This window comes from Loxodonta africana, chromosome 7 (genome assembly GCF_030014295.1).
Source record: "Loxodonta africana isolate mLoxAfr1 chromosome 7, mLoxAfr1.hap2, whole genome shotgun sequence".
Classification (NCBI taxonomy): Eukaryota; Metazoa; Chordata; class Mammalia; order Proboscidea; family Elephantidae; genus Loxodonta; species Loxodonta africana.
The window spans coordinates 107,924,894-108,069,072 of NC_087348.1; the positions used below are offsets into that span (position 1 = coordinate 107,924,894).

A 144,179-nucleotide genomic window follows, 5' to 3' on the forward strand; every position below is an offset into this window, starting at 1 on the left:
TACCTGTAAAAACCCTGCTGCTGTCGAGTCTATTCTGACTCAGAGCAACCCTATGGGACAGAGTAGAACTGCTGAATGGGGTTTTCAAGGAGTAGCTCGTGGATTCGAACTGCTGACCTTTTGGTTAGCTGCTGAACTCTTAACCACCGTGCCACCAGGGCTCCTTCTAGACACTGGGGTTGCAAATATAATAGTCATGACCCCTTTCTTCAGAAAGCCCACAGCCTACTGTGGAAATAAACACATTACAGGTAACTATAATGTGATGTGATAACACCTATAACTAAGATATGTATAAAATATTATGGGGATGCCGAGGAAGGAGTAGCTGAGTGACTGGGAAGCCAGGAAGGCTTCAGAGAGAATGAGATCGTTTAAATTGAGACTTAGAAAGTGATTAGGAGTCTACCTGGCTTAAGAAACAAAAGGCTTCAATTCATTCTCTCCAATATAACCAAAAAGCATCTCGGGTTAAATACATTTTTGTTAAATTTTATTCCATGAATATGACAGTCACTGACGTACTTTCGGTATTCATTATTTTGGTCATTGTAGAAAAAAAGCATATGCCACCATTTCCAGTCAATAACAAGGGGTGTCTCTAATATTCTCACCTTTTCTGCTACTTCTGCTCCTGGTAAGTAGACGGTCTGGGGGACTGGGACCCAGAGTTGTCTGATTTCAAAGTATTCAGGTGTTAACAATTGAGTGCTTAATATGTGCCAGGTACTCCTCATGGTGCTGGAGATAAAACAGTGAACAAAATCCATGTATTCATTACAGTTACAGTCTAGGGGGAGGACAGACAATAAGTGAATACGTAATATATATAGCGGGTCAGGCGGCTATAAGGATCATAAAGAAAAATTGAGCAGGGATGGGGAATAGGTAGTGTTCTTTGTTATTGTTGTCATTTGATGTCAAGTTGGCTCTGAGTCATGGCAACCTTATGTATAACAGAACAAAATGATGCACAGTCCTGTGCCATCTTTAGTATCTCTGGTGTGTTTGAGTTCATTGTTGTAGGCACTATGTATTTCGAGTGTCTTCCAACCTAGGGTGCTCATCCTCCTGCACTCTATCAGAATATATTCTGTTGTGATCCATGAGATTTCTTTGGCTAATTTTCAGAAGTAGACCACCAGACTTTTCTTCCTATTCTGTCTTACTTTGGAAATTCTGCTGAAACCTGTCCACCATCGGTAACTCTGCTGGTCTTTGAAATACCAATGACATAGCTTCCTGCATCATAGCAACACACAAGTGCCCCACAGTATGACAAAGAGACATAGGGATGGTGGTAGGCAGTGCTACGTAGGTGCTATTTAAGTATGGTAGTCAGGGAAAGCCTCCCTGAGAAATTGGCATTTTAGCAAAGACCTGAAGTTGGAGATGGAGGGAGCCATGTACATATTTGGAGAAGAGTGTTCCAAGCAAAGGGAACTATAAGTGGAAAAGTTCTTGTTGGGAGCATTCTTGGCATGTCTGAAGAATATCAAATAGGACAGTGTGATTAATGAATAAGAGGCCTGGAAAGAATAGAAGACATTAGGTCTAAAAAGAAATAGAGCCAGATCATGCAGGGCCTTGGCCATTGCAAGCAGCGAGGTGTATAAGCACTGTGAAGTTCAGTGTACAGAGGTGACAAGACCTGATTGGACCACAGCTGCTGTGTCCAGATGACCCATAAAGAGGCAAGTACTGAATCAGAAAGACCCAAAGAAGAGTATTTATTCAGGAAACAGATAATGGCCACCTGGAAAAGAGTTAGTAGTGGGAGAGGAGCAACCAGATTCTTTATAAATTTTGAAAATATAATTAAGAGAATTTACTGATGGATCAAACATGCATGAGAAAAAGAGAAAAGTCAAGGGTGATTCCAAGTTGCTTAAATAGTTGGAAGAAAATGTTGACATCTAACGAGATCAGGAAATCTGCAGGAGGATCAATCTGGAGGAGCTAGATATCAAGAATCAAACCTAGCATGTATTAAATTTGAGATGCCTATTAACTGTGATGCAAGTGGGAATGTCTACTAGCATTTGAACAGAATCTGGAGTTCAGGAGAAGGAATATTTGTGCATCATCAACATATGGGTAATATTTAAACCAGGAGATGACAAGAGGGCACACTGGGAATGAGTGTTAGAAGAGAAAAGAGGAGAGGATAGAAGAGAAAAGATCTAAAGACAGTGAAATCCAGTGGGGAGATGAGAAGAACATGCAAAGGATGCTTAGAAGGAGTATCCAAGAAGAATAGAAGAAATGAGAGTGTGGCTTCTAGAAGCCAAGTGAAAAATGTGTTTCAAGAAAGAGAAAGTAATCCACCGGATCAAAGATGTTGGTAGGTTAATTAAAACAAAGACTGAGAATTTATCATTGAATTTAGTACCATGGAAGTCATCAGTAACCTTGAGCAGAGGTATTGTTTTTAGTGTGTGGATCTTTTGGAATATTCAGAGTCTTACTGGAAGAAGAGGAAGGAGACAGAGTGAATATAAAAAATCTCTTGCAAGAAGTTTTGATGTAAAGGGGAGCAGAGAAATCGAGTGGATTATTTTAAAGAAGATTTTTTAATTGAACTTTAGATGAAGGTTTACAGAACAAACTAGTTTCTCATCAAAAAGTACACACATTGTTGTATGACATTGGTTAAAAACCCCATGGCATGTCACCGCTCTCCCTTCTCAACCCTGGGTTCCCTATTACCCGCTGTCCTGTTCTCTCCTACCATCCAGCCCCTGCTCCAGGGCTGACACACCCCTTTAGTCTTGTTTTGCTCTATGGGACTGTTCAATCTTTGGCTGAAGGGTGAACCTCAGGAGTGGCCTCATTACTGAGTTGAAAGGGTGTCCAGGGGCCATACTCTGAGGGTTTCTCCAGTCTCTGTCAGGCCAGCAACTCTGGTCTTTCTTTTTGAACTAGAATTGTGCTCAACATTTTTCTCCAGCTATGTCCAGGACCCTCTATTGTGATCCCTGTTAGAGCAGTCAGTGGTGGTAGCCAGACACCATCTAGTTGCACTGGACTCAGTCTCGTGGAGGCTGTGGTAGACGTGGTCCTTTCTTCCTTTGGACTAATCTTTCCCTTATGTCTTTAGTTTTCTTCATTCTTCCTTGCTCCCAAAGGGGTGAGAACAGTGAAGTATCCTAGATGGCCACTCACAGGCTTTTAAGACCCCAGAAACTACTCACCAAGGTAGAATGTGGAACATATTCTTTATAAACTCTGTTATGCCAATTGAGCTAGATGTTCCCTGAGACCATGGTCAAGAGGGGTTATTTTAAAGGAAGATAATGCAGCATGCTTCCATGCTTATGAGAATGATCTAGTTGATAAGAAAAATATTTCCAAAGGAATACAGAGTGCTCCATTGCTGAGAGAATGAGACCTAGTGCACAAGTGTTACCAGATGGAATTATGGACAGTTCATCCATATTAACAGAGGTGAAGAGAGATATGTATGTACAGATAGTACAGGCAGAGGTGGCAGAATGTGGAGGTTATCTACTGACTGTTTCTATTTCCTGGTGAAATAGGAAGCCTGTCATAACTAGAGAAAGACAAGATAGTTCTGGGGGTTTGAGAGATTGGTGTAAAAGAATTGCATGTGTAAATAGGCCAAAAAAAAGTAAAGTAGAATTGCCAGGGATCACCAGAACCACTTTCAGTTAAGGGCCAAGAATTTAAATAAGGTAAATCAGTAACCCTGTTCTTCTTTAGCCACATTCAAGTGCCTAGATTCTGACACAGAATAAGTAGAAAGTTGAGTTTAAAGAGGGCCTGAGTTTTAAAAGACTAAATCAGTAAAGGAAAAGAAGGGCAAGACTGTTAGGGGTGTTTGCAAGAGAGTAACAAGTCATGGAATATTAGTTAAGTAGGAAGGAAACTGAGAATTTTTGGGGGATAATTTTTTTTTTTTTTAAGGACTGGGGTAGATGAGTAGACAGACAGCTGGGACCACTCATCTGTCAGTTTGTCATACTATGGTGGCTTGCGTGTTGCTGTCATGTTGGAAGCTATGCCACCAGTATTTCAAATACTAGCAGGGTCATCCATGGTAAACAGGTTTCAGCAGAGCTTCCAGACTAAGACAGACTAGGAAGAAGGACCTGGTGATCTACTTCTGAAAAATTTGGCCAGTGAAAACCTTAGGAAAACCAGAAGAATATTGTCTGATATAGTGCCAGAAGATGAACCCCTCAGGTTGGAGGGTACTCCAAATATGACTGGGGAAGAGCTACCTCCTCAAAGTAGAGTTGACTTTAATGACACAAATGAAGTAAAGCTTTCAGGACCTTAATTTGTTGATGGGACATAACCTAGAATGAGAAGAAACATCTGCACACATCCATTAGTAATCAGAACACGGACTGTACAAAGTATGAATTGAGGAAAATTGGAAACTGTCAAAAATGAAATGGAACTCTTGAAGACCAATATTCTAGGCATTAGTGAGCTGAAATGGACTGGAGTTGGCCATTTTGAATCAGATATATGACCTACTATGCCAGGATTGACAAATTGAAGAGGCATGGTGTTACATTCATTGTCAAAAAGAATATTTCAAGATCTATCCTAAAGTACAACACTGTCAGCAATAGGATAATATTCATAAGCCTACAAGGAAGATCAGTTGATACTACTATTATTCAAATTTATGCAACAACCACTAATGCCAAAGATGAAGGAACAGAACATTTTTACCAACTTTTACAATCTGAAATTGATAAAACATGCAATCGAGATACATTGGTAATTACTGGTAATTGAAAGGCAAAAGTTAGAAACAAAAGAAGAAGGATCAGTAGTTGGAAAATATGGCCTTGGTGATAGAAATGACACCAGAGACAGCAGGATAGAATTTTGCAAGACCAACAGGCTATTCACTGGAAATACCTTTTTTCAACAACATAAACAGCACCTATACATGTGGACCTTGTCAGACTAAATACATAGAAATCAGATTGTCTATATCTGTGAAAAGAGATGATGGGGAAGCTCAATATCATCAGTCATAACAAGGTCAGGGCCAACTGCAAAACAGATCATCAATCATCAATTCCTCACAAACAGGTTCAAGTCAAAGCTGAAGGAAATGAAAACATGTCCACGAGAGCCAAAGTCTGACCTTGAGTACATCCCGCCTGAAATTAGAGACCATCTCAAGAATAGATTTGATGCATTGAACACAAATGACCAAAGACCAGATGAGTTGTGGGATGACATCAGGGACATCATACATGAAGAAAGCAAAAGGTGATTAAAAAGACAGGAAAAAAGAAAGACCAAAATGAATGTCAGAAGACACTCTGAAACTAGCTCTTAACATAGAGTAGCTAAAGCAAATGGAAGAAACGATGAAGAAAAAGAGCAGAAGATTTCAAAGGGCAGCTCGAGAAGACAAAGTATTATAATGAAATATTCAAAGACCCGGAGCTAGAAAACCAAAAGAGATCATACTTAGCATTTCTCCAGCTGAAAAAACTGAAGAAAAAATTCAAGCTCTGAGTTGTAATACTGAAGAATTTTTATGGGCAAAATACTGAGTGACAAAGGAAGCATCAAAAGAAGATGGAAGGAATATACAGAGTCACTATACCAAAAAGAAGTGGTCAACATTCAACCATTTCAGCACGTAGCATATGAATAAGAACCCCTGGTATTAAAGGAAGAGGTCCAAGCTGCACTGAAGGCGCTGGTGAAAAAAACAAACAAAAAAACCATTGCTGTCAAGTCAATTCCAACTCATGGCAACCCATAGAATATAGTAGAACTGCCTCATAGAGTTTCCAAGGAGCACCTGGTGGATTGAAACTGCCGACCTTTTGGCTAGCAGCCAAGCTCTTAACCACTATGCCACTAGGGCTCCTTTGAAAAACAAGGCTCGAGGAATTGATGAAATAACAATTGAGATGTTTCAACAAATGGATTCAACTCTGGAAACATCACAAGTCTATGCCAAGAAATTCAGAAGATAGCTACCTGGCCAACTAACTGGAAGGGATCAGTATTTGTGCCCATTTCAAAGACAGGCAATCCAGTGGAATGTGGAAATTATCAAACAATATCATTAATATCACACACAAGTAAAATTTTGCTGTAGGTAATTCAAAAGTGGCTGCAGCAGAACATCGACAAGGAACTGCCAAATATTCAAGCCGGATTCAAAAGAGGACATGGAACCAGGAATACTATTGCTGCTGATGGATCCTGGCTGAAAGCAGAGATTACCAGAAAGATGTTCACCTGTGTTTTATTGACTATGCAAAGGCATTCAACCATGTGGATCATAAAGAATTATGGATAACATTGCAAAGGATGGAAATTCCACGAACTTAATTTTGTTCATGAGGAACTTGTACATAGAACACGAGGCAGTTGTTTGAAAAGAACAAGGGGATACTGCATGATTTAAAATGAGGGAAAGTGTCAGTAAAGGTTGTATCCTTTCACGATACTTATTCAATCTGTATGTTGAGCAAATACACGTCTGTCAGTTTGTCATACTGTGGGGCTTGCATGTTGCTGTGATGCTGGAAGCTATGCCACCAGTATTCAGACACCAGCAGGGTCACCCATGGAGGACAGGTTTCAGCTGAGCTTCCAGACTAAGACAGACTAGGAAGAAGGACCAGGCAGTCTACTTCTGAAAAGCATTAGCCAGTGAAAATCTTATGCACAGCAGTGGGACATTGTTTGATACAGTGCTGGAAGATGAGTCCCCCCAGGTTGGAAGGCACTCAAAAGATCACTGGGGAAGAGCTGCTTCCTCAAAGTAGAGTCAACCTTAATGATGTGGATGGAGCAAAGCTTTTAGGACCTTCATTTGCTGATCTGGCACAACTCAAAATGAGAAGAAACAGCTACAAACACCCATTAATAATCGGAACCTGGAATGTACGAAGTATGAATCTAGGAAAATTGGAAATCGTCAAAAATGAAATGGAACACATAAACATCGATATCCCAGGCATTAGTGAGCTGAAATGGACTGCTATGGGCCATTTTGAATCAGACAATCATATAGTCTACTATGCTGGGAATGACAACTCGAAGAGGAATGGTGTTGCATTCATCATCAAAAAGACTGTTTCAAGATCTATCCTGAAGTACAATGCCGTCAGTGATAGGATAATATCCATACGCCTACAAGGAAGACGAGTTAATATGACTATTATTCAAATGTATGCACCAACCACTAAGGCCAAAGATGAAGAAATTGAAGATTTTTATCAGCTTCCACAGTCTGAAATTGATCGAACGTGCAATCAAGATGCATTGATAATTACCGGCAATTGGAATGCGAAAGTTGGAAACAAAGAAGAAGAATCAGTAGTTGGAAAATATGGCCTTGGTGATAGAAACAATGCCGGAGATTGAATGATAGAATTTTGCAAGACCAACAACTTCTTCATCGCAAATACCTTCTTTCACCAACATAAACAGTGATTATACACATGCTCCTTGCCAGGTGGAACACACAGAAATCAAACTGACTACATCTGTGGAAAGAAATGATGGAAAAGCTCAATATCATGAGTCAGAACAAGGCCAGGGGGCGGCTGTGGATCAGACCATCAATTGCTCATATGCAAGTTCAAGCTGAAACAAAAGAAAATCAGAGCAAGTCCACGAGGGCCAAAATATAACCTTGAGTACATCCCACCTGAATTTAGAGACCATCTGAAGAATAGATTTGACACATTGAACACTAGTGACTGCAGACCAGACGAGTTGTGGAATGACATCAAGGACATCATATATGAAGAAAGCAAGAGGTCATTGAAAAGGCGGGAAAGAAAGAAAAGACCAAGGTGGATGTCAGAGGAGACTCTGAAACTTGCTCTCGAATGTCGAGCAGCTAAACCAAAAGAAAGACTTGATGACGTAAAAGAACTGAATAGAAGATTTCAAAGGACGTCTCAAGAAGACAAAGTAAAGTATTATAATGACATATGCAAAGAGCTGGAGATGGAAAACCAAAAGGGAAGAAGACACGGCATTTCTCAAGCTGAAAGAACTGAAGAAAAAATTCAAGCCTCGAGTTGCAATAGTGAAGGATTCTATGGGGAAAATATTAAATGAAGCAAAAAGCATCAAAAGAAGATGTAAGGAATACACAGAGTCATTATATCAAAAAGAATTAGTCGATGTTCAACCATTTCAAGAGGTGGCATATAATCAGGAACCGATGGTACCAAAGGAATAAGTCTAAGCTGCGGTGAAGACATTGGTGAAAAACAAGGCTCCAGGAATTGATGGAGTATCAATTGAGATGTTACAACAAACAGATGCAGCACTGGAGGTGCTCACTCGCTTATGCTAAGAAATATGGAAGACAGCTTCCTGGCCAACTGACTGGAAGAGATCCATATTTATGCCTATTCCCAAGAAAGGTGATCCAACCAAATGTGGAAATTATAAAACAATATCATTAATATCAGAAGCAAGCAAAATTTTGCTGAAGATCATTCAAAAACAGCTGTAGTAGTATATCAACAGAGAACTGCCAGAAATTCAGGCTGGTTTCAGAAGAGGACGTGGAACCAGGGATATCATTGTTGATGTCAGATGGATCCTGGCTGAAAGCAGAGGATACCAGAAGGATGTTTACCTGTGTTTTATTGACTATGAAAAGGCATTCCACTGTGTGGATCATACCAAATTATGGATAACATTGTGAAGAATGAGAATTCCAGAACAGTTAATTGTGCTCATGAGGAACCTTTACATAGATCAAGAGGCAGCTGTTCGGACAGAACAAGAGGGTACTGATTGGTTTAAAGTCAGGAAAGGTGTTTGTCAGGGTTGAATTCTTTCACCATATCTATTCAATCTGTATGCTGAGCAAATAATATGAGAAGATGGACTACATGAAGAAGAACAGGGCATCAGGATTGGAGGAAGACTCATTAACAACCTGCGTTATGCAGATGACACAACCTTGCTTGCTGAAAGTGAAGAGGACTTGAAGCACTTACTAATGAAGATCAAAGACCACAGCCTTCAGTATGGATTGCACCTCAACATAAAGAAAACAAAAATCCTCACAACTGGACCAGTGAGCAACATCATGATATATGGAGAAAAGATTTAAGTTATCAAGGATTTCATTTTACTTGGCTCCACAATCAACAGCCATGGAAGCAGCAGTCAAGAAATCAAAAGACACATTGCATTGGGTAAATCTGCTGCAAAGGACCTCTTCAAAGTGTTGAAGGGCAATGATGTCACTTTGAAGACTAAGGTGTGCCTGACCCAAGCCATGGTATTTTCAACTACATCGCATGCATGTGAAAGCTGAACAATGAATAAGGAAGACCAGAGAAGAACTGGTGCCTTTGAATTGTGGTGTTGGTGAAGAATATTGAATGACTTGAAGCACTTACTAATGAAGATCAAAGACCACAGTCTTCAGTATGGATTACACTTCAACATAAAGAAAGCAAAAATCCTCACGACTGGACCAATAAGCTACACCATGATAAACGGAGAAAAGATTGAGGTTGTCAAGGATTTCATTTTACTTGGATCCACAATCAGTGTCCATGGAAGCAGCAGTCAAGGGATCAAATGACGGAAGCAGCAGTCAAGGGATAAAATGACATATTGCATTGGGAAATCTGCTCCAAAAGACCTCTTTAAAGTGTTAAAAAGCAAAGATGTCACTTTGAGGACTAAGGTGTGCCTTACCAAAACCACGGTATTTTCCGTGATAAAACTGGACAATGAATAAGGAAGACTGAAGAAAAATTGATGTCTTTGACTTATGGCATTATTGAAGAATATTGAATATACCATGGACTGCCAGAAGAATGAAAAAATCTGTCTTGGAAGAAGTACAGCCAGAATGCTCCTTAGAAAGGAGGATGGGGAGACTTCGTTTCATGTGCTTTGGACATGTTGTCAGGACAAATTATTTCCTGGAGAAGGACATCATGCTTGGCAAAGTAGAGGGTCAGTGAAAAAGAGGAAGACCCTCAACAAGATAGATTGACACAGTGGCTGCAACAATGGGCTTAAACATAGCAATGATTGTGAGAATGGCACAGGACTGGGCAATGTTTCATTTTGTGGTACATAGGGTTGCTATGAGTCAGAACCATCCGAATAGCACCTAACAACAAGGGGTTGGGATAAAGTGGAGGGATTAATGGAATGTGTACAGTGAGGGTCAAAGAATGTTTGGAGTCAAGATATCAGAGACAACGTGCTGAAAATTTAGGAGATGAAAATTGGAGAGCGAGGTGCCTAACATTGAAAGTATGGAGGGGCACAATTATTGATAATGAAAAGTTCTAGAGTACACCTAAGGAACTGAGTATCTGAAGTAGAATGGAAGCTCTCTGAAGGATAGAAAGCCTAGTATATAGTAGGCCAAGATTTTAGAATTTTAACCTGTGGGCATTTACCAAGATTCATGACAGGAGTAATGCAAAGACTAACACTGCTCCACGTGCTTATTATGAGCAGTGATTACATCTTGAAGCAATAAACCAAAACTAAACCCATCGCTGTGAAGTCAATTCATAGAGATCCTATAGGAGACAGTAGAACTGCCTCCCATAGGGTTTCCAAGGCTGAAATATTTATGGAAGCAGACTACCACATCTTTCTCCCACAGAAAGGCTGGTGCCTTCAAACGTCCAATCTTTTGGTTAGCAGACGAACACTTAACCACTGCGCCACCAGGACTCCTGAACTTGAAACAATAAGGAAGGCTAATAAGCAATATAATCTGACTACATTAACACCTTGGCCAGGAGATTTTTAAGGAATACAGAACGTAAATTATCTGGAAGAACCAACTAGAAGAAACAAAGACAACCCCTCCACATCTAGGCCAAGGGGCAACAGGGTTATAAGGAATGACTTAGCAACCACTTGAGAGCACATATTCCCTAATTTTGTTATTGCTATTTTTCTTTAAACAGATATTCACTGGATGCCAGCTATGTTTTGGTAAATAAATGTGAGCTTCTTAAATAAGGACTCCCTTCTCTGTAATCCTGCAATTCGTTTTAACAGGTTCAACACAGCTCATATCTATTGACATCCCCAGGATGTTTTAGAGAAGAAAGGAAGTCACACTTCTGTGTTCCATCCAATTTCCAACTCAGAAAATCACACTGTTCCTCCCTATATACCTTCCTACTATTTCAACTGAAAAAGCTATTCTGGTTCCTCCCTATGGCTTTCAGCAGAAAGAATGGTGCCTGTACGTTTCCTGAGTGGGAGACTCCAATCAAGCTGTGCTTTATATTGGCTGTTAATGGTAACACACTCTCTTCAAAGTGCTTTCAGAGTCTGCAGAGAAAAAGTGCCCGACACATGTAAGACCTACTAGGAACTCAATCATGTGCCATAAGTACCAGATCACTCAAACATAATTGGTAAGGAATTTCATTTTAGTCATGTTTGGTCACCATCACTGTGCCCTGCACGTTCTCTCCCACACTTACAAACTGTGTTTTCTTGAATTATGTTCCCTTTTTTAATTAATATAATCCTAATGATTCTTCTTTGACAAGAGTCTTTGACAGATCAATCTAATCATATGCTTATTATGAGCAAAGCTCTGAGTCCTGGGGAAAAAGCAAGGAGGAGGACAGAATGAATGAAATATGGTCCCTGCAGGCCAAGAGCTTGCTGTGACAACGAACACTTTGGTTCACATTGCCTTCCTAAGCCTTTGGCTGGGTGAGACCATCATACCATTTAAAGTCTCCTCACGTCAGTATCCCCTGCGGTGGTGCTGGAAAAATGAGAATTTTGAACAGATGGTTCTTGTGCATAGTACACCATCCTAATAATAAATCTATATTTCTCATCTGGACCTTCCCTTTAGCAGCACTAAGTGATCCTACTTCCTCAAATTTCTTTCCATTTCAAATTTGTCCTAAACACCAACCCTGTACGTATATTCCTAAAACATCTCATTTCATGTCACTATTTGCAGAAAGAAGTTGGGTTTCTCCTTTTGTTTACCAGGAATACTTTATAATCTTTAACTAGGAATACAAAGTATTCTAAAGTCTGCCTGCAAACTATATTTCTAACTCTACATTTTGGGGACGCTGCTCAGTAGTGGAAAGAACAGAGCTTGTGGAGTCAGAGACCTCAGTCCAAATCACAGATTTTCTTATGAATAAGTCTGGTTGGTAAGAAGTAGTATCCTATAATGCCATGAGTGCCAAAATAATGATTAAGCAAGCCTCAACATCCTCATCTGTAAATTGGGGCTACCACAGATCCCATCAAAAACTGTGAAGGTAAATGAAATAGTGTAAATCTTTATTTCAGTCCCTGGTACATAGTAAATATTATTTTAAAAAAATAACTATTTTAATCATCATACCATATCAACTTACTTACATCTTACTATTCTGCTTCTCTATGCTCCAGTCAAATGGACTGCTAGTTCCTCAGAAACTCTTGCCTATACCCATCTTGACAAGTTTAAATGACCTTCCTCCTTATCCTGTTCCCTTTTGTAGGCCAAGCTCAAGTGTCCTCTCTTGGAGGCCTTCCCAACCATCTCATAGTCAAGACTAATCATTGCTTTCTCTTATTTACACATGGCTGTTTCCCTCCTACTTGGCAATTATCAAATAATTTAAAATTTCTATTATAAAGATATGGTTTGCCTTCTTTCCCTTCAAACCATTTATCATAATGTACAATTATCACTTATTTGTGTATGTTTTTAATGTTCCTTACTACTGTCCCCCAGCCTATTTGCTCCATGAGAGAAGAGGTCATCATCTTTTGTGTGCATCATTGCATGGCCAAGGAGCCCTGGTGGCACAATGGTTAAGTGATTGGCTGCTGACCAAAAGGTTGATCAGTCAAATCCACCAGCAGCTCCTCAGGAAAAAGATGTGGTAGTCTGTTTCTGTGAAGGTTATGGCCTTGGAAACCCTATGGGGCAGTTCTACTCTATCCTATAGGGTCACTATGAGTCAGAAGGAACTTAAGGGCAGTGGGCGATGTGGTGTGATTGTATGGCCAATATCCTGACTGAGTGCCTGTTACCTAATAACATAGACACTCAATAAATATTATATGAGTTAGTGTTGTTCGATCTTAAGGCAGGAATCATGCCTTATACCTTGTATCTCTTATAAAAATACCACAGAGTGAAAGATGTGACAGGACTCTGAATGAGTGCATAGTCCAATCTGGAAACAGAAATGCAAAAAAAAAAAAAAACCCTGCAATAGACAAGATAATTGTTTTAAAAGAGGCACGTATGAAGTTGGCTGGAACATAGGAAAAACAACATATTTCTAGATTTAGTCCAAAAAAGATTTGAGATGGCTTACCAAAAGATGCACAAAGTACAGTAAAACCCAAAATCCATTGCCATTGAGTAGATTTTGACTCATAGCAACCCTATAGGACAGAGTAGAACTGCCCCGTAGAGTTTCCAAGGAGCGCCTGGTGGATTCGAACTGCCAGCCTTTTGGTTAGCAGCCGTAGCTCTTAACCACTATGCCACCAGTGTTTCCTAAAGTACAATAGAAGGAAAAAAAAAAACAAGGATATAGGGAAGATGTGTTAAATTAGCATACTCCACAAATACATGTTATTGGGCATAAAATGGTTAGCTAATAATTCTAAATTGTTTTAATCAAAGGAAGGTATTAACTGGTGTTATTTGGAAAGTGGCAGATCAAGTTCCTCACTAGGAAGCACAATAAACAATGAACTGAATTATCAATAGTTGAAGAAAGAAAACTTATGTCAGTATTGCCACATATGATCATGTCAGAGTCACATGCTGATAGGTCAATCCTGCAGAACAGTGTGATTTTCCTGTCACTTTTAAAGGGTAAAGAGGTCTTTCCTCCACAAAGCTGTCCTAGCTAGTAATCTCACATGGTGCAAAGAGCTTATTTGCATGTTTCTGGCCAGAGGTGCAAAACGCATCTTATTCAGGTCAGTTCTTGGCAGAAGAGAACCCAGAGACTCAACAGGAGTTTCTGAATTAAGATAAAATACATATCGCAAATGGTCACAATCATAAAATAGACATTTCTGAAGAAAACAATAAAATATTCTAGGATGACATTGAATACCCCAACACGAATCAGAAAACTCTTTTTAAGTCCACAAACATTTGCTTGATAAATTCCCAATCAACAACAAGAACAAAAAAAGCTCTTTAAAAAATTTAAATAAACACCTACCATTAAAGATATCTTTGGAAAGAGATGCTTTCACAGTACCCATTAGCCTTGGAATACGATACAAAATTCTGAACTGATAGACTAGCAGCTTCTTCCTAGAGTTGGAAAGTTAGGAATGAGCTGTCAATGACAGAGAGAGTGAAAATGGGAGCAGAAAAGAAAATCTATAAAAGCGGGAATGAGAAGTCTCTGCCTATCTTACAGTCTAGCCGTCACTCATTATCTTTTCAATTCCTCCAACATACCAGGCGCCTTTTCTGTGTCATGACCCTTGCGCGTTCTGCTCCTTCTGCTCCAAGTGCTCTTCTCATTCTTCATCTGGCTATTCACTGGGCCTCAGGTGAAGCAACACTTCCTAAGGGAAGCCTTCCTTACCTACTCCCCTCTGCCCCCACCCTTAGTCTAATCTCTCATTACATCCTTTATTTTCTTCAAAGCACTTATTTTTAAATGTAATCATATATTTATTTGTGTGATTATTTATTTTATGACTGTTTTCCCCGGTAGACTATAATTTTGATGAGTACAGGAATCATGTCTATTGTGTCTACTGTTGCATCTGCAGCACTTTGCATTGCTCCTGACACATAGGAGTTGCTCAATCTAAATAGCCCATAAAGAATAAAGAAAAGAATAAAGGGTAAACCAGCTTTTGAATCCTGGCTCCATTTCTTAAGCTTAGTTCTTCTTAAGACTCAATTTCATTATCTCTAAAATCAGGGTGGAAGTATAGTCGAACTAATTTTTTAATCTGGGTGGTGGGTTCATGGAAGTACATTGTGTGATTTGCTCTCCTTCTGTAGATATCTAAAATTTTTCATATTTAAAGAACACTATCCACTCATGGGTTGCCAAAAGAACAAACAGATTAGCCTTAGAAGAAATACTACCCGAATGTTCCTTGCAAGTGAAAATGGCAAGAATTCAACTCACCTACTTGGGACACATCATCAGCAAAGACCAATCTCTAGAAAGGGACATCATATTTGATAAAGTAGAGGGCCAATGCAAATGAGGGAAATCCTCAATGAGATGAGTTGACGCAATAGTCACATCAGTGGACTCAAGTGTACCAACAATCATGAAGATGGCTCCGGAATGGACAATGTTTTGCTCTGTCATGCATAAGGTTGTCATGAGTAGGAGCCAACTCAACAGCAACTAACAAAAACAAATGCCATAAAACATCCAGGAATGATCCAGAAATCATTTGAAGTTCAACGTGACCAGTGTGTATGATATATGATAGGGCAGGAATTGGGGTAGTGCTGAAAGGGATGCTGAGGCTTAAGTATTCAAGATTATATGTTGCAAATAAAAGAAACCAACTCGTGTGTTTAAGCAAAAAGGAGGGGGGAGAAAAAGTGGCAGGGGCTTATTACAAGGACACAAGTTGTGTCTCATCGAAACCAAGGGTAGGAGTGACACTGGGTCTCAAACAGCACTAAACCAAGATCTTGAAGGCTGCCAAGAGTTAAAGGAATAGTCTATTTCCAATACTGTGTCTGCTCCTCTCTGGGCCCTTGCTTTATTCTACTCTGCAGTTAATCCTGCTTTCTCTGTTATTCCATCCATATGGCATGAAGAAGTCGAATGGTCACATATTTAACACTTCCAGCCATTTCAAACTCCAACTCAACACCTCAGCAAAAAGATTCTCTCACAAACTGAATCATGTATCTATCTTTATCCAATTAATTTTGCCCAGGGGTATGAGATATTCAAGGTGGATGTTCACTACAAGAGGAGCTTTGTGTAAGATTTTGGAAAGATTTGTATATCTTGATGAAGAGTGTAAACTTTATTTTGCAGGGGTAAAAAGGGTAAAGGCAATGTTTTCAAGCAAGAGAGGGTCATGATAACATTTATTTCTTAGACTACAGTAGCTGTAGCTGAATATGAATAAAAGAGAAGAATTGAAAATGACTTAGGTTTTGATTTGAAAAGCAGTGGACAATGATGTCATTTATTCAGATAGGACAAACAGGGAAGTCTGGCAGGAAGGAGTCATGTTGGAAAAGTGGAGAGTAAATTTGTTGAGCGGTAGCCCAACTTCTGTCTGACCATGTGAAGTTTGAGAAGCCTAGTAGAATTCCAGATGGAGAACTCAATTAAGCAGTCAGCTATTTGATTCTGTATCTCAGGGAAGAGGTGCTGGCTGAAAACAAAATAAAAAAAAAAAAAAATGCAGGCTCCATCAAGATCAGAGGTAGTGATGGCACCAGCTATAACAAATAAATCCAATGGGTAAAAAAATAGAACGTTCTTCTTCACTACTACAAAGTCCCGTTGGGCATTCCTGATTGGTTGGTACCTTTTCCAAGCAATGATTCAGGGTCCTATATTCTTTTAGTCTTGTGGTGTACAAGGAGGCTGTGAAGAAGTGACCAATCACTTTTAGAGGAGAGTGGTGTCCTATAGTCTAGAAAATCCATTTTCTTCTGATCAATCCTGACTCACAGCAACCTTATAGAACTGTTTAGAACTGCCCAATAGGGTTTTCAAGGCTAAAAATCTTTATGGAAGCTGACTGCCACATCTTTCTCCCAAGGAGTAGCTAGTGGGTTCAAACCCCTTTGGTTAGCAGCTGAACATTTAACTACTGCACGGCCAGGGCTCCTACAGTCTAGAAAAGAAAGTGTTTACTAACGGAAGTAGCAGTTAACTTTGTTAAACTCTGTGAGCATTTGCACTGTCATAGTGACTTCCTGTCCTTGGGGGCAGTTTTAATATGCAGAAAATTATTCAGAGTGTTACCTTATTAAATCAACATTTGATTAATTGAGGTTAGAAATTTAAAAACCTAGTTCTTCCTTAAATTCTTAAGTTCAGCACATATGTCTTACTTTTCTATTTATAAAGCTAATAAGTTTTAATAACTTTTAAGAGATTTTTGAATGATTTTGGTCTTATTTTTTACATTTAGTTAATTAAACAGTATTAAACATTTTAACCAAAATTTATACTCTTAATTTACTCTATTAATTTTTAGATATGTTAACTCTAACAAATCTTTCCAATACCTAAAATTAATTCCTAGAAATCTAATAAATTTAACATATAATTACATTGAATCTTCATTTCTTTTACATATTCCGGTAATACTGAATATAAATATTGTAAGTAATTTCAATTTAAGGCCAAAAGACAAACCCAATTACTCAATTATACTGTTTATATTAGGAGCAAGGCTAATCTAACAGGCCAAATTCTCTTCAATATCATACAGTCTTATAATACTAAATATGCCCAAATTTCTTATAATTAATAACATAGGCTCAATTATCTAAGCACTTCTGTTTTTAAATCTAAATATTCAAGGTTTAGAAGTTTTTGCACAAAGAAAGCAATGGTGTATGTCAACACAGGCATTGAGGATACTATCTTAGATGAATGGAGTTTGCAATATTAACCTAAAATGGTGACGAGGGACACTGACAGAATTTGCGTTATTGACGCTATAGCATACACTGAGCCTTATTCACAGTCACTATATCAATGTCCATTAAATGGTCTTACAAATTTCATAGCCCACATACTTGGTTTCGGAGTTTACCTAGTTCTTCTCACAGGACTCTGCAACCTCACCCAGATTAAATTACTGGATTAGAGTTTGCATGTCTTTGGCTCTTATTTAAAATACCTTTCTGTCTAGGTCTAAATACGTCTGATCTTGATGAAAACTTACTTTTTTATTGTGGTTTACTATTTGAAAGGGTTTTGCAACTAGAATATATACATCCTCTAACATATCAAGTTGCTATACAATTCATTCATTTGAAAGTAGTTAGTGGGTAACTACTATGTGCTAAATATTCTGCCAGGCACTAATGACTAAGACACCCATCTATACACAAAAGATGTCTGGCACTATATTTGGTGGGTAGAAAGACAGAAAAATTAAAAGTAACCTGACAATCCTTTTTTCTCCCTCAGTGGCGGAAATAGTAGATTCAGAATAGATACATCAAATAAAGAAAAGATTTATTTGCATTTTATGTTGTATCTGCTAATAGCCATCAACTCTTAAAGAATCTTTAGATGGTAACTCCCAGAGAGAAATGATAGTGCTATGCCACCAATATTCAAATACCAGCAGGGCCACTCATGGCATACAGATTTCAGCTGAGCGTCCAGACTAAGACAGACTAGGAAGAAGGACCCGGTGGTCTACTTTGGAAAAGAATTAGCCAGTGAACCCGACTTCAGAACCAACTATAAAGCTATGGTAGTCAAAACAACTTGGTACTGGTATGACAGATACATTGACCAATGGAACAGAATTGAGAACCCAGGTATAAATGCATCCACCTATGCCCACCTGATCTTTGACAAGGGCCCAAAGTTCATCAAATGGGGAAAAGGCAGTCTTTTTAACAAATGGTGCTGGCAAAACTGGATGTCCATCTGCAAAAAAATGAAACAGGACCCATATACAAAAACTAACTCTAAGTGGATCAAAGACCTAAATATAAAGCCAAAAACCATGAAGTTCATAGAAGAAAAAATACAATCAACACTAGAGGCCCTAATGCACAGCATTAACAGGATACAACTCACAACCAACAACACACAAGCTCCAGAGGATAAGCTAGATACCTGGGATCTTCTAAAGATTAAACATTTATGTTCATCAAAAGACTTCACCAAAACAGTACAAAGAGAACCTACAGACTGGGAAAAAAAGAATTGGCTATTACAAATCAGACAAAGGTCTAATCTCTAAAATCTGCAATAAAATCCAACACCTCCACAACAAAAAAACAAATAACCCAATTAAGAAATGGGCAAAGGAAATGAACAGACACTTCACCAAAGAAGGCATTCAAGCAGCCAACAGACACATGAGGATATGCTCACGATCTCTAGCCATCAGAGAAATACAAATCAAAACACAGTGAGATACCATCTCGCCCCAGCATTACTGGAACAAATCAATAAAACAGAAAATAACAAATGTTGGAGAGGATGTGGGGAGATCAGAACTCTTATGCACTGCTGGTGGGAATGCAAAATGATACAACTTTTTGGAAAATAATATGGCACTTCCTTAGAAATAGAAATACCATTGATCCAGCAATCCCATTCCTAGGAATATATCCTAGAGAAATAAGAGTCATCACATGAATAGATATACGTACACCTATGTACATTGCAGCATTGTTCACAACAGCAAAAAGATGGAAACGACCCAGATGCCCATCAACAGATGAATGGATAAACAAACTGTGGTACATAAACACTATGGAGTATCACACAATGCTAAAGAACAACGATGAATCTGTGAAGCATCTCATAACACGGATGCATCTGGAGGACATTATGCTGAGTGAAATAAGTCAGTCACAAAAGGACAAATATTGTATGAGATCACTACTGTAAAAACTCATGAAAAAGTTTACATACAAAAGGAAACAATATTTGATGGTTACTAGGGAGGGGAGGGGTTGGGATGGAAAAATATTTAATAGACAATAGATAAGGGTATCTTTGGTGAAGGGTAAGACAGTACACAATACTGGGGAAGCCAGCTCAACCAGTACAATGAAAGCCCATGGTAGCTCCATAGACGCATGGACCTGATGGCTGGGCTGAGGGCTTGGGGGCCATGGTCTCAGGGGATCTCTACCTCAATTGGCATACAGAGTTTATAAAGAATATGTTCTACATTCTACATTGGTGAGTAGTGTCTGGGGTTTCAAAAGCCTACGAGTGGCCATCTAGAATACTCCACTGGTCTCACCCCTTCAGGAGCAAGGAACAATGAAGAAAACTAAAGACATAAAGGAAAGAGTAGTCCAAAGGACTAATGGACCACATCTACCATGGCCTCCACCAGACTGAGTCCAGCACAACTAGGTGGCGCCCAGCTACCACTACTAACTGCTCTGACAGAGATCACAATAGAGGGTCCCAGGCAGAGCTGGACAAAAATGTAGAATAAAATTCCAACTCAAAAAGAAAGACCAGACTTGCTGGCCTGACAGAGACTGAAGAAACCCTGAGAGTATGGCCCCTGGACACCCTTTCAGCTTAGTAATGAGGCCACTCCTGAGGGTCACCCTTCAGTCAAAAACTGAAGAGGCCCATGGAACAAAACAAGACTAAATGGGTGCACCAGCCCTGGGGCAGAGACTGAAAGGCAGGAGGGAACAGGAAAGCTGGTAATAGGGAACCCAGGGTTGAGAAAGGAGAGTGTTGACATGTCGTGGGGTTGTTAACCAATGTCATACAACAACGTGTGTGCTGTTTGATGAGAAACTAGTTTGTTCTGTAAACTATCCAAAGTTCAATTTTTTAAAAAAGAAAAGAATTAGCCAGTAAAAAATTTAGAAGACAGCTAGCTACCTGGCCAACAGACTGGAGGAGATCCATATTTACACCTATTCCAAAGAAAGGTGAGCCAACCAAATGCGAAAATTATCTAAAATTATGATTAATATCACCCCAAAACCTAAACCCATTATCATCGAGTTGGTTCTGACCCATAGTGACCCTGTAGGACAGAGCTCCATAGGGTTTCCAAGGAGTGGTTGGTGGATTTGAACTGCTGACCTATTGTTTAGCAGCTGTAGCATTTAACCAGGGCTCTGACTAATATCACATGCAAGTAAAATTTTGCTGACGATCATTCAAAAGCAGCTGCAGGAGAACATCAACAGAGAACTACCAGAAATTCAAGCCAGACTCAGAAGAGGACATGGAGCCAGGGATATCATTGCTGATGTCAGATGGATCCTGGCTGAAAGCAAAGAACACCAGAAAGATGTTTACCTGTGTTTTATTGACTATGCAAAGGCATTCAACTGTGTGGATCATAACAAGTTATGGTTAACATTGAGAAGAATGGGAATTCCAGAACACTTAATTGTGCTCATGAGGAACCTGTACACAGATCAAGAAGCAGTCATTCGAACAGAACAAGGGGATGGATACTGCGTGGTTTAAAGTTAAGAAAAGTGTGCATCGGAGTTGTATCCTTTCACCATACTTATTCAATCTGTATGCTGAGCAAATAATCCAAGAAGCTGGACTCTACGAAGAAGAATGGGGCATCAAGACTGGGGGAAGATGCATTAACAACCTGCGTTATGCAGATGACACAACCGGGCTTGCTGAAAGCGAAGAGGACTTGAAGCACTTACTGATGGAGATCAAAGACCACAGCCTTCAGCATGGATTACACCTTAACATAAAGAAAAACAAAAACAAAAAATCCTCACAACTGAACCGATAAACAGCATCATGATAAATGGAGAAGACTGAAGTTCTCAAGGATTTCATTTTACCTGGATCCACAATCAATACCCACAGAAGCAGCAGCCAAGAGATAAAAAGATGCATTGCCTTGGGCAAATCTGCTGCAAAAGGCTTCTTTAACGTGTTGAAAAGCAGTCACCTTGAAGCCTAAGGTGCCCCTGACCCAAGCCATGGTGCTTTTGCCTCATATGTATGTGAAAACTGTAGAATGAATAAGGAAGGCTGAAGAAGAATTGAAGCCTTTGAACCCTGGTGTTGGTAAAGAATATGGAATATACTATGGACTGCCAAAAGAACAAACAAATCTGTCTTGGAAGGCATATAACCAGAACACTTCTTAGAAGCAAGGAGGCGAAGCTACATCTCACATACTCTAGACATGTTACCAGAAGGCATCAGTCCCTGAAGAAAGACATCATGCTTGGTAAAGTGGAGGGTAAGTGGAGGGTAAGGGAAAAAGAGGAAGACCTTCAACAAGATGGATCAACACAGTGGCTGGAACAATGGGCTCAAGCTTAACAATTATGAGGATGGCACAGGACCGAGCAGTGCTTTGTTCCGTTGTACATAGGGTCATTTTGAGTTGGAATTGACTTGAGGGCACCTAAACAGAACTCAGTCACTTCAACCCAATGGGACTGCCGGAGAGAAAATAGGCAATGAGGTGATCTTATTCTATTTTCCTTCCTAATCACCAGAGATTCCTGAACAAGTTTCACTGAATTCTTGATCAATGGCAGTTGGAGCTGTTTGAAAGAGTTCTCCAGATTTCCATACTTCTTTGAGCATCATTAAGTAGAAGGCACGGTTCAATCTTTTTCACGGGAGCAAATATATCCTTTTTAGGTACACATCAGAACACTTCTTTGGGAAAGGAGAAAGTGAAAAAGGAAGGATAACACAGGCCATGAACACAGTACAAGCATAATGGGAACATATTTTTTCAGAATATAAACACTATGGCATTCTCAACTGTACTTTGTATACATAAAGTACATTGTCCAAAACTGTCACTGATATGGGTGAGGTATCAAAGAAGCAGAGTACTACTCTAGGCTTCCTCATATGCTTATGAACCTTGCAGAGCTTACTCACTTCAACATTTTAGAAAGACGCAGTAATTTAGAGATGAATCTGTGGAGCCTTGTGAAATCCCTAGAAAAGGTGGTTGTAAAGACAATATGGGTTTGCCAAAACTATGAAACTGAGGGATTAGAAGAATACTAAAATGCCTTGCTTCTCTCCAAAAATATGGACATTGAATAGACAAAAAAAAAAAAAAAACACAAAAAAAAAAAACAAAAATTGTGGCTCAGAGAGGTTTATTAAATTGCTAAAGGTAACAGAGCTCATAACCAGCAGAGTCAGCATTTGAGTCCAGTTCTATTTTCCTTAAGGCCTGCATCTTGCTCCTAGAACTTAATGAATTTGTTCTTTTATTTCTATTATTCTCATGACATGAAAGCCTCCTCTCTGTCCTGTTCTTTTCTTTATCCAAATCCCACCTATCTTTCAAGATTGAGCCCCTCTCCTCCATGAAGCCTTTTACTGATGAACTCATATAAGACAGTGTCAAGTGCAGCCAGCATATGAAAATGAATGACTGCCCCTGCCTTCAAAAAGTTCCGCTATTATTCCTTTAAAAGTGCTTTTGTTATGTAAAGTGACAACAATTCCCTAAACGTTTACTAACAACAGCTCCATTCATTAGGAGAAAGAACATTCATTAGGAGAAAGAACACAGTGGTAATTCACATTGATGCCAGCTCCTCCCTGACTATCCAAAACAACGCAAGGGCTGAAAGTCACCTTTTCCCACAGGGTTTTTAAACTCTATGGGGCCGTTCTACTCTGTCCTATAGGGTCGCTATGAGTCGGAATCGACTCCACAGCACTGGGTTTGGGGTTTTTTTTTTTGTCTATGAGTGGAATCAACTGGAGGGCAATAGGTTTGTTTTTTTGTTTTTGTTTTTTTTTTTTTTATTCGTTATGAGTGGCAGTTGACTCCTTGACAAAGAGTTTTGTTTTTTTGTTTGTTTACTCATTATAGTGTGGTAAAATATTCAAAAGACTTTCAGAGGTGAAAAAAAAAGTTTTTGAGAAATGATTTAGTGTAATCTACCAATTTGCCTGGAGCAAGGCAAGTTAGGATCTTTCCCTGGGGTTTCATCTAGCCCCTGCCTTCATGGCTCCACAAAGATACATGTACAATGATGACCAAGAAAAAAAAAAAAAAAAAGCAGCTGCTGTGGCTACTTGTGTACAACCAGATACCTCATTGGATCTAGTTCCTTCGTTTGGAGGTTTAGGGTCATGGTTTCATGGGACATCCCAATTAATTGGGGGTAATACCATGCTTAGTGCTTCTGTTTTCCCTTAGTTTCTTTCGTAGTGCCTGGGGCCTTTCTAATCGATTTTAAAGGAAGATGCCCTATAGCATAATAGGAGGATGAGGTCAGAGAGGGTGACATTTGTTGAGAAACTGTCAAGAATGGTGCACGGCCCTCTCAGGGGTTAATCTGTTTTAATTTGAAACTACAACTTGCTAGTCAGGTAGGTATTAACTCTAGTTAAAAAGAAACCACGAGTTACAGAAGAGACTTGTCAGACAAGTGGAAAAAAGAACGAACTGAATCCAATCAGCTTTGATACCGATGTGTGGTTGAGGAACTGGTGTGTTATAATGGAAAGCCAGGACCAGAAATACTTCCTGAGTTTGACGAGGCAGAAACAAGGATAGAGAATTTGGCAACAGCATAATCAACATAGTGGCTGCAATAATGGGCTCAAGCATAACAATTGTGGGGATGGTGCAGGAATGGGCACTGTTTCGTTCTGCTGTACATAGGGGTCGCCATGAGTTGGAACCCACTCAAAGACACGTAATACAACAACATAAGCAACAGAGAAGTTTAAAGGCAGTACTTAAATGTACTTTGCAGCTAAAATTTAACAATTCCTGGGATAGGGGTGGCAAATAAAGCAGGATGAGGAAAGTTCTTTCGGAAACCAGTAAGGGCATTTTTAGCAGTTCCAAGCAGTCACCTTGGTTACTGCAGTGCCACAAAATGAAAACTGCCTGCAAACAGGAAGAACGTGTCTCCTCAGCTGGGCTTCCTCTCCCCCCTTGAGAGTCCATGGGGATGACAGGGGTTTTCATTGTGGCCAGGACAGATTAGGAGGGTGGAGGTAGGCTTTGTGGTGGAGGTAGGCAGCAACCTGGGCCCTCCCCGTGTCCCTGAGCACCTCTGTTTTTGTGCACAGTCCTGAGGCTTGCAGTGGCAGCCAGCGCTCCCAAGCTCAGTCCTGAAGAAGCCATGGCGAAGTCCAGGGGCCGTCTGTACCTCTGGGTGTGCTTGGCTGCAGCGCTGGCATATTTCTTGGTGAATGTTATAGACTGAATTGGGTGCTTCAAAAATGTATGTCGATTCAGCTAGGTCATGATTCCCAGTATTGTGTGGTTGTCCGCCATTTTGTGATCTGATGTAATTATCCTCTGTGTTGTAAATTCTACCACTATGATGTTAATGAGGCAGGATTAGAAGCAGCTATGTTAACGAGGTAGGACACAACCTGCAAGATTAGGCTATACCCTGAGTCAATCTCTTTTGAGATACAAGAGATAAGACAGCAGAGAGGCTAGGGACCTCATTACCATCACGCAAGAAGAGCAGGAGTGGAGCATGTTCATTGGACCCGAGTCCCTGCGAGAAGCTCCCAGACCCGGGGAAGGCTAATGACAAGGCTCTTCCCCCAGAGCTGACTGAGAGAGAAACCCTTCTCTTGGAACTGGCACTCTGAATTTGGTCTTCTAGCTTCCTAAACTGTGAGAGAATAAATTTCTCTTTGTTAAAGCCATCCACTTGTGGTATTTCTGTTACAGTAGCACTAGACAACTAAGACAGTGGGGTTTATGGCCTGTAAGTCCTCAAAAACCCTTCCTCCAACCCTGGGACTCAAACTCCTCTATGCAGCCACTTCTTTCGCTGAAGCTTGAAGCTGCTCCTTTCCTGCCTGGAGTATGAAGGGTGTAGGGTGTGCTCTAGGCTTGCCTGGGCCAGCTGAACTCCTTATGGCAAACTCTGGGAACTTCAGAAAAACTAGAAATCAAATGGAATGTATTTTTGACATTCCAAATAATAAGTAAGAATAAAATTCAAATTCGGGGGTGGATTATTGTGCTTACCTTGCTTACCAGATCAGCTGCAATGAATAATTTCACATTTTTTCACCACATCAAAGATGGTTTCAGTCGACTCGACGGCAGCGGGTTAGTGGGTAGGTATTGCTGGTATCTGCCTTTCTGCCAATCCCACAGCACCTTCCTACAGAATCAAAGCCTCTTCACATTTACAGTCCCTGACAGGGACGGATTACCCAGTGCGTGTGAAACCCATTTGTAATTGTTCACCGCAGATTAGTAAGTAAACACAAGTAAGCCGTTGCTTACCTTGCCTATTGGCTAACCTGCCCCTGTTCAAATTTGTTCATTTTTCATTGAGTGCAAACTGCTGTTACAGGCTGTTGGAAAGACAGCTTTCAGCTCTTGTTATCAGCTGGGATGAAAATGATGGTTTCATTTCCAAGTAATATTAATGAGTCAAAACTTTCAGCCAGTATGGGCAGCACTGTTTTCCTTTCAGGGAATGAAGATTTTGGTCTGGGAGTGGAGAGATGAGTAGTCCCCCTTCCTCTCTTCCTCTTTCCCTCCCTCCTCCCTTCTTTCTTTTAAATAAGAATTTTTTTTTTTAAAGAACCTCTCATAAGGGGCTGGGTTTCTTTCTTCCGATTGGTTCAGAGTGAAAATACTTTGAGGGCGGAGAAACTAGACATACCAGGGAGCAGATTCCAGCCTCCAGTAACTGATAATAGAAGCACTTGTGGGAGGAAGGCTTTGCCTTGCGGAGCTGCGAGTTGAGGGGCACACTCTGGGGGCCAGACCCGCGCGAGGATGTGGAATCTCCTTCAAGACGCCGACTCGTCCGCTGTCGCTTGGCGCCGCCGGAGCTGGCTCTGCGCTGGGGCGCTGGTACTGGCCGGCGGCCTGTTTGGCCTGGGCTTCCTCTTCGGTAGGGACGCGCTAGCCACCCAAACCCCGGCGCATACGCGGGCGTGGGGAGCCGGGCAATTCGCGGTTCCGGGGACACGCGGGCCGAGCTCTTGCTTTCCTCCTGCCAACCCACTAAACACCCACTGCCTTCCGGTGGATAGCGACCCTGTAGCTCTCGGTAGAGCTGCCCCCCCTAGAGTTTCCTAGGATGTAAATCTTCGTGAAAGTTTTTCACATCTTTCGCAGAGCAGCTGATGGGTTCTAACTGCCCACCTTTAGGTTAGCAGCAGAGCGCTGAACCACAGCGTCACCAAAGCTTCTCGTTCTCCCTCAGGGGCAGCAATTTTGAGTCGGAGGTATGTGGTGATGAAAACCAACCAAAACCAAACCCAGTGCCATCGAGTCGATTCCGACTCGCAGCGACCCTACCCACTAATTAGGTGGGGAGGTTCTGGGGGCGGTGCAGGATTTGATTCTGGACCAGTAACTTGTGGGACAGATTCCCAGGGTAAGGTGTAGAACGGTGAATTCCTGAAACTGGGCTTCAGAAAGTTCCACTCGCCTAAGCTTTGCAAGAAGTAGGTACTTTTTTAAGCAAGCGGCAGATATTTGGGGCAGATGAACCAGGTCGTCCAGGGAGCTTTGCTCAAAGCGGCACGTTCTTGCTCAGGATCTTTATGGAACCATGGGCTTGGGGCTTCTTCACGTGTGCGATAGAGTTCACGGCCGTGCTGTACAGGGGACTTTTTCTCTCTGCGTTCTTTCAGCTTGGGAGCAAAAAGGCACATCTGAAAACTGGGTTAATGTTTCTTTGACCCCAGATTTTCTAGAGAGCTCTGAAAAGGATCTTTACCAGAGTTAACCCAACTCTCCAAGAAAACCAGGGCAACGCAGACAAGCTCACACTTTTACTTTGTACTTTTGACTCTACCTTCTCTCAGTCGCCTTGAATAAGTTACCAAATTTCTCTAAACCTCAGTTTCCCTTTCTTTTTGATGAGGGTCGTTTATCTGAAATTTATTGGGAATAGCAATGAAATAAAATGTAAACCTCCTAGCACAGTGCTGGGGTGCAGGCACTTTATTCTTTCTTGGTGGGAAAACTCCTAAATGGACTTTTATGCACAGGATCAGGTTAAGGTATTGCCAGGCACTTTACTCTTGCTCTGGATTCTGTTTTACGCCCAAGTGGAACTGTATTTTCTTTAGCTCTGTTTATTTCAGTATGTATATGTGCGTTTATGTATGTATGTGATCATTTGATTCAATGACTAGGAAGTTCCAGGAGAGCTAGCTGGGTGCTGAATTTGGTAACCATTTTATCCCCTGATCATATCATTTCTCTGCACAAACTCTGTAATGGCGTCCCATCTCCCTCAGTTTAAACGCCAAAGTCTTTACAGTGGCCAAAGGCTCTGTGTGATCTGGCCATTCATTGCCTCTGGTCTCCTCTGTAAGCTGGACTCCTTGCAGAGATGTTGGGTGAATTGTAGTGTCACTGTAGTTTTCTGACTCGGAATTTCTCAAGCCTACTTCAGCTGGAGCTGGAGGCCTGGTGGCACAGCAGTTAAGCGCTCGGCTGCTAACCGAATGGTCTGTGGTTTGAACCCACCATCTGCTACACAGGAGAAAGATTTAGCATTCTGCTCACATAAAGATTTACAGCCTTGGAAACCCTATGGGGGCAGTTCTACTGTCCTGTAGGGTAATGAAATCAACTAAATGGTAACAGGTTTTTTTTTTTGGGGGGGGGGGTACTTCAACTGCAAAAAAACCTCAGCACATTTTGTTTTAGTTTCAGAGCCAGAGCAAATGCGAAGTCTGAGCTTCTTTCAACTTTTTGAAATAATTTATGTACTTGAGATGTATTCGTAATTCATTCATTATAAACATTTATTCAGTGCCTATTCTTGGCAAGCAGAGGAGCAGTCACTGAGGACAAAACCTTCATGGAGAAAGAAGGCAGATCTCTTTTTTGCCTTAACTTTCTACAGATCATGTTTTATCCTCATAAATAGAAACATTAACGCCATATTTAAGTTCAGTGCTGATTTCATCATAAAACATTTCTTAGGGAGAATAGCAGCAACACCTATCTCTGAAATTGGATAAAAAGATATTTTAATTATATTATAATTTAAAAATCAGTTTGCATGTACTTTTTTAAAATTTATTTTTGTTATTGTTGAGAATATACGCAGCAGAACATACACCAATTCAAGAATTTCTCCATGTATAATTCAGTGACATTGATTACATTCTGTAAGTTGTGCAACCATTCTCACTCTCCTTTTCACAATTGTCCTTTCCCCATTAACATAAACTCACTGTCCCTTAGATTTCCTACCTAATGTTTTGAGTTCTGTTATCCATTTGATGCTATATAGACAGTTCTTAAAAGAGTGCGTGTTCTTTTTTTAATGGAAAGTAGGCAAGAGAAATTATACTTCAGAAAAATCTCAGTTAACGCCAGAGGTAATTGATATTTTGTATTTCACATCGGGCAGATGCAACAATAAGGAAAAGTAGGATCTGCCTATGAGCTTGTATCTCATTGCTCTATTTGTGTGCATTTCACAGGGTGGTTTATAAAATCCTCCAGTGAATCAATCATTGTTCCACAACAAAGTGTGAAGAAGGTATTTTTGGATGAATTAAAAGCTGAGAACATCAAGAAGTTCTTATAGTAAGTATATACTTGAAAGTTGATGTGGACAATTTGTTGGGAAAAATTCTATTTAGAAGTTTTTTTTTTTTTTTTTGAATTGTGCTTTCAGTGAAAGTTTCCAGCTCAAGTTAGTTTCTCATACCAAAAATTTATACACACCTTGTTATGTGACCCTAGTTGCACTCCCTGTAATGTGACAGCACACACCTTTCCACCCAGGATTTCCCATGTCCATTCAACCAGCTCCTGTCCCGTTCTGCCTTCTCATCTTGCCTCCAGAGAACAGCTGCCCATTTAGTCTCATGTATCTTCACGGGCGTCCTTTTATGTCTTATAGTTGAGTCTAATCTTTGTCTAAAGAGTTGGCTTTGAGGATGGTTTTAGTTCTGGGTTAACAGAGAGTCCAGGGGCCATGTCTTCCGGGGTTCCTCCAGTCTTAGTCAGACCATTAAGTCTGGTCTTTTTACTAGAGTTGAGTTCTGCACCCCGCTTTTCTCCTGCGCCGTCAGGGATTTTCTGTTGTGTTCACTGTCAGGGCAGTCACTGGTGGTAGCTGGGCACCATCTAGTTCTTCTGGTCTCAGGCCGATGGAGTCTCTGGTTTATGTGACCCTTTCTGTCTCTTGGGCGAGTATTTTCCTTGTGTCTTTGGTGTTCTCCATTCTCCTTTGCTCCAGGTGGGTTGGGAACAATTGATGCATCTTAGATGGCCGCTCACTAGCTTTTAAGACCCCAGACGCCACTCAGCAAAGTGAAATGTGGAACGCTTTCTTAATAAACTTTGTTATACCAAGTGACCTAGATATTCCCTGAACCCATGGTCCCCAGGCCCCTGCCCCTGCTACTCTGTCCTTCGAAGTGTTTGGTTGTATTCAGGAAACTTCTTAGCTTTTGGTTTTGTCCAGCTGAGCTGACTTCCCCTGTATTGTGCATTGTCCTTCCCTTCACCTAAGATAATTCCTGTCTATTTATCTAGTTAGTGAATTTCCCTCTTCCTTCCTCCCCACCCTTGTAACCATCAAAGAATGTTTTCTTCTGTGTTTAAACCTTTTCTTGAATTCTTATAATAGCAGTCTCATACATATTTGTCTTTTTGCAACTGAATAATTTCACTCAGCATAATGCCTCCCAGATTCATCCATATTATGTTTCACAGATTCATCATTGTTCTTTATCATTGCCTAGTATTCTATTTTGCGAATACACCATAATTTGTTTATCCATTTGTAAATTGATGGGCACCTAGGTTGTTTCTGCTTTTTTGCTATTATGAACAGTGCCGCAATGAACATGGGTGTGCATATATCTATTCCTGTGAGGGCTCTTATTCCTCTAGGATATATTCCAAGGAGTGTAATTGCTGGATCATATGGTACTTCCAATTCTAGCATTTTAAGGAAGCACCAAATCAATTTCCAAAGAGGTTGTACCATTTTACATTCCCACCACAGCAGTGTATAAGTATTCCAGTCTCTCCACAAACTCTCCAACATTTATTATTTTCTGGTTTTTGGATTAATGCTAGCCTTGTTGGAGTGAGATGGTATCTCATTGTAGCTTTGATTTGCATTTCTCTAATGGTTAATGATAGTGAGCATTTCCTCATGTATTTGTTAGTTACCTGAATGCCTTATTTGGTGAACTACCTGTTTACATCCTTTGCCCATTTTTTAATTGGATTATTTGGTTTTTTGTTGTTGAAGTTTTGAAGTATCTTGTAGATTTTAGAGATTAGACCCTGATCAGATATATCGTAGCCAAAATTATTTTCTCAGCCTGTAGGTTGTCTTTTAGTCTTTTGGTGAAGTATTTTGATGAGCATAATTGTTAGATATTTAGGAGCTCCCAGTTATCTAGTTTCTCTTCTGGTGTTTGTGTATTGTTAGTAATGTTTTGTACTCTGTTTATGCCATGTATTAGGGCTCCTAGCATTTTCCCTATTTTTTCTTCCATTATTTTTATCTTTTTAGATTTTATATTTAGGTCTTTGATCTATTTTGGTTTAGTTTTTGTTCATGGTGTGAGGTATGGGTCTTGCTTCATTTTTTTGTAGATGGATATCCGGTTATGACAGCATCATTTGTTAAAGAGACTGTCTTTTCCCCATTCAACACACTTTGAGCCTTTGTCAAATATCAGCTGCTTGTAGGTGGATGAATTTATGTCTGGATTCTCAATTCTGTTCCATTGGTCTATGTATCTGTTGTTGAACCAGTACCAGACTCTTTTGACTATGCTCTAAAATCAGGTAGTGTGAGGCCTCCCACTTTGTTCTTCTCCTTCAGTAATGCTTTACTTATCTGGGGCCTCTTCCCTTTCCATATGAAGTTGGTGATTTGTTTCTCCATCTCATTAAAAAATGCCATTGGAATTTGGTTAGGGATTGCATTGTATTTATAGGTCACTTTGGGTAGAATTGACAATTTCTTTGTTCCACTTAATTTTCTGTGCTGAGTCATTTTTCTTTTTGTGTTTTCTTTTCATTCTTTCCATTGCTGTTGATTTTGTATTTGCTGATTCTTTATGTTTTTCATGTTTTTTATTTTGATGTGTAGGACTGTTAGTTTCTTTTGTGGTTACCTTAATATTTACCCTTATTTTTCTACGTTTAAACCAATCTTTTATTTCTTTATATCGCCTTGACTGCCTCTCCATATGAAAGATCTGTGAATACATTTTTAAGTCTCTCTTTTTTGTTTTAATGTTGTCATCTTTTGCATATTGATATCTGTTTCCCTATTTTCAGTGTTTTAGCTTTGATTTCTTTGTGATTTCCCTATCTGGGCTTATATCTGTTTGTTCTCTCCTGTGTGCTAGTCTGGAGATGTTATCTGATGTTATTGATTTTCTAACTGGAGGACTCCTTTTAGCATTTCTTGTAATTTTGGTTTGGTTTTACAAATTACTTAAAGTTCTGTTTATCTGGAAAAGCCCTAATTTCCCAATATTTGAGAGACAGTTTTGCTGGATATACAGTTCTTGGCTGGCAATTTCTTTCCTTCAAGTCTTTATATGTGTCATCCCATTGCCTTCTTGCCTGTGTGGTTTTTGCTAAGTAGCCTGAGCTTAGTCTTATTGTCTCTTCTTTGTAGATGACTTTTTGTTTATTTCTAGTGGCTCTTAAAATTCTCTATCTTTGGTTTTGGCAAGTTTGATTATAATATGTCTTGGTGACTTTCTTTTGGGATCTAACTTGTGTGGGATTCGATAAGCATCTTGGATAGTTATTTTCTCATCTTTTGCAATACCAGGGAAGTTTTCCGCCAGCAAATCTTCAGTAATTCTCTCTGTATTTTTTGTTATTCCCCCTCTTATGGTACTCCGATCACTCATAGGTTATAACTCTTGATAGAGTCCCACATAATTCTTAGGGTTTCTTCATTTTTTAAAAATTCTTTTACCTGATTTTTCCTCAGATAAGTTGGCATCAAGTGCTTTATCTTCAGTCTCACTAATTCAGACTTCCATTGCCTCAATTCTGCTCCTATGACTTTCTGTTGAGTGTCTAATTCTGTCTGACAATTTTATTGTTAATCTTTTGGATTTCTGTTTGCTACCTCTCTATGGATTCTTGCAGTCTGTTAATTTGTCATTGCGCTTTTGTATAACCTTCTTAAGTTCCTCTATTTCTTTGTCTGTGTGTTTCTTGGCTTGTTCTGCATTTTGCCTGATCTCTTGAAGAGCCCTGTGTATTAATCCTTTGAATTCTATCTCTAGTAGTTCCAGGAAATTATCTTCCTCCAGGAGGTTTCTTGATTCTTTGTGTTGGGTGCTTGCTGAAGCCATCATGGCCTACTTCTTTATGTGATTTGATATTGACTCTTGTCTCCAAGCTATCAATAAGTTATTATATGTATTTATTTTATGTTTGCTCACTATGTCATAGCTTCTTGTTTTGTTTTGATATGCCCAAATAGGCTGGTTGTGTGGGCTAGTTAGATTATTGGTGCCTTTGAAGCTGTCACATTCTGTCACTGCATGATTGGAGCTGTTACTAGGTATGTGAGCCCAGAAGTCCATTTATTTTTCTCGTATGTGTCTAGGTAGTTGGTGGCCAAGTATATGGTTCAGGCTTTCAGCTATCATCCTAGACAGGCAGGGGTGATTAGAATAGGCATAGGTGTCTGGCTGCAGTAGGAGATCATGCACTGAGTAAGACATGGGGCTGATGGCTACCCCTGAGTGTCTGGAAGAAAAGCATGTCCCTGCTCCCCAGAGCATGTAGGTGGGTGGGTTTTGCAGCTGGACTATGGGGACCAATGCTGTTGGCTGTAAGGACTGGGAGGTACCACTTATTCTTGGACCCATGCTGTGCATGGTTAGGTGGCGTGGATGAAGCCACCAGTCCTCAGGATCCTGATGTGGGTAGATGAGGACCCTGCTTAATGGGCAGAGTGGTGTCACATGTCACGAATCTACCACATCACCTTATAGCTGATACATTTGAAAATAGGCTTCAGGTATATACCCTGTTGTACTGTGCTAATGAGAGCTTATTCTGTTGAAATGGGCTCACACAGGCCTATGCTGAGGTGGAATGCATTCAAAGTCCATGGCCCCCTTATGCCTGTGCCTAGGCAAAAATGCCTGTAACTTCACTGAGTTCCCAGCTTAAGGGAGCTGGCAGATTATATTTTCCTATTTGGAAACCCTGGTGCTGTAGTGGTTCAGTGCTACAGCTGCTAACCAAAAGATCAGCAGTTCGAACCCAACAGGTGCTACTCGGAAACTCTGTGGGGCAGTTCTGTTCTGTCCTATAGGTTCACTATGAGTTGGAATCGAATCGAAGGCAACAGGTTTGGTTTTTTTTTTTTTGTTGTTGTTGATTTGTTCTGTCTCCAAAGCCAGTAGAATGGCTTTGGGGGTGGGCGACAGATACTTCTGACCCAGGGGATGCGGCAATTGCTGAAGCTGGCCTGGGAGCTGGTTTAGAGCAGGGAGTGGGAAGGTAAATGGGAAAGCAGCTCTTCCCAAAGGGGGTGTTTTTTAATCTGTGCAGTAAGTTAGATGCATGTACTTACCTTTTGCTGACTGAGCACCACTTCTTGCTGGTTCTGGAGGCTTGAGCAGACTCTCTGCCACTTAATTTCTCCAGATGTGGAAAACTCATCCTAAGCTCGCCTACTTGCCTCTCTGCACACGTCAGCCAATGCTGCCTGCAGGGTGCCAATTTCCACCAGCTCAGGTCTGGCAACTCCTCACTGCTTCTGAACCATCTCTCCCTCCCTCTGCTGTTCAGTCCAATTTCTCAAGTTTGCCTTTGATGTTCAGGACTCCTAGACTGTCATATATAATCGATTCACTTGTTTTTTTTTTGGGTCTTTGTTGAAAGAGGGACCACAGGAAGCATCTTACTACTCTGCCATGTTGACCCCACCTCCTGTTTAGAAGTTTTGATTCAAAATTTCAAGTATCAGTAGCTAACCTTTTTTAGTTTCTATCTCTCAGGGATCTTATTGTATCACATTTTACATAGTGAGGAATATGCTTTCAACTGAACTTCACTTTTATAGACGTTTTAGAACAGAAGTCAGCAAACTTTTTCTGGAAAGGGCCAAGCTTTGTGGGCCAGTTGGTAGTCACAGCTACTCAGCTCTGCTGTTGTAGCACAAAAGAAGTCATAGAAAGTACATAACTGAATAAGTGTGACTGTTCCAATAAAACGTTGTTTACGGGCACTGAAATTTGAATGGTTTATAATTCATGTGTCACAAAAAAGTATTCTTTGATTTTTTATAATTTTATATAAAAGGATAATATACAAACTCACATGTATATATGACTTTATTAATTATAGTAGAATTAAAGTTATTAATAAAAATTTGGTAGGATACCTCCTGGTGTATCGAAAGAGCTCTCTCAAGTGAGAGACCCTGAAGCGTAAGCTTCTTTACCTTTGTGGAAACCCCGCCTCTGCCTCTTGCACTTATTCCACTATACCAGTACCAGTATCAATTGCAGTCCAGCCAATTCTGACTCATGGTGACTCCATGTGTATTAGAGTAGAACTGTTCCATAGGGTTTTCAATGGTTGATTTTTTCAGAAGTAGATCACCAGTTCTTTCTTCTGAGGTGCCTCTGGGTGGACTTGAACCTCTAACCTTTCAGTTAATGACCAAAACACATTAACCGCTTGCACCACTCAGACACTCCTATTCCACTGTAGTTATGTATAATAGGTATAATAAAAAATAGAGGTCCAGGAGATGTAGTCTTCACTCCCAGACAGAGCTTCTTCCCTGATTTCTTCTTCCTTTCCCAACCTGTGACATGGACTAACCAACAAAGAAAAAAAAATGAATGCCTTCCTTTACTTTTCTTTCTGGACTCTTGAGCAAAACCTAGCAGCCAGGTTCTTGTTTATTCTCCATGACCCTCTATAAGTTTCTCTTATTACTTAGAACTCAAGGGTGTTCACCATTAACACACTTACACACAAAGAGATTAAGAGCACCCCCACTCATCCCAAGGATGCCAAAATCTCTAGAAGCTTCTTGGAGTCTCCAGATTTGCAACTTGTCATTTATACATCAGAGAGCTTCCAATCTATATGTGCCATATGTACCATGAACTGGGGCAGATCATCCAATAGGCAAGGTAAGCACAGTGCTTACCTTGCTTATCAGATCATATGTAGTGAATGATTTCACATTTTTTCACCACAAAGATTCTGCTTGTAGCTATGACTGGCATCTGTCCCTCCCAACCCCACAGTCCCTTCCAACAGAATCAGAGCCTGTTTTCAAATTTACAGTTCCCGACAGGGGTGGATTACCGAGTAAGCAAGGTAAACACGGGTTTACTTGTGCTTACTAATATGTAGTGAACGATTTCAAAGATGAGGTGAAGCCCATGTGAAATTGCACACTACAGATTAGTAAATAAACACAACTTAGCCTGTGCTTACCTTACTTACTGGGTAATCCGCCCCTGCCCATGGATCAGAAGCCTCCAGCTTTCCTTCTTCTCCCACTTTATGATCCTTTGTTCTGCTCTTAAAGGTCCCCACTACCTATGTGAATTATCTACGTCTGATTGTAGGTTCAGGGGGTTAAGTAGGGGCTGCCTTTTCAGTCAGTATTGGGGGTACAGGCATATCTCATGTTTTCTTTTATGTTCTGTAAACACCTGGTAGAATTCTCAGACCTGTTTACTGTTTGCATCTCTTTAGAGGGCCTTTCCTTCTTCCCTCACGTCCTGGAAGATGAAATTATTTTAGAAGAGCTTTTAGATGGAGTGCCTCAGAATATCAATGGTCTGCATTTGCATACTAGTTCCACCTTTTACTTTAAGTCATGTAACTCCTGTAAGCATAGTCTTGTCATTTGTAAACTAGATGTAATGTATTAAAACAGGAATACCAATAGCTTCCTCATAACTTTGCTTTATAAATGAAATGAGATAATATTATGTAACAGGCTTCAAATGATACTTGGATTATATTTAAACTTTTCAAGCTAGAAAGGTATATATAAGTAATATTTTTGAATATACAAAACAGTCACTGTTTTGGATAATTTCTAAATTATTATTACTACTGTTTTTTAACGAAATTTGGTATTCTACAGTATGAGCAAAAATTATTTGTGACACACTTTCCAGCTGATTAGAACAACACCAACAACAAAAAATTCAGAACTGCCATTTAATGTCAGTTATCTCAATGAGCCTCAAATCTTTGTGAAGTAGTGAGGTAGTGATATTCTTCCTATGTACAGGTAAAGAACTCAAGACATGATAGCCAAATTTTGGCCACGTACAGAATAGCATCTTTGTTAAAGATATTTCCCGTTACAATAGTTCTCTTCATTAATTTTTAATGTACTATAGCGCATGATTGATGGAGCGTGAGAAATTCAGTCTGAGCTTGTGACCGTATGTTTAGATTATTCCTTAATGAGGACAATTTCTAAATGGTTGGTAATTGGTTTCAAATATGCCTATAACTTTCAGTGTTTGAAAGTAAATTTAATTCTCAGTAGTTCTTAGCATGTCTCAGCTTGGCCTTTCGGAAGAAAATATTTTTTATTTCCCAAATACATTTTACACAAGCAAAGAAATGGAAAGAATATGATACTTTTTTCATCTACTGTATGGAGCCTGTCCACAGGACTGCAAATACAAACCAAAAAAGAAAACCAAACCCATTGCCTTTGAGTCAATTCTGACTCATAGCAACCCCATAGGACAGAGTAGAACTGACCCATAGGGTTTACAAGGAGTGGCTGGTGGATTTGAACTGCCGACCTTTTGGTTAGCAGCTAAGCTCTTAATAACTGTGTCATCAAGGACTCTATAAATATCAGTTTGTCCAGTTTTTCTTTTGAATAAGTACAAATTAGAGCACGAACATTTCAAAACAGGCTTTGAAAATCTATTTGATGCAAAAATACCATTACATTCCTTTTTTACCTTATCACTTTTCAAAATATTTTTTAACGTAAATCTGCCTTATTTTGTTGTTGATTTAGGATAAAGACTAAGCATTGATTTCTAACCACTTTTAATTTTCGTTCACCAGTAATTTTACACAGATACCACATTTAGCAGGAACAGAACAAAACTTTCAGCTTGCAAAGCAAATTCAATCCCAGTGGAAAGAGTTTGGACTGGATTCTGTTCAGTTAGCCCATTACGATGTCCTGTTGTCCTACCCCAATGAGACTCATCCCAACTACATCTCAATAATTGATGAAGATGGAAATGAGGTAAAAAAAAAAAAAAAAGGATAAAAGAAAGCTTCTACCTAATATCTATTATTTTCGAATACTTTCTGTGAAAGACTATCTTATCCCATCTGCAAATATTGATAGAAATCAGCATTACTGAAACTTGTTAGTGATATTTTTAATATCTCTTACCAACTTTAACTACTTTCTAATACAATCATGGCTCGTTTAACGTCCATGATATGTTCTGTAAAATAGGACGTTATGTGATCTGGACATTGTGCAAACACAATATTATGTTTGAACAATTCCTGTGCTACAAACGTACAACCTTTAGTTATGAACCGACCCACATAAAGCCTATTATATTAAAAAATTTGAGGTACATATAATGATTCGTAATAACAGATGGGTGATAATTTGTGACACGCATTAAAACATTATTATTATTACTGTATTGTCATGTTAAAGATGTTTTAGTGTATTTGGATGTGTTTCTTTAATGTTCTTTTATGCATAGAAAGGTACAGTATATACTGAGACAAACATTTGATTAACTAACGTTAAATACGAACCGTACCTAACCGTTCTAACTTACCTATAACCTCATGGGACCACAGACATATGTGTGGTTGGTCATTGCTGGAATGGATGTTACATGGTTCATGACTGTAATTGAATTTAATACAATGTTGGATTCTGAGAAGTAAGTGCTTGATGGCAGTTACTATTTTGCATTTTGAGTGTTGCACACCAGTGTTAATCCCATCAAATACAATATATTAGTGAGCTTTGAAGCAACTAAAATAAGACCAGATACCTCTTTGATAGGTTCAGATTATGAAGACATTGCATAGAGTTGAAGTTGCTAGAAAATTCAGAGACTCAGTGAATAGTTTGAGTCAGCAGATTTTCACTGGTGCTCAATGATAGTGTCTGTGATGTGATTATGTGCTCAGCTCTGTTCCAAGAACTTGTGTATGGGCACTTGGAAAGAAAGATGATTTGGAGAAGGGCTTGTGGGGGAGGTCTATAGAATGATACCTATTCAAAAGAATTTACAATCTTATTTTCAAATTAAAGTAGACACTTGAAAAAGAGAAGATAGTTCAAGTGATTAAGATATTTCTTTTCATAGGATTTCATACATTCATCCCTATTTAGCAGAGGGATTTTTTTTTAAAGCTACCATATCTAGAATAGCTCCTGAATAGCTCTTTTCATTACATTAAAAAAAAAAAAATTTTTTTCCATCATTACATAACATAAAAAGAAAAACTGGGCCTTCTAAATTATATATGGCTTCAAATACGTCCAGCATAGTCAGTGAACTGAAAGCTTCATGTGATTTCAGTATATACATATATTTTTTTAATTTCAAAATATGATAATATGTCAATCTCTCTTAGAGATTATCAGTCTCTTAAATGATTAATATGTTTTGCAGTCAATGATATAATTGTTGATAAATTTTCTAATATCATTTCTAATTTTCCAAATTACTGTTTTAAATTATAGTAGTTAACAGCTTAACTTCAAAAAGTATGATTAAATATGTTTCGAAATAAAAAAAGTATTTTAAAAAAGTATATGAGGAATGCCAGTATAGAGCATATGGCCGCAAAACATTTTTTAAATAAATGGTGGCATATCTGTATAATTAAACACTATAGGATTTTAAAAACATGTTTGGGGAAACCATTTAATGATATAAAAAATATATGTATATTTAAATCTCAGTTTTGACCCATCAAATTTAAGAATTATCTATGTACGAGGAAAGTAGAAAACCTACGTTTCTCCTCTCCTTTCCTTCTCACCTCCCAATTGCTTTCCTTCTCACCTCCCAATTGCAACCATACTACTTCTTTTATTATTTTGTTATGCATTTTTACTGTTAAAGCATTTATGTAATTCATAAAGCTTGACACTTAATATAAAATATATCATATATAAGTTTCATTTTGGAGAGTCTGTCTAGTGGTCTTAGCCACCTAAAACTTCTTAAATTTTTAAAACTATATCATTATTTGATTTTTATTTTATCCAAGTTACTTCTACACATAAAGAATCCCTTAGTTTTCTAAAGTGCCTCCCTTCTTTATTTCCCCCTTCCCAGAAGCAATCACTATTCAGCTTTTAGTTGATACTTCAATATTTACCTCTATTTAAATAATAATGTGTTTCTAGTGCTTTTTTTTTTTTTCTTTTCACATTTAGGCATTGCCTGTTGGCATTATGATGATTTAGCTCTACTTCTTCCTGTACCCTGACCACAAGGTCCTTGGGTGGTACAAATGATTTGAGCTCGACTGCTAACCTAAAGGTTGGCAGTTTGAACCCACCCAGTGACACCATGGAAGAAAGGCCTGGCTATCTACTTCCATAAATATTACAGCCAAGAAAACCCTATGGAGCAGTTGTATTCTGTAACACATGGGGCTGCTATGAGTTGGAATCAACTCAAAGGCAGCGTGTAGTTTAATTATTGTGACTATTCACAGCCATGTAATAAACTGTGATTCGTTTTGCTCTTCTGCACAATATATTTTCCCCTGGAGTCAATAATTCTTTTTCTTTTTCTCAGTTGTTTAATTTTGTATTACAAACTTTGCAAGCTTAATTTACTTTCTGTTGGCTTTTTTCAGTTTAACCCCCAGAACTCCAACTCATTTCTCGACCACAAAATAGGTAAAAATCTACAATTTGAAAACACCATACTGTGCTCTTTTGCTCCTAAGAGGGCATAAGAAAATATAATTTGGGTAATTCTGATATGGCATTTTTATTAGCTTGGTCTCCCTAACTAGACTGTAGCATTTTGAGGACAGAGCTGTAATGTATTCATTTCACGAACTCCTCACAGCTTCTACCACCGTGCTGATTATCTGATATGTATTCTCAAAATGGAAACCCTGGTGGCGTAGTGGGTACGTGCTACAGCTGCTAACCAAAGGGTTGGCAGTTCAAATCCGCCAGGGGCTCCTTGGACACTCTGTGGGGCTGTTTTACGCTGTCCTATAGGGTCACTATGAGTCGGAATCTACTCGACAGCAATGGGTTTGGTTTAAGTACTGAAGGATAGACTAACCTTGTAGTGACAGAAGAGATAATATGTATTTTTCCTTGTTTGTAGTTTAATCAGGCCTTAATTGATTTATTTTTGATTCTTTTTTTTTTTCCTCTAGCTTTTCAACACATCATTATTTGAGCCACCTCCTCCAAGGTATGAAAATATTTCAGAGGTTGTGCCACCTTTCAGTGCTTTCTCTGCACAAGGAATGCCAGAGGTAAAACTAAACTAAACTGAAATGAAGTGAAAACAACAACAGAACCTCCCTCTATATGTGCAGATAATAGTTAAAGGGTTGTAAGGCGATTGTTGACATAATCCAAATTTACTCTTTTTCCACATTTGATGTCTTACATTAAGACTAACTTAGAAACATTGCTTTTACTTTAAAAAAAATCTTCCCAATGGTTACAATCTCTGTTAGTTGCTGCATTTCTCTGGTTTTATTTACTTATTTTTTCTTCAATGCATATCGTTTAGATAAGAAACTAGAATTTCTTAGTAAGAAAATGGAGATTGATTTTTTTGTAGCCTTTTTTTTTTAAGGTAAAATTTACTACAACGAAGTACACAAATTCCATGTTAACATTTAATGGCTTTTGACAAATGCATATACCTGTGTGATCTAAATCCTTATCAATGTATAGAATATAACCATCGCTAAGGTAAGTTCCCTCATGCTTCTTGCCAGTCATTCTCACACCGCCACCACCCCCGCCTCCCGCTGCCGAGGCAATCATTCTTCTGAGAAACCCAAAAACCCACTGCCATCGAGCCGATATAGTTTTGCCTATTCTAAGAAATTCATAGAAATGGAATTATATAGCATATAATTTTTTGTGTCTGGCTTCTTTAACCAAGCATAATGTCTGTGAGATTCACATATTCTAGCACTTATTAGGGGTTTATTCCTTTTTATTGCTGACTAACTTCCATTGAATGAATACACTACACATTTTACTACAATTGTAAAACACTGATTAATTTTTCCAAAGAGTTTGAATAAGGGTGTTGTTGCCAATTTCAAATAAAAACCAGAAATGTCCATGCCAGAAAATTTTATGTGGTTTACTCAGTGAAGCAGCGTGGATGCCTATTGCTTGAAATTTAACAATCAAGCCCCAGATTCCTCCCCAGGACTTTGTTTCTGGTGAAAAAATTAAATTCGAAAAGGCTGAATGGTAATTTATTATTATCTTTTTTAAAGTCCTCTTTCATAATACACTATTCCACATTAGTCTATTTGATTTTGTATGTGTTGAGTTTGAAATGCTTAGAATATATTCACAAGGAGTTGCTACTAGAAAATTGGGCATTTAAGACTGTTAATAGAGAGATAAGGATTTAACTGTCATTGTAACATCCTAAGTAAAATATTTGCACTTAAAGTTGAATTGATATTTGGAAAATCCATCTTCATCAAATAGAATTTATTGCAAGGACATAAGATGGTTTGATATTAAAAAACCAACCCACTGCGGTCGAGTCAATTTCGACTCATAGCGACCTTGATTAGGGAAGGCCATATATTTATGAGATAAGATAAAAACATATTTTAATGGTTTTCAAATGTATATGCTTTATCAACTCACTACAAATTTTAAAAAATCTCACAGAGTTAAAATATTTTCTAATTCTATGAAATTTACTTCAGATGAAGAGTCAACATCATACTTAATGGTATAATATTAGAAGAATTTTAATAAAATAAGAAGGCATTCTTACTATATTAGGCATATAATAAAAATATTTTTAGTCATCATAATTATTTAATAATTTTTTGATGTTTTGGCCAGTGAAATGACACATGAAATAGAAATAAGGGGTATAATAACTGGAAATCAAGAGACAATATACTTTAGACCTCAGACATACTGAGGTCACTTAGTCGTATTCCTCAGGGTAAGCCACACTAGCATCGTGCATGGCTCCATGTAAAGTCCCTCTTTCATTTTATTTTCATCTCGTATCTCTATTCCCAATCCCATTCCCTTCCCCACTATACTCACTCTGATATAGGTATGTCCTTAGATATATATGCATTCTTGAAAATACATGGCTTTGTTTTATGCTCGAGGTAGTATTACACTTTAGGTCTTACTTGATTTCTTACTATTTTCAGTCAATTGTCTTTTAAAAAACCATACATGTTGCTTTTTGTCAGGATAGTCATTACTTTTCCTGTTGCATATTATTTCATCTTCTGTGCATACCAAATGTAACATGTATTCTGTTAGTGATGGACTCACAGTTTGACAGGTTGTAGCTAAATGCTCATTACAATAAACATTGTTTGAGTGAGTATGTGCATAGATGTCCCCATATGGACCTGCAAGGGTTTCTCTGTGGACAATAACCAAAGCGTGGGATTACTGGGATTTAGAGCATACTTAACTTCACAAAGTCCAGCCTGTTTCAGTTTATTCGCCCGCTGACCATGTATGACTATCTGTCTTTCTTCGCATCTTCGTCAGCACTTGAAGTTATATGGCTTTAAACTTTTGCCATCTAATTGGTTTACTGTTGTTTTAATTCTCGTTTCTCTGATTGTAAGTAGAGGTTGATCATCTCTAAACATATGTCCTGTTTTGGCTTTTTGCTTTGTGAAATAATTAATTACATTCTTGTTTTTCTCCCTGTTGAATTTCTTTTTTTTCTTGTTAACTTGTAGGCATTTCTAAAATATTTTAGCTATTCATCCAGTATTGGCTTTAAATATTCCAAATGTCTTCTCATTTGTCACCTATTTGCTAACTTTATCTGTGTTGCCCTGTATTGAAAATAGACCTAGTAATTTCTCCTTTTTCATTATCTAGGGTGATTTGTCTGTATATCCAAAAATATTAAAAAAAAAAAAACTAATAAAATCTTCATTAAAAGAATAGCATTAAAATTACTAGATGGGAGTTAAATCTATATGGGTAAATGATATATGATAGCAGAAAATTTAAAAATAGCTGTAAGATATAAAAACACACTTAAAATATCTTAATGTTAAACGAATGTGAACTAGGTGAAGAACACTGAGATCTACTGAGAAGTGAAAAGATTATGTGTAAAGAAACAGATCAAGTGAAAGACAGAACGTTGTAATTAGAAAATTACAAATCCAGTTTGTAGGTTTACTGCGTAACCAATTATGTCCCCAAAGAATGTTTGGACTTTGATAGAATTACAGCCGTAGAGATCATAAATCTTATTTCTTCCAAGTAGAATTAAACTCTTCCAGGTGAATGGGAGGAGAGATGAAGCATATGATTTTGTATGGGATTACTCTTTGTGTTCAAATATCAGATGAGTTTGTTTTCTGCTGTAAGATTAAAGTGTGCTTCACTGGATCACCTGTAACCCAGCCAATGTTTTAAAATATGCATGTTTGTATGTGTGTTTAAAATATTTCCCTATCAGTGAATCTACGTTTGAAGTCTCTGGAGCTTAAAATACTGGGCTCTACTTTAGGCCATTTGAATTTAGTAAACTGACAATGTCTATAATATATGGTCTATCAGTTTTCAGTTTAAAGCTGCATCATAATCATCTGGGGTGGGGGCTTGTAAAACATAGATTCTGAGACCCACCTCCTGAGTCTCAGCAGGTTTGGCTGGACCCTGAGAATATGCATTTCTTGACAAGGTCCTAAAACCAAAAAAACCAAACCCAGTGCCGTCGAGTCGATTCCGACTCATAGCGACCCTATAAGACAGAGTAGAACTGCCCCATAGAGTTTCCAAGGAGCGCCTGGCGGATTTGAACTGCCAACCTCTTGGTTAGCAGCCGTAGCACTTAACCACTACACCACCAGGGTTTCCGACAAGGTCCTACCCAACAAGGTCCTAGGTGATGCTAATTCTGCTATCAAGGACCATGCTTTGAGAATCCCTGCTCTTGTCTTTCATTTCTTTGTCTATTAACAAGGGCAGGAAGATAGGAGCTTGAAAGAAACAAGGAAAATTTTAGGTTAACAGTGCAAGATTGTATTTATTCCCAGTTATAGAACAATGGTACAGTGTAAACTACAGAAGAAGGTCATTGTCTGAAAACAAAGCTTTTTTCTAACTAACAGTGACAACTTGCATTTGAGAAGTGCTGAGAGGACAGATTTATCACACTTGTTTTATTTTCAGAGTATACTGTCATTTTTTGAACTAATAACTTTTCCAATTCCTTCTCCATTGTAATTGGTTTTGTCAGGATTGCTACTTTATCAAAATACAGCCACAATTTAGAGACATTTAAAGAAATCGTCTCCACAAAAGATGGTAATATTAACTACGGGTAAATTTCAAGTAAAACTCTTATATGAAAAATAATTTACTGAAACTAAATTGACTAATGACTCTGTAGCCACAATTAAAATCAAGTAAGAGTGAGCACCAGAGATGGCTAACAATTATTAATCAGACATATAGTGCTATCATTAATGAAGTATTAACACTGCATCAGTTGTAGAAATTGTTGTTGTTGTTAGGTGCCATCAAGTTGGTTCCAACTCATAGCAACCCTACATACAACAGAATGAAACACCTCCTGGTCCTGAGCCATCGTCACAATTGTTGCTTTGCTTGAGCTGATCGTTCCAACCACTGTGTCAATCCATTTCGTTGAGGGTTTTCCTCTTTTTCGCTTACCCTCTACCTTGCCAAGCATGATGCCATTCTCCAGACACTGCTGTCTCCTGATAACATGTCCAAAGTGCATGAGACGAAATCTCACCATCCTCATTTCCAAGGAGCAATCTGGCTGTATTTCTTCCAAGATAGACTTGCTCGTTCTTCTGACAGTCCACTGGGTATTCAGTATTCTTTGCCAACACCATAATTCAAAGGCATCAATTCTTCTTCAGTCTTCCTTATTCATCATCCAGCTTTCACATGCATATTAGGTGATCGAAAATATTGTGGCTTCACTCAGGCAATATCTTAGTCATCAAAGTGTTCTTTTCAACAATTTAGATCTTCAACAAATACTTGTCAAATGAATCCTAGAATCAGCTTGATTAATAAGTCCATTTTCATATCAATTGTAAATTTGCTGTACACATGCTATGAAAAATGTAGTCAAAGAGGAAAACAGTAAGTCAATAAAATTATAGAACATTGGAAATTATCTGAGACTGAAGGCTTAACCTAGGGTGGCCTGAACCCCTTGAAACTGCATGAAGCTGTGTGTGTGTGTGTGTACGTTTATATGCGTTTTTCTGAGGAACACTTCTATAGCTTGATAGCCACTACCTAGGGGACAGACAGGCACCTCTCTGTCAGTTTGTCCTACTGTGGTGACTTGCACATTGGTATAATGCTGCAAGGTGTGCTCCTGTTATTTCAAACACTAGTGGAGGTACTCATGGTGGGCAGGTTTTAGTGGAGCTTCCAGACTAAGTCAGACTACAGTAGCAATCTACTTTTGAAAATTAGCCAATGAAAGCTTTATGGATAGCAATATAGCCACAACAAAGGGCTCAGACATGTCAAAGATCATGAAGATGGAGCAGGATTGGGCAGGGTTTTGTTCTGTTATACATAAGATCGTCATGAGTTGGAACAGGCTCATAGCAACTAACAACAATGGACAAATATGAACAGAACTGATTCCTATTCCTCTAATTCATCTAATTGCCATCTTGATTTAAGTTAATTCCTTCTGTGAATATCTTATCTGAGGCCTATGCCCCTCTAACCCTGTTGTGTCCTCTTGCTTCTTCCCTCTCTCAAAGATGTGAAACATATCTATAGACTGGGAAAAAAAATTTGGCCGTGACATGTCTGACAAGGGTCTAATCTCTAAAATCTACAAAATACTTCAACACCTTAATAACAAAAAGACAAATAATCCAGTTAAAAAACTGGCGAGGATATATGAACAGACACTTCACCAAAGAAGACATTGAGGTGGCCAACAGACACATGAGGGAATCTTGCGATTATTAGCCATTAGAGAAATGCAAACCAAAACTACAATGAGATGCCATCTCACCCCAACATTACTGGCAAAAAAAAAAAAAAAAAAAAGAGAGAGAGAGAAAATAACAAGCATTGGAGAGGTTGTGAGGAAATTGGAACGCTTATGCACAGCTGGTGGGAATGTGAAATGGTCCAACTACTATGGAAATCAATATGGCACGTCCTTAAAAACTAGAAGTAGAAATACCATGTGATCCAGCAATCCCACTCCTAGGAATATATCCTAAAGAAATAAGAGTCATCACACAAATAGACATATGCATACCCATGTTCATTGTAGCATTATTCACACTAGCAAAAAGAATGGAGATAACCTAAGTGCCCATCAACAGATGAACGGATAAACAAATTGTGGTACATACACACAATGGAATACTACACAACCATAAAGGACAATGATGAATCTGTAAAACGTCTCACAACATGGATGAATCTGGAGGGCATTATGCTAAGTGAAATAAGTCAATCAGAAAAGGACAAATACTGTATGAGACCACTATTACAAAAAAAAGAAAAGGTTTATACCAGAAAGAAACAATCTTTGATGGGTATGAGGGAGAGAAGGGCTGGGGAGAGGAAATCATTAACTAGATGGTAAATAAGTGTTAAATTTGGTGAAGGGAAAAACAGTGCACAATACAGGGGAAGTTAGCACAACTTGACAAAGGCAAAGTCATAGAAGCTTCATAGATACATAAGAACACCCTGAGGGACTGAGTTACTGGGGCTGAGGGCTGGGGATCATGGTCATGAGGTCATCTGGTCAATTGGCATAACAAAGTCCATTAAAAAAGTTCTACATCCTACTTTGGTGAGTAACGTCTGGGGTCTTCAAAGCTTGTGAGTGGCCATCTAAAATACATCTACTGGTCCTATCCTATCTGGAGCAAAGAAGGGTGAAGAAAACCAAAGACACAAGGGAAATAATAGTCCAAAGAACTAATGGATCGCAAGTTCCACAGCCTCCACCAGCCTGAGTGCAGAAGAACTAGGTGGTGTCTGGCACCACCACCAACTCTCTGACAGAGTCCAAGATAGAGGGTCCTTGACAGAGCAGAAGAAAAATGTAGAACAAAATTCAAATTTGCAAAAAAAAAAAAAAAAAGACCAGACTTACTGTTCTGACATAGACCGGAAGAACCCCGGAGACTATGGCCCCTGGACACCCTTTTAACTCAGAACTGAAGCCATTCTGGAAGTTCACCCTTCAGCCAAAGATTAGACAGGCCTATAAAACAATAACACATGTGAGGAACATGCTTCTTGGTTCAATCATGTATACAAGACCAAAAGGGCAACACCTGCCCAAAAGCAATGGCAAGAAGGCAGGAAGGGACAGGAAAAATGGACGGATGGAAATGGGGAATTGGGGTGCAGAAGGGGATAGTGATGCACAGCATGGGGATTGCAACCAATTTCACAAAACAATTTGTGTAGGACTTGTTAAATGAGAAACTAATTTGCTCTGTAAATTTCACCTAAAGCACAATAAAATATACATATTTATGAACAACAACAAAAAAAAAAGATGTGAAACAGTCCTCATGCTGAGAAGCGTCTTTTGTACTAACTCATTCTTGATCTCAACAGGGTGACCTAGTGTATGTTAATTATGCACGGACTAAAGACTTCTTTAAACTGGAGCGGGACCTGAAAATCAATTGCTCTGGGAAGATTGTCATCGCCAGATATGGGAAAATTTTCAGAGGAAATAAGGTAAAAATCATCTCTCCTCCCTCTTCCTCAAATATAAAAAAGTTATATTGTATATTGCGTATGAAGAACCATCTCCTGTGTGAAGAACCATCTTCTTAAGAGTTTCTGAGGACCATGATCCTTGCCTGTTTTGCGACATGCCTGTCTTAAGGGAAGGACACATTTACTAGCTTATAGGCAAGGGTATTCAGTCTGTTCATTGGCACTGGGCCAGGACAGAAGCTGAGGGCGAGCAGATTTTTCTGTACCTACTAACTATATCTGTGGCCTGGGAAGAAGCATGCACTGGGTTTGTTGCTAACCTCCAATAGTTTTATTTTAAATATTATCCCCAGACGTATTTACTAAATTAAATTTTTTATATAAGTTGCTATTATTGGCAGGGAGACTCATTTATACTTAGCAGTTTTAAAGATTGCTATCACTTGATTTGCTGACATTTTTGTTGTTTAAACGGGGAATTAAGTTTCAAATATGTTGCTCCCTTTTCAGCCACAGAACTATAGGAATGTGGCCTGTGGAACCTATTTGCTGATTGCGTTTCTAGACTAGCAAAGTAAACAACAAATACTGCCACTAAGATGGATATTTTCCCAAAGCTGCTGCTCTCAGGGAAAGTCCAGCTCTAGAATCCTGTTTTTAGAACTTGTAGTGGGAAAAAGGAAAAAAAAAAAAAAAAAAACAATTCTCTGAGAGATGCCTGTTGGCATAAGTCTTACAATAAAACATTGAGGATGATGTCTGGCCACTTTCGGAGTGTAATTTTGAAAACTAATATCACCAAATCTGGAACAAGTAACTTGCATTAAAGAAAGACACTGTTTTACAGGTTAAAAATGCCCAGCAGGCAGGGGCCAAAGGAGTCATCCTGTACTCGGATCCAGCCGATTACTTTGCTCCTGGAGTTAAGTCCTATCCAGATGGTTGGAATCTTCCTGGAGGTGGTGTCCAGCGTGGAAATGTCTTAAATCTTAATGGTGCAGGAGACCCTCTCACACCTGGTTATCCAGCAAATGGTGAGTGATGAGAACTCAGTTATGATGCATGTAGCATATACTGCATAGCACTCACATACAGAGCTAGGACAGAATACAGTGAACAAGCATATAAATATTTTTTCAGCAAAAGGTCATGCTAAGTGGGGGTAAATAAAGAATATAAACTGCTTCATGTCAGCTGAACTCAGATTTTGCTATCAAATGAATTTGGATTAAATCACGTTCTGTTGCTAAAAAAAGTTCCCTCAAAATTTGTGGTTTTCCCGATTGTGGATAAGGGATAAAACCAAACCAAACCAAAACCTTTGCCATCGAGTCTATTGCGACTCATAGCAACCGTATAGGACAGAGCAGAACTGCCCCATAGGGTTTCTAAGAAGCTCGTGGTGGATTCAAACTGCCAGCCTTTTGGTTAACAGCTATAGCTCTTAACCATTATGCCACCAGGGATTCCAAATAAGGGAAAGTAGATCAGTAATTTTAGAAACCCCGGAAATGACACATTTAGAGTAGAGAGCCCAGAAAAGGCTTTGTGCATTGTTGCTGTATAAAGATAGTAATGAAAACAATCTTGAAACCTTTCCTAAATGTCAGCCCTTTGCATACATTAATTCCTTTGCTTTTCATAACAGGTAGTGTTGTTATCTCTGTTAGGCTAGGTGAGGTAAGTAGTCTACCCAACGTCACCACACCACTCCGTGAGGAGTTGGGATTCAAATTCAGGCAGTTTGTCTCCCAAAATCTACCTGCTCGACTTACGCTGAAATGCTCTTGTAAAACAGCAAGTAGATCATTAACAAAAGGAGTTAACTTATTTTAAAATTACTCAACTGTTTGAAGATGCTTAAAAAAAATCTGTGATCATTTAGTTTCTGTAGTTTAAAACTTAGTTTAAAACAAATTTATAACTTGCATAAAAATTTGCCAATTTGGTACATTTCTGCATTTATTCTTCATCTGGTTTCCCCATCACACTGTCGATTCCTCTAAAGCTTACGTGTTTTTGGCTTTGTAAATCTTCTTGGAACACAGTACATCCTCCTAGATTTTTTTAGGGAGGCAACAGCATACGTATTTACCTAATAATATCACACTGACCCACCTGAAGTTATTTACTCCATCTTTTTATTCTCAAGTTTTAGAAAATGTAATTTCTCCCATTATTATACAAAGTTAAAATTATGAGGAAATTTGAAAACAACTGGAATTTTTCTATTGATGGCCCTCAAATTTGCATGATGGAATTTTAGGGGGGGAAATCTTGTTATCCTTTTGGGGTAACATTTCTTGAATTCCCTTTCTGCCCATTTCCTTTTAATTTTACTTTTATTACAAACATTGCTAACTTATACAAAATTAGAGTTACCAATATTTTGTCAGTCTTGTTTAGTCTATCAGTCCCCCTTTTCTGTTATTATGCTAGAGAATTTGAAAATAATTCTCACATATCATATCATTATATTATTTTACCTGTAAAAAGCAAAAGCTTTTTCAATTACCTAAATTTATTACTAGATTTTTTAAAAATTTCAGAAAAAATGGAAAACTAGCTCTTAAGTTTTTTAAGTCTGAAGAAATGACAGAATGTTTTTGTTTTAATTGAGATATTATTTACCTGCAATAAAATGAAGAGTTCAATAAATCTTGAAAATCGCATACATCTGCATAACCCAAAATAAGATATAAAACATTTCTATCATTCTAGAAAGTTTTTTTGGACCCATTTCTGATCAACTTCCACTGCACCCCCCAGAGTTAAAAGAGGTAACCACTTTCTGATATCTATCACTGAAGATTAGTTTGTTTGGTTTTAAACTTCATGTAAGTGGAATCGGACAGTATTCTTTTGTGCCTTTCTTGTTTCACTCAGTGTAATGAATTGAGATTATCCATGTTCCTGTGTGTATTAATATTTTTTTTCTTTTAGCTCTTGACTAGCATTCTATTGTGGGACTGTGCCACAGATGAGTTATTCATGCTTCTGTTGATGGACAGATACCTGGGATGTTTCCAATATTTGTCTAATGTCAAGAAGGCCACTATGAACAATTTTGTACAGGACTTTTTGTGGACATAAGTTTTCATCTTTCTTGAGTAAATGGAATTCCTGGGTCATAGGGTACATCTCTGCTTAACTTTAAATTTCATGAGTTCTTTAAAGTGATCACAACATTTTATATTCTCATCAGCAATGTATGAGAGTGTCAGTTGCTCCACATTCTTGTTAAAATTGTCAGTCTTTTTTAACAGTTTTAGTAGGGGTGATATGAGGCTGTGTTTAATGTGTTTGAGAGAAAATTTTTTAAAAGGCACTAAATTTTTAGTGAAAAAAATTTGAATTTTTTTCCCAGAATATGCTTATAGACATGGAATTACAGAGGCTGTTGGTCTTCCAACTATTCCTGTTCACCCAATTGGATACTATGATGCACAGAAGTTTCTAGAGTAAGTTTTTTAAACACAATGGAATGTCTATTTGGTTAATTCTCTATAATGGCAGTCTTCACATTTTATGCTAATATCTCCATTATCCGATACTGAAATTCTCAGAGATGGGTGGAGCATGTAATTTTATTACCATGTTAAAGAATAGTGGTTCTGTTCTGGAATGTACTTTATATACTGGTGTAAAAGGTTAAAAAAAATGAACGTCTAATATCTTTGTAACTAGGAAAAAAAAGATAAGAAGGAAGGAGTGAAAGAAGGATCACATGGATTTGGATGTGAGTTTTCTTTAATCATGGTATTCACCATTCAACTGCTCTGGTTAGCGAGTTTGATATCAGCTGCACCCTCAGTGTGTAATAGAATTACTTGATTTCAAAAATCATAAATGCCGTTTACCTTATATGTTTGGAGTTAATTCAGCTTTGTAAGCTATTTTATACATGCAACTACCATTAATAACATAATTCTGTGGAAAAGTGCGTTTTGCATTCAGAACACCAGAATCAAACTTGAACTTTGGAAGCAAACTTATTTGGAAGTAAGAGATCACTTGTATATATTAAGTGGAATAAAAAAAAAAAATTTTTTTTAATAAGACAGTTCCTATTTCACCATCCATGCTTACTAAGGAATAATGAAGCATTCTGCGTGGTTGAAACTTAGCCTTTAAAAAACAAAACAATAACTGGGAGCTCCTAAAAATCAAACACCTATGCTCGTCCAAAGACTTCACCAAAAGAGTAAAAACATTACCTACAGATTGGGAAAAAGTTTTTAGCTGTGACATTTCCGATCAGTGTCTAATCTCTAAAATCTACATGGTACTGCAAAAACTCAACTACAAAAAGACAAATAGAAAATGGGCAAAAGATATGAACAGGCACTTCACTAAAGAAGACATTCAGGTAGCTAACAGATACATGAGGAAAAGCTCGCTATCGTTAGCCATTAGAGAAATGTGAATCAAAACTACAATGAGATTCCATCTCACTCCAACAGGGCTGGCAGTAATCCAAAAAACACAAAATAATAAATGTTGGAGAGGTTGTGGAGAGTCTGGAACACTTATACACTGCTGGTGGGGATGTAAAATGGTACGACCACTTAGGAAATCGATTTGGTGCAGTGTAGCAAGGGCAGGGGTTTGGGGACCATGGTTTCAGGGGACTTTTAAGTCAATTGGCCTAATAAAATCTATTAAGAAAACATTCTGCATCCCATTTTGGAGAGTGGCGTCTGGGTCTTAAACACTAGCAAGCGGCCATCTAAGAAACATCAATTGGTCTCAACCCACCTGGAGCAAAGGAGAATGAAGAACACCAAAGACACAAGGTAATTATGAGCCCAGGAGACAGAAAAGGCCACATAAACCAGAGACTACATCAGCCTGAAGATAGTGCCAGGCTACAACCAATGATTCCCCTGACAGGGAACACAACAGAGAACCCCTGAGGAAGCAGGAGACCAGTGGGATGCAGACCTCAAATTATAAAAAGACCAGACTTAATGGTCTGACTGAGACTGGAAGGACCCCAGAAGTCATGGTCCCCAGACCTGCCGTTAGGCCAAGACAGGAGCCATTCCAAAGCCAACTCTTCAGACAGGGATTGGACTGGACTATGGGATAGAAAATGATACTGGTGAGGAGTGAGCTTCTTGGCTCAAGTAGACACATGAGACTATTTGGGCAGCTCCTGTCTGGGGAAGAGATGAGAGAGGAGAGGGGGTCAGAAACTGGCTGAATGGACATGAAAATAGAGAGTGGAGGGAAGGAGTGTGCTGTCTCGTTAGACGGGCAGCAACTAGGAGTATATAGCAAGGTGTATATAAATTTTTATATGGAAGACTGACTTGGTTTGTAAACTTTCACTTAAAGCACAATAAAAATAAAATAAAGACAAGTGCATAACACAATAATTATAAATCTGTGTTGATGTAGGTATAACGTATAAAGATATAATCTGTATGACAGTAATAGCCCAAAGGAAGTAGAAGGAAATGAAACTATAGAGCAAATGCTTTGAATACTCTTAAAACTTGGTGTTACTCTGAACTAGATTGTTATAAGTAAATATACTAATTATAATTCCCTGTACAACCACTAAAAAAATAACTAAAACAAAATATATAGCTAAAGAAACAAATCGGTCCACTAGTTTTGAAATCAGGAAATTTGAGTACTCCAACTTTGTTCTTCTTTTTCAAGTTTGCTCTGGATATCCTGGGTCCCTTGAATTTCCATGTGAATTTTAAAATCAGCTTGTCCATTTCTTTGCAAAACAAAGCCAGCTGGGCTTTTTAATGGAGGTTATATTGAATTAATTTACTTTTACTTTTTATTTTATTTATTTTTAAAAATTTTTATTGTGCTTTAAGTGAAAGTTTACAAATCAAGTCAGTCTCTCATAAAAAATTTATATACACCTTGCTATATTCTCCTAATTGCTCTCCCCCTAACGAGACAACACACTCCTTCCATCCACTCTCTCTTTTCGTGTCCATTCGACCAGCTTCTTAGCCCCTCTGCCTTCTCATCTCCTCTTCAGACAGGAGGTGCCAACATAGTCTTATGTGTCTACTTGATCCAAGAAGCTCACTCTTCACCAGTATCATTTTCTATCCCATAGTCCAGTCCAATCCCTGTCTGAAGAGTTGGCTTTGGGAATGGTTCCTGTCTTGGGCTAACAGAAGTTCTGGGGACCATGACCGCTGGGGTCCTTCTAGTCTCAGTCAGACCATTAAGTCTGGTCTTTTTATGAGAATTTGAGGTCTGCATCCCGCTGCTCTCCTGCTCCCTCAGGGGTTCTCTGTTGTGTTGCCTGTCAGGGCAGTCATCAGTTGTAGTCAGGCGCCATCTTGTTCTTCGGCTGATGTAGTCTCTGGTTTATGTGGCCCTTTCTGTCTCCTGGGCTTATAATTACCTTTTGTCTTTGGTGTTCTTCATTCTCCTTTGCTCCAGGTGGGTTGAGACCAATTGATGCATCTTAGATGGCCTCTTGCTAGTGTTTAAGACCCCAGATGCCACTCTCCAAAGTAGGACCCAGAATGTTTTCTCAATAGATTTTATTATGCCAGTTGACTTAGATGTCCTCCGAAACCATGGTCCCCAAACCCCTGCCCCTGCTACACTGGCCTTCCAAGTGTTCAGTTTATTCAGGAAACTTCTTTGCTTTTGGTTTAGTCCAGTTGTGCTGACCTCTCCTGTATCGTGTGTTGTTTTTCCCTTCACCAAAATAGTTCTTATCTACGTCGGAATCGAGTCGACGGCAGTGGGTGTTTAGTGGGTATCTAATTAGTGAAAACCCCTCTCCCTTCTTTCCTCCCCACTCTGATAACCATCAATGAATATTTTCTTCTCTGTTTAAACTATTTCTCGAGTCCTTATAATAGTGGTCTTATACAATATTTGTCCTTTTGCAACTGACTAATTTCACTCAGCATAAAGCCTTCCAGATCCCTCCATGGTATGAAATGTTTCACAGATTCACCACCGTCCTTTATCAATGCGTAGTATTCCACTGTGTGGATATACCATAGTTTATTTACCCGTTCATCCCTTGATGGGCACCTTGGTTGCTTCCATCTTTTTGCTATTGTAAACAGTGTTGCAATGAATATGGGTGTGTATATATCTGTTTGTGTAAAGGCTCTTATTTCTCTGGGATATATTCCAAGGAGTGGGATTGCTGGATCGTATGGTAGTTCTATTTCTAGCTTTTTAAGGACAGTTGTCTCTTAAATCAGAGAGGAGAAGAAAATAATTACAGACAAAAAATACATTTATACTGTGCTTTACATTTATGTATATTGGTTCCTTTCCTTGTGCTCTTTTGCTCCTATGAATAAAACAAAAACCAAGCCTGTTGCCATGGAGCCGATTGCAACTCTTAACGACCCTATAGGTCAGGGTAGAACTGCCCTGTAAGGTTTCCAAGGAGCAGCTTGTGGATTCGAACTGCTGACCTTTTGGTTAGCAGCCAGGCTCTTAAGCCAAGCTCTTAACCACTGTGCTACCAGGACCTCAAAATTTGTCTTTTCATTTTTATCCTAAAGATAACTATTTCTTGTTGATCTCCTAAGAACAAATTCTCAAGTTATTTTGTGTGTGTGTGCATGGGAATGTCTTAACTTCTTCATTTCTGAAAGGTAGTTTCACTGGATATAGAATCTTTGGTTGGCAATCTTTTTCTTTCTGCTCTTTGAATATTTCATTCCATTGCCTCTTTGCCTCCAGGGTTATCTCCTGAGAGACAACCACTAGTGGAAAGTACAGGATGGTCCCCCTGTATCTTTCTACCTTTGTTAATCAAAGAAAATTATGCAGGCTTTGGGGGCTGGAAGTTGAACCGAAGGCCTTTTCCCTTGCTCCTCCTCTTTTCCTAATAAGATATGCTTGAAAGTACTTTGTAAAGAAATACACCTTTGGGAATATTTTTATCAGTGGTATAAGTAACATAACAGAAAATTCCAGAGAGTTAGACATCAAGATGTTGCTTAAGAACATGCTCTGGAGAGCACTTTTAACATGGTTTACCGTTGGAAACTGATAACCAAAACCGAAATCTGTTGCCGTTGAGTCAATTCCAATTCATAGCGATCCCATGCAACAGAGTAGAACTGCCCCATAGGGCTCCTAAGGCTGTAAATCTTCGTGGAAACAGACTGCCACATCTTTCTCCCGAGGAGCAACTGGTGGGTTCAAACCACCAACCTTTCATTTAGCAGCTGAGTGCTTAACCACTGCACCGCTAGGGCTCCTACAGACTGATAACATGCAGTGCTAATTCTTACCAATGATTTGAATCTCAGCTCTATCACTTTCTAGCTGTGTGACGTTGGGCATGTTACCTAATCTCTCTAAGCCTCAGGATCCTCATCTGTGAAATGGGAATAGTAACAGAACTGACCTCATAAGAGTTGTAGTAGGGAACAAATGGCCTATTTTATGGAAAGCATTTCTCATGATCCCTGGCCCAGAGAAGCTATTGTGAACAGAAGCAAATTAATTCACATTGTAACTTCTAACATCAAAGTTTTCTTTCAACTAATAATATTTTTTGTGTTCAACAGAAAAATGGGTGGATTATCACCACCAGATAACAGCTGGAAAGGAGCTCTTAAAGTGCCCTACAATGTTGGACCTGGCTTTACTGGAGGCTTTTCTACACAGTTAAGAGGCTATTTTTATTTTCACTATTTCTAGGGAGAACCTTTTGTGTTTGAAACAATCACAGAAGAAGATAGACAAAGTAAACCCAGCAGGAAACAAAACTACAGATTACAGAAGGGAATAGTCTTGCATCATTTCGATTGACGAACATAATTTTTTGTCTGCATACATTTAGAAATGTTTTTTTATATAAATGATGGGTAAGATTTAAAAATCATCATGGGCAGTAAACTTTTAACCAATTTTTTGAGAATTTGTCCTTTGTTTTTGCATTAGAAAAGTCAAGATGCATATCCAGTCAAACAGTAAAGTGACAAGAATTTACAATGTGATTGGAACTCTCAGAGGAGCCGTGGAACCAGGTAAATCAATCATTGAAAAATATTGATGGAGCAACTCTTAAGTGCCAGGCACTGCTCTGAGCTCTAGGAGTGTAAGGCAAAGCAAGTCTTTCCCCTAATGGAACTTACATAAACACAAAATACATAAGTATGAGAAAATTTTTTATTATGATACATGTTGTGAAGAAAAGAAAACTAAGTGTTGGGGTGAGGCTGGTCACAAGACCAAGGTGTATGATGAACTATACATCTTCAACTAAACCATCAAGGGAGGAAGGGCAGGGAGAAATTGTTTTGATATGTTTCTGTAAGTTTTCTGGATTTACTCACCACATATTTTGTGTGGGTAAATATCTTTATTATAACTATAAATGAAAGGTTTATAACTATAAATGAAATTTAAGGCCACCTTGAATTAATACACTCTTTCTACAGTTTTGGAGCCCTGGTGGCATGTTGGTTAAGAGCTCAGCTGCTAACCAAAAGGTTGGCAGTTGGAATTCAACAGCCACTCCTTGGAAACCTTATGAGGCAGTTCTATTCTGCCCTATGTAAAGGTTTGCTGTGAATTGCAATCAACTCGATGGCAATGGGCTTGGTTTCTTTTTGTTGTTGTTTATTTTATATAGTTTTATTTTCCACAACTAAAGTCAGTATATGTTGTTATTTTTGTTACATGCTTTCAGATAGGTTCCAAATCATACTGACCCTATGTACAACAGAAGGAAACACTGCCTGGTCCTGCACCATCCTCACAATCACTTCCATGTTTGAGCCCATTGTTGCAGCCACTGTGTCAGTCCACCTCGTTAAGGGTCTTCTTTTTCAGTGACCCTCTACTTTATCAAGTATGATGTCCTTCTCCAGGGACTGATCCCTCCTGACAACATATCCAAAGTACATGAGATGAAGCCTTGCCGTCCTCGCTTCTAAGGGGCATTCTGGCTGTACTTCTTCCAAGACAGATTTATGCATTCTTCTGGTGGTCCATGGTATATTCCATATTCTTTGCCAACATCATAACTAAAAGGCATCAATTCTTTGGTCTTCCTTATTCATTGTCCAGCTTTTATGTACATATGAGGCAATTTGAAAACACCACGGCTTGATTCAGGTGTGCCTTAGTCCTCAAAGTATCATCTTTGCTTTTGAATACTTTAAAAAGGTCTTTTGCAGCAGATTTGCCCAGTGCAATATGTCACTTGATTTCTAAACTGCTGCTTCCATAGCCATTGATTGTGGATCCAAGTGAAATGAAATTCTTGACAACTTCAGTATTTTCTCCATTTATCATGACGTTGCTTATTGGTCCAGTCCTGAGGATTTTTTTTTTCTTTATGTTGAGATGTAACCAATACTGACAGCTGTAGTCTTTCATCTTCATCAGTAAATCCTTCAAGCCCTCTTCACTTTCAACAAACAAGGTTGTGTCATCTGCTTTGTTAACAAGTCTTCCTCCAATTTTGATGCCATGTTCTTCTTCATAGAGCCCAACTTTTTGGATTATTTGCTCAGCATACCAATTGAATAAGTATGGTGAAAGGATACAACCCTGACACACACCTTTCCTGACTTTAAACCATGCAGTATCCCCTTGTTCTGTTCCAATGACTGCCTCTTGGTCTATGTACAGGTTCCTCATGAGCACAATTAAGTGTTCTGGAATTCCTATTCTTTGCAAAGTTATCGATAATTTGTTATGATTTACACAGTTGAATGCCTTTGCATAATCAATAAAACACGGGTAAACATCCTTCTGGTATTCTCTGCTTTCAACCAAGATCCATCTGACATCAGCAATGATATCCCTTGTTCCACGTTCTCTTCTGAATCTGGCTTGAATTTCTGGCAGTTCCGTGTTCATATACTGCAGCAACCATTTTTTTGAATTATCTTCAGCAAAATTTTACTTGTGTGTGATAGTAATGATATTTTTTTTATAATTTCCACATTCTGTTTGATCACCTTTCTTTTGGAATTGGCACAAATATGGATCTCTTCCAGCTGGTTGGCCAGATAACTGTCTTACAAATTTCTTGATATAGATGAATGAGTGCTTCCAGCATTGCATCTGTTAGTTGAAATACCTCAATTGGTTTTCCATCAATTCCTGGAGCCTTGTTTTTTGCCAATGCCTTCAATGCAGCTTGGACTTCATCGTTCAATATCATCAGCTCTTGATCATATGCTACGTCCTGAAACGGCTGAAAATCTACCAATTCTTTTTGATATAATGACCGTGTCTTCCTTCCATCTTCTTTTAATGCTTCCTGTGTTATTCAGTATTTTGCCCATAGAATCCTTCAGTATTGTAGCTCAAGGTTTAAATTTTGTCTTCGGTTCTTTCAGCTTTTGTTTTTCTAACTCCAGCTCTTTGCACATTTCCTTCTAATACTTTATCTTCTCGAGCTGCCCTTTGAAATCTGTTCAGCTCTTTAACTTCATCATTTTTTCCTTCTGGTTTTGCTACTCTACATTCAAGAGCAAGATTCAGAGTCTCTTCTGACATCCATTTTTGTTTTTTCTTTCTTTCCTTTCTCTTTAATGACCTTTTGCTTTCTTCATGTGTGATGTCTTTGATGTCATTCCACAACTCGTCTGGGCTTCGGTCATTAGTACTGAATGTGTAAAATCTATTCTTGAGATGGTCTCTAAATTCAAGTGGGATATACTCAAGGTTGTACTTTGGCTTTTGTGGACTTGTTTTAATTTTCTTCAGCTTTAACTTTAACTTGCATATGTGCAATTGATGGTCTGTTCTGCAAACTACCACAGTATGACAAACTGACAGATGAGTGGATTTTAGATAAATTTTAGTTATATATAATGTTAGCTTAGATGTACACAGTACTTTTCCACTAAATATCACTAGTTATACATCCATTCCAGCTACTCTTTTACAACGCCAAATTAGAAGTAAAACGTAGGAATTATAGAAATTTCTCTAAAACTACACATCCTTTTCATAAGAGATTTAAAATGACATCTGTAATAAATCCCTATTAAAGTCTTAGTTCATTGTTTCAGTTCCTCAGGAAATATTTTATTACTTATTTCTCATAAAAACAGATACAGTTCAGTTTCTTCTCTTTCTTACATGCAGCCAGTGCTTTGTTTCAGGGATCATTAATATTGATGTACTTCCAAAGAGTACTAACCAACGTATAACAACTGACTTTTACTCAAAAAAAAAACCTGTTGCCACTGAGTTGATTCTGACTCATGGCAACCCCATGTGTGCCGAGAAGAACTGTTCCATATGGTTCTCAAGGCTGTGACCTTTTAGAAGCAGATTGCCAGGCCTGTCCTCTGAGGCACCAGCCATTCAGTTAGTAGTCTAGTGCTTAACAGATTGCACTACGCAGGGACTCTTGGCTATTACTCAGCACCTATTATGTGCCAACTCTGTGCTAGTCATGGAGATGAAGAGATAAAAGAAAAAAAAAGAAAAAACCCAGACCAGGAACAAGGAGCCTACAATTAGGATGGGGAGTCAGACATTTAAGTGTGATAAATGCTAAATCAGATACGAAAATATTGCCCCAAGAGCTGGGCAGGCAGAGTAATTCCCTCTTCCTGTAGAAAATAAGGAAGGTTCATAGAGGGGAAAAATATTTGAACTGTGCCTTGAAAATTGAGTAGAAGGAATGGGAAATAGACAACTTACTACACTACCACTGTGTTCTCTCACTCTGAACATACTGGAAACAGAAAGTGGTAAGCCAGGTAAGGGAAGAGTAACGGAGTATCATAGAAAGACTTGGATAAGGGTAATTTCATGGGCTATGGTTTGAATAAGTTACTACTATAATTATTGTAATACATTGAAGTACATGTTTTTATCTTGGCTTGAGCTTCTTCAGATAGAGGAAACATATATCAAAATCAGAACAAAATAATATATTTACACAAGTCTTCCAGAGCTTATTGTTTTTTTTTTTTGAGTTGTGAAAGTTTCATGTGAGATGCAATTGAACTATTTGCAATTTGCTGTATTACTGACCTGAAATGACTAGTGATCTTGCAATGATGCTTTCTAGACAGATATGTCATTCTCGGAGGTCACCGTGACTCTTGGGTATTTGGTGGCATTGACCCTCAGACTGGAGCAGCTGTTGTTCATGAAATTGTGAGGAGTTTTGGAAAGCTGAAAAAGGAAGGTAATATAAACAGAGAGTAACACTCTGAGCCTCAGTTTAGTCCTCTGTAAAGTGTCATATTAGTACCTCATAGGTTTGTGCGAAGGGTCAGCAGGACTGATATCCATAAAGTATGCCATTTTGGTAGCTAGAGCACTTAGTAGTTCTTAGTAGCATCGAGTAGCTTTCAATAAGTCACGGCTATATTGCCTATATTGGTTCATTAATTACATTTTTTATTTTTGCACTTATTTACCTAACAGTATTTATATTATTGATATTTGTGTGTTAATTATAATCTGTATAATATGAAATAAAGAAATTACATTGTTAGTGGTTAGTGCTGGGCACTGAGAAAATGAAAATGGGTTTCTTCACTGAAGAGGCCACAATGGAGTAGTTCCGAAGCCAACACTTCATGATCAGGGAACTGTGAGTAGAAGTTCCTTGAGCTCTTCCAGCCTCACGTTCAGGTCCAGGTACTAAGTAGCTGAGGAGGCAGAGGCTTCTCAGAAGACACTGGTCTTGCTGCCTTAGAGGATTCTGCAAAATCTCGTTATCTGCATTCTCTTACCCCCAGCCCAGGTTTGCTTTCCCAGAAATAAGGATTATATTCTTACCACAATTACTTACTTCAGTCATTTTAGAATATTCATATGAAAATTAAAATAGCATTTAAAGTTGGTTTTTAAGATGATCACTACATATTGAGAGTAGAAAGCCCACTGTGTTTATTGACCTTGCAAACATGGTGTCTAAAGGCTGTAAAATGTGATTCATATTTTTGTTATCAGCAATGAAAACTAGGGGAAAAATACGGTAAGTTTGCATAGATCTTATTTCCTCAGTGAAGCAAAGTGTTTTCACATTCATTATCTATTTTGAACTGATAGTATCCCATCAGAAGTTCACCTAGTGGCCTCTGTTCTAATTTTACAGGTAAATTAACAAGATTTACAGAATCAAGTAACTCACCCAAGCTATGTAACTAGTACATGGCAGAGTCAGAGAGCCAGAGCGCAAACCCAGTTATATGGCTATCGTTCCACTAAACCATGATGCCTCTATTTAAATTAAAATACAAAGGCATTCCATTTTTTTTTTTTCCAACACAGGTACCTTACATTTTAAGAAAAGAGAACTCTGGATCCCTGAATTTCCGTAGTTCTTTAGAGTAGGGTCATGCATAATTTTATTACAAAAGGTTTCAGTCGTTTCACAAGAAGATTCCCTCTAATAAATGCATAGCATCACTGTGACAACTATACAATATGCTGAAAGGATGGAATAATGAGGACTAATAAACTAAAAAAAGGAAATTTGAACAGTGCTATTAACAAACTTGACAAAAATAAAACACTGGGCTCAATGGCAGTAAGATACACATTTTTAATCAGCACATATGAAATAATTATTAAAATATTAACAACTTAAAATTTTGGGATCATTGATTAGTATAGAAATAGTATATTGACTGCTATCAGCATTATTCCACTGAATCCCCCCTGACAATCGACAATCAAATAGTGTGGTTATCAATAAGCCGTTTTTCCTGGTGCATAACTAAGGAAACTGAGGCTTAGTTAGTCTGAATAACATTTCCTTGATCACGCTGCTAGTAAGTGAGAGAATCGAGGTTTGAAGCCAGATCTTTCTTTAATTCCAAGGTTAGTTTTATAACCTCCAAGTCTTATGACCTCCCTATTGAATTGTGTAGTTTTCAGCAGCAGCAGCAGACATTAGTATTGCTAACTGAGTCCCTGTTGACTCATTCTGGCAGAGAATGGAGTGGCATCACACAGCCAGATGACACTGAGCAGTTGTTCATGTGATGCAGGAATAATAGGGCACAGTTCTAAAAGATTTTCTCAGCTACATCTGCTCTCAGAATGCCAACCTCATCTAGCATTTTCTTCTTTTGCTCTGGGCAGTTACAGACACTGATGCCTTCCTGAGCATACTCTATTATTATAAGCCTAATAAAATATTTTGTGCCCTCCCAGGATTTTTTCTACGTCTAAATTTTATTTTCATTTTCAGTACAATTGTATTATCTTGTATTGACAGATTCGTTTTAACATCCTATAAAAGGAAATTATGTAAGATTCACACTATAATCCAAACTCCCTAACATAACCCACACAGTTTCTTTCCCCTTTTTGAGCTTGGTAATGTCTTGAATATATTACACATTTTCTGAATATGTGTGTGTGTGTGTGTGTATATATATATGCATGTACGTACATACTATATTTTAGGATGGAGACCCAGAAGAACAATTTTGTTTGCAAGCTGGGATGCCGAAGAATATGGTCTGCTTGGTTCTACTGAGTGGGCAGAGGTTAGTTGGTAATTTGCTACAAGATAAATTTTCACAGTAATAATAAACCAGTCAGGACTTAATTACCATCACAGAACATTTACTAGACCCCTTGAAAAGTAACTCTACCTGCATGTATTGTTTTTGTCATTTTTTTTTTTTTTTGGCTTTGTATAATGGAAGCGTTAGTTGTAAATGTTTGTAAAAATTTGTTCCACTAACTTCCAGTCACATTGTAAGTATTTTTTGGCTCCTATTATACTCCAGACTTCCATTTTCTTGGAAAATAAGCAGTACTCCTGTAGACCTAGTTGAAACTTTTACAAGAAAGATTTAGGCTTGTGTCAGGAAGGGCCTAAATACTTTGAGGGTGTAATTTGTCTATATCAATGTTGTACTTTTTTTCATCACTCAACGTTGCACTTTTTTTTTTCAGTTTCTTTCTTACATTCAGAAAGCTTAGGAAATTGCATGTTTTGGAGACTCAGAATCCACAATGACTTCTCAAAAAAAAAAAAAATTGTTCTTTTGGTCAGTGTTCTAAAAATGTGTAGTTATCAATCTGACCAATAGATGGTAGCATCTTGCAGGAGATAGTCTCCGTACTTGACTATTTCAGGGTATATAGAGACATAATTTAACTTACCGCATTTTATAACACCATACATTTTAAATAGCTCATTCCCTGTGAGTCAGGCAAGATTCTCTACTTCCACTTCAGAGTTTCTCGGATCATGCACATTTGTTAAGAAAATTGTGTGAAGGATATATTTATTGTGGTTAAAAAATCCACTCCTTTTCCACTTGCCCTATTAAGTATGTGGACACTCTTATCTTAAATTTTAGTCTTAAAAAGTTTTAGATGTAGTTCCTTACCAAAAATTTTTATTGAAATTCTTTCAAACCAGTTCTTTTGGAGATTTTATATGTCAAATTGTGCTTTACTTGGGCCAGCTGAATTTAGAAATCTGTATACAATAAATGTAAACGTCAATTTGTGGAGGGGGGGGACTGGGGTATATGGCTGTATGCTTATGTTTTTCTTTCTTTTTTGTTATAGGATAATTCTAGACTCCTTCAAGAACGTGGTGTGGCCTATATTAATTCTGATTTTTCTATAGAAGGTGAATATTGTTGGCTTCAGAGGAAAAGATGTGAATATGCTAGTAGGAGCCATTTAGTTCATAAATTATGCAGTAACAATGCCGGCAAATCCAATAACATGTGGATGGGAATCTGTTGATTTTTTTTTTTTTTTCATTTGCTTTGCACTAAGTGCTAATTAGAAAAGCAGCACTCTTTAATTTGCTTCATCGGTTAGATTACCTTATGTGTTATAGGAATTCAGTAAATACCTGTTGAATGAATGAGGAAATCATGGAACTAAAGAGTTCCATGATTTCAGAGTGGGATGGAGGAAACTACACTTTAGGTTTAATCCCTAGTTTCATCATAATAACAAACATATAAGTTTTGAAAAAATGCCGATTTACTAAAATTTCATCATTCACCAAGTGTTTTGCTTTTTCTTCAATTCATCAAATATTTACTGAGCATCTCCTGTATGCAGTGTGCTTTGTCATGGAGTCAGAAAAGTCAGAGGTAACTAGGTAGGGAACAGTCTTACTTAATAGAGATAATAAAATAAATCAATCTAGAATTATGTTACGGAAACCCTGGTGGCGTAGTGGTTAAGTGCTACGGCTGCTAACCAAAAGGTCAGCAGTTCGAATCTGCCAGGCGCTCCTTGGAAACTCTGTGGGGCAGTTCTACTCTGCCCTATAGGGTCGCTGTGAGTCAGAATTGACTCAACAGCAGCGGGTTTGGTTTTTTGGTCAGGATTATGGTATATGAAGGTACTGTAAGAAATAATACAATCAAAATTCTCTGGGGGGGGTCAGAGGAAAAAGAAAAAGAAACTTCAGGAAAGGCTTGAGAAATGAGAGAGGCATTTGAGATAGGCCTTGAGGAATGAATAAGCTTCTAAGAAACTATGACTCAAAGTAAGGGACATTCTCAGGTTTCCATGAAGATTTCTGTGCGGATCAAACAGTCCATTGTCGCTACACTCCAGCCACAACACTCTTCTTTTCACTCCTTGGTAATAGGCAACATCCCAGCCATTGCAACTCCTATTTCCTATACAGGCAGTCTCCATTTATGACGGGATCCTGTTCTGATGATTCCGTTGTAAGTCAGTTCCAGTGTAAGTCGAATATCACGTTTTTTCCTTTTTTTTAGGTTTCATTAGTATTGCCTTTTATTATCAGTATCTTTATAAAACTGATCTTTATTTGTGTGTAGTGGTTGAAAGCATTACGTATAAACTTACAGATGTATTTTAATACATACATACATAAAAAACACAAATAATAAAAATTTACTCCGATGATGAAGGATTGGAATGTGGGCATTTTGTCGGTTGCAGTAATAACTCCACTTGTGGAAGGTTCTGGATCATCTGGATTACCCCTGGGAATGGGGATGGCTTTTCTAGTCAGAAAATGAGTGAGAGTTGTCTGTATGGTCCTTTTGTTTTTTTCTTCATATATTTTGCAGTAACAACTCACTGCTTTCTGAATCTGCCTGTAGATTTTAGCAAGGCCATCAGCGTTTGGGCCCATGTTTTCAAGCAACTAAAGCCCATGATTTAGTTTAGAAAAAGCTCCAGCTAATCTTTTCACTATAAAAATTTTTGACAACTTCTCTCCTTCCTCTTCTTCATTATTATTTTTCTTCTTCAGCGTTTTTGCCTCTTCAAAATCCATCAAGTCCTGATCTTTCAATTTCCCTTCTTCATGATCTATAAGCTGTTCAACCTAGGCAATATCAAGTTCTAAATTCAGCCTTCCTGCCATGTGGACGATTTTCCCTCTGATCTCTTCCATTATATTATCCTGATCAAATGCTTGGAGCATGTTCACACAGTGTTCACGTAACTCAGCATTTTTTTCCATATCACCTACATGCATTTTCCCATAACTTCCTCCCAGGAAGATGCAATGTTCCAAATACACTGAAGTCATAAGTGTGGTTCATCATAGCTCGAACAAGTCAGGGACTACCTGTGTGTCCTTCACTGGTCGTTTTACTTCATTTTTCCCATGCCTCTGATTGGATGATAAATACCATCAAGCATCAAACAATACAAGAAGTCATATATTTTTGCACTTCTCATGTTAAAAGGTAAAATTTTACAAATAAAGCTAAAATCCCCATTAAAGCAACTCCCAAATCTTACTTGCTCTCCAAAGGTACTACTGCCCTCAGTTTAGAATAGAATTTAGCTCACACAAAGTAGGAGCAGCGCAGCAGGTGCAAGTGTTTTTCATGTGAAAATGGATCTAATCCTCAGGATAACCCTGTGAGGCAAATACTTTCATTGTTTCCGTTGTATAGAACAGGAAACAGACTCAGCAGGGATCAGTAACTTTCCCAAGGTCATACAGTTAGTGAATGAATAGTTGAGCTGACCTGTTGCAACTTTTTCTGTCTAACCAGTACTCTCTAGTGCCTCTCACTGTTCTATACCTTGCAGACTCTTGGCGTCATATGGCAGATAAAAGGGGTGTGCAACCTGCCTTTCTCACTGAACAACACGTCACGGATAACTTTCCATGTTCCTACATATAGATCTGCCTCATTTAAAAGTAAAAGTTCAGCATTGTATTCAATAGGGAAATTTCTTTAACGGTCCGGTTGCTTCAATTTGTTGCAGTAAATACCTTATATTTACATGCCATCTTCTACATAAAATGAGGGTACAGAGTGACAAGTACAATGCTTGGGTGTGGATATGTGCATTTAAATTGTAGTAAACGCTGCCAAACTCCTTCCCTACCCCCAAAAAGAGCTGAGTCAGCTTTTATCAGTATTTCTTCTGTTTTTAATATTTCATTGACTATTTGTGCTTTTTTTTTTTCCTTCCAGATGAATTATGGAATTAGCTTTTCAAGTTCCATGAACAATTCCATTGTGGTGCCACTATTCATTTATAAAGCCTGTCTTTTTGCTGTTCCCAGACGTGATCCTTACACTTTGGGATAAAGCTTTTTGCCATTCTTTGAATGCACCATGAACTTTGACATTTCTGGGCGTTTGTAAAGGCTATTCCCTTAGCTCCAAATGCCATTTCTTTTTTGGCTCAGCTAGCTCCTTCTGATTCTATGAGACTCAATTGAAGAGTCCTAGTACCTCCCCGCCCTGCATTCTGACATCTGCACCTTCCTGTGCTCCCACAGCTCCCCAAGGGAACCTCTAGGGGCTGGTTTGTTTGATTCTCACATGCACCAGATGGAGAACTCCTGAGGAAAGGGGATTCCATTTCTGCTCTCTATTGAGAACAGCCTAGACAGTACCTGGCTCACAAATTCACTTTTCCTACAAATACTTACTGAGTAAATGCTAAATAAATACCAGGGCTGCTGTAGGCACTGGGAGTATGGCAGTGAATAAAAGAAAGTACCTTCTCCAAATGACCAGATAATTAAAACAAACAAGCTATGAAAAAAAAAAAAAAAAACAAGCAAATAAGTAATATGTTCGGTAGATAAGTGATATGAAGAAAAATAAAACAAGGTCAAGAGAGAAAGTGGCTAGGATGGTGGTAGGAAGAGTATCTGTTTTATGTAGGGTGATCAGAGAAAGCCTTTTAGAAAACATGACACCTGAAAACATGTTTTAGAAAACATGACACATCTAAGTGACGTGGGGGAGTAAGCCATATATGCTGAGGAAATAGTACTTGCAAAGACTCTGAGGTGGGAGTACGCTTGAGGCAGGTGGAAGGAGAAGAGTTTGGAGAGATGGACTGGAGCTGTTTCATGCAGGGCTCTGTGGGGCATGGTGAGGATGTTGGATTTTATTGAGTGAGATGGGAAGCCATTGGGGATTTTTTATCTGATTTATATTTTATAAGGATCATTTTGGCTGGGGAGTTAGCAATGGTCTTTAAATGAAAAAATAAAAGAAAGAACTGAAATAAAATACAGTTGATCTTACCTTTCAGGAAACTACACTCTGAGAGTTGACTGTACACCACTGATGTTCAACTTGGTATACAACCTAGCAAAACAGGTAAAAGAAAATTACATGTAATTTAAGAAAATTTAAGTTCTGCAAATGAAGTTTCCTTGAAGTGCCATTATTATTTTAAACATCTGTGTTGTTTTATGACTTTTTTTCATATTAATAAATAGCACCCAGCCTTGGTGGCGCAGTGGTTAAAAGCTCAGGCTACTAACCAAAAGATTGGCAGTTTGTATCTACCAGCCACTTCTTCGAAACTCTATGGGGCAGTTCTACTCTGTCCTATAGGGTCGTTATGAGTTGGAATCGACTTGACAGCAATAGGTTTGGTTTGGTTTTTGGAACCAAGTGTTGGATCCCTGGTGGCACACTGCTTAAGAGCTCAGGCTGCAACGATTAGTCAGCAGTTTGAATCCACCGGCCACTTCTTGGAAACCCTATGGGGCAGTTCTACTCTGTCCTATAGGGTTGCTATGAGTCAGAATTTGGCTCGAAGGCAACAGGTTTGGTTTTTTTGGTTTAACCAAGTGTTTGCATACATTAACTCATTTCTCCCCTCCCCACAGTGAGGCAGTCTTTGGATAGCATTATGTCTACCGTCCCATTTTGAAGATAAGCAAATTGAGCTCGAAGGGGATTAGCCACCACTATAATGCAACTTGGAAACCCTGGTGGCATAGTGGTTAAGAGCTATGGCTGCTAACCAAAAGGTCGGCAGTTCAAATCCACCAGGTGCTCCTTGGAAACCCTATGGGGCAGTTCTGCTCTGTCCTATGGGGCAGCTATGAGTTGGAATCGACTCAAAAGCAATGGTTTTTTTATTTTTGTGTGTGCAACTTGTACCAGAGGACTTGATTCTGTGGTTTAACTCCTTAGTTTTAAAAACTGAATTATACTCCTTAATATAGTGATGCCAATTAATTCAGGACCCAGGAAAGTTTAAAAGTTCTAACTGATTGAAAAAGAATATGCATAAAAATACCTAGTGCCAACTTCCAAGGGCAAATCAATTTGGAGCAGAAGCTAGGATACCAGGTACCTACCCTTCCTGACTGCCTGAACTTTGCCCTGGGCTCCAGTTCACTGAGCTCTGTGCTTAGTAGAGTGTGAGCCTGGCTGAGAGACAGGAGTTTCTGACAGCAGTACTCAGAACTGGGCCTGGCCAAGCAGTGGTACCTGAATTCCAACAGGACTGATAGCCAACTCTTCACCTTAGTCCTCCTTCCCCATGAATCCACCAGTTTCTAAATGGTTGCTTAAGACCATCAAGGTCACTGGCATCACCTCCCTTTATTTATTCATTCATTTAATAGTGAGTTTACTGCCTAGTCAGCATAAGGCTCTATGCTAGCTCCTGGAAATACAAAGACAGAAGATAGCAGGTGCCTTCCAGAGAAGCTCAAAGTCTGGTGGAGGGACAGGCAAGTGCACAAATCAGTAGAATATAGTATACGATGAGTTTTATGTGTGCGGTGAAAAATGAGATTCTTTACCGTAGAATTCAGCAAGGGTGCTGATTCCTGTGCCACACAATCTTTTGTTCAGCAAAAGATCATCTGTGGCTGCCTGGGACTGCAGCTCTGGCTCAGACCTTAACTTCCAGTTATGTTCTTCTTTGTGAAAGCAACATTATTGTCTCATGAAGCTGCTCTAAGTTTTTGGACATTGTCGTTGTTGTTTTTAGTTGCCATTGTGTCGATTCCAACTCATGGCAGCCTCATGTGTACAGAGTAGAACTGCTCCATAGGGTTTTCAAGGCTGTGATCTTTTGGAAGTGTATCTCCAGGCCTTTCTTCCCAGGCACCTCTGGGAAAATTTGAACCACCTTTCAGCTAGTAGTTCAGCACTTAACTGTTTGTGCCCTTCAGAGGCTCCTATTTTTGGACAGAGGAGGGTGCTTTTAAAACACTTTTGTTAGAATGAATTACTTTCTCTTCAGCGTAGGACTGAAAAGAATGCTGAGTGTCATGATACTTCCCGGGTTCAGTCATTAAATAGCCCTTTGACAATGTTGTTCCCAGAAGTTGTATTTAATTATGTCTCAGCTATGTAGCCTATGGCCAGTGAATATGTAAGGTGGTATGCAATCAGAGGAGGGGTACCCAGACTGGCCTAGGGTGGTGGTTGTTGTCAGCTGCTACAGAGTTGGCCCTGACTCATGAGAACTCCATGCACAATGGGGTCACACCATTGTGATCCATAGGGTGTTCACTGGCTGATTTTTGGAAGTGGACGGACAGGCCTTTCTTCCTAGCCTGTCTTAGTCTGGAAACTCCACTGAAACCCGCTCAGCATCAAAGCAACACGCAAGCCTACACTGACGGATGGGTGGTAGCTGTACATGAGATACACTGGCTGGGAAACTTAGAATTCTACCACTGAACCACCTCTACCCTCTGGCCTGTGGTAGGGCAAGTTGAAACTGGCTCCCCAGAGAAGCTGAGTCCTGAGGGAGGAGGAGGTATTCTGTTGAAGTAGGAAATGGCATTTTGCAAAGGGAGCAGAATGTGAAAACATGGCCAGAAGGGCACAGTACACTTGTTCTCACATTTATAGGTTTAAAAAAGTTTTTTAAGTAGTTGTGTATATACGATTTTTATCTTTTTTTTTTTTTACTTACAAATTCATATAGGAGTCCCTGGGTGACACTCCTATAAACATTTTTAAACTGAATTTGTTGAAAGTTAGAGCCTATGATTTTTTATTAAATATGAAATGAAATAATTTATACCAAATGTTCAATGACCTATACATAACTATGGACATTAATTAAAAGTTAGTTTGCCAAGTGTTTTTGACACAATTAACACCAAATCTTCTGAGTCTAGAATTCAATGATAGATTGTATTTTACTCTCTTAGTTCTCTCATCTATAAAATCAGAAAATGTATCTACAGCCCAATGTTTAACACAATTACAATAAAACCAAACCAAGCCCATTGCCATCGAGTCAATTCCGACTCATAGCAACCCTATACATACTCAATTAATTAAATGAAATATTAATTTCACTGTTTCATTATTTATTATTTAATGATTTTGATAACCTTACTGGCAAGAAACAATAATAAAAGAAATACTTTCCCTTAACTAGCTTTCCTCTTTTCATTTTCTTTCTTATAAAAGAAGAAGAAATATTTTTTTTTGAGCATAGCTTCTCTCAATTCAGAAAAAAATACTCCCCCCCCCCCAAATAAATAGTATAAGCATTTACCTAAAGACACTTGGCTTGGTTCAGACTTTCTGAAGCCATTGAGACTAGATAAACTCCTGAAATTATTGCCCTGAGATAATCTTTAAACCAAAAATATCCTCTGAAGTCTTCTTTAAATCAAAGAATAGTTTAGCTTAATTAGTAAGAATGTCTGCCTCGAGCATTGTGCTCTTTTCATAACTGTCTATATGAGATCAAATTAGTAACAACAACTTGAAAACTTAGGGGCAGTGAGTTTATGTTAATGAGGGAGGAACAATTTGGAAAAGGAGGGTGAGCATGGTTATATGACCTGGAGAATGTACTCAGTGTCACTGAGTTGTACATATAGAAATTGTTGAATTGATGTATGTATATTCTTAACAACAGCAACAGCAAAATAAAATAAATTAAAAAACAGTAAAGACAATGGCTTGGTAATAATTTAGTGTAGCTTTCTTTTCTATACATTCCATGCATTTTTTTTATATAATATAGTTGTGCCCATACGTATCACGAGCATTTGTCCATGTTGTCAGAAAATCGTGACTGTAATGTTAAATGACTACTAGCATATGGATTGCATCTCTTAGTTTGCTGACCAACAGGCTACTATTCCCTCCCTGGTTAAAGGACATGTTAGGTTTCAATATAACTGGTTTGTAAGTATTCTGTGTTTTTACTTTTAATTTGTGTAGCTGAAAAGCCCTGATGAAGGCTTTGCAGGAAAATCTCTTTATGAGAGCTGGAAAGAAAAAAGTCCTTCACTCGACTTCAGTGGCAAGCCCAGGTAAATGAACAAACAAACAAACAACACACACACACACAAAACCTTTCTGCTGAATTCATGATGGGATTGTGTTAAAAATAAAAGGATGTTTTCTATCTTGAGTGATAAAAATTTAACTCTTCAAAAGGCTCTAAAACCTGATAAAAGCAATGCTTAGGTTCACAAGTAAAACACTATTGCTTGCCTTGAAGCTAAAATCTGTATGGCATCAAAAAAACTGTTCTCTTTTGAACAGGTAATATTTACATGTAGTACAGAACTCAAAGGCCGTTGTGGATATAATGGTGAAAAGTAATTCCCCCTTACATTTGTGTCCCCCTAGTTCTATGGGGGCAGTTCTACTCTGTCCTATAGGGTCACTATGAGTCAGAATTGACTCGACTGCACTGGGTTTGGGTAGTCATCCTCCAATTATTCTTTATTCTGGACAGTTGAATATTTTGGTTATTCTAATAAAGATAGAAACATCATTTCACCATTGGTTGTATCTTCACTAGCAAGTGAAGAGGAATAAATGTGTCAGTAGTTTGAGATTAGAGATAGCAACAGTATGACTATTTTAAGTTATTAAGGACAGGATTTATATCTGAATTATGTGAAGTGAAGCAATCTACTTCCCACTTTATCATGTACAACAAATATAGCTTATAAAATAAGTTGAATGAAGTAATCTGAAGGAAACTATTTTTCAACCTCATGAATCTTAAAAAAATGTGACATAAAATGATCACCATGACAGAACAGTCTTAGGAAAATAGATACTTTGTGAGCAGAATTGCTGTTCCTCTCTACTTTTTTATTGCATGTGTAAGGCTACATAGCTGAAAAACAAAATTTGTGCATAGAGTTTAGTTTAACTGAATCTTTAATCTTTAGACTGATGAGGAAATTACTCTGAAATAATTCTAGTATTTAATCCCTTAAAGGATTGGCAAATTGGGATCTGGTAATGATTTTGAAGTTTTCTTCCAAAGACTTGGCATTGCTTCCGGTCGAATTCACTACACTAAAAACTGGGTAAGTCTATATCAATGTAAAGATAATTTATAAATACATTTTAGTTACCAAAAAAGTGGCTCATGCATAGATGAGTTTGAGAGCAGAAGGGAGAAGTCTGGTTGTTGAGATTGTTCTAGCACTACATGAGAGAGTTTTTGCATCTGGTACCCTGAGCCCTACATTCAAATACCAGTTGGGACCAATAAAATCTGCAAACTTGAGCCTCCATGTACTTCCTTACACATGTTTTCTGTGTCATTTGGCAGCACTGCATCCACCTAGTCATTTAAATTAGAAATGTAGGAATTGTCTTTGACTTCTTTCCCTATTATCATTCAAATTTTATCAGTACTGAGATCTGCAAATATTTGGATTTTTATATTTTATTATATCTCCAATCATTAAACATGAAAAGGAGGGTCACTTTAAATGAACAAAGGTCATAAAACACAGTGAACATGCCCATGTCATGATTCCTTTCATTTTTTTTTTCCTGTTGTTGATGATGATTTTATTTTTTATATGGTCAAAGTAGCACAAGTACATAGTTTATAAAATACCAGATAGTTCTATTAGGGCATGTAATGAAAAATAGTGGTCACCAATCCCACTTTTATGCTCATTTTACCACTGATTCTATTCATCAGACGAAAACTCTTTCAACGTTTTTATTGGTTTTTTCTGATACCTGTCTCCATGTTAAAAATAATTTGCTCATGCTGGGGCTTCTTTGTTCTCGCTTTTATGTATTACCCATTTACTTTATAGGGTCACTATGAGTCGTAATCAGCTCAACACCAATGGGTTTGGTTTTGGTTTTGGTTAGGGAAGGTGGAGATTTAGTTCCCTTGTATCATCTCCTCCTTCAGACCCCCAGATACCTTCTCTCTTTACATTTTTTCGCTATACAGTTGTAATGTTCTTGTTGATTAGAATACCAAGCTGTTTGTATTCTCCAGCATATCAGGTGACCTGGCAGATTTTAATTCCCTGCTCTTGGGGCTGTTCTCCTGCTTCTCTGGCTTCTGTAATGGTGCTCTCCACCTACAGCATAGCTCTCGCCTATGGAGTTTTCCTTCACTATTAGTCTGAGAGTAACATCATTTCTCTACGTTTTAGATCTCTTGATTACTGGTTTCATGTCTTCTTTTTTCTTGCTTAGCTGTTGCCAACAAGTTGATTTCGACTCATAGCAACACTGTAGGGCAGAGTAGAACTGCCCCATTGGGTTTCCAAGGAGCAATCTTTTGGATAGCAGCCAAGCTCTTAAGCACAGTACCACCTGGGCCCTATATTTGTTGGAGCACATCCTTCAAAAGCTTCTTGTAAAAGATATATGAAAACTAAAGACCTTGCATGTCTGAAGATGTCATTTATTCTGAACTCACAGTTCTTTGGTAGTTTGGCTGGGCACAGAGTTTTTGATTGGAAGTCCTGTGTTCTCAGAATTTTGAACTCACTGCTTCATTGTCTTCTAGGATTCAGGGTTGCTCTTGAGAAATCTGATGCCATTTGATTCCTCCTTATTTTATTTTTTTAAGGAAGATTTTAGTATCTTCTCTTTATGACCAGTGCTGTGCTTTAATGTACACATATGCCTTGGTGTATGTCATTTTTCATTCACCAGGCTGAGCACAAAGTGGGCTTTTCAGTCTGGAAAACCATGTCTTTCAGTTCTAGGAAAGATTTTTCTTCAATTATTTCTTCGCTTTTTCCTCTTTTTTGAATGAATATTAGTTTGTGTAGTGCTTGGAGATTATTTTCTGATATTCCCTTTTTTTGTTTTGTTTCAGTTTATGTCTTTTTGTACTTTCTGGAATATTTTCCTCACATTTACCATTCATTTTTCTCTTGAAATCATTTTCATTGCTTCCTTTTGTTCCTTGCTTTACCTCTTTGGTGCCACAATGGTTAAGCTCTTAGCTGCTAAATGAAAGGTTGGCAGTTCAAACCCACGAGCCACTCCATGGGAGAAAGATGTGGCAGTCTGCTTCTGTAAAGATTATAGCCTTGGAAACTTTATGGGGTTTGGCTTTAAACTCTATCCTATAGGGTCACTATGAGTCGGAATTGACTTGACTGCAATGGGTATTTACCTCTTTACTCTGAATTTTTGTTATTTTGGTTTTAGTTGGTTTATTTGGTCTACATCTTTCAAGTTAAATGCTTTCTTCAAATACTTGGTCATCATTTCAAATCTGTTCTTATGCAAGAGTGAGGCAATGAAAAGCTGATTAAAACCCTGCATTCAGGGATGGCACTTGTTGAAAGGTAAGCTTCACAGGACAGTGATTGGGATGGCCTGGCCTATCTGCTTCATTGGGAGGCAGCCATCACTGAGCACCTATAGGTCTGTTCTCTTGGGCCAGTTATTTTTCCCAGACAGGAAATCTTCAATCTCCTGCCAGTGGCATAGGAAGCTGGACAAGCTTAAATGACGGTAGTGATGAGAGAAGATACTATTATTGTTTTCTACATTTTACTTAGGAGAACACTAAGGTAAAGGAAGGTTAAGTGACCACACAAAGTTTGTGGCCCTAAGTCCTAAATCCTGGAACAGCTGATTTCAGAGTCCCAATCAGTTCAACCCATAACTATATAAAATATTCTCAGATATCAATAAGAAAAAATAAGAACCTCAAAACAGTAAACAAAGGGACTAAATCAACAATTCACAGTTAAAAAGGTCCTTTCCTCTTACCTTTTGTATGTTGTCTTATTTTTTTCTTGACCTCTCTGAGTATTCCTTCTCTCTCTTTAATGAGGTTTTGAATCTACCACTGAACCCCTCACTGCTCTGGCTCTCCGGTTTTCAGTACCCTGCTTGTCAGAGAGCCATTTAACCATGACGTTTCAGTGATTAAGGAATTTGCTATATTACCCTGTGATGTTGCCCAGTGCTTATTTACTCACTGTCTTCTTAAATTATTTTTACTCAGGTGCAGTGTTACCTTGCGTCAGATTCTTAAAACATTTCCACAGCTCTTATGTACTTAAAGGCAAACAGTCTAGGTCTTTCCAAAAGGATTTTTTAAATAATATTATTTATATTATATACATATATATTTTAATTGGTACAAACCTAGATTGTATTTGAGTACTGTAATACTAGCCCTTTAGTACATGGATTATTGAGGTGCTATATGATTTCCTTCTCATTGCTGACTAAAACATTCATACTAGTATTAATAATAAATAAGGTTTTATGCATTGTATTATAGACTATCTTATAAGAGATATATTTTGTTTTTGTTTTGCAGGCAACAAGCAAATTCAGTAGCTATCCACTGTATCACACTGTCTATGAAACATATGAATTGGTGGAGAAATTTTATGATCCAACATTTAAATACCACCTCACTGTGGCCCAGGTTCGAGGCGGGATAGTGTTTGAACTAGCCAACTCCATAGTGCTCCCGTTTGACTGTCGAAATTATGCTGTAGTTTTAAGAAATTATGCTGACGAGATCTACAACATTTCAATGAAACATTCACAAGAAATGAAAACATACAACGTATCATTTGGTATGTTGCTCAATCTCAAAATTCAGTATCCGTATGTTCTTATTGATCTCTAAAATCCAATAACCTAGCTTAGATTCGTTTATTATTTTGATGCCATATGATCAAATGTTCTGTTTATGTCTACAAAGATGTTTTCCATTTCATTGATGTTCATATCTTGAGATATTCAAAGTATAAATACAAAAAGATAGAGGGTGGCTTTCTATATTGTTCCTTTTGTTTAAACTATACAACGATGCTCCTAGACAATATGTTCATCAAGCTTTTGATGGTCCTAACTTCTATTTCAGATTCACTTTTTAGTGCAGTGAAGAATTTTACAGAAATTGCTTCGGAGTTCAATAAGAGACTCCAAGACTTGGACACAAGCAAGTATGTTCTCTACAAATAAATTATGCATATCATAGATCTAATTGAAAGAAAATACTAATTAAGATCTTTATTGCTGAAATACCTTTAGAAAGTTCTTGCTGCTTTCTGTCTCTCCACCCTAATGCTGCTTTATCTTTTGAAGGTCTATCCCTGGCATTGTGAATTTGGGCTATCCTGCTCAGAAATGTCAATGCCTCTTTTCTGACGACTCTGGATTAATTACAAAACCCCACCGTAACATTAAAGGTCCTCCACTATGTGACCTCAGCTTTTTCCAGTTTTATCTTTTATTCCTTTTTTTTTTTTAACTTAAATATTTGATTGAATTTTTGGTGAAAGTTTACACAGCAAATGTAAACTTGCTGTGTTCCCATTTGACAATTTCCACACAAATTGTTCGGTGACATTAGTTAAGTTTATCGCAGAGTGTCAACAGTCTCTTTAACTGTGTTTAGTTTGTTACCTTTCCCTGCCCCTTTATCTTCTCATCTTCAAGTTGGAGTAATTGTTGACCTTTTGGTCTCATACTGATGGTTTTAAAGCAAGGCAACGATCTTATGGGTAAAATCCTTTCTTTTGTGTGCCACTCTGATATTTCGCTAAAAGGCGAACTCAGGGCAAGGCTAAGTTCTAGGTTTATGGACTGTCTCAGGACAATAGTCTCAGGGAGTCCTCTCTTTCTACTGTTCCAGTTTGTCTGGGCTTTTTTTTTTTAATAAGAATTTGAGTTCTGCTCCATATTTTTCTCCCATTCTATCTGGGACCATCTATTGTGACCTCAGTCAGAACATTCAGTGGTGGTAGCCTGGCAGCATCTAGTTCTTCTGGTCTCAGAGTTGACTAATTTCACTCAGCGTAATGCCTTCCAGGTTCCTCCATGTTATAAAATGGATCGCAGATTCATCACTGTTCTTTATCGATGCGTCATATTCCATCGTGTGAATATACCATAATTTATCCATTCATCTGTTGTTGGACACCTTCGTTGCTTCCATCTTTTTGCTATTGTAAACAGTGCTGCAATAAACATGGGTGTTCGTGTAAAAACTCTTATTTCTTTAGGATATATTCCGAGGAGTGGGATTGCTGGATCTTATGGTACTTCTATTTCTAGTTTTTTAAGGAAGTGCCAAATTGATTTCCAAAGTGGTTGTACCATTTTACAATCCCACCAGCAGTGTATGAGTGTTCCAATCTCTCCACAGCCTCTCCAACATTTATTATTTTGTGTTTTTTGGATTAATGCCAACCTTGTTGGAGTGAGATGAAATCTCATTGTAGTTTTGATCTGCATTTCTCTAATGGCTAATGATCATGAGCATTTCCTCATGTATCTGTTAGCTACCTGAATGTCTTCTTTAGTGAAGTGTCTGTTCATAGCTTTGCCCATTTTTTAATTCGGTTATTTGTCTTTTTGTACTTGAGTTTTTGCAGTATCATGTAGATTTTAGAGATCAGGCGCTGATTGGAGATGTCATGGCTAAAAACTTTTTCCCCGTCTGTAGGTAGGCTTTTTTCTCTTTTGGTGAAGTCTTTAGATGAGCATAGGTGTTTGATTTTTAGGAGCTCCCAGTTACCTGGTTTCTCTTCGTCATTTTTGGTCATGTTTTGTATTCTGTTTATGCCTTGTATTAGGGCTCCTAAGGTTGTCCCTATTTTTTCTTCCATGATCTTTATCATTTTAGTCTTTATGTTTAGGCCTTTGATCCATTTTGAGCTCATTTTTATGCACGGAGTGAGGTATGGGTCTTGTTTCATTTTTTTGCTGTTGGATGTCTAGTTATGCCAGCACCATTTGTTAAAAAGACCGTCTTTTCCCCATTTAACTGTTTTGGGACCTTTTTCAAATATCAACTGCTCATATGTGGATGAATTTATGTCTGGATTCTCAATTCTGTTCCACTGGTCTACGTATCTGTTGTACCAGTACCAGGCTGTTTTGACTACTGTGGCGGTATAATAGTTTCTAAAATCAGGAAAGGAAGGCCTCCCACTTTGTCCTTCTTTTTCAGTAATGCCTTACTTGTCCGAGGCCTCTTTCCCTTCCATATGAAGTTGGTGATTTGTTTCTCCATCTCATTAAAGAATGTTGTTGGGATTTGGATCTGAATTGCATTAAATGTATAGATCGCTTTTGGTAGAATAGACATTTTTACTATGTTAAGTCTTCCTATCCATATGCAAGGTATGTTTTTCCACTTATGTAGGTCTCTTTTGGTTTCTTGCAGATGTGTACTGTAGTTTTCTTTGTATAAGTCTTTTACATCTCTGGTAGGATTTATTCCTAAGTATTTTATCTTCTTGGTGGCTACTGTAAATGGCATTGATTTGGTGATTTCCTCTTGGATATTCTTTTTGTTGGTGTAGAGGAATCCAACTGAGTTTTGTATGTTTATCTTGTATTCCAATACTCTGCTGAACTCTTCTATTAGTTTCAGTAGTTTTCTGGAGGATTTCTTAGGGTTTTCTGTGTGTAAGATTGTGTCATCTGCCAATAGATATAATTTTACTTCTTCCTTGCTAATCTGGATGCCCTTTATTTCTTTATCTAGCCTAATTGCTCTGGCTAGGACCTCCAACAGGATGTTGAATAAGACTGGTGATAAAGGGCATCCTTGTCTGGTTCCCGATCTCAACGGGAATGTTTTCAGGCTCTCTCCATTTAGGGTGACGTTGGCTGTTGGCTTTGTATAAATGCCCTTCATTATGTTGAGGAATTTTCCTTCTATTCCTATTTTGCTGAGAGTTTTTATCATGAATGAGTGTTGAACTTTGTCAAATGCCTTTTCTGCATCAATTGATAAAATCATGTGATTCTTGTCTTTTGTTTTATTTGTGTGGTGGATTACATTAATTGTTTCTCTAATGTTGAACCATCCCTGCATACCTGGTGTGAATCCCACCTGGTCATGGTGAATTATTTTTTTGATATGTTGTTGAATTCCATTGGCTAGGATCTTGTACAGGATTTTTGCCTCTGTGTTCATAAGGGATATAAGTCTATAGTTTTCTTTTTTTGTGGCATCTTTACCTGGTTTTGGTATCAGGGATATGGTGGCTTCCTAGAATGAGTTTGATAGTATTCCATCCTTTTCTATGCTCTGAAGTACCTTTAGTACTAGTAAGGTTAACCTCTTCTCTGAAAGTTTGGTAGAACTGTGCAATGAAGCCATCGGGGCCAGGGTTTTTTGTTGTTGTTGTTGGGAGTTTCTTGATTACCTTTTCAATCTCTTCTTTTGCTATGGGTCTATTTAGTTGTTCTACCTCTGTTTGTGCTAGTTTAGGAAGGTAGTGTGTTTCTAGGAATTCATCCATTTCTTCTAGGTTTTCAAATTTGTTAGAGTACAATTTTTCATAGTAATCTGATATGATTCTTTTAATTTCGGTTGGGTCTGTTGTAATACCGCCCCTCTCATTTCTTTTTCAGGTTATTTGCTTCCTCTCCTGTTTTCCTTTTGTCAGTTTGGCCAGTGGTTTATCAATTTTGTTGATTTTTTCAAAAAACCAGCTTTGGTCCTGTTAATTCTTTCAATTGTTTTTCTGTTTTCTATTTCATTTAGTTCAGCTCTAATTTTTACTATTTTTTTTCCTCTGGTGCCTGTGGGTTTCTTTTGTTGCTCTCTTTCTATTTGTTCAACTTGTAGGGATAATTCTTTGATTTTGGCCCTTTCTTCTTTTTGGATGTGTGCATTTATTGATATAAATTGGCCTCTGAGCACTGCTTTTGCTGTGTCCCAAAGGTTCTGATAGGAAGTGTTTTCATTCTCATTGGATTCTCTGAATTTCTTTATTCCATCCTTAATGTCTTCAATAATCCGGTCTTTTTTGAGCAGGGTATTGTTCGGTTTCCATGTGTTTGATTTCTTTTCCCTGCTTTTCCTGTTACTGATTTCCACTTTTATGGCCTTATGGTCAGAGAAGATGCTTTGTAATATTTCAGTGTTTTGGATTCTGCTAAGGCTTGCTTTATGACCTAATATGTGGTCTATTCTAGAGAATGTTCCATGTGCACTAGAAAAGAAAGTATGCTTGGTTGCTGTTGGGTGGGGTGTTCTGTATATGTCTATGAGGTCAGGTTGGTGGATTGTGGCATTTAGATCTTCCGTGTCTTTACTGAGCTTTTTTCTGGATGTTCTGTCCTTCACCGAAAGTGGCGTGTTGAAGTCTTCTACTACTATTGTGGAGCTGTCTATCTTCCTTTTCAACACTGAAAGAGTTTGTTTTATGTATCTTGGAGCCCTGTCATTGGGTGCATAAATATTTAATATGGTTATATCTTCTTGGTGTATTGCCCCTTTAATCATTATATAGTGTCCTTCCTTATCCTTTCTGATGGATTTAACTTTAAAATCTATTTTGTCAGAAATTAACATTGCCACTCCTGCTCTTTTTTGATTGTTGTTTGCTTGATATATTTTTTCCATCCTTTGAATTTTAGTTTGTTTGTGTCTCTAAGTCTAAGGTGTGTCTCTTGTAGGCAGCATATAGACAGATCGTGTTTTTTAATCCATTCTGCCATTCTCTGTCTCTTTATTGGTGCATTTAGTCCATTTATATTCAGCGTTATTATGGATAGGTATGAATTTAGTGCTATCATTTTGATGTCTTTTTTTGTGTCTTTTTCCCACTTAATTTTATGTGCTGAGTAGATATACTTTATATGTTGTCCTTTCCTCATATTTGTTGTTGATTTTGTTTCTGCTGAGTCTCTATTTTTTTTTTTTTTTTTGTATTTTATTTTGATGAGTAGGGTAGTTTGTCTCCTTTGTGGTTACCTTATTATTTACCCCTATTTTTCTAAATTTAAACCTAACTTTTATTTCTTTGTATCGCTATATCTTCCTCTCCATATGGAAGGACTATGATTACATTTCTTAGTCTCTCTTTATTATTTTAATGTTATCTTCTTTTACGTAATAATGTCTCTGTTACCCTGTTTCGTTTTTTTTTTTTTAAAATAATCTTGCTTTGTTTTTTTGGATTTCCCTGTCTGGGTTGACTTCTGGTTGCTCTGCCCAGTGTTCTAGTCTTGGGTTGATACCTGATATTATTGATTTTCTAACCAAAGAACTCCCTTTAGTATTTCTTGGAGTTTTGGGTTGGTTTTTATGAATCCCTCAACTCGTGTTTATCTGGAAATGTCTTCATTTCACCTTCATATTTAAGAGACAGTTTTGATGGATATACGATCCTTGGCAGGCAATTTTTTTCCTTCAGTTTTTTAAATATGTCATCCGATTCCCTTTTTGCCTGCATGGTTTCTGCCGAATAGTCCGAGCTTATTCTTATTGGCTCTCCTTTGTAGGTGACTTCTTTTATCCTTCGCTGCTCTTATAATTGTCTCTTTATCTTTGGTTTTTGCAAGCTTGATTATAATATGTCTTGGTGATGTTCTTTTAAGATTTACCTTATGTGGAGTTTGATGAGCATCCTGGATAGATATCTTCTCATCTTTCACAATATTAGGGAAGTTTTCTGCCAACAAATCTTCAACAATTTTCTCTGTATTTTCTCTTATCCCTCCCTGTTCTGGTACTCCAATCACTCGTAGGTTATTTCTCTTGATAGAGTCCCACATGATTCTTAAGGTTTCTTCATTTTTTTTAGTTCTTTTATCTGATTTTCCTTCAAATATATTTGTGCCAAGTGATCTATCTTCGAGTTCAGAAATTCTGGCTTCTACTTGCTCAATTCTGCTTCTCTGACTTTCTATTGCGTTGTCTACTTCTGTAATTTTATTGTTAATCTTCTGAATTTCTGATTGCTGTCTGTCTGTGGATTTTTCCAGCTTGTTAAACTTTTCATTATGGTCCTGAATAATCTTTCTAATTTCTTCAATTGCTTTATCTGTGTGTTCCTTGTCTTGTTCTGTGTATTGCCATATTTCCTTCCTGATGTCTTGAAGGGTTTTGTATATTAAACTTTTGTATTCTGCAGCTGGTAGTTCCAGGAATGCACTTTCATCTAGAAGATCCCTGGATTCTTTGTTTTGAGAGCTTGTTAAGGTGATCATGGTCTGTTTCTTTATGTGACTTGATATTGACTGTTGTCTCCGAGCCATCTAGAAGTTGTTGTATTAGTTTATGCTTGCTTACTGTGTCGTAGCTTCTTGCTTTGTTTTGTTTTGGTTTACCCCTATGGGTTTCTTGAGTGAGCTACCTTGATTATTTTTGCCTTTGGAGCTCTGACGTCCTCTACCCAAATGGCTAGAGCTGTTATGAGGTATCAGTCTAGGAGTTCATTCAGTTTTCTTGTATGAATTCAGCTCAGGTTTCCAGGTAGCTGATCGTCAAGTGTGTGGTACAGGCTCTGTCCTACAGTCTTAGAGGGGCAGGGGTGATTGGCATATATACTGGTATCTGATTGCAGCAGGGAGTCATGCTCTGAACAAGGAAGGGTGCTGAGAGCTGACCCCCGAGTGTCTCTGAGGAAAGCGCATCCCTGTTCTCTAAAGCTTGCAGGTGGGTGGGTTCTGCATACGGACCATGAGCACCCAAAGTTTTTGGTTGTAAGGACTGGGAGGTAACAGTTATCCTTGGATCCCTGTTGCAGGTGGCTGGGTGACCTGAGTGGAGCTACCAGTTCTTAGGTCCCTGATGTGGGTAGGTAAGGACCCTGTTTAATACACAAAGCAATGTCAAACATCAAACAGCCACCTCTCCACTGCACAGCTGAAATGGCTGGAGTCTGCGAACAAGGGCCTATTCTCCCGAAATAGGCCCACACAAGTCCATGCAGAAGGGAAATGTGCTCAAAGTTCATGGATGGTTTATGCCTGGACAGGAGCCACTTCTGTCCTGAGCTCCCCTGGTTAGTGGAGCTAGCAAAATATCTTTTCCCCCAATTGCAAATCTTTTCCTTCCCCAAGGCCGGGAGGATGGCTCTAGATGCTCAGCAGGGCCTATCTCAGGCCCACGGAATTCAGTGCTGAAGCCAGGTTGGGGGTGAGGGGCACGGCAAAATACACGCAAGTACTTAAGCTTTTGCTGAGAGCACTGTTCTTCTCAGGTTCCAGAGGTGTGAGTAGGCTGTGTGGCTGGCTGCTTCTCCCTGAGGAAACTGCAGCCAAACACTAGTACCAGCCCGCCACCATCACCGCTCCGGGAATGGTACCTGAGGGCTCCCCGCAATTCAGGTCTGGTAACTCTTCTCTGCTTCTGAATGGTCTCTTCCTCCCCCTGCCCCTCAGTTCATTTTCTAAGCTTGCCTTTCAAGCTCAGGGCCACCGGCTCGTCACAAATATACTCACTTCACTTGTTTTTTTGGGTCTTTGTTGTAAAGAAGGCTCACCAGAAAAAAAAAAAAAAAAACAAGCATCTGTCTCTTCCACCACCTTGGCTCTGCCTCCCTGGTCTCAGAGTTGATGAGGTTGTGGCTCATGTAGACTTGTTTTTTCTCTGTGCTTTTGGCTATTTTCTTACTGTTTTGCTCCTGGCAAGTAGAGACCCGTGGTTGTGTCTTAGATGGCCACTCACAAGCTTTAAGACCCTTTTAGACACTACTCACTTCACTAGGATGCAGATCACGATTTTTGTGGACTATGTTATGCCAGTTGACTGAGTTGTCCCATGACAGTGTGGTCCTGACCCTTCAAATCCAGAAAACCAACGTTGGAAGGTGTTTGGTTATGTCTGAGGAGTATCAGTATTTGTGTCTTCAGTAAGCTTATGTGCCTACACCCACATATTTGTTTTTGCACGTCCCTATAGGTACTTCTATCCGTTTTCACCTGTGTACACATCTGTACCTACCTGTATACCAGTTCCCCTGCACCTATCCATATTTGCTCAAACACTTGTTTTTACTTTCGTTGTGCTATGTTCACTACATCTGCATTTGATGCTACTTTTCCCATCACCAAAAATAAGTCTCTACTATAAAGCCTACTTTTCCCACACCCCTCCCTTGCAACCAGCAATGAACATTGGTGTCTCTATTTTTATCCATTCTTCTTATAAAAGAGGGATCATACAATATTCGTACTTATATGCTTGGCTTGCTTCACTTAGCATTATGTCCTCCAGGTCCATCCATGTTATAGTATGTTTCATGGGTTCATCGTTGTTCTTTATGGTTGCATAGTATTCCACTGTATGTATGTACCACAATTTGCTCATTCATTCATCCACCATTGTTGGAAACTTCAGTTGTTTCCATTTATTTGCTAATGTGAATAAAGGAGCAATGAAGATAAGTGTGCATATGTCTGTTTACAGCATATTTTTAGATCTCTAGGGTATATATTGGAGCCCTGGTGGCACAGTGGTTAAAGTGCTTAGCTGCCAACCAGTGGGTCAGCAGTTTGAATCCACCAGCTGCTCCTGCGAAACTGTATAAGGCCAAGAGGGTCCCTGTCTTGGTTATCTAGTCCTGCTATAACAGAAATACCAAAAATTGAATGGCTTTAACAAAAAGTTTATTCTCTCACAGTCTAGTAGTCTAAAAGTCCAAATTCAGGGCATCAGCTCTGAATAAGAGTGATGATAACAGATATCCTTGTTATCAAAGGGAAGACTCTCAACCTTTCTTCATAAAGAAAGTATAATGTTGGCTGTTGGTTTTGCATACATGCTCTTAATTATGTTGAAAAATCCCTTTCTATTCCTATTTTGCTGAGAGTTTTTATCAGGAAAGTGTGTTGAATTTTATCAAATGCTTTTTCTGCATCAATCGGTATGATCATATGGTTTTTTTCCTTTGTTTTATTTATGTGGTGGATTACATAGATTGATTTTCTGATATTAAAACGCCTTTGTAATCCTGGTATGAATTCCACTTGATCATGGTGTGTGGTTTTCTGTTGTTGTTTTTTGATATGGTGGTGAAGTCTTTTGGCTAGAAATTTGTTGACAATTTTTGCATCTATGTTCATAAGGAATATTGACCTGTGATTTTCTTTTTTTATGATGTCTTTGTCTGGTTTAGATACCAGGGTTATGCTGGCCTCATAGAAAGAGCTCAGTCCTGTTCCATCTTCTTCTATGTTTTTTGAAGAGAATGGATAGGATTGGTGTCAACTCTTCTCTTAAAGTTTTGTAGAATTCTCCAGCGTAGCCATCTCAACCTGGGAATTTTTGTTGTTGTTGGCAGTTTTTTGATGACATCTATTTCTTCTTTTGTAATGGTCTGTTTAAATTTTCTACCTCTGCTTGGGTAGGTAGTGTGTTTCTAGGAATTTTTATATTTCATCTAGGTTTTCAAATTTGTTGAAGTACAATTTTTCACAGTAATCTGTTATGATCTTTATCTTTGTAGGATCATAATTTGGTTATCTGCCTCTTCCTTTTGTTTTTTTTTTTTCTTTTGGCAATCTAGCCAGTGGTTTGTCCATTTTATCGATCCTTTCAAAGAGCCAATTTTTGGTTTTGTTGATTCTTTCTATTGTTTTTCTATTTGCTAATTCATTTATTTCTGCCCTGATCTTTAGTATTTCCCCCCTTTTTTTTTTTTTTCCTGATAGCTTTTGGCTTCTTTTGCTCTTCCTTTTCTATTTGTTCAGGTTGTTGATTTAAGCCAATGATTTTGAATCTTCTTTTTAATGTAGGCATTTATTACTATATATTTCCCTCTGAGTATAGCTTTTCCTATGTTCTAAAGATTTTAATATGTTGCATTTTCATTTGATTGTAAGAATTTTAAAATTTCACTTTTCATTTATTCTATGGCTCAGTTGTTTTTTAGTGGTATTATTATTTAGTTTTTATGTTTTGCTTTTTTTTTTTTCTCTTAATTTCCCTCTTGTTGATTTCTAGCTTCATACTATTATGGTCAGAGAAGATGCTTTGTTTGATTTCAGCCTGTTAAAATTTGTTGAGACTTGTTTTGTGTCCTATAATATCATTTTTTCTGGAAAATGATCCATGTGTGCTGGAGAAGAATGTATATTGTTCTGATGCTGTATGAAGTGTTCTATATATTTCTGTTAGGTCCAATTGGCTTATAGTTTTATTTAAGTTCTCAATGTCTTTGATGATCTTTTTTCTTAGATGTTCTGTCTGTAATTGAAAGTGGTATGTTGAAGTCACCTACTATTATTGTGGAGTTGCCTGTTTTTCCTTTCATATTAGTCAGTATTTGTTTCATGTATTTTGTTGCATTGCTGTTAGGTGTATATATATTTATAATTGTTATGTCTTCTTGCTGGATTGACCTTTTTATCATTATGTAATATCCTTTTTTATCTCTTATAATAGATTTTGATTTAAAGTCTATTTTATCTGATACCAGTATGTCCACCCTGCTCTTTTTTTTTTTTACTGGTGGCATGGTATATTTTTCCTTGTGCCTTTATTTTCAGCCTGTTTATGTCCTTAGTCTAAGGTTTGCTTCTTGTAGACACCAAAAGGATGGATCTGTTTTTTCGTTTGTTTTTTTAATCCAGCCTGTCACTCTCTGCATTTTACCTGGGGCATTTAGACCCTTCAAATTTAAGGTTATTACTGAAAACGAAGTGTCTACCCCATCATTTTTTTGTTTGTTTTTTGAGTGTTTTATATCTTCTTTGTTTTATTCTGATTTTTGTTTGTATTTGGCTACTTCCTTGTGATGAGCCTTTTTGCTAATTTCCTTCTCAATGTTTCTTCTTGGTGATTTCTTAGTGGTTACCACATGTGTTACATTACACAACTTACAATTGCAATAATGTTTAATGTATAAGCAACTGTTAACATACAACCCTAACATAATAAATCTGTTCCTGATATGCTCCTCCCTTCTGCGTTTCTGTTGATGTGTCTCCATTAACATCCATATATAGCCTATATTTGATGAGTTGGGGAGCCCTGATGGCACAGTGGTTAAAAGCACAGGCTACTAACCAAAAGGTCAGCAGTTTGAATCCACCATCTGCTTCTTGAAAACCCTACAGGGCAGTTCTACTCTGTCCTGTAGGGTTGCTATGAGTCAGAATCAACTCAATGGCAATGGGTTTGGTTTGGGTTTTTATTTGATGAGTTTAATTTGTACTCATTTTTTACAAACTTGGTGTTGTATTGTTTGGAGGCTTTAGTTATTGAGTTTATTCCCTGAAAGTATCATGAACTTGGTCATTATAATTGCCTATGTTTTTTAAGACTTTTTGACATCTCTCATTTTTTTTTTTTTTTATTTTTCCCATGTGTAGATATGAGTATTTATTTAATGCTCTTATCTTTCCATTTGGAGTACTCCCTGATCTGGTGATGGCAAATTTCTCAGCACCTCCATTTGCTTGGAAATGTCTTGATTTCCCTCTTGTTTTTGAATGACAACTTTATTGGGTAAAGAATTCTTGCTGTCAATTGTTTTCTTTCAGTATTTTATATATATTGCTAAATTGTCTTCTAGCATCTAGAATTTTGGGGGAGAAATCTGAACTGATTCTTATGAAAGCCCCTTGGTATGTTATATTGCATTTTTCTCTTGCTGCTTTCAGAATTCTCTTCTCTCTTTGGTTTTCAAGAATTTTATTAGGATATGGAATGAAGCTGATCTTTTCGTGTCTCTTTCAACTGGGGTTCATGTAGCTTCCTGTATTTGTAGGCTTGGTTCACTGTTCAGGCCTGGGAAATTCTCTCTGATTATCTCTTGGAAAATCATTTCTATGCCTTTATTGTTGTCATGGTGGTCTGGGATTCCAATAATTCTAATGTTAGATTTCTTAACTGAATTCCATTATTTCCTTTTCGGTCTGTTCTCTTTTCTTTGCTCTTTTCTCTTGAGACTTGATAAACTAAGTTATTTTGTCTTCTAGTTCATTTATTCTGTCGTCTGACTGTTCAACTGTATTGTTGAGTGTTTCTCTGGTTTTCGCTAATTCAGTCGTTTTATTCATCAGTTACAGGAGTTCTCTTTTTATTTTGATGTTGAGTCTCTCGTTTTGTTCCTCTATTTGTTTCCCAATCTCTGATATTTTGTTTTCTGTGTTTTCTTTTTTTTTTTTTGCTTTCTTTAAGTGTATTTAGCATCATAGTCTGAAAATTATCAATTCTTTGAATTATTCTAGCCTCCGTGGGAGAAATTTCCTCTTTTTAATACTTTGCTTTTGACTGGTCCTTCTTCTTTTGTGATTTTTTTGTGTTTTACTAATTTTTTTGAGCTTGGGCCATTTGTCATCTTTTTTTTACTTTAAATATTGTATTCTTGTTTTCATGGGAAAGTTTTCTGATTGGATGTCTGGGTGGCACAGGGGCCAAGAGCCCAGCTGCCAACCAAAAATCTGGGGCCTGCAATCACCAGCCTCTCCATGGGACAAACATGTGGCAACTCATCTCTGCAAAGACTCACAGTCCTGGGAACCCCACAGTGCAGCTCCACTGAATCTCATGGTTTCTATGAGTCAGAATTGACCCAGCAGCTGCAGGCCTGGTATCTTCTCCTGGGAAAAACTAGAAAGCTCTCCTATACTTAGGTTTTTTTCTCAGTGCTTATTTAGGAGTTTTGGATGCTTGATCTCTGGAATTCAGTACACATGCACTGAAGTGGGTGCACATAAGTGGTGAGGCTCAACTTTCCTGTGGTGAAGGTGAGGGGCTCTCTTTGTTTCCCTCACAGGTACAGCCTCAATCAGTGTCCCGCTGTGGGCTGTCTCTCTCTGTGACATCTTGTCAGTCCAAAGTATTCCTCTCTCCCTGCTGCCCCACTGTTCCTCCCGGTCCTAGTGTCCATCTGTCTCAGACCTCAGCAAGATTCAAAAGCACTCTGTCCCAGTGACACAATCTCTCTTCACTCCCACCCAGTTATACTACCTATGAATTCCCACAACCAATTTGTGCCACCTTAAAAAAAAGATTGGCTACAGCCTCCTCAGATTAGTTCTTTTTCTGTGTTCCCTGTTTGGGGTATTACCCAGCCCTGTCCTAAAATGGCTGCAATAAGCGAGCACTCCCGATGTTAGCAGGCAGGTTCTCCCACCTGCTGTGCCATTTCCCCTCCTCTTCTCCCTTGCTTCTGGATTCCCCCTGACTCTCCAATAACTCAGATGCTGCTCAGTGTTCTAAGATCTCAGTCTGTGCTTGTTTTGATTCTTTGTTCAGTGGATTAGTTGCTGGGGGAGTAAATGGGAGCCTCCACTCACTTCATCATCTTGCTCTTCCCTCCTCATTCTTCAACCAAGCTCTCCTTTTCTCAGAGCATGCATTGTTTTCTACCACTTGCTGATCTCATTACCTCCAGAGGGAGAGACGTGTGTGTGTGTGTGTGTGTGTGTGTACAGGTGTGTATGTGTGCATATCCGTATGATTTTTTTGTTCCTAGCCATGCTTTGTGAATTCAGTTAAGAATCCTGTAGCATCTTATTGAAATCATCTTTCATTCAGTTGTCTCTTTTGTTAGTTTATGTGAACTGCTCACAGGTAAAGTCTTATGTTTAGTTTACTTTTATGCTATCACAAAACCTGAGTTTATGATGCTAAATAAATGGATGGTGAAAATGCTCAAATTCAAATCATGGGGACTAGTTTTGCCTATTTTCCTTTCAGCACATAGTGCAGCTGAAATTGTAGTTAAACCCAAACAAACCAAATCCATTGCCGTCGAGTCTATTCCAACTTATAGCAACATTATAGGACAGAGTAGAACTGCCCCATAGGGTTTCCAACCTGTAATCTTTACAGAAGCAAACTGCCACATCTTTCTTCTGCAGAGAGACTGGTGGGTTTGAACTGCTGACCTTTTGGTTAGCGGCTGAGCACTTAATCACTCTGCCACCAGGGCTTCTGAAAGAGTAGTACTGATCTCCTATTCTGACTCTGCAACTTTTGAGTTTTTATCCTGGATGAGTTATTTAACTACTGAGCCTTACTTATCTCATCCTTTATAAAATGGTGCTATTATCCTGCCTACCTTGTAGGATTGCTCTGAAGATTAAAATAATATATTGTATAAACACTTGGAACTGTAACTGGAACATAGGAAGCAATCAGTAAATGGTAGCTGTTACTAATAAAACTAAATTATAACAAGACTGTTGTTTAATTAAATTAATAAATAATTTATTCTTTATTATAATGATTATTTCTCATTAGTTAATTAAATTATGACAAAATTAATATAATGAATTCAGTACTTTATTGCTGAACTATTTAAGGCTTGTGGGTAAATTTTCAATTATATTGAAAATTTATAATACAATATCACAACCACCATCCCTTTTGTAATACAGGCTCTGTGAGAGCACAGAGTGTATGATATATAGCAGGCACTCAAATATTGTTGAAAGGATGAAGTACACACCATCTCTTGTCTTCGTGATACACCTATCTTTAATAATAATAGTGAAAGCATGAGTAGCTATCTTTTGGTAAACGTTTATAATTTGCCAAATATCCTGCTAAGCATTAATATATTATCTAATTTCAATACAGATACGACTTCCATTACTAGAGTATTAGAATACTTAAGGTGAAAAAAGTCTTGCCTATATTTAAAATGGTACCCTGGTGGCACAGTGTTCAAGCATTTGGCTGCTAACCAAAAGGTCGGCAGTTTGAATCCACCAGCTGGTCCTTGGAAACCATATAGGACAGTTCTACTCAGTCCCATAGGGTTGCCATGAGTTAGAATCGACTCAATGGCAATGGGTTCTTTTTTTCGCGGGGGGGGGGGGTGCTTTATATTTAAAATATCAAGGTTTATCAATTGATTATTATTTCAATGTAAATAAAGATTATGATCACTTTTTACTTTCCTTGGGCATATATAACTGTTTCTGTGGTTTTATAAGCCTTAACAGAATAGTTATAGGATTCTAAAATACAGTGACTGTATGTATTTTTGTTCTTAATTTGTATATTACAGAAATTTAAAATATATTAGCTATGTCTCCTTCCGTAAAGATCACACCCTTGGAAACACTATGGGGCCATTCTACTGTGTCCTATAGGGTCTCCATGAGTTAGAATCAACTCTACAGCAACAGGTTTGGTTTTTTAGTTTTTAATTTTCTTGTAGTGCACACGTTTTCTTGAAGTTATAACTGTATTCACTTACTTTTTTAGCCCAATGCTACTGAGAATTATGAATGACCAGCTAATGTTTCTGGAAAGAGCATTTATTGATCCTTTAGGGCTACCAGACAGGCCTTTCTACAGGTAAGAAAACAAATTTATGACATTATAATTTTTTTTTTGTCATTTTTTAGCACTGTGAAGAGAATATTACAGTTGATTCCTTGAAAGCAAATAGAAAATTACAAAATATATGTAGTAAATGATATATTATCCCTTCATAAAATATAATGATTCTTACATATTCCTATTTTTAGCATTTATGTTTTGTTTATTATAAAAGAATATATGCTTATTGTACGAAATATAGAAAATCAAGAAAGCCACGAGAGAAAACAATAATCTCCCCAGTCCCATCAGCCACATATACAATCCTGTTTATGTTGTGGTATGTATAATTTTAGACCCTCTCCCCTTTTAAATATATGTATGTTTATATATAAACATGTGTAGACGTATGAAAAACACATGTATTATGCTCCATTTACTCACTTTCCTAATAGTCAATTAAGACATATTTCATAGGCTTACCTTTGGAGATGGTTGAACTTGGAAGCTTAATTGACAAGTGGCTCATTAAAGTAATACAGTTAAGGAATATGCAATCCAGGAATTGCAGAGTGCTCTTGTTTTTTTTTTTTTTCTTTCATATATCATTTGGACAACTGACAGACAGCAAACTCTTTCTGTCAACAGGCATGTCATCTACGCTCCAAGCAGCCACAACAAATATGCAGGGGAGTCATTCCCAGGAATTTATGATGCTCTGTTTGATATTGGAAGCAAAGTGGAGCCTTCTAAAGCCTGGGAAGAAGTCAAGAGACAGATTTCTATTGTAGCCTTCACAGTGCAGGCTGCAGCAGGGACTCTGAGAGAAGTAGCCTGAGAGGGTTCATTCAAGAGCCCATACTGAGTTGGTGAATTACTCTGAAAGAATCATCATGGCCATGTTGATAGACTAAAAAAAATAGTCGGTTATATATGTGTGTATATTACATTAATATATGTATTTCTCTCAGCATTCATTTTTCTTCTCCCTATGGATTGAAAGAAATAGACAGTTTTATTCTTTAATTATAGAAGGTTATAGTAAAGTTGAAGTAGGTGTTAAAACTAAGAACAGCCTAATATAGTAAAATTCTCATCTGGCACATCAGGGAATCAAGTTTTAACTCAGTCTTTCCAAATGCATTCATGTAGTTTCACACATAGCAAATATCTGTATGTGATAGAGCACAAAGGGGAAAATGCACAAAGCTGCTCCAACTCAGAGACCCCCAGGTCCTGCCTCGCCACCCATGGCTAAGAGGGTCAGTGTCTTAGCACACTAGTTGAGAAGCTCTGGTCTAATCACATTTAGGGATCATTGCTTTTTTAAATAAGAAATATATCATTTATATAAAAGGTTACATATACATATCTTAGGCTGGGTTCTCTAGAGAAGCAAAGCCAGTGAAGCGTATATAAATATATATATATAGAGAGAGAGAGAGAGAGAGAGAGAGATTTATATCAAGGAATTGGCTCACATGTTTGTAGAGGCTAGAAAGCCCCAAGACTGAGGGTCAGGCTGGAGGCTTCTCCTAACACAAGTAGCTGCAGGGGCTGGCAAACCTATGATCAGCATGTCACACCTCTGACTCACAGACTTTGGAGGCCAAGTTGACATATAACTTTAATGACCACAGTCCACTCTTTGTCAACTTGGCACCTGTATACATCTCTAAAAAATGACAATTATTATACAGTCATACTTGCCACTAACACGATACAACTAACACATGTACAATAAAAAATGCATTAGACCTATTTACATCTTAAATTTTTTAAGTGAAGAAAACAAAAATATTTCACGCACACATACAAGGAAGAAATACTCGTATTTATAGGCCTCATTTCTGCAATGGATCACATGGTTGTAGCTGTTATTTAGAACTACTTTCTTCTACCACCCATTCTGTATTCCCTTTACCCTCAGCAAGCACCTCAGCTGGTCATGGTTCTTTGCTTGTTGAGGTGACCCAAACCTTTATTCCTGAAGGGTCTGGGCCATTAATAGTCATGTTGGAACTGAGTTGCTATAGTTTTCTAGTGACTTTAATCACGGGGCATGGTAGTACTACGAGATGCCCTAATCCTGTATTCCTGACATGCAGTTCTTTACTTCCATTATGTAACATCATTCTGATTTCCTCTTGGTTATTAGGATCAGTCACACCAGCCAATACAATAACTACCTTCTTTGCTTGTTTCAGGGACGTGAGAAGCCCAAAGTGGCCAGGTGGCATTCTTAACTTCCAGTTCAGTGGGATCAGTGTTGTGTCTTATAGTAGGAGTATTCCTCCCTTTGGAACTAAGACCTCTAGACCCTCAGAGCGTAAGGTCATGAGGACAGGAAGCAAAAATTTTGTGAGATCACTAGGGGTGATAGTGAGTGGTGTGCCACTCCCATTTCCACCCCTTGATTCCTGACCATGAATCCTGGCTATGGTAGAAACAGCAGTATATATTGGATGCTGGTTTAGAGCATATACAGCCTTCTGGAGAAATCGCCCCAACGCTGGAAGGTATTGTCACCTAGCTGATGCCATAATTTTGTTTTTAGAAGGCCGTTCCATTATTCTGTCAAGCCACCTGCTTCGGGATGATGGGGAACATGGTAAAACCAGCAAATTCCATGAGCATGGGCCCACTCTGCACTTCATTTTCTGTGAAGTGAGTCTCTTGATCCAAGGCAATGCTGTGTGGGATACCATGATGGTGGATAAGGCATTCTGTAAGTTCACAGGTAGTAGTTTTGGCAGAAGTATTGTGTTCAGGGAAGGCAAATCCGTATCTAGAGTAAGTGTCTATACCAGTAAGAACAAAATGTTGCCCTTCCCAATGATTGGAGCAGTCAGTGTAATTAGCCTGCCACCAGGTTGCTGGCTGATCTCCTCGAGGAATGATGCCATATCAGGGACTCAGTGTTGGTCTCTGCTGATGGCAGTTCGGGCACTCAGCAGTGGCTGTAGCCAAGTTACCCTTGGTGAGAGGAAGCCCATGTTGCTGAGCCCATGCATAACTTCAATTCCTGCCACCATAGCCACTTTGTTCATGAACCCATTGGGCAATGACAAGAAAGGCTGGGGAAAGAAGATGACTGATTACCACAGAACACGTCATCTTATCCACTTTATTGTTAAAATCCTCCTATGCCGAAGTCACCCTTTGGTGAGAATTCACATGAGATGCCAATATCTTCACTTCTTTGGTCCATTCAGAGAGGTCTGTCCACATACCTCTTCCCCAAGGAAGAAGGTCATTACCAAATTTCCAATCGTGTTCCTTCCAAGTCTCTGACCATCCAGCCAAACCACTGGCTACAGCCCGTAAATAGTATACAATCATGCAACTGGCCATTTCTCCTTCCAAGCAAAGTGAACAGCCAGGTGCACTGCTCAAAGTTCTTCCCATTGGGAAGATTTCTCTTCACCACTGTTCTTCAAGAAGTTCCCAGAAAGGGGCTGTAGTGCTGCTGCTGTCCACTTTCACATGGTGCCTTCATTTTGTGCAGAACCATTTGTAAACCAGGCATGAGTTTTCTATTCCTCAGTCAACTGATCTTAAGGAACTCCCTATGAGGCCATAGGTGCAGACTGGGAAAGGACAGGTAATGTGACAAATGGAGACCATGGGCATTTGGGACACTTCTTCATGCAACTTCCTTGTGCCTTCAGGTCCTGCTCAGGGACAGTCTTGTATATGCCATTTCCATTTAATGATGGAGTGCTGCTGTGCAAGCCTGACTTTATGACTCTGGGTCCAACAACACCCAGTTCATGATAGGCAGCTCAGGCCGCATGGTGACTTGGTGGCCCATGGCTAAGCGTTCAATCTCTACTTGACCTAGAATTCTTCCACTTGTACAGATCAAGTAAATAATAGGCTTCCAATCTCTTTCACACTAGGGACAGCATGACTAAGTAGCCAATGACATAAGTCCATAAGAGTCAGGCTATTTTGATTATTGCTTTGACTCCACTGTCCATTATGGTAACCATGCCCACCTTGTCTTTGTTGATTGAATACTGCCACTTAGCCCCTACCACCACAGGGTCCAATTGGTCCCATTGTAGTTAGGTATCTTAATTCAGTTAGGGCAATTCCCACTGTCAAACCTGAATTACATAAAATAGCAATCACAGCAGTCTTCAAGGATACCAGGGCTCCCTTCACAAATTTGTGACTCACAGTTGTGGTCAAAGGTGTGTCCTCTGGGAACTCCATGTGTTAGTCTGTGGGCCTAACCTGATAAATACACACTAACATGCCAATTTCCCTAAGTCTTTGGATACCTTCTTCTACAGTACACCAAGGCAAGTCTGGCACTTCAACTTGATTTAGTGTAGTACACTGCTTAACCCATCCTTCAGTGAACCAACCAAATAAACTGTTTGATCCTTTCCTAACCTCTCAAGCTGAAACATTAAATGAAGGATCTGTGCTTAGCGGACCTATATCAATGAACTCAGACTGACCCATTTTTATGTTCCTTGCACTATTATTCCATACCCTTAATAGCCATTCCCACACTTCCCCAGATTTCTGTTTGTACATATTAAAAAACTTAAGTAGTTCTCTTGGAGTGTAGTGTACCTCCTCCTGGATCACACTTTGTGTTTCCCCTTTTGGGGCTTGCTGGGACTTAAGTCTAGGTATAGGTCTAGAGGGAAAAATGAGTGGTGGGGATATGTTCTAAGAACATTCAGCAACATCTTGTAAGGCATCTGCCCCAGGGGATGCCCCAGGCAATGACTTAAGACAAAGGCTCTTCAGATACAGCTGGCTTAATCTCATCAGATGGGGATAGACAGGCTAATGGTTTTACTGGGGAGCGTGGCTTAACAGACAAAGATGGAGTAACCTCCTCAGATGGGAGTGAGAGGGCTGGTTCTGTTGGCAAGAGCCATTTAGTGGAATTTAGGGGTTCATTGTTACCAGCTTCTTGATTATCTGCCCATATGTCTCCATTCCAAGTATCAGGATCCCATTTCTTCCCAATCAATGCCCTCACTTTAGACATCATTCAAGGTTGAGAATTCAATTGGCATTGTAATTCAGCCACTGTTATTATAAGACCCTCGGCTTGGTTTTGGACAATATCAGTGCTTTTACCACAAGAAATAAGGTTTTTTTTTCAAGGCACAAGTGGAAATTTTGAGGTCATATATGCAGCAGTCAATCTATGACTCTGAAGCCCTGAGCTCATCCCTTTTTTCCACCACTTTGTCAAGCGAAAGTAGGGCCAATCAAGCAGCTTCATTATATGTTTCATTCTGACAAAATTGTAGAAAGGTATCAAACATGTGATCACCCAGGGCCGTACCTCTCACCAATGCCTGATCTATTGGTGGTGATATTTTTTGTATTTCTATTACCATCTCATACCATGAATCAGCAGTGCCCTCTTTACTACTGAAAGAAGGGTCAACATATTTAAAACTAACCAGACTTGAAAACTAATTTAAAAAACTCATCCTTATAATTTTATTTCTCCAGAATCACTCTCAGTACCAAATGTCTTAGCCTAGGTTCTCTGGAGAATCAGAACCAGTGAATTGTGTTGTTGTTGTTGTTGTTAGATACCATCAAGTTGGTTTTTGACTCAGATCAACCCTATGTACAACAGAATGAATCAACCCAGTCTTGCGCCACCCTCACAACTGTTGCTGTGCTTGAGCCCATTGTTGCACCCACTGTGTCAATCCATCTCCTTGAGGATCTTCCTCTTTAACCCTGTACTTTACCAAGCATGATGTCCCTCTCCAGGGACTGGTCTCTCCTGATCACATGTCCAAAGTAGGTCAGGTGAAGTCTTGTCATCTTTGCTTTTAATGAGCATTCTGGCTGTACTACTTCCAAGACAGATTTGTTCATTCTTTTGAAAGCCAATGGTGTATTCAATATTCTTTGTCAGCACCACAACTCAAAGGCATCAACTCTTCTTTGGTCTTCCTTATTCATTGTCCAGCTTTCCCATGCATATGAGGCGATTGAAAACACCATGGCTTGGATCAGGCACACCTTAGTCCTCAAAGTGACATCTTTGCTTTTGAATACTTTAAAGAGGTCTTTTGCAGGAGATTTTTCCTAATGCAGTGTTTCATTTGATTTCTTGACTGCTATTTCCCTGGGTGTTGATTGTGGATCCACGTAAAATAAAATCCTTGATGAATTCAATCTTTTCTCCTTTTACCATGATGTTGCTTATTGCTTCAGTTGTGAGGATTTTTGTTTTCTTTATGTTGAGGTGTAATTCATACTGTAGTCTTTGATCTTCATCAGTAAGTGCTTCAAGTCCTCTTCACTTTCAGTAAGCAAGGTTGGGTTATCTGCATAACCCAGGTTGTTAATGAGTCTTTCTCCAATCCTGATGCACCATTCTCCTTCATATAGTTCAGCTTCTCAGATTATTTGTTCATCATACAAATTGAATAAATATGGTGCAAGGATACAACCCTGATGCACAACTTTCCTGACTTTATGTAGTATCCCCTTGTTTGTTCAAACAACTGCCTCTTAGTCTATGTGCAGGCTCCTCATAAGTATAGTTAAGTGTTCTGAAATTACCTTGTTCTTCACTATGTTATCCATAATATGTTATAATCCACACAGCCTAATGCCTTTGCATAGTCAATAAAACACAGGGAAACATCTTTCTTGTATTCTCTGTTTTCAGCTAGGATCCATCTGATATCAGCAATGATATTCCTTATTCCATGCCTTCTTGAATCCAGCTTGAATTTCTGGCAGTTCCCTGTATATGTTTTGCTGCAACCACTTTTGAATTATCTTCAGCAAAATTTTACTTGTGTGTGATATTAATATTGTTTGATAATTTCCACATTCGGTTGGATCACCTTTCTTTGGAATAGACATAAATATGGATCTCTTCCAGTCTGTTGGCCAGGTAGCTGTCTTCCAAATTTCTTGGCATAGATGAATGAGCATTTCCAGTGCTGTGTCCATTTGTTGAAACATCTCTGTTGGTATTCTGTCAGTTCCTGGGGTCTTGTTTTTTTGCCAGTGTCTTTAGTGCAGCTTGGACTTCTTCCTTCAGTACCATTGGTTCTTGATCATGTGCTACCTCCCAAAATGACTGAATGTCAACCAATTCTTTTTGGTACAGTGACTCTGTATATTCCTTCCATCTACTTTTGCTGCTTCCTCCTTCATTCAGTATTTTGCCCATAGGATCCTTCAATATTGCAATTTGACTGTTGAATTGGAATATGAAAGTTGGAAGCAAAGAAGAGGATTGGTAGTGAAAAATATGGCCTTGGGGATAGAAACAGTGCCAGAGATCACATGATAGAATTTTGCAAGACCAGCAATTTCTTCATTGCAAATACCTTTTTTCAACAACATAAACAGCGACTATACACGTGGACCTTGCCAGATGGAATACACAGGAACTAAACTGACTACATTTGTGGAAAGAGAGGATGGGAAAGCTCAATATCATCAGTCAGAACAAGGCCAGGGGCTGACTGCAGAACAGACCATCAATTGCTCACATGCAAATTGAAGTTAAAGCTGAATAAAATTAGAAGTCCAAGAGAGCCAAAGTCTGACGTTGAGTATTTTCCACCTGAATCTAGAGACCATCTCAGGAATAGATTTGATGCATTGAACTATAAAGACCAAAGATGAGACAAGTTTTGGAATGACATCAAGGACATCATACATGAAGAAACCAAGACGTCATTAAAAGGGCAGGAAAGAAAGAAAAGACCAAAATGCATGTTAAAAGAGACCCTAAACTTTCTTTTGAATGTCGAGTAGCTAAAGCAAACAGCAGAAATGATGAAGTAAAAGAGCTGAACAGAAGATTTCAAAGGGTGGTTTGAGAAGACAAAGTAAAATAGTAAAATGACATATGTAAAGTTAAGCAACATATACACATACATAGAAAAAGATTTATACCAAGGAAATGGCTCCTGAGGTTGTGGTGTGTGGTACACACAGAGGCTGAAAAATCCCAAGTCCATGGCTCAGGCTGTAGGCTTTTCCTGACTCATGTAGGTGCAGGGGCTGGCAACCCCAAGATCACCAGATCAGACAGCAGGGCTGTGGCTCACAGCCTGTAGAGACAGACGAATCCCAAGATTGGCAGGTAAGCTGCTAGCTCAAGTCCCAATTACTGGAGGTCAGTTAACAGGAGCCAGTTACAGGATTCAGAGTGTGCAAAAGCCTGAGAGCTTTGCCAGAAAGTCCACCTATATTGGATGCAGGCCAAACTCTCAAGGAAACTCCCTTTCAACTGATTGGCTACTCATAATAGAGCTCATCATGGCAGTGATTATATTATATGGGATCTCATTATAGAGGTGATTACATCATTACATAGCTGCATCATAACTACATCATAACTGCCAAACCACTGAGAATCATGTCCTAGCCAAGTTGTCACACAACCTTTAACCATCACAATATATAACATACGTACAGTGAAAAATAGTAATGAAATCAACATTTGTGAACCCAATAATCAGCTTAAGAAATGGAACATTACCAATATCTTTGAATCCTCCATGTACTGCAGGCCAGTTGCACCTTCTTCTGCCAATGATTACCACTTCCTAGGAATTTGTTTCTCTTTCCCCTGTTTTTCTTATAATTTTACCACACGTGGCTGTATCACTCACATATTTTTGGCTTTGTGAGCATTTTTTGAACTTTTTATTAAAAAATCATATCGTGTATTTTTCTATTACTTGATTGCTTTATTCACCATTCAAGGTTCATCCAGGTTGCAGATTCCATTTCACTAACATAAAGTATTCACTTCTGTGGATATACTGTTTATGTATCAAGATTCAATCAAGAGTGAGAACCCACACAGTAACTTGAACAGGGAAAGAGAATATTAAAAATTATTAATTATAACAACATTGTTATAACAGAAAATTGTTTTGTGAGATATAGAGAGAACACTAAATAATATGAGAACTACAGCTATAAGGAATAGCCACTACACTGAGAGTTGAGACAAGGCAACCAAGGGAGGTGTGCCCCAATCCCCTGTCTCACTGTCTGGCAGAGAAGTCGCTGTGGTGCTGTAATAATAGAAATTGCTGAAAATTCACTCCAGAACTCCCTGGAAATCAGCCCCCGGGGTACTGTGAAAAGCTGTTTATGGGGAAGTGTCTTGACAGAGGCACTCCACTACAAAGCCACCCAAAAAAGCAGTGGGAGCTGCTGGATTCCACTGGTCACCATGTACATGGAATTTCAAAGCCAGTACAAAAACAGAAAATTATCTCATTGATTTTTTTGAATATTGATTAGATGTTGAAATGGTATTTTTAATATATCTAGTTAAATGAAATGTTATTTAATTTCACTTATTTCTTTTTACTTCTTAACTGGCCACCAGAAAACAAAATCACATATGTGACTCATATTTCTAATGTTTAGAGTGGATTTCAAGAGTTTGAGAATTATTTCAAATTAGTTTTATTTTAATTTTTGGAATTAAAAAAGAAAATAACATGGGTGTTCATATAATTTGGAGCCCTGGTGGTGCAGTGGTTAAGAGCTATGGCTGCTAACCAAAGGCTGGCAGTTCAAATCCACCAGCCACTTCTTGGAAACCCTATGGGGCAGTTCTACTCTGTCCTATAGGGCCGCAATGAGTCAGAATTGACTCCATGGCAACAAGTTAGTTGGTTGGTTGGTTCATATAGTTTACTAAGGAAATAATCAGCCATGAGAAAAAAAATTTATCATTATCCATCATTATATTTCTTCTGGAAGCAAGGAGGAAATTCATATTTCAGGCCAAGAAATACACTTCCTTTTAGCAACGTAAAAGCTGCACGTGACTGGTGCTGGATTCATTGTCATGCTGACTCTGGGTGAAACTCCACTGTGTTCCCTAGGCTTGTTTTTTGGAGTTGGTGGAAGCCACTGAGAAGCCCTGTAATTTAACCTTATGAAAATTGTGCGACTTCCATTCACTTGACACTCACCAAAAAATTATACAACAAATCACTTTGACTTTCTCCTGTGAAGACATCTCACTTTGAAACCATGGTTGGCGATGCCTAGACAATGAGAACAAGGTGCCTGTCACATCCATAGAGAGGATACCGTACATCAAGATTACACCCACTTTCAGATTTACTTCCTCTTGGAATCTCAGTTGCTAACCAAAAGGTCAGCAGTTCAAATCCACCAGCCGCTCCTTGGAAACCCTACGGATACAGTTGTACTCTGCCCTATAGGGTCTCTGTGAGTCGAAATCGACTTAATGGCAATGTTTTTTTTGTTGGTCAGCTTTCTAAAACCTGAGCAATTTTTATATTAGCCTTCAAAATTGACATACAATAACTTACATATATTTAAATTTTACAATTTGAAATTTTGACATATGTATATACCTGTTAACCATTACCACAATCAAGATAGTGAACATGACCCCCAGAAGTTTCCTTATGCCCCTTTGCAGTCCCTTCCTCCCTTCTTTCTGACTCCCTCTTCCCGAGAAACCACCAGTCTTCTTTTTGTCATTATAGATAATGGCATTTTCTGGAGTTTTTTATAACTAGAATTGTACAGTATGTACCCTTTTTTGTTTGGCTCCTTTTACTCAGCAAAATTATTTTAAGATTCATCTATATGGTTGTATGTATCAATAGTTCCCTTTTTTTTTTTTACGAATATAGTGTTCCATTTTATGAATGTGCCACAATTTGTCCATTCACCTGTTGTTGTTCACTTGGTTTGTTTCTAGTTTTGACGATTATAAATAAGGCTGCTATGAACATTCAAGTGCGGTTCTTTGTTTCGACGTATATTTTTTTCTCTTGGGTAGATATCTAGGAGTGAAATAGCTGCGTCATCCTGGTGTACGTTTAACTTTTTAAGAAGTTTCCACACTTTTTTTCAAGGCAGTTGTACAATTTTACACTCCCACCAGAGATATATGAGAATTCCAGTTCCTCCACATTCTCACCAACATTGGGTATGCTCAGTCACTCACAGAATTCTTAATTTTTATTCATCCAAAGGTGTGGGGTGCCTCTAAAATATTTTAGCTTAATCACAGACTTGAATGTCTTTACTTTTACCAGGAAAAGTCCAGTTCTAATATTCATCATTCCAGTTAACAGGTCAATAATCTCACCAATTAAAGTCCATTACTAACATTCACCATGTTATTTATCGATTGTTGTGTCTTGATCAAAATATGGCTAGCAAGGTGCACTGACAATAGTTGCTTGTAGAGCTTGAGCTTCCTGATCAAAATGCTATCTTGCCACCCCGGGGCTGTGCATTCTTGATTAGAATTCTAGTTGCATCTGCATTTATTCCTTACCTGCATCTGTTGCAGTTGAGTCAATTCCAACTCATAGCGACCCTATAGGACAGAGTAGAACTGCCCCATAGGGTTTCCAAGGAGTGCCTGGTGGATTCAAGCTGCCAACATTTTGGTTAGCAGCTGAACTCTTAACCACTATGCCAATCAGGGTTCCTTAGCCTAAGTAAAAAATGTACAATATCACTGTCTATTCTGAGATATTTTTAAGTTTTGCTATAGATATCATGATATATGCAGTGTCTAAAACAGTGCTTGGCACATGGAAGATAATCAATGAATGTTTAATAAATTAGTTAATTGAGGATACCTAGGAACATTGGTGGCACAAAAGATTAAGCGCTTGGCTGCTAACTGAAAGGTTAGCAGTTTGAATCCACCCATAGGCTCCAAAGAAAGACCTGGTGATCTGCTTCTATAAAATTACAGCCTAGAATTTTTTTTTTAGAAAACCCTATAGAGCAGTTCTACTCTGTCACACATGGCATTGTTATAACTCAGAATTCACACCTAACACCAACAGAGGGTGCAGACGGTTTGTGCTTAACTACTAACTTAAAGACTGGTGTTTCAAATCCACCAAGTGATACTGCAGAAAAAATGACTGGAGATTTATTTCCATAAAAATTGTAGCCAACAGTAGACAAGTGTCAACTCTGGTGAAGGGAAAGACAACACAATATAGGGGAAGCCAGCAAAATTTGACCAAATCAAAGCCATAGAAGTTTTCTGGACACATCCAAACACCTTGAGGGACTGAGTTGATGGGGCTGGGGACCATAGTCTCATGGGACTTCTAGGTCAATTGGCACAACATAGTTCATAAAAATATTCTACATCCCACTTTGGTAAGTAGCATCTGGGGTCTTAAAAACTTGTGAGCGGCCATTTAAGATACATCTATTGGTCCTATTCCATCTGGAGCAAAGGAGAAGGAAGAAAACCAAAGACACAAGCCTAAAAGACTAACGGACCACATGAACCAGAGACGCCACCAACTAGCTTGAGGTCAGAAGCATAGACGGTGCCCAGTTACCACCATCAACCACTCTGACAGAGATCACAACAGACAGTCCTGGACAGAACAGGAGAAAAATGTAAAACAGAATTCAAATTCATGAAAAAAAAGCAAACTTACTGGTTTGACAGAGATTGGAGGAACCCCTGAGATTATGGCCCCGAGACAGTCTGCTAACTCAGAACGAAACACTCCTGAGGTCCACTTTTCAGACAAAAATTAGATAGGCTATCTTTAACTATAACACATGTGAGTAATGTGCTTTCTATTTTAATCAAATATATGAGACCAAATGGGCAACTCCTGCCCAAAAGAAAGGTGAAAAGGCAGGAAGGGACAGGAACTGGATGAATGGACACAGGGAACCCAGGATGGAAAGGAGGAGCATGCTGTCACATTGTGGGGATCATAACCAATGTCACGAAACAATATGTGTATAAATTTTTGAATGAGAAATTAACTTGGGCTATAAACTTTCACCAAAACACAATTAAAAAAAAAAAAAAGATTATAGCCAAGAAAACCCTATGAAGCAGTTCTATTCTATAATTCAAGGGATTACCACCAGTTGGAATTGACTTGGCAGCAACGGGTTTGGTTTTTTGTATTATTGATTTATTACTGTGTGTAATTAAGTTCAAACAGGGCAAAATGATGGCAAGCTTAGATGTGGAGTCCAGAGGATTACTGAACAACGATAAATCAGCAAGATGGGAGGAGCAGGCCACAGAGAAAGTTGATCCTTATAATTTATAGAGCCAAAGTTAAAAGTGCCCATATGCCAAGTAGATACCTTCCAGACTGACCCATTTCATCAAAATAATTTGAATCTTGTTTTTCATAGTTACTGGACCTTTAGACAGAAACCCTGGTGGCGTAGTGATTAAGTGCTACAGTTACTAACCAAAAGGCCGGCAGTTCAAATCCACTAGGCGCTCCTTGGAAACTCTATGGGGCAGTTCTACTCTGTCCTATAGAGTCACTATGAGTTGGAATTGACTTGATGGCAACGGGTTTAGTTTTTGGTTTTGGAGTTTTAGACAGTGATTCAGAGAAGTGAATTAACCTACTACAAACTTTTGATCTATACATTCAAAGTGGTACATTGTGATTTGGGGACCTTTATAGGTCACCACAGTTAATGTTTACTTCAGAAAACTGACTCAATGAAACACAGCCTGGTTACAAATTCATCTCTGTAACACAATTCCCATAAATGGCTCTGTTGAGTAAAAAAAAAAAAAGTTGACATCAAGTGATTCTGACTCATGGTGACACCATGTGTGACAGGGTAAAACTGCTCCATAAGGCTTTCTTGGCTGCAATCTTTATGGGATCAGACCACCAAACCTTTCTTTCAAAGTATCACTGGATGGGTTTGAACCACCAACTTACAAGTTAGTAATAAGAGCAAACTGTGGCACCCAGGGATCTTCTGAGTAGAGATAGCCACCTATAAATTTATCTTCAAAGTCATACAGGCTCTTCCTTGTTTTGTGAAATATTTTTAACTTTAAAAAGTTCACAAACATCAAATGCAGTTCTTTATAATTTATGTATACATACATCGGTCAAGGATTTATAAAACTCTTTAATCTGAAAGACAATTTTCTGACTGAACTCAGTATTTTATTTACATCAGAAAATATTGGTGGTTAATTGTCTTGAAGAAAAGCTTACCCTACTTAAAAAAGAAAAGATTCGTATAAAATATCATATTGTAGATAATTATATTTTACATTTAGGATGAAGGATAATTAAAACACATACATGAAGCATTTGTGTCTTAGTAACAGCTCAACATTTATTTACTGGGCACTTGCTGTAAGTCTAGCCTGGCTTGTTTAATATGTAAAAGTGTTTTAAATAACTCCTAAATGCAAATTTTGGACTTAACATCTAAAATTAAATAATGATATCAGACACTGATATAGTTATCTACCCATTTTCTTAAATAGATAAAACAATTGTGTAAATCCAATCAAAAGGACTTGATCTTGAGTTAAGAACTACAATAACCTAATCTTCTGTTTCTAAAGAAAAGAGTGTAGTAAAATATCTGAAGAAAATGTCTAGCCTTTGGAAATTCTACAAAGTGCTAAAGAATAAAATGTACTTCTCCATATTATTCATTCGGAAAAGAAAGGCCCTCACTGGTGGTCACTGGGATGCCAAGTTATAGTCACCAGTGAGTCCTATCCTATTATGCAACCAGCCAATGGAGCTGACTTTGACAACTTTTCTTCTAAAACTATCATTGTGAGATGGTTTGTAATGCTCATTAGTTGGTATGTTTAGAAAAAGTGAGTTTCAATATAAGCTTTCTTCCGAAGACTACTTGAAATGGTTTTGTTTGTGGAGGATCAGAAAATGAGGTCTCTCCCATGGAGATGGGTGGTTTGTCTAATTCTGGGCTGTCCAGTAGGGTAGCCCATGTGGCTATTGAACACTTGAAATGTGGCCAGTCTGAATTGAGATGTGCTGTAAATGTAAAATGCATACTAAATATTACAGACATAGTATAAAAAATGTAAATATCTCAGTAATTTTTATATTAATTACATGTTGAAATGATAATGTTTTATGTATGTTGGACTAAATAAAATATATGATTAAATTGATTTCAACTATTTCTAAATTTCTAATTGCTTTTTGTAATTTGGCAACCAAATTTTAAAAATTACACAACTTAGATTATATTTGTATTGGATGGTATTGGTCTAGTTAATAATGAATTTTATTATTTACATCTTATTTTTGGCACTAAACAATTAAATGGTTTTTAGTAAATCTTGTGATTAATTTAAGCATATCTCTAAAATCATTTTGTGTTTGCCTTATATTCCCAATTACATAAGAAATTTCCTGGAGAAGAAGGATTAGTTATCTTGTGCTTTGGTATACCCGAAACCTAAACCTGTGCTAAACACAAAATAAGTGTTTCATATAAATCAGATGATCATGGTGAATCAAGTGGAAACACAGTAGTGGAATGTAATTCTTTATACCTTTAAAACCTTTGTTTTGTAGATTTAGCTTTAACAAATACTCTATTTCAAATGTGTTTCTGAGAGCTCATAAAAACCCATTGCTGCCAAGTCGATTCCGACTCATAGCAACTGCCCCACAGGGTTTCCAAGGCTGTAATCTTTACAGAAGCAGACTGCCACATTTTTCTCCTATGGAGTTGCTGCTGGTTCCAACCGCCTGCCTTTTCAGTAGGCGCTTAACCACCGCGCCACCAGGGCTTAGTTTATGTAAATTGAAAGTTCTGATGAAGAAGAGGAAAAGGATTACACTCTCCTCTCAGCAACACAAATAGGGCACCTGAGTTCACTTAGAGCAGTTTAATACATTTATTTCAATTTTTAAGGGGTAATTTGTTAAAAAAAAACAAAAAAAAAAACCTGGTGCTAATTCTCTCATAACTTGTGGTCTTGAGCCTTTAGAAATATGAAGGGATTTGCAACAGTGAGGATCTAACCAGGAAATGTTGAAACCACCCTGAATGTTTAAAACAGAGGCAGTTATTCAAGAAATTGGTTACATTGGTGAAGGAACAACTGAAAAGCCAAACAAGAGTGAAATAACCCAGAGATTATCATCAGCACAGAACCACCACCACCCTAGACTATGGAGACATAAAGCTGGTCCTTTATTGATGCTCAGGGCCAGTGCCATCAATGGAGACTGAGAACATAGGGGAGAATGTACCCAAGGTAAAGAGGGAGAAAAGAGATACAGTAACTTCCCCTTCCTCTCACTCTAATACTCTGCCAGTGCCTGCTGGAAACCCGCCTTAGGCAAAAGCCTGGAAAACTCAGCCTGCAGATCAGCCCGCCCAGAAGACACAGCAAAGCAAGGAAACGGTAAAGAATGGGTCTGAGGGCATATAATCCTGGGCTTGGAAGGGTACATCATTTTTGCCCTTCTGTATGTATTCTCCCTTTATTCTGTTATTCTCATGCAACTCCACAGGTTAAAGAAAAAAACATGAAGGAAATATTTTGAATTGAATAATATCGAAGATCCACTATTACAATACTTTAAGGATGCACTTAAAGAAGTACTCAGAAGGAAATTTATAGCCTTAAATGCATATATTATAAAAGAAAGGCCTGTCTCCAAGAGCCAAAGAAGAGCAAATCCAAGCCAAATAACCTAGAAGCCCAAAACAACCAAAAACCAAACCCGTTGCCGTCGAGTCAATTCTGACTCATAGCAACCCTATAGGACAGAGTAGAACTGCCCCATAGAGTTTCCAAGGAGCGTTTGGTAGGTTTGAACTGCCGACCTTTTGGTTAGCAGCCGTAGCACTTAACCACTATGCAACTAGGGTTTCCAAGCTAGAAGTAGCATAATAAATTGCAGAAATCACAGAAATAAAAACCAAGCATCCAATTAAGAAAATCAGTAAAGCCAAAATCAACTCTTCGAACACGTTAATTAAATTGATAAACCTTTAGAAAGACTAATTTAAAAAAGGGGGAGGTTTCAAGAACAAAAGATCAAGAGTAGAAAAGTGAACATGAAGATCCTTCAGAAATTATAAACACAGAAAAAATTTTATGAAAAACTCTACACTTGCCATTTAGACGAAATGAACAAATTCCTTGAAAAACACATCTTACAAAAGGTGACAGATGAAATAGAAAGTCTGAATGGTCTGATTTGTATTAGAGCAATTGAACCAATTTTTTTTTTTAAACTTCTCACAAAGAAGGAGCCCTGGTGGCTCAGTGGTTAAGAGCTCAGCTGCTAGCCATAATGTTGGCAGCTGGAATCCACCAGCCACTCCGTGGAAACCCTACGGGGCAGTTATACCGTATCCTATAGGGTTGCTGTTACCGAAACCAGAAAGGTGGGTCTCTGTTCAGTGCACTCAGGCTTGCCAATTATCTGGACACCAGTCTTAGAGAATGAGAAAATAACTTTATGGCAATGCAAGAAGCCGGGAGGAAATTCCTCAGATCCGACTCTCTGAGCTATGGGGAAGCAGGGCTTATATATGATTTGGGCAGTAAGATGGCAGCCACACAGGTGTATTGGGGATGGATAATTCTAGAAGGTGACCAGGGAACAGGAAGTAATGTGGTTCTTGTTGGCTGTCTTGATTTGCAATAGGGTCCAGGTGATGATAGTCCTTCTAATTCATTCCCCATGTTGCTGCTTCCTCTGTTGAAATCAATTAACGGTCACAGCTGGCCCTTCTGCGCACGCTGAGCGGGCCAAATCTGGCTCGGGCTAGTTTAAAAACCGAAAACCAAACCCACTGCCCTTGAGTTTTTTCCACTGGCATTCTTAGGGTCAGGTTACGTTGCTGTGAATCGGAATTGGCTTGATGGCAAAAGGTTTGGCTTTTGGTTTTCTCACAAAGAAAACTCCAGTGATCTCTACCAGCAAAATCTTTCAAACCTGTAAAAAAAAAAAAAAAAAAAAAAAAATTTTTTTTTTTTTTACACCAACACTTCCAGAGAATAGAAACAGAAGGAACACTTCCCACCTCCTATCTTTGATTCTCAAACCCAACAAGGGTATTAAAAAAAAAAAAAAAAAAAAAAAACTCACCCAAGTCTTTCACATAAACACAGACACAAGAAGTCTAAGTAAGATATTAGCTAATCAAATGTTTTGTTAGTTGCCATGGAGTTGATCCCATCTGACTCATGGTGACTCCTTGAGTGCAGAGTAGGACTGGCCCATAGGTTTTCCAAAGCCTTGACCTTTAGAAAGCAGATTGGAGTCCTGTCTTCTGAGGACTCTCTGGGTAGCTTTGACAGCCAACATTTTAGCTAGTAGTCAAGCTTGTGACACCCAGGGACTGCAGACAATAAACTCACCAGTAAGTGATTTAGGACCCACCTTAAATCCAGGATGATTTCATCTTGAGATCCCCAGCTTGATTATATTTGCAAAGCCCTATTTCCAAATGAGGTCACATTCAGGAGTACCAGGGATTAAAACTTGGACATTTCTTTTGGGGACACATTTTCATCCACTACACCATCCAACAGAATGAAAAAAGAATATGAAGCCTGATATTATCAAACATTATTTGTTCAAATGAGTCATTTCAATCAGTATAACCTCATCAGCAATTTGAGTTTGACTGAACTCAAATTGTTTAACCCAAAACACCCATCGCCATCCATTTGATTATGACTCATAGAGACCCTATAGGACAGAGTAGAACTGCCCCATAGAGTTTCCAAGGAGCACCTGGTGGATTTGAGCTGCTGACCTTTTGGTTAGCAGCTGTAGCACTTAACCACTACGCCATCAGGGTTTCCTCAAATTGCTTACACCCAAATAATCCAGATTTTTTAAAAAGTACTGTCTATATCCCAATTTCCTAAATCAAGAATTAGATCAGCTAAGATGTCAGATATTTGTGCCTCTAATTCTCATTTTCACAAACCATTCACAAGAATCATTCACATTTTGATGCCACATGCCACTTTCAACTATAAATATTGGGTAGAAATTAATCAGGACTGAGGGACTTAAATGGCCATCCTGGAGATGAGATTATATCAGATTGGACACAATAGCAAAGAAAGGCCAAAATTTTCCAGGAAAGAAACAACGTATATTCAAATACCATATTTTAATATGGTTAGAAATGGAGGAAATTTGAATAGAAAGTGGGACCCCTGAAACTCAGACATGAATTTGCCACAGGTAAAAAAAAAAAAAAAAAATTTTTTTTTTTATTCATATCCATCCCCCACATGTCTGTCAGTTTGTCTTACTGTGGGGGCTTGTGTGTTGCTGTGATGCTGGAAGCTATGCCACCGGTATTAATACCAGCAGGGTTACCCATGGAGGACAGGTTTCAACTGAGCTTCCAGACTAAGACAGACAAGGAAGAAGGACCCGGCAGTCTGCTTCTGAAAAGCATTAGCCGGTGAAAACCTTATGAATAGCAGCGGAACATTGTCTGATATAGTGCTGGAAGATGAGCCCCCCAGATTTGAAGGCACTCAAAAGATGACTGGGGAAGAGCTGCCTCCTCAAAGTAGAGTCAACCTTAGTGATGTGGATGGAGTAAGCTTTCCGGACCTTCATTTGCTGATGTGGCACAACTTAAAATGAGAAGAAACAGCTGCAAACATCCATTAATAATCGGAACCTGGAATGTATGAAGTATGAATCTAGGACAATTGGAAACTGTCAAAAATGAAATGGAAAGCATAAACATCGATATCCTAGGCATTAGTGAGCTGAAATGGACTGGTATTGGCCATTTTCAATCAGACAATCATATAGTCTACTATCCTGGGAATGACAACTCGAAAAGGAATGGTGTTACGTTCATCGTCAAAAACAATGTTTCAAGATCTATCCTGAAGTACAACGCTGTCACTGATAGGATAATATCCATATGCCGCCTACAAGGAAGACCAGTTAATACGACTATTGTTCAAATTTACGCACCAACCACTAGGGCCAAAGATGAAGAAATAGAAGATTTTTATCAGCTGCTGCAGTCTGAAATTGATCGAACATGCAGTCAAGATGCATTGATAATTACTGGTGATTGGAATGCAAACGTTGGAAACAAAGAAGAAGGATCAGTAGTTGGAAAATATGGCCTCGGTGATAGAAACAATGCCGGGATCAAATAATAGAATTTTGCAAGACCAACGACTTCTTCATAGCAAATACCTTCTTTCACCAACATAAACGGCGACTATACACATGGACCTCGCCAGATGAAACACACAGAAATCAAATTGACTACATTTGTGGAAAGAGACGATGGAAAAGCTGAATATCATCAGTCACAACAAGGCCAGGGGCCGACTGTGGAACAGACCATCAACTGCTCATATGCAAGTTCAAGCTGAAACTGAAGAAAATCAGAGCAAGTCCATGAGAGCCAAAATATGACCTTGAGTATATCCCACCTGAATTTAGAGACCGTCTGAGAAACAGATTTGACGCATTGAACGCTAGTGACCAAAGACCAAACAAGTTGTGGAATGACATCAAGGACATTATCCATGAAGAAAGCAAGAGGTCATTGAAAAGACAGGAAAGAAAGAAAAGACCAAGATGGATGTCAGAGGAGACTCTGAAACTTGTTCTTGAGCGTTGAGCAGCTAAAGCAAAAGGAAGAATTGATGAAGTAAAAGAGCCGAACAGAAGATTTCAAAGGGCCTATTGAAAAGACAAAGTACTATAATGACATGTGCAAAGAGCTGGAGATGGAAAACCAAAAGGGAAGAACACACTCACCATTTCTCAAGTTGAAAGAACTGAAGAAAAAAATTAAGCCTTGCGTTGCAATAGTGAAGGATTCCATGGGGGAAATATTAAAAGACGCAGGAAGCATTAAAAAAAGATGGCAGGAATATACAGAGTCATTATACCAAAAAGAATTAGTCGATATTCAACCATTTCAAGAGGTGGCGTATGATCAGGAACGGATGGTACTGAAGGAAGAAGTCCAAGCTGCTCTGAAGCCATTGGCAAAAAACAAGGCTCCAGGAGTTGATGGAATATCCACTGAGATGTTTCAACAAACAGATGCAGGGCTGGAGGTGCTCACTTGTCTATGCCAAGAAATATGGAAGACAGCTTCCTGGCCAACTGACTGGAAGAGATCCATATTTATGCCTATTCCCAAAAAAGGTGATCCAACCAAATGTGGAAATTATAGAACAATATCATTAATATCACACGCAAGCACAATTTTGCTGAAGATCATTCAAAAGCGGCTGCAGCAGTACCTTGACAGGGAACTGCCAGAAATTCAGGTCGGTTTCAGAAGAGGACGTGGACCCAGGGATATCATTGCTGATGTCAGATGGATCCTGGCTGAAAGCAGAGGATACCAGAAGGATGTTTACCAGTGTTTTATTGACTATGCAAAGGCATTCGACTGTGTGGATCATAACAAACTATGGATAACACTATGAAGAATGGGAATTCCAGAACACTTAATTGTGCTCATGAGGAACCTTTACATAGATCAAGAGGCAGTTGTTTGGACAGAACAAGGGGATACTGATTGGTTTAAAGTCAGGACAGGTGTGTGTCAGGGTTGTATTCTTTCACTATACCTATTTAATCTGTATGCTGAACAAATAATATGAGAAGCTGGACTATATGAAGAAGAAGGGGGCAACAGGATTGGAGGAAGACTCCTTAACAACCTGCATTATGCAGATGACACAACCTTGCTTGCTGAAAGTAAAGAGGACTTGAAGCACTTACTAATGAAGATCAAAGACCACAGCCTTCAGTATGGATTATACCTCAACATAAAGAAAACAAAAATCCTCACAACTGGACAAATGAGCAACATCATGATAAACAGAGAAAAGATTAAAGTTGTCAAGGATTTCATTTTACTTGGATCTACAATCAACAGCCATGGAAGCAGCAGTCAAGAAATCAAAAGATGCATTGCATTGGGCGAATCTGCTGCAAAGGACCTCTTCAAAGTGTTGAAGAGCAAAGATGTCACCCTGAAGACTAAGGTGCGCCTGACCCAAGCCGTGGTATTTTCAATCACATCATATGCATGTGAAAGCTGGACAATGAATAAGGAAGACCGAAGAAGAGTTGACGCCTTTGAATTGTGGTGTTAGTGAAGAATATTGACTATGGCATGGACTGCCAAAAGAACGAACAAATCTGTCTTGGAAGAAGTGCGGCCAGAATGCTCCTTAGAGGCAAGGTTGGTGAAACTGCGTCTTACATACTTTGGACATGCTGTCAGGAGGGATCAATCCCTGGAGAAAGACGTCATGCTTGGCAGAGTACAGTGTCAGCAGAAAAGAGGAAGACCCTCAACAAGGTGGATTGACACAGTGGCTGCAACAATGAGCTCAAGCATAACAACGATTGTTAAGGATGGCGCAGGACCAGGCAGTGTTTTGTTCTGTTGTGCATAGGGTCGCTATGAGTCGGAACCAACTCAACGGCACCTAACAACAACAACAACAACAACAATAAATATCCATGACAGGCATGAACCAGCAGTATGGGGTATTTTTGGTGGGTTATTTATAAAGATCTGGAAACATGTGAATCCAATCAATGGTAGGAAGGTACGTCTATCTGCAGGCAACTGTACTGCAGAAACCTAATCAGGGTGGGGCTTCAGGGATCCTGATATAAAAGCCTACCAAAGACAAGACTTGCTCTTTTCAGAGGTTTTTGGAATTGGCTGGACTGTGGAGATCTAAGAAAGCTACAGTTGCTGTTCACAGAACCCAGGGAACACAGAAAGGCTGACACGATTGGATGAATTTTCCTACAAGGGCTGATCAGACAATTATAGAGTCTTCAAGTGAATACAGAGTTCCAAGTAGATAAATTTGTACTTATTTCCCTTAAAATAAAAAATAAATTGAGAGGAGTATTCACTAATTAGATGGTAGATAAGAACTACTTTAGGTGAAGGGAAAGACAACACACAATATAGGGGAGGTCAGCACAACTGGATTAAACCAAAAGCAAAGAAGTTTCCTGAATAAACTGAATGCTTTGAAGGCCAGCATAGCAGGGCCAGGGGTTTGGGGACCATGGTTTCAGGGGACATCTAACTCAATTGGCATAATAAAACCTATTAAGAAAACATTCTGCAGCCCACTTTGAAGAGTGGCATCTGGGGTCTTAAACGCTAGCAAGTGGCCATCTAAGATGCATCAACGAGTCTCAACCCACTTGGATCAAAGACGAATGAAGAACACCAAGGACACAAGGTAATTACAAGCCCAAGAGACAGAAAGGGCCACATGAACCAGAGACTACATCATCCTGAGACCAGAAGAACTAGATGGTGCCTGGCTACAACCAATGACTGCCCTGACAGGGAACACAACAGAGAACCCCTGAGGGAGCAGGAGACCAGTGGAATGCAGACCCCAAATTCTCATAAAAAGGCCAGACTTAATGGTCTGACCGAGACTAGAACGACCCCAGTGGTCATGGTCCCCATACCTTCTGTTGGCCCCGGACAGGAACCATTCCTGAAGCCAACTCTTCAGACATGGATTGGACTGGACAATGGGTTGGAGACAGATGCTGGTGAGGTGTGATCCTCTTGCATCAGGTGGACACTTGAGACTATGTTGGTATCCCCTGCCTGTAGGGGAGATGAGAGGGTAGAGGGGGTTAGAAGCTGGCGAAATGGATACAAAAAGAGCGGAGGGAGGGAGAGTAATTGGGAGTATGTAGCAAGGTGTATATAAGTTTTTGTGTGAGAGACTGACTTGATTTGTAAACCTTCACTTAAAGCACAATAAAAATTATATATAAAAAATTATAATCTAACAGTCATCAGGTTTAATATGTTCCGAAGGAGCTATAATGTGCCTAGGTAACAAAAAGTATGTAATTACTTTCGGTTTACTCTTGAACCATAGAATTTGAATCTCTATTATTGTTTTGAATTTTATAAATTAATATGATTGTCTCTTGTGAGTAAAGTTGTGGATTTACCGAGGAAAAGTCTTAGAGAGCATGTACTTTTATATTTGTCATCGTACTTACAACTTAATTAGAAAACCTTGTTGGAGAATGTAAGAAATAATATCTCTTAAGACACTTAAGTTTCCTGTCTTGGTCTTTAAAGTGGCCAGTAACAACACTAAAATTGGTGATGGCTAGAGAGAGGTGACATTGGTGACCACACTGAAGTACCAGAAATGAGAGAACTCTGCTTTTGCTGTGCTCTTGAAGTGGGAATTCTTATTACCTTCAGTCATTTATTTTAAAGCACAATATATTAGATGACACTGTTGATTTTTTTTTAACTTGGGGTTTACATATTTCCAAGTGTGAGTGACTGTCATGGATTGAATTGTGTTCCCCCAAAATACATGTCAAATTGGCTAGGCTGTGATTCCTAGTATTGTGTGGTTGTTCTCCATTTTGTGATCTGATACTCTTCCATTTTGTGATGTGTTGTAAATCCTAACCTCTATACCTCTGGTGGAGCCCTGATGACACAGTGGTTAAGCCTTTGGCTGCTAACCAAAATGTCAACAGTTTGAATTCATCATCCACTCCTTGGAAACCCTATAGGGCAGTTCTACTCTGTCCTATAGTATTCCTGTGAGTTGCAATCGACCAGGAGGTAATGGGCTTGTTTTTTTGGGTTTGGGTCTGTGGTATGATCCCACATTTGAGTGGGCTGTCTGTTATGTTAATGAAGCAGGATTAGATCACGTTAGTGATGATTAAGGAGGGATGTAACTGCAGTCACTGCCCTTTACCACCCTACAAGAGATAAACAGGATTAAGGCGGGATGCCACACCGTTACTCAGGTCCCAGCTCTGATCAGATGTAAGGGGAGATTCCCTGGGGTGTGGCTTGCATTACCTTTTATCTTACAAGAGATAAAAGGCTAGAGAAGTGAGCAGAGAGAGAAGGATCTCCAATCAGCATGAAAGAAGAGCCAGGAGTATGTCCTTTGGACCTGAGGTAACTGTGCTGAGAAAATCTTAGACCTGGGGAAGATAGATGCCAAGACACATGAAGATTACCAAGGGACACCAGACCTGCAGATGTTGAAAAGAGAAAAGGACCTTCCCCCAGAGCCAAGAGAGAGAAAGCCTTCCCCCTAGAGACAGCATCCCAAATTTGGACTTCTAGCCTCCTCTACTGTGGGAGACTAAATTTCTGTTTGTTAAAGCTATCCACTAGTGGTATTTCTGTTATAACAGGACTACATAACAAAGACAGTGACTTTTCAACAGTAAATCTGATATGACCGTGGAATATATTGCTCTTCTATTCTAAACAATAAAAACCCTTTAAATAAGGTTCTTAAAGCCAAGGGTATTGATAACAAAGGGAGATGAACATTCAAATTTTAGAATTTCCAGAACTCAAGTTTGTACTCAAAAGGATTAGTGTACACCTAATCATGTATTTTCTATTATGGAGAGATGAGGGTGTGCTTTTTGTTTTTGTTTTTTTTTTGATAGAATAAAATGAAGCATTGAAAATGACTAATTTTGGTATGTATATTTTTTTTTATAGTTGTATAATGTATGTGTGTGTATGTATTCATATATGTAATAATTTTTCCCAAGTTCTATCAGTGGGTGGCAAGAAATGTACTTCTGTGTGTGAGTTCAGAGACATAGAGCAGTGCTTCTTCCTGTCAGCTGTCAGCTCCAATAGTAGCTGCACATTTTTGCATAATAGCAATTTTGTATTTATATTTTATTTATTTATTTGTATATGTGAGCTTCTGATTGGAAATATATTATCTTTTTCTTTGTTATATCTCTACCAAAAGAAGTAATCCCTGTCTTATTGTATAAGATTCTAAACAATACACTTAGTCTGATATTTCTTCATGTACATGTCATAGATTGAATTATGTGTCCCCCAAAAATGTGTGTATCAACTTGGCTAGGCCATGGTTCCCAGTATCCTGTGGTTGTCCCCCATTTTGGGATTGTAATCTTATGTTAAAAGGATTAGGGTGGGAATGAAACACCACCCTTACACAGGTCATATCGCTGATCCAATGTCAAGGGAGTTTCCCTGGGGTGTGGCCTGCATCGCCTTTTATCTCTCAAGAGATAAAAAGGAAAGGGAAGCAAGCAGAGAGCTGGGGACCTCCTACCAGCAAGAAAGCAGCACCAGGAGCAGAGCACGTCCTTTGTGCCTGGGGTCCCTGTGCCTGAGAAGCTCCTCAAAAAGAGGAAGATTGAGGAAAAGAACCTTTCTCCAGGACCGACAAAGACAGAAAGCCTTCCCCTGGACCTGACACCCTGAATTTGGACTTGTAACCTACTAGATTGTGAGAGAATAAATTTCTCTTTGTTAAAGCCATCTGCTTGTAGTATTTCTGTTATGGCAGCACTAGATGTCTAAGACAATAATACCTATTGATTTTAAGCAAAAGGAAAAATTTAGCACTTCAACACCTTTATCTTTCCCAAATGCATGTATACACTTCTCTCTCTTGTCTCACCAAGATAGTTACATTGTAAGTTTTTATTAGACGTTGTTGTTGTTACTAGGTGCCATCAAGTTGGTTCCGACTCATAGTGACCCTATGTACAACAGAATGAAACACTGCCTGGTACTGCACCATCCTTACAATCGTAATGCTGAGTCCATTGTTGCTGCCACTATGTCAATCCATCTCATTGAGGGACTTCCTTTTTTCTGCTCACCCTCTACTTTACAAAGCATGATGTCCTTCTCCAGGGACTGATCCCTCCTTACAACATGTCCAAAGTATCTAAGACACATTCTCGCCATCTTTGCTTCTAAGGAGCATTCTGGTTATACTTCTTCTAAGACGGATTTGTTCGTTCTTTTGGCAGTCCATGGTACATTCAATTCTTCGCCAACACCATGATTCAAAGGCGTCAATTCTTCTTCGGCCCTCCTTATTCATTGTCCAGCTTTCACATGCATATGATGCAATTGAAAATACCATGGCTTGGGTCAGGCACTCTTTAGTCTTCAAGGTGACATCTTTGCTTTCCAACACTTTAAAGAAGTCTTTAGCGGCAGATTTGCCCAATGCAATGTGTCTTTTTATCTCTTGGCTGCTGCTTCTGTGGGTATTGATTATGGATCCAAGTAAAATGAAATCCTTGACAACTTCAATATTTTCTCTGTCGTGCTGCTGCTTATTGGTCCAGTTGTGAGGATTTATCTTTATGTTGAAGTATAATCCATACTGAAGGCTGCGGTCTTTGATCTTCACTAATAAGTGCTTCAAGTCCTCTTCACTTTCAGCAAACAAGATTAATTATGCCCATTATTATCTCTATGTAAACGGAAAACCATAGCTAAGGGGTATACTGTGGTTATAATTCTTTTTTTACATGTTTGTTTTCCCTGCAATTTATACGTTCCAGTTCTCTTTCACTAAAACTAACACTAACTCATTCTAAAACTCTCTGAACTTAAAGCTTTTTCCCTGATTTACAGACACTTTAATCTCTCAGTTTTACCTAGAGCTGTTTTGCCACCTTCAGGTTTAAGGGTGGCAATAACTTCCCACTGTTGCTAGACTTTGGGTTCTTTATCCCTTGTTGGTTCCCTTCACCTTTCATACAACATTGTGAGGAGCCCCTTCACTAAAATCTCCTGAGCCCTTTGTATTACAGTGTTTCCTACCTTCCTGATAACATTTATCTTTACAACCTTTAAATGTTACTGTTTCTGAGGGCTTCACACTCTGCAGATCCCTCCCTTCCAGCTTTCAAGAAATCCTTCTCCTCCAGCACAGCCCTCACACTGTCTCCCATGTCCACCACCTGCCTCTGGGTGGACAGGCAATTGAAGCTGAAAGAAATTGGGGCAGTAGACACTGCTGCCTGCTGGGAAACATTTTCTTCAGCATCAGAGTTTTGTCACCTTGTCCCTCTTTCCAGGCCGGTTTGCCAAAAGTTAGTACGTGTTTCTTGATGAGACGATGTTTGTACAGGTTTGCTTACTTATTGAGATTACTAAGGTGCTAAATCAGTCATTTCTTTTGTTTTGGAGAAACCTAATTTTTTAATCATTCCTAGTGACATCTATTAGAAGACCCATGAAATACAATCACTGGGAAGAATTGGGCGTGGTCTTCAGAGTTTAATAAAAGGCATCCAAGGAACCAGGCTCATTTTCTCCAGAAGAGACAGAGGGCTTTGGAACTCTCCTGCCTGTGGAGCCCTCTGAAAGCTCCTGTGACCACACTGGGAGGTTGAACCCTTAACAGAATTTCATGACACTACTTCTATAGCAAGCATTAGTGAAATCGTTCACATGTTCCTTAAGTGACTTAGGTGAGTACACAATTTACAGAAGTGGAGTTGCCACTACTTTCCCAAACCAAAACAAAGCAAAAATAACTTTAGTTTATCAATCAGTCCTTTCCTTAACCTACATATGAATTAATCTATTTTGTCAATATTATTATATACTGGAGTTAATAGGGTGGTTAAATTCTGTCTTATTTGTATGTATGCCTTGGATGTTCACATGTATTATAAGGACTAAGAAAGTAGTTGCCAGACATCTAGTAATTTTATACTTCAAATGGTTCCTGAAAAAGTAATAAAAAACCATACCCATTGCCTTCAAGTAGTTTCCAATTCATAGGGACCCTATAGGACAGAGCAAAACTGCCCCGCAGGGTTTCTGAGGAACACCTGGTGGATTCCAACTGCGTACCTTTTAGTTAGCAGCCGAACTTTTTTTTTTTTTATAATTTTTATTGTGCTTTAAGTGTAAATTTACAAATCAAGTCAGTCTCTCACATAAAAACTTATATACGCCTTTCTATACACTCCCAATTACTCTCCCCCTAATTAGCCCGCTCTCTCCCTCCACTCTCTCTTTTCATGTACATTTAGCCAGCTTCTAACCCCCTCTACCCTCTCATCTCCCCTACAGGCAGGAGATGCCAACATAGTCTCAAGTGTCCGCCTGATCCAAGAAGCTCACTCCTCACCAGCATCCCTCTCTAACCCATTGTCCTGTCCAATCCATGTCTGAAGAGTTGGCTTCAGGAATGGTTCCTGTCCTGGGCCAAAAGAAGGTCTGGGGGCCATGACCACTGGGGTCCTTCTAGTCTCAGTCAGACCAGTAAGTCTGGTCTTTTTATGGGAATTTTGGGGTCTGCATCCCGCTGTACTTCTGCTTCCTCAGGGGTTCTCCGTTGTGTTTCCTGTCAGGGCAGTCATCAGATGTAGCTGGGCACCATCTAGTTCTTCTGGTCTCAAGATGATGTAGTCTCTGGTTCATGTGGCCCTGTCTCTTGGGCTCATAATTACCTTGTGTCCTTGGTGTTCTTCATTCTCCTTTAATCCAGGTGGGTTGAGACCAATTGATGCATCTTAGATGGCTAGCAGCCAAACCATGCCACCAGGGTTTCTGAAAAAGGAATAGAAGTACTTTATTCTATAAGAAGTTCATAAATGTACTACTCTAAAAGTAGTACATACATGTATACATAACAGGAATATTCTACTATAAGTCTATAATGTAGTGATTGGCTTGAAAAAAAAAAACTGTTTTTGTTACTGATAAGTGTCTCTTTAGAAAATTTTCTTTACTGACTTAAATTGTAAAGAAGCCAGAAAATGCCTGGGCACAAAATTGTTACTCGTTACCATGCAGGAATATGAGAGAGATGAGTGCCATCTACACTCACTGAGTGTAAAAATGAGAACCCATTATTTTAGTCTAAATCAATTTTTAAAAAGTTTGTTATTTTGTGCTGATTTTCACTATTACATGATACTTTCATTTTTTCACTCTGTGTAGGGGTGCTTGCTCGTAGTTTGAAAGGGCATGGAAGATATTCCTAGTCTCTTTAATATTTGGTTTGTTTAAATGCCCAGTGTCAACAATAAGATATTTTAGGAGCCTGTTGTTTTGGGGAGCTGTCTAGTCGATTCTGACTCATAGTAACTCCACATGACTGAGTAGATGCCCCATAGTGTTTTCCTGGCAGATTACCTGGACTTTCTCCTCAGAAGCCACTGGGTGGGTTCAAACCACCAGGTGTGTTTGCCTAAATTTTAAAATAGTTGCTAAGAAACAATGGATGACGTGTGTTATCTTAGAGAGTAATAGTTAGCTGATTTTAATTTTAGTCAAAGGTTGGAGTTCTGGCTCCAACATTAACTATTGGTACAATTTTGTGTAAGTCACCATGATAGGATGATTCTGTCAATTAAATAAAATAATACAGATAAAAAAGTTTAGTTGCCTGAACTTGGCTAAACCAGTCAGGGACTATGAACATTAAGATTGATTTTTACACCAATCAGAATAATATAGATTGTGTCAAACTACTGAAGCACAAGCCGAAGAAGGAAAGGACGCAAACTGAGATCCTTCCACGGAGAAGAAAAGGAGTTGATGCCATAGATGCATGTTGATTAGGAAGCCAACAAAGTTTTCAACAGAGCTTGAGAGTCGTATTTGTGTGTCAGTTTCCAGTTTTTTCATTTATAAAAGAAACTATATCAGGCCTAGACATAAGTATACTATTGAGTCATGACCCGAGTAAAAGTTTGCTTAGTTTTTTGTCTCTCTGAGACAGATAATAAACTCCTCTGATTTTCTTCCCTCAGGAAAATGGACTCCAACATCTCCCAAGCTTTCCAAAAGGAGCTCACCTGCTGCATCTGCTTGAGCTACCTTACAGACCCTCTCACCATAGGCTGTGGGCACAGCTTCTGTAGGCCCTGTCTATATATTTCCGGGGAAGACACCAAAACCGCCCGTTGTCCTCTATGTGGGGAAACATCAAAGAAGACAGACATCAAATCCAATATTCTTGTGAAGAATCTGGTGTCCCTTGCTAGACAAGCCAGTCTCTGCCAGTTCCTGAGCTCTGAGGATCAGATGTGTGGGACACACAAGGAGACAAAGAAGATGTTCTGTGAAGAGAGCAAGAACCTACTCTGTTTGCTCTGTTCTTCCTCTCAGGAGCACGAGGCTCACAGACACTGTTCCATTGAATACGCTGTTGAGAAGTACCGGGTAAGTGATGCTTCTGAAAGCCTTTGAAAGCTGGAGAATAATAGAGCTAAGAGAGTATAAGGAAGATGAGTGCCATGATTATGATTAATTCTCTCATCACTGGGAGTCTTATATGTGCTGGCTACTGTTCTAGGTGGGAAGGGTAAAGCTGTGAATAAAATAGGGAAGGAAATCTGCTTTCACAGAGGCTGTATTCGAGTGGCAGGGCAATTCGCTTAATGATTATGAATTTGATTATGCAAAGTGAAGCACAGGACACCATAACACTCACATTTTTAGAAATAGCTCCTGGCCACAAAAATTACATGTTTAACAAGTGCTTTTTTTTTTACTGGAAGCATATTTAGTAATACTGGACAAACATGTACGATAATAGTATAGAGAAATAGCAAGATATTTATAGGAAATTTAACTACATTACATAAAGCCTTTATTTGACAGTTTTCTCAGGAAAATTGTTTCATTACTTTATGTGGCTCTATAGCCTGAAACTCCCAGAAGTGATGACTATCGGGTAGCCAGTGAAACATGACCCTTCCACTTTCCCGAAAGTACGTTCATCTAACATCCCTGATCTTTAGTCGTCAGTAAGGGTCTGAAATCTATAATATTTGTTCTGTTGGTTCTTAATTCAGTATTTTTGTTTTTACAGGAGAAGCTCTTAAAACAGATGAAGTCTTTATGAGAAAAGATCCAAGAAAATCAGAGAAATCTAAACGAGGAGTGCAGAATAATCAACCTGTGGATGGTAAGCCTGAGACCATGTTTTCCTCATAACCAGCTTGGTACAGACATGCTAGAACCTTATCTATTAAGAACTTGAGCTTTAATCATCATTGCCAGGAGATTCTGTGAGTGGGCTCATCAGTAGGAAAAAGGATCTGCTGTTTTTATGTAGGAGAGTATGACACTTTGGATTTCTAGAACTTAGTATATCAGGAATTAGGGGGGAAAAAGCCATCAGAACAAAGTGCAACAAATGCTGAAATGAAGGCACATGCAGGGATTTGGAGAAGTTCAATAACCGTTGGTCAAGAGTTGAAAAAAAGTTTTCGAGAGAGGCTCACAATCAATTTGAGTTTTAAAGGACAAGTGTAAAAAATCCATGGGCATTTCAGGCAGAGATTTCTGTATGAGGTGAGTTCTAGAAATTAAAGAGTATATAATTGGGAACTATAGGCATTTCATAGTGATAGTACAATGATGCTCATGGGGAGAAAAAGGTTTGAATAGCAATATAGGAAGTGTGCTTGTGATGGTGAAAAGTGATAATGTAGTAGGTAGAGAATGACATAGGATCAATTAGGAGAAATTTCAACATGTTGAAAAACTGGGGAAAAAGGATAGAGAAAAGGACTCGGTGAGGAGAGAATGAATACATAGGTATTGGTAGGGGTCATGCCATGGAGTAAGGGTCAATGTTCCTATAATGTTAGGACACAATGAGAACCTGAAGTCTTAAGTCTTTATTACCAGGAAGTAATCCCATCCAGAGCAACAAGGAATAGTGATGGAAGAAATCAGATTTAGGTTTTGAGATTAGGAATTTTAGGGAGATTTTGTCTGATGATTTCTAATCCTCAGAATAGTAGGCAACTTTCCTGCTAAGAGTGAATGATCAGGCTAGGATTGAGCAGATTTGAGATGAGAGGCTAAATCAGTAACAAAGAGTTCAGAATGTGAAATATGATTTAATAATTAATCATAAATTTATCTTTTTACATGTAATCTTTCATATTTTAGGGAACATTTATTTATAGAGGGTCAGAAAAAGAGGAAAACCTTCAATGAAATGGGCTGACACAGTGACAGCAACAATGGGCTCAGGACCAGGCAGTGTTTCATTCTGTTGTACACAGAGTCGCTATGAGTCCGAACTGACTCAGTGGCACTTAGGAACATATTCTTAAAATTAACTCTGAAAGACATTTCTACAAGCATTCTGGGAACTTAAGAAGTAGATTAAAGTGTTTTGAGGAAAGGATAGGTTTCTGTAGTTAATAAAGAATGAAAAGTAAGTAAAGGAAGGAAAGAGCGATAAGTGTGGTTTCTGGCATGTGGAAAGACATGAACTTAGCATGTATGTAGGTGGATGGTGGATTACATGATCATGAATCAAAGAGAAATGAATGAGGTTTAAGTGGTGAAGGATAAAATCAGCCTGGGTATGTGATCTAAGAAATCCATGTCCCTGCAGGATTATATATATCTAAGGAGAGAGATTATCAGAGATGAATACCAGAAGTTGCAACCAGTCCTCCACAGGGAAGAAAAACATTTAGAGGGACTGAAAACTGAACACAAAAAGATTTTACAGCAACTTGAGAAAAGTTGAGCCACAATGGTTCAAAAACAAAAACACCTAAGAGAAATATATGAGGAGCTGCTGAATTTGTGCCATAAACCAGACGTGGAGCTGCTCCAGGTGAGAAATGAGGATATTAGTTCAAGTTCACATCTTTGTCTTCCATTACGTATTTCAAACCAAAATCCTATTTCTGCATTTTCCGCTCCTGTGGAGAGTGTTATTGTCCAAGTGAATATGATATAAACCTCAACTCCTATCCTAACCAGGAACGACAAAATTTTGTGGAATTGTAAGAGTAGCTTTCCTTCTAAATTCTTGTTATTTAATTCACTTCTCTATGCAGCAGAAGGAAACCCTGGTGGCATAGTGGTAAAGTGCTACGGCTGCTAACCAAAGGGTCAGCAGTTCGAATCCGCCAGGCGCTCCTTGGAAACTCTATGGGGCAGTTCTACTCTGTCCTATAGGGTCACTATGAGTCGGAATCGACTCAATGGCACTGGGTTTGGTTTGGTTTGGTTAATGCTTGCAGAGAGGAACAATATACTCATAGACATTCTAGTCTCTAGGTGAGCAATGTGAGGAAGAGGAAAAGCTAACGTTCACATCCCTCTGTTTGGAAGTCCTAGGCTTGAATTGTGCTTGTCTTGAGGCACATTACCCTTCAGAAACAGGCCTGTGAAGAGGCCGCCTTGCAGACAACTGATGGTTGCAGCAATGTTGTCTCTACTTATGTCCTTCTCCATCTTCATTCACCCTCAGGGCCTTAGTCATCCAGAATTTAGTTTCTATCAATGGGTTGTACTGTGATTTTCCTTTGAAGAGTAAAAGAAAGTTACAAAATCTAGAGTGGAGGAAGAGAGTGTTTGGTATTTTTCTGAACTTTCCCAAATCCAAAGACTAATTGGGCAGAATAACAAATTTCTGAGGAATTCCAAGCTTTTCTTTTTTCTCTCTCTCTCTTTATAGGATTTGGAAGACACATTGACAAGGTAAGTTAGGCCTTCAATGCAAACTAGAGCACCAGGGGGCTAGGAAAGAGATCAAAGTGTTTCTCCCCAAATGAAGTTTTATTGAGATACTAAATCTTTTGTGTGTGTGTGCTTCTGTGCATGTGTTTGTGTGTGTTTCACTGAATAGGGTTTTCTATCCCACTCTATCAGAAGTTAGCTTTGTTCTTTCTGTGCTCATGGAGGTATATACATTGTAGGGTTCAACACAGAAGTCACTGGAAAAAAGCTACGTGTGATTTTAGATTTCAAAATCATAAACATATTAAAGCACAGGGACTAGCTTTTTGGGGGGGGGAAGTAGATTGCCAGGCCTTTCTTCCGAAGCACCTCTGGGTGGACTTGAACTTCCAACCTTTCGGTTAGCAGGTTAGCAGATTAGCACTTTAACAGTCGAGCACATTAACCATTTGTACCACCCAGGGAAATGCAGTCAATCTTCTTATATTTTTATGAATTAATATGATAAATCACTTTTGCTCTATTGTTTTAGGTATCACTTGATGTTTTATGTATATTGTGAGTTTCACTAGATAATCACCTCCAGGGAGCTTCTAATATTTCAGCTGATGAAATGGTTCTTGTTTGGTGCTGTGGAGTGCTGAGTCATAGTAATCCTACAGGACAGAGTAGAACTTCCCTGTAGGATTTTCCTGTTTTTTAATCTTTATGGGAGGGGATCATCAGGTTTTTCTCTCAAGGTGCCAATGGCTTGGTTCATATGGCCAACCTTTCAGTTAGCTGCTGAGCACTTAATGATTATATCATCATATACATATTTGTTTGTATAACAGGTCTATATAAATTGCTGGCCTATGTGATGTGTTGAATTAATTAAGAAATGTTCATTATAAAATGGTGTTGTTGTTGTTGTGAGGTGCCTGCAAGTTGGAGGCGACTCCTAATGATCCTCTGAACAGCAGAATGAAACACCATCCTCACAATCCTTACTATGTGTGAGCTCATGGCTACAGTCACCTTATCAATCCACCTCATTGAGGATCTTCCTCTTTTTCAGTTACCCTCTACTTTACCAAGCATGATGTCCATCTTCAGGGACAAAGTACATAAGAAGAAGTCTTGCCATCTTCCCTTCTAAGGAACATTCTGGCTGTACTTCTTCCAGGACAGATTTGTTTGTTCTTCTGGCAGTCCATGCTATATTCAATGTTCTTTGCCAACACCACGTTCAAAAGCATCAAATCTTTGGTCTTTCTTATTCATTGTCCAGTTTTGGGGTGCATACAAGATCACTGAAAATACCAAAGCTTCAGTCAAGCATGCCTTAGTCCTCAAGATGACATCTTCTTTGCTCTTTAACACTTCAAAGAGGTCATTTTCAACAGATTTGCCCAATGCAATACATCGTTTGATATCTTGACTGCTGCTTCCATGGGCATTGTTTGTGGATCCAAGTAAAATGAAATCCTCGAAAACTTCAAGAATGTTTAAAATGATGTCTCTTCAGTTTTCAGACATGAATTTTAGTTTTCAGACTTGGTTTATAAAGTGTTTGGAAACTGTAGAGGACTACAGAAAACTAACAACGTTGAATGTAAACAACTGTTAGATATGGGAGGGCTCTATGAGTTCACCTAACAATTCTTTTTTACTTATTTTTTATCACCCACAAAACTGTGAGCCACTGAGTACTTGAATATTGTCTTATTCACCATTGTATCTGCACAATAGATTACTGTCTATACAGTGTAAATATCAGTAAATGTGGATTCATTTAATGCTAATAGTGGACACTAAAATTAGATTTTTTTTTCTTTCAGTAAGACCTATATTTGAATCCTGGATCAGTAATTTATTTTATGTTTGATTTTAGACAAGTAATTCATCCACAATATGTCGAGGTTTCTCATTACAAAGTGTTGGTAAGAAAAGAAAATGAATTCATAATATTGCTGAGTGGATTAGAATAGGTAGCCCAGATTAAATGGGTCAGAGAAATGCCTATAGTTAGTAAACAATAAACATCATTTTCTACTATCACTTTAAAGTTATTATCATTCCCACATGGAACATTTTCCAGAGTAGACTACATCTTAGGCCACAGAGCAACCCTCAACAAAATCCAAAACACTGAGATAATACAAAGTATCTTCTCTGACCACAACACAATCAAAGTAGAAATTAACAACAGGAAGAGCAAGGAAAAAAAAAAAAATCAATTACATGGTAACTGAATAACACCCTGCTTAAAAACCACCGGGTAATACAAGAAATCAGAGATGGAATAAAAAAGTTCCTGGAATCAAACGAGAACGAAAACACATCATACCAAAACCTTGGGACACATCAAAGGTAGTTTCAGAGGTCAATTTATAGCAATAGATGCACACATCAAAAAAGGAGAAAGGGACAAAATCAAAAGATTAGCAATGCAACTTGAACAAATAGAAAGAGAACAGCAAAAGAAATGCACAGCCACCAGAAGAAAGGAAATAATAAAGATTGGAGCAGAAATAAATGAAATAGAGAGCAGAAAAGCAAAAGAAAGAATCAACAAAACTGAAAGTTGGCTCTTTGAAAGGATCAACAAAATTGACAAACTACTGGCCAAATTGACAAAAGAAAAACACTAGATGATACAAATAATCCAAATAAGAAATGAAATGGGAGAGAAAAACACTACGTGATAAAAATAACCCAAATAAGAAATGAAATGGGAGACATTACAAGAAATCCAACTGAAATAAAAAGGATCATAACAGAGTATTATGAAAAACTATACTCCAACAAATTTGAAAACCTAGAAGAAATGGACAAACTTCTAGAACATACTACCTACCCAAACTAACACAAAATGATGTTGAAAATCTGAACAGAACCATAACAAGAGAAGAGATTCAAAAAGTCATTAAAAAAAAAAAAAAAAAACTCCCAACGAAAAAGAGCCCTGGCCCAGATGGCTTCACTGGATAATTCTACTAAACATTCAGAGAAGAGATTATGCCAGTAATACTCAAATTATTTCAAAACATAGAAAATGAAGCAATACTGCTGAATTCTATGAAGCCAGCATAACCCTGATACCAAAACCAGGCAAAGACACCACAAAAAAAGAAAATTACAGACCAATATCTCTCGTGAATATAGATGCAAAAACTCTCAACAAAATTCTAGCCAATAGAATTCAGCATTAGATCAAAAAGAAAAAAAAAAAATACGCCATGATTAAGTAGGATTCATACCAGATATGCAAGAATGGTTCAACATTAGAAAATCAATCAATGTAATCCACCACATAAATAAAAGGAAAGAATCACATGGTCATCTCAACACAGAAAAGGCATTTAACAAAGTCCAACACCCATTCCTGATAAAAACTCTCAATAAAACAGATACAGAAGGGAAATTTCTCAACATACTAAACGGTATCTATGCAAAACCAACAGCCAACATCATTCTTAATGGAGAGAGGCTGTGAAGCCTGGAGAAGTCTCCCAGGTTGTGCACTACAGCCTGGCTAGAGGGAGTATAGATGTCACACAGCACCAGCTATTCCCAAGACTGGAAAAGAAGATAGGTATAGACAGACCAGAACTGAGAAATAAAGAAAGACAGAAAGGGAAAAAGAGAGAAGGGAAAAAGAAAAAGAAAGAAAAGAAAACCCCCCAGGGATCCTGCCTACAGGGCTGTGCAGATTGGGTGAGTGGCTCCTAGGCCTTGCAGTGCAGCCCCGCTAGAAGGGGCTCCCAAGTGCCCACAATGGATGAGGCAAATTCAAGTAGCCCCGGGGAGGGGGAGGGGGAGGGGGAAGCAATTGCCCCTGGCTAAGAGACTGCGGCTGGGGGAAGAAGAGGAGGCCAAAGGGGGAGGGATGCTCTGTCTCCTGCTGGGAACTTTGTGAAGCTGTTTTTCCACACTCCCTGTCCACCAATCTGCGATGTGGGTGGGACAAATCCAAGTGGCACAGATGCTGCACTTCCCGGCCTGCCAAGCCACTGCAGCCAGCCAGGAAGCTCGGAAGTAGAACACCAGGAAGAGAATGGGGGGTGGGAAAGCATGCATGTATTGCTGGTTACCTGGTGCTCTCTCTCCTGCTGGGAGCTCCATGGAGCTGCTTTCCGTGCTCCCTGTCAGCCAATCTCCGACAGGAGTCCAAGATAGCCGATCTGGGTTGTGTTAGCCGATAAGGAACCTCGGCATGTATCTCTCCTCATTCTCAGTCCTCCATCAGTTTCTTATTCCATTTGGTGTTTGGCTGAGTTGTTTATCTCTTCATCTGACACTTCAGGTTCCAGGAATGATGTTTGTCTGTTTTACTTAGTTTTTTGGGTCTTTGCTGTGGAGGGACTGGCGTGGTGCTTATGTCTATGGCCCCATGTTGGCCAGAAGACTCAAGAGATATTTTTGATGGAGAATACCAAAAAATAGTGATTTGTTTGAGGTACGATGTTAAAAGGGTAAAATCAAGAATGAGACACAGGTTTGGCTTTGAAACGAGGCAACCTGAGGTTAGTAATGGAGGAGGTAAAGCCAGTTTGGGGTTGGTGGGATAATAAATTTAGGTTGAGACGTTAGCTTTTAAGGTTTTGTGAGATATACAAGTGGAAATATGTAGTAAGCAACTGGATGAGAAAGACTGGGTCTGGACAGGGATATTTCACGATCATCAGCATATTCTAGATACTGGAGTAGATGATACCACACAATGAGAATTTTTAGAGAAAAAAAGAAAAAAGTTTTCAGGTAAAAAAAAAAAAAACTTGAGGAGTCCCTGCACTGATGTGTTAGGCTAGGAAAGGGAAAGTGGTAAAAGTGAATTGATAGAGGAAAACCACCAAAGGATTTAGATTTGTTTGAAGCCTAGGCTACACAGGTTTTATAAAAGGAAGGACTGGTAAAATGTAAGGAAAGCCGTTACTAAGGCTTTATGGAAGTAAATAATTATGTAAGTAAATATTATGGAAATAAATATTTGGATTCAACAAAGGAGGACATAGGTGAGAAGAAAAGTATGGTTTCAGTAAAGTGTTGGGAATGAAAGAGATTTCACTGAAATGATGAAAGATCAAGAGTTTCACAAATGAGTATAGGAAATGCACACTTATAATTAAGAAATATGCTTTTGGGGGGCAAAAGTGACAGCACAAAAGTCAAATGAAGATATTGGGACGTTAGATGTTTTACTTTGTTTTCAGTACAATGGAATTAAATAAAGTATACTTAAAAGTTGAGAGGAAAGCAAGAAAAGAGAAACTAAATAATGAAAAGGAAGGAATTAATACTGAAAGGGGGTTGTCTTTTGAAAAATGTCTCCCAGAACCCATGGAAGTTGACTAAGTGGCATGTGTGACCTTGGATAAAAAGAGCAAACTGCACCCTTAGAGACAAGGTTCTGGTTAGCATGCAATTTGTGGACCTGGTGGTAAAATTTTAAGAAAGGTCACATCTTATCCTGTGATGTAATATTGGCTATTATTTCATGAAAGTGAAGACTTACTCTGTAGGTAAGGTATCTGAGGGTAAAAGAAACTAAAAACTTTTAGTAGCAAGTACGTCTTAGTATATTACATGTATAGGCGCCCTGGTGGCACAATGGTCAAACACTTACCTGCTAACCAAAAGGATGGAGGTTCAAATTCACCAGTGCTCTGCTGGAAAAAGATGTGGCAATTTGCTTCTGTAAAGATTACAGCCTTAAAAGCACTATAGGCAGTTCTATTCTGTCTTGTACAGTCGTGATGAGTCGGTATAGACTCAGAGGCACACAATAACAACAGTATATTGTATAAGACAATTAAGTATAAAATCAAAAATCCCTTTTTTGAAAGAAAATGTGGATATTTGAGGGAAAGTAGTTGGAGACAAGATATTACTATTGTTGGAATTAAAAAATAATTAAGTGGAAGAAAAGAAAAAAAAAAGAAGCCCCCAATTTTTGATTTAATGAATATAGCAAACTGACAGAAGACAAAACAGTAGCTTAGAAGACATGGACAAAGGCAACCTAATAAATATTCCATTTATTCACTACCAATTCAGAGTTATGTGCATCTATGCAGGAAGATGATCCATGCTGAATATCGAAAGGTACATCTATTTCTCTATGAAGAGAAAAAATATTTAGAGAGGCTAGAAAAGGAAAGCAAAGAGATTTTTCAACAACTCCAGGAAAGTGAAAACACTATGGCCCTGAAGGGGGAACTCCTACGGGGAATGTATGAGGAGCTGAACGAAATGTGCCACAAACCAGACACAGAGCTGCTCCAGGTAAGGACAAAGGAAGGGGAGTCAAGGTGCTGCTTGGAAATGATGTCCACATTCTCTGTCTTCCATCTTTGGCTTGGAATAGTGCTCTCTGATAATATGATAAGGATAGTGTCTGTCCAGGTAATACTACAGATCAAGGGTCAATCATGTCTCATCCAGGAGCAGTGAAGCTTTGTAAAAAAAGTAGGCATTACCACCCCAGAGAAAGTGTTCTGCTAAAAATTCTCCTAATATTCATTCAATGACTGAACTGCAGCAGAGAGACTTATTTTAATATATTTACATTTGTGTCTTGATTTGACAATGTTAACAAATTTGGGAATCTATACAATATGTTTTGTCATTCTGTTTCCGTGTCTTTGATACCCACTGCTATTACATTTGGAATAACCCATGCTTTGGAGTAAGAAATTATGTGAGAGCACTATGAATCTTGTTACAAATACTAAAATTTTCTTTTTTTCTTTTACAGCATTTTGGAAACCTGATGAAAGTTAAGCTTGCACCTATATTTAAGTTGTGAGAATTGACAGTGATTATACTGAAATTTGAGCATAATTTATTTATTATAATCTCAGAGTATACTTATCTTTCTCTTTCTCAAAAGGTAGAGAAGGCTTGGTTGTCTAGCCTAAAAAGGGATCGGGTGGTGGTGTTAATTTCAGGTGTGTATACAGAAGTTCTATGGGGCAGTTCTACTCTGTTGTATAGGGTTGCTATGAGTCAGAATCGACTCGACAGCACTGGGTTTGGTTTTTTTTTTTTTTTATACAGAAGTTGTATGATGGCAATTCCATTGCTGCTTATGATTTTCACAAGTATAAACACATGTCAGTGGTGACTAGTGTGGATTAAAAACCATAGTGCTCTTGTGCAGCATGTCCTCCTCGTCATCAGGTCATTTTTCACACCCCTGTGGTTGGGAGGAAACCCTGGTTGTGTGGTGGTTAAGAGCTACAGTTGCTAACCAAACAGCTGGCAGTTAGAATCCACCAGGTGCTCCTTGGAAACGGTATGGGGCAGTCCTACTCTGTCATATAGGGTCGCTGTGAGTTGGAATCAACTCAATGGCAACAGGTTGGGAAGAAGAAACTAGACAGTCATGACTGAGATGTAACTGGATACCAGGTTTGAAATGTTAGGAAGTGAGATTAGATTTTATTTTCATAAAATAAATTGACATTTGCTACATTCCACCATTTGTGAACAGAAGATTTCAAAGAGCAGCTGGAGAAGACAAAGTAAACTACTATAATGACATGTGCAAAGAGCTGGAGATAGAAAACCAAAAGGGAAGAACAGCCTCGGCATTTCTCAAGCTGAAAGAGCTGAAGAAAAAATTCAAGCCTCACATTGCAATAATGAAGGATTCTATGGGGAAAATATTAAATGATGCAGGAAGCATCAAAAGAAGATGGGAGGAATACACAGAGTCATTATACCAAAAAGAATTGGTCGATGTTCAACTGTTTCAAGAGGTGGCATATGATCAGGAATCGATGGTACTGAAGTAAGAAGTCCAAGCTGCACTGAAGGCATTGGCAAAAAACAAGACTTCAAGGAATCGATGGAATATCATTTGAGTTGTGTCAACAAACAAATGCAGTTCTGGAAGTGCTCACTCGTCTATGGCAAGAAATTTGGAAGTCAGCTACCTGCCCAACTGACTGGAAGAGATCCATATTTATGCCTATTCCCAAAAAAGGTGATCCAACCGAATGCTGAAATTATGGAACAATATCATTAATATCAGATGCAAGCAAAATTTTGCTGAAGATCATTCAAAAGTGGCTGTAGCAGTATATCGACAGGGAACTGCCAGAAATTCAGGCCGGTTTCAGAAAAGGATGTGGAACCAGGGATATCATTGCTGATGTCAGATGGATCCTGGCTGAAAGCAGAGAATACCAGAAGGATGTTTACCTGTATTTTATTGACTATGCAAAGGCATTCGACTGTGTGAATCATAACAAACTGTGGATAACATTGTAAAGAATGGGAATTCCAGAATACTTAACTGTGTTCATGAGGAAACTGTACATAGATCAAGAGGCGGTTGTTCAGACAGAACAAGGGGATACTGCCTGGTTTAAAGTCAGGAAAGGTGTGTGTCAGGGTTGTATCCTTTCACCATACGTATTCAATCTGTACGCTGTGCAAATAATACGAGGAGCTGGACTGTATAAAGAAGAACAGGGCATCAGGATTGGAGGAAGACTCATTAACAACTTGCGTTATGCAGATGACACAACCTTGCTTGTTGAAACTGAAAAGGACTTGAAGCACTCACTGATGAAGATTAAAGACTACAGCCTTCAGTATGGATTACACCTCAACATAAAACAAAAATTCTCACAACTGGACCAGTAAGCAACATTATGATAAATAGAGAAAAGATTGAGGTTGTCAGTGATTTCATTTTACTTAGGTCCACAATCAACACCCATGGAAGCAGTGGTCAAGAAATCAAAAGATTCATTGCATTGGGCAAATCTGCTGCAAAGGATCTTTAAAGTGTTGAAAAGCAAAAATGTCACCTTGAAAACTAAGGTGCACCTGACCCAAGCCATGGTATTTTCAATTGCAAAATATGCATGTGAAAGCTGGACAATGAATAAGGAAGACCGAAGAAGAACTGACACCTTCAAATTTTTGTGTTGGTGAAGAATATTGACTATACCATGAACTGCCAAAAGAATGAACAAATCTGTCTTGCAACCAGAATGCTCCTTAGAAGCAGGGGTGGTGAGACTTTGTCTTAAATAATTTGGACATGTTATCAGGAGGGATCAGTCCCTGGAGAAGGACATCATCCTTGGCAAAGTACAGGGTCAGTGGAAAAGAGGAAGACCCTCAATGAGATGGATTGACACAGTGGCTCCAACAATGGGCTCGAGTATAACAATGATTGTAAGCATGTGAAGGACCGGACAGTGTTTCGTTCTGTGGTATATAGGGGTTGCTTTGAGTCGGAAGAGACTTGACAGCACCTAACAACAACAACATTTGTGGAACCTACCTCTGAGGATTTTTTTTTTTTAATTAATTTTTATCAAGCTTCAAGTGAACATTTACCGTTCCAATCAGTCTGTCACATGTAGGTTTACATACATCTTACTCCCTTCTCCCACTTGCTCCCCCTCTATTGAGTCAGCCCTTACAGTCTCTCGTTTCATGCCAATTTTGCCATCTTACCTCTCTCTATCTTCCCATCCCCCCTCCAGTCAAGAGTTGCCAACACACTCTCCAGTGTCCACCTGATTTAATTAGCTCACTCTTCATCAGCATCTCTCTCCCCCCAACTGACCAGTCCTTTTCATGCCTGATGATTTGTCTTCGGGGATGGTTCCTGTCCTGTGCCATCAGAAGTTCTGGGGAGCATTGTCTCTGGGATTCCTCTAGTCGCAATCATACCATTAGGTATGTTCTTTTCATGAGAATTTGGGGTCTGTATCCCATTGGTCTCCTGCTCCCTCAGGAGTTCCCTCAGGAGTTGTCTGTTGTGCTCCCTGACAGGGCAGACATCGATTGTGGCCGGGCACCAACTAGTTCTTCTGGTCTCAGGATAATGTAGGTCTCTGGTTCATGTGGCCCTTTCTGTCTCTTGGGTTCTTAGTTGTCGTGTGACCTTGGTGTTCTTCCTTTGCCTTTGCTCCAGGTGGGTTGAGACCAATTGATGCATCTTAGATGGCCACTTGTTGGCATTTAGGACCCCAGGCGCCACAATTCAAAGTGGGATGCAGAGTGTTTTCATAATAGAATTATTTTGCCCATTGACTTGGAAGTCTCCTCAAACCAAGTTCCCCAGACCCCAGCCCCTGCTCCGCTGACCTTTGAAGCTTTCATTTTATCCCGGATGCCTCTTTGCTTTTAGTCCAATCCAATTAGGCTGACCTTCCTTGTATTGAGTGTTGTCTTTCCCTTCACCCAAAGCAGTTCTTATCTACTGATTAATCAGTAAAAAGCCCTCTCCCTCCCTCCCTCCCTCCCCCCTTTGTAACCACAAAAGTATGTGTTCTTCTCCGTTTTTTCTATTTCTCAAGATCTTATAATAGTGGTCTTATACAATATTTGTCCTTTTGCAACTGACTCATTTCGCTCAGCATAATGCCTTCCAGATTCCTCCATGTTATGAAATGTTTCAGAGATTCGTCACTGTTCTGTATCGATGCGTAGTATTCCATTGTGTGAATATACCACAATTTATTTACCCGTTCATCCGTTGACGGACATCTTGGTTGCTTCCAGCTTTTTGCTATTGTAAACAGAGCTGCAATAAACATGGGTGTGCATATATCTGTTTGTGTGAAGGCTCTTGTATCTCTAGGGTATATTCCGAGGAGTGGGATTTCTGGGTTGTATGGTAGTTCTATTTCTAACTGTTTAAGATAACGCCAGATGGATTTCCAAAGTGGTTGTACCATTTTACAATCCCACCAGCAGTGTATGAGAGTTCCAATCTCTCCGCAGCCTCTCCAACATTTATTATTTTGTGTTTTTTGGATTAATGCCAGCCTAGTTGGTATGAGATGGAATCTCATCGTAGTTTTAATTTGCATTTCTCTAATGGCTGATGATCGAGAGCATTTTCTCATGTATCTGTTGGCTGCCTGAATATCTTCTTTAGTGAAATGTGTGTTCATATCCTTTGCCCACTTCTTGATTGGGTTGTTTGTCTTTTTGTGGTTGAGTTTTGACAGAATCATGTAGATTTTAGAGATCAGGCGCTGGTCTGAGATGTCATAGCTGAATATTCTTTCCCAGTCTGTAGGTGGTCTTTTTACTCTTTTGGTGAAGTCTTTAGATGAGCATAGGTGTTTGATTTTTAGGAGCTCCCAGTTATCGGGTTTCTCTTCATCATTTTTGGTAATGTTTTGTATTCTGTTTATGTCCTGTATTAGGGCTCCTAGGTTGATCCTATTTTTTCTTCCATGATCTTTATCGTTTTAGTCTTTATGTTTAGGTCTTTGATCCACTTGGAGTTAGTTTTTGTGCATGGTGTGAGGTATGGGTCCTGTTTCATTCTTTTGCAAATGGATATCCAGTTATGCCAGCACCATTTGTTAAAAAGACTATCATTTCCCCAATTGACTGACACTGGTCCTTTGTCAAATATCAGCTGCTCATACGTGGATGGATTTATATCTGGGTTCTCAATTCTGTTCCATTGGTCTATGTGTCTGTTGTTGTACCAGTATCAGGCTGTTTTGACTACTGTAGCTGTATAATAGGTTCTGAAATCAGGTAGAGTGAGGCCTCCCACTTTCTTCTTCTTTTTCAGTAATGTTTTGCTTATCCGGGGGTTCTTTCCCTTCCATATGAAATTAGTGATTTATTTCTCTATCCCCTTAAAGTATGACATTGGAATTTGGATTGGAAGTGCGTTATATGTATAGATGGCTTTTGGTAGAATAGACATTTTTACTATGTTAAGTCTTCCTATCCATGAGCAGGGTATGTTTTTCCACTTAAGTATGTCCTTTTGAATTTCTTGTAGCAGAGTTTTGTAGTTTTCTTTGTATAGGTCTTTTACATCCTTGGTAAGATTTATTCCTAAGTATTTTCTCTTCTTGGGGGCTACTGTGAATGGTATTGATTTCGTTATTTCCTCTTCGGTGTTCTTTTTGTTGATGTAGAGGAATCCAAGTGATTTTTGTATGTTTATTTTATAACCTGAGACTCTTCCAAACTCTTCTATTAGTTTCAGTAGTTTTCTGGAGGATTCCTTAGGTACACGATCATGTCATCTGCAAATAGTGATAGCTATGTACACGATCATGTCATCTGCAAATAGTGATAGCTTTACTTCCTCCTTGCCAATCTGGATACCCTTTATTTCTTTGTCTAGCCTAATTGCCCTGGCTAGGACTTCAAGTACGATGTTGAATAAGAGCGGTGATAAAGGGCATCCTTGTCTGGTTCCCGTTCTCAAGGGAAATGCTTTCAGGTTCTCTCCATTTAGAGTGATATTGGCTGTTGGCTTTGCATAGATGTCCTTTATTATGTTGAGGAATTTTCCTTCAGTTCCTACTTTGGTAAGAGTTTTTATCATAAATGGGTGTTGAACTTTGTCAAATGCCTTTTCTGCATCTGTTGATAAGATCATGTGGTTTTTATCTTTTGTTTTATTTATGTCATGGATTACATTAATGGTTTTTCTAATATTAAACCAGCCTTCCATACCTGGTATAAATCCCACTTGATCAGGGTGAATTATTTTTTTGATGTGTTGTTGGATTCTATTGGCTAGAATTTTGTTGAGGATTTTTGCATCTATGTTCATGAGGGATATAGGTCTAAAATTTTCTTTTTTTGTAATGTCTTTACCTGGTTTTGGTATCAGGGAGATGGTAGCTTCATAGAATGAGTTGGGTAGTATTCCGTCATTTTCTATGCTTTGAAATACCTTTAGTAGTAGTGGTGTTAACTCTTCTCTGAAAGTTTGGTAGAACTCTGCAGTGAAGCCGTCCGGGCCAGGGCTTTTTTTTTGTTGGGAGTTTTTTGATGACCGTTTCAATCTCTTTTTTTGTTGTGGGTCTATTTAGTTGTTCTACTTCTGAATGTGTTAGCTTAGGTAGGTAGTGTTTCTCCAGGAATTCATCCATTTCTTCTAGGTTTGCAAATTTGTTAGAGTACAATTTTTCGTAATAATCTGATATGATTCTTTTAATTTCTGTTGGTTCTGTTGTGATGTGGCCCTTCTCGTTTCTTATTCGGGTTATTTGTTTCCTTTCCTGTTTTTCTTTAGCCAGTCTAGCCAATGGTTTATCAATTTTGTTAATTTTTTCAAAGAACCAGCTTTTGGTTTGTTAATTCTTTCAATTGTTTTTCTGTTCTCTAATTCATTTAGTTCAGCTCTAATTTTTATTATTTGTTTTCTTCTGGTGCCTGATGGGTTCTTTTGTTGCTCACTTTCTATTTGTTCAAGTTGTCGGGACAGTTCTCTGCTTTTGGCTCTTTCTTCTTTTTGTATGTGTGCATTTATCGATATAAATTGGCCTCTGAGCACTGCTTTTGCTGTGTCCCAGAGGTTTTGATAGGAAGTATTTTCATTCTCGTTGCTTTCTAAGAATTTCCTTATTCCCTCCTTGATGTCTTCTATAACCCAGTCTTTTTTCAGGAGGGTATTGTTCATTTTCCAAGTATTTGATTTCTTTTCCCTAGTTTTTCTGTTATTGATTTCAAGCTTCATTGCCTTGTGATCTGAGAAGATGCTTTGTAATATTTCGATGTTTTGGATTCTGCAAAGGTTTGTTTTATGACCTAATATGTGGTCTATTCTAGAGAATGTTCCATGTGTGCTAGAAAAAAAAGTATACTTTGGAGCAGTTGGGTGGAGAGTTCTGTATAAGTCAATGAGGTCAAGTTGGTTGATTGTTGTAAGTTGGTCTTCCGTGTCTCTATTGAGCTTCTTACTGGATGTCCTGTCCTTCTCCGAAAGTGGTGTGTTGAAGTCTCCTACTATAAATGTGGAGGTGTCTATCTCACTTTTCAGTTCTGTTAAAATTTGATTTATGTATCTTGCAGCCCTGTCATTGGGTGCATAAATATTTAATATGGTTATGTCTTCCTGATCAATTGTCCCTTTTATCATTATATAGAGTCCTTCTTTGTCCTTTGTGGCAGATTTAAGTCTAAAGTCTATTTTGTCAGAAATTAATATTGCTACTCCTCTTCTATTTTGCTTATTGTTTGCTTGATATATTTTTTTCCATCCTTTGAGTTTTAGTTTGTTTGTGTCTCTAAGTCTAAGGTGTGTCTCTCGTAGGCAGCATATAGATGGATCGTGTTTCTTTATCCAGTCCGTGACTCTCTGTCTCTTTATTGGTGCATTTAGTCCATTTACATTCAGCGTAATTATAGATAAATAAGTTTTTAGTGCTGTCATTTTGATGCCTTTTCATGTGTGTTGTCGGCAATTTCATTTTTCCACATACTTTTTTGTGCTGAGACGTTTTTCTTAGTAGCTTGTGAGATCCTCATTTTCATAATGTTTAACTTTGTGTTTGTTGAGTCGTTACGTTTTTCTTGGCTTTTTTCTTGAGTTATGGAATTGATATTCCTTTTTGTGGTTACCTTATTATTTACCCCTATTTTTCTAAGTAAAAACCTAACTTGTATCGTTCTATATCGCCTTGTATCACTCTCCATCTGGCAGTTCAATGCCTCCTATATTTAGTCCTTCTTTTTGATTATTGTGATAGTTTATCTATTGATTTCCATGATTTCCTGTTATGTGTATTATTTTGTTTATTTATTTATTTTTTAGAATTAGTCTTAATTTGTTTGTTTTTGTGCTTTCCCTATTTGAGTTGCGTTGATATCCGGGCGTTCTGTTTTGTGACTTTGTGTCGTGCTGGTACCTGATATTATTGGTCATCAGGCCAAACAATCTCCTGAAGCATTTCTTGCAGTCTTGGTTTAGTTTTTGCAAATTCTCTAAACTTGTGTTTATCTGTAAATATCTTAATTTCTCCTTCATATTTCAGAGAGAGTTTTGCTGGATATATGATCCTTGGCTGGCAGTTTTTCTCCTTCAGTGTTCTGTATATGTCGTCCCATTCCCTTCTTGCCTGCATGGTTTCTGCTGAGTAGTCTGAACTTATTCTTATTGATTCTCCCTTGAAGGAAACCTTTCTTTTCTCCCTGGCTGCTTTTAAAATTTTCTGTTTGTCTTTGGTTTTGGCAAGTTTGATGATGATATGTCTTGGTGTTTTTCTTTTTGGATCAATCTTAAATGGGGTTCGATGAGCATCTTGGATAGATATCCTTTCTTCTTTCATGATGTCAGGGAAGTTTTGTGTCAGGAGTTCTTCAACTATTTTCTCTGTGTTTTCTGTCCCCCCTCCCTGTTCTGGGACTCCAATTACTCGCAAGTTATCCTTCTTGATAGAGTCCCACATGATTCTTAGGGTTTCTTCATTTTTTTTAATTCTTTTATCTGATTTTTTTTCAGCTATGTTGGTGTTGTTTCCCTGGTCCTCCAGAAGTCCCAGTCTACATTCTAATTGCTCGAGTCTGCTCCTCTGACTTTCTATTGCGTTGTCAAATTCTGTAATTTTATTGTTAATCTTTTGTATTTCTACATGCTGTCTCTCTATGGATTCTTGCAACTTATTAATTTTTCCACTATGTTCTTGAATAAGCTTTTTGAGTTCTTCAACAGTTTTATCAGTGTGTTCCTTGGCTTTTCTGCATTTATCCTAATTTCATTTGTGATATCTTTAAGCATTCTGTAAATTCGTTTTTTATATTCTGTATCTGATAATTCCAGGATTGCGTCTTCATTTGGGAAAGATTTTGATTCTTTTGTTTGGGGGGTTGGAGAAGCTGTCATGGTCTGCTTCTTTAAGTGGTTTGATATGGATTGTTGTCTCTGAGCCATCACTGTGAAACTAGATTTTCCAGGTAATCAGCTAAAAAAAAATGCAGTCAGATCCCTATCTGAATTCTCCCTCTGGCTCAGGCTATTCGGATGTTAATGGAGCCGCCTGGGGAGGGTGGTGGAGGGATCAGAGAGCTAGGAGTGTAGCACCACAGAATATAGAGCTGATCACCACGTTCACGCTCCGCCCCCGTCCGCCAAAATCCAGGAGGGACGGCTCCCCGGCTGGGACGCTGCTTTCCCCGCTCCGAGACCTGTCACTTCCTCCCGGGGACTTCTCCCTCTGGTGCGCGGCACCGCTCGCGAGCACTGGGTGGGCGTCTCCCGCATGAACGGGTGGGCCCGCCCCCAGGGTCTATTCAGGAGAATATAATTGGACCCCGTGCTCACGCCCCACCCATGCGCGTGCCCAGATCCCAGCGGGACGGCTCCCCGGCTGGGACACTACTTTCCCCACTCGGAGACCAGTCACTTCCTCCCGGGGACTTCTCCTTCCGGTGCGCCGCAGAGCTCGCGCAAACTGGGTGGGCGTCTCCCACATGACCAGGTGGGCCCGCCCCCTGGGTCGATTCAGGGGAATATAATTGGACCCCGTGTTCATGCCTCGCCCGCGCGCGCGCCCAAATCCCAGCGGGATGGCTCCCCGGCTGGGACGCTGCTTTCCCCGCTCTGAGATCAGTCACTTCCTCCCGGGGACTTCTCCCTCAGGTGCGCCGCACCACACGCGCGGACTGGGTGGGCGTTCCCCGCACGAACGTGTGGGCCCCGCCCCGGGGTCGCTTTAGGGAAATATAGCTGACCTCCCCCCTGCTCGCGCCCCCCCGCTTCCCGCCGAACTCCCGGCGGGACGGCTCCCTGGCTGGGACGCTGCTCTCCCCGCTGGCAGATCAGTCACTGCCTCCCGGGTGCTTCTCCCTCTGGCTGCGCCGCTACGCCGCTCGCGCCAACCAGCTAGACTTCCTCCCGGGATGGGTTCGGGGGGGAAGGGCTGGGCCCCCCGTCTGTGCCATCTGCCCCCCTGGGCTCTGCCCCAGATTGGGCTCCGAAGGTCACCTGCCTGGTACGCTGGCTCCTAGTTCTGAAAACGGTCGCTGTCTGCCCGTATTTGTTTGTTTTCCGTCTCTAAGTCTGTGCTTGTTGTTCAGAGTTCGTAGATTGTTATGTATGTGATCGATTCCCTTGTTTATCCGAGTCTTTGTTGCAAGAGGGATCCGCGGTAGTATCCACCTAGTCCGCCATCTTGGCCCTGCCTCCCCCTCTGAGGATTTTGAGGAAGCATCTTTAGTAGAACACTGATATAATCACTGTGATGTAAACTTTGGGCCCAGAAATAATAACGGAGACTTCTTCTTTGGAGGAGCGAGTTGGTGCAACTGCATATGCCCCAGCCAGTAAACCCAGAGATCAGCTCATGGCCCAACCCTGGATTGATAAACAGGCTCAACTGTTTCCAAGGTAAGAGACGGCCCTTTGGTGGGATAGCACCTTTCGGTGCTC

At 38.8% G+C, this 144,179-nt stretch overlaps 1 protein-coding gene and 1 pseudogene across 2 annotated transcripts; both read left to right on the top strand.

Moving 5' to 3' along the window:
• Nucleotides 1-26,406: 26,406 nt before the first annotated feature.
• Nucleotides 26,407-94,033, top strand: FOLH1 (folate hydrolase 1). 2 transcript variants are annotated; one of them, XM_003418511.4, is made up of 19 exons: nt 26,407-26,524; nt 29,085-29,190; nt 37,693-37,879; nt 41,029-41,130; nt 48,464-48,589; nt 49,419-49,605; nt 51,939-52,032; nt 57,106-57,204; nt 57,482-57,567; nt 61,587-61,706; nt 63,944-64,026; nt 65,066-65,129; nt 69,014-69,081; nt 72,925-73,016; nt 73,943-74,033; nt 77,276-77,540; nt 77,831-77,912; nt 92,888-92,980; nt 93,593-94,033. In XM_003418511.4, exons 1-19 carry the CDS (start codon nt 26,407-26,409, stop codon nt 93,780-93,782), a joined length of 2,253 nt encoding a protein of 750 aa, XP_003418559.1. In that variant the 3' UTR covers nt 93,783-94,033. The 2 variants fall into 2 exon arrangements, with proteins under 2 accessions (XP_003418559.1, XP_003418560.1); XM_003418512.3 differs by lacking the exon at nt 92,888-92,980.
• A 29,313-nt stretch (nt 94,034-123,346) lies between these two features.
• Nucleotides 123,347-133,603, top strand: LOC135232185 (tripartite motif-containing protein 43-like; annotated as a pseudogene).
• Nucleotides 133,604-144,179: the final 10,576 nt, after the last annotated feature.

Excerpts from the sequence above, each read along its gene's own strand:
- FOLH1 (XM_003418511.4), top strand. The coding sequence starts at position 26,407 with ATGTGGAATCTCCTTCAAGACGCCGACTCGTCCGCTGTCGCTTGGCGC. Across the intron at positions 57,205-57,481 it reads ACTGGAGGCTTTTCTACACA|AAAAGTCAAGATGCATATCC; the intron begins GTTAAGAGGCTA and ends TTTTTGCATTAG. Across the intron at positions 65,130-69,013 it reads TTCTGATTTTTCTATAGAAG|GAAACTACACTCTGAGAGTT; the intron begins GTGAATATTGTT and ends CTTACCTTTCAG.